This window comes from Triticum aestivum, chromosome 2A (genome assembly GCF_018294505.1).
Source record: "Triticum aestivum cultivar Chinese Spring chromosome 2A, IWGSC CS RefSeq v2.1, whole genome shotgun sequence".
NCBI classification, from domain to species: Eukaryota; Viridiplantae; Streptophyta; class Magnoliopsida; order Poales; family Poaceae; genus Triticum; species Triticum aestivum.
In genome coordinates this window covers 259,107,497-259,251,675 of record NC_057797.1, presented here as the reverse complement: position 1 = coordinate 259,251,675, position 144,179 = coordinate 259,107,497, and positions in this window count along the sequence as shown.

Here is a 144,179-nt window from a genome sequence, read left to right as displayed (position 1 = left end):
TTACCTCAACCTTCGAAAAGCATCCGTTATACGAGTTATGGCAATACTCCCGAACTCCCGCCCTAGTACTGGGTGGCGTCGAGGTTATCTCACCAACAACTGCATAAAAGAGATTTTCGATGTCGGCACAACTCAGGTATTCCAGAATTGCAACGGTAAAATTGTGACGACAAAACCTCGGAGCTCAACTCCCCGGGACACTGCCAAAACCCCTAAATGTCAGGAGGCACCAAGAACAATGTTCTCGTCACAAAACCATCGGAACGATTCCAAGATACCCGCGTGATCCTAATTTTTTTTAGTGAAATTCGAGAAGAGAAGAGTCAAAACTCTACGTCAGGATGCCTCACCAGAGCGACGAAGGGACTGAGGAGTAAAAAGAATCCTACTCTCCGATATATATAATCCTAAATTACTCAAAACTTTTTTTCTTGACTCAACAATGCTAGCGATTCGATCAACCAGGAGGCTCCTAAGTCGGGGAAGGATCTGATTACCAACTTGTAACGCCCACGATGCGGCTATATCTCCCACGTGTCGAAGCACGACTTAGAGGCATAACACTCGCCATGTCACACAATAGCATAAATATCATTACATTCATCCAGATACAATCAAGGTATGACTACGGAACCAAAATAAAGAACAACCCCAAATGCAACAAAGTCCCTGATCGCCCCAACTGGGCTCCAGTACTGGTCATCTGGAAAAGAAACATAGTTACTTCCTGAGTCCTCGTCGAACTCCCACTTGAGCTCAGTAGAATCTCCTGGAGCGGTATCATCGGTCCCTGCATTTGGTTTTGGAAGTAATCTATGAGTCACGGGGACTCAGCAATCACACACTCTCGTGATCAAGACTATTTAAGCTTATAGGTAGGGGTAAAAGTTATGATGTGGAGCTGCAGCAAGCACTAGCATATATGGTGGTTAACATACACAAAAGAAAGCGAGAAGAGAAGGCAAAGGCACAGTCGGTAAACTATGATCAAGAAGTGATCCTAGATCAACCTACGTTCAAGCATAACACGAGAACGTGTTCTCTTCCCGGACTCCGCTGAAAAGAGACCATCACGGCCACACACTCTGTTGATTCATTTTAATTAAGTTAAGTTTAAGGTTTTCTACAACCGGACATTAAAAAATTCCCATCTGCCCATAACCGCGGGCACGGCTTTCGAAAGTTCAAAACCCTGCAGGGGTGTCCCAACTTAGCCCATCATAAGCTCTCACAGTCAACGAAGGATATTCCCTCTCCCGAGACAACCCGATCAGACTCGGAATCCCGGTTACAAGACATCTCGACAAATGGTAAAACTAAACCATGAAAGCCACCCTAATGTGCCGACAAATCCCGATAGGATCTGCACATATCTCGTTGTCAGGGCACACCGGATTGTCCGAACTTCCGGTAGGCCAGCCCAGAGTTGCCCCTGGTGGCCACCGGCGGCTCACAAGTTGGACCAACACTCAAAGGAGCACTGGCCTGAGGCTTTAAAATAATGATGACCCTTCAGTCCGCGAAACCCAAGGGAAAAGAGGCTAGGTGGCAAATGGTAAAACCAATGTTGGGCATTGTTGGAGGAGTTTTATTCAAGGCGAACTGTCAAGGGGTTCCCATTATAACCCAACCGTGTAAGGAACGCAAAATCATGGAACATAACACCGGTATGACGGAAACTAGGGCGGCAAGAGTGGAACAAAACACCAGGCATAAGGCTGAGCCTTCCACCCTTTACCAAGTATATAGATTCATTAAAATAGACAATATATAAGAATTATATCCCAACAATAATCATGTTCCAACAAGGAACAAACTGCAATCTTCACCTGCAACTAGCAACACTATAAGAGGGGCTGAGCAAAGCGGTAACATAGCCAAACAACGGTTTGATAGGACAAGGTGGGTTAGAGGTTGACATGGAAATATGGGAGGCATGATAAGCAAGTGGTAGGTATCGTAGCATAGGCATTGCAAAAGTGCGAGCATCTATCAAGCAAAGATAGAAGTGATTTCGAGGGTATGGTCATCTTGCCTGCAAACTTCTCCGAGTTGATGTTAGCTTGATCCTCGTAAGCATACTCAATGGGCTCGTCGATCACGTACTCATCTCCCGGCTCTACCCAAGCAAGAACACAAGCAAAGGGAGACATAATCAACCATGTGTAATGCACAAACAACATGATGCTAAACATGGCGTGATATGCGATCCACATGCATGTTTCGGAAAGGAAAGATTGAGCCTGGCCTCAACTTGGAAAAGAAAGAGTGCTACTGGAACAAGGAGTTGATTTTGGTCGAAATTGATATAAAGATCACCGGAATCGGATGCACTGTTTGCAAATGGCAAGCAAAACAATAATGGCACCGATCTGCGATTAACAGCATGAGGCCACCTAAATGCATCAAGAACAACAAGCTACTACACTCTAACATAGCAACAAAATACATGGCAGGGATCCACTCAAGATGCTTGACAAAATGTGAACACTGAGCTACGGGTAATTCACACAATAGCAGGTTCAAACAAGCATGGCAAAAGTGCAAAAGATATTAGGTTACAGACTTTGTGAAAATAACAAGTCAGGAATTTAACATCACGAAGCAATGTTTAGAGCACGATGACAACATGCTACAGGATCATAACATGGCAAAGCAAGGCATGGCATGAAGCTACTCAAAGCATACAACAAAAATCCCTTAGTGACCATAAGCCAAAAGGGATCAGAAAATACAATGACAACCATGTGAACATAGCAACTTTTGTTAACAGATTCAGGCTTAGTAGTAAATTGGAACATGGCAAAACAGATGTTAAGTAGGTATGTTTACGAGCTCGATGCACTCACCAAAAGGAATTGCATGACAAAATAAGCATACACCCAGCAAGTAGACATGGCATAGAAGCTAAACATGGCAAGAGCAACCTCATAGAATGCTTGGATCAACTGCAACATGCTCGACAAAAATGCTTGACACGTAAACATTCTGCCAGGAACATTTTATAGCAAAAGTAGAGCTTGATTGACTCAAGCTAAGACGCTCCAAAATTCCAAACAAGGACATGGATGGATAGAGCACAACAATATCTACAAAACATCCTTAATGATCATGATCAAAAGAGGCCTGGATCACTCTGTAACAACATGAATACATGGCATAAAAATATTAATAGGGCAAAGACTTAGAAGATTTCGAAGTCCCTGAAATCAGCAACATTATGAGGGCTACTTTGCATGCTTGTGCTAGTCACCATAGAGATCACAAAAATACATGGCATACACCTCTGTAAATATGGCATGGCAAACTTCAAAACTCATGTAGGGCTCAAGTTCATAGGAGGCACACATCAATCATGGCAAAAAGGGCAAAAGTCCAATTACTGATAAGAATCTGAAACTAACATCAAATAGCACTCTTGCAACAGAATTTATGGCATCAAGATGAGCTCAAATGAACACGGTGCAATGGAATGAAATGAAGTACTCGTCGAGACCAACAATTTGATATGCTACACGTCCTAAACGGAGCCAAGGATGCAGAGTTATGATGCGATGAAATATGCATAAAAATACTGGGAGTTGGACAAAAAGTCAACGGATGATGAGGCGCTCACCGGAGTTCTGCCGGAGTCGAGGAAGAGGGGCCCGAGGTCGCCGGAGCAGGGGGGACGCCGGAGAGGAGGGTCGCGGGACGGCACCGGCGAGCTCCTGCGGCGGAGAAGAGACGAGGAGGCGCGGGGGCGGTGACGGGCTTCGGGGGGCCCGGTTCGGGCTCGCCCGGGCCTGCGGCGGAGAGGGCAGCAGCGCGCCACTTGGCAGCGCGTGATTGGCGGTGGCGGTGGCGTCCGGCGCGGACGGACGTGTCCGGCCGCGCGGAGAGGAGCGTGGCTAGGTCTAGGGTTGGAAGGGATCCGAAATTTTCGGGGGAGAGGCCTTCTATAGGTAGAGGTTGCTAGGAGGCTCCAAATTGAGCATCGTTTTCGGCCACGTGATCGTGATCGAACGACCTAGATGATGGAGGAGGTTTAGGTGGGTTTTGGGCCACTTTGGAGGGGTGTTGGGCTGCAACACACACGAGGCCTTTTCGGTTCCTCGGTTAACCGTTGGAGTATCAAATGAAGTCCAAATGGCACGAAACTTGAGAGGCGGTCTACCGGTAGTAACCCAAGGCCGCTTGGCAAGTCTCGGTCCAATCCGAGAATGTTTAATACCCGCACAGGAAAAGAGGTAGAAAGGGACACCCGAGGACATAGGAGCGCCGGAATGCAAAACGGACAACGGGGAAATGCTCGGATGCATGAGATGAACAGGTATGCAAATGCGATGCACATGATGACATGATATGAGATGCATGACAAAAACAGAAGCACACGGAGACAAAAACCCGAAAACAAGGAAAATATCATAACTTAGTGCCGGAAATGGCAAGAGTTGGAATACAAATATGGCAAGTTACATACGGGGTGTTACATCACCTCTACGTCAGCTTGTGTTGCGGCCACGACTGCGGTAAGGTTCTTTGAGTGCTCGACAAGGTGCTCCTCCTCCTCCCGCTGGAACTCAATGTAGCGCGCAAGGTCACTGATGCACGTGCGGGACTCCACCTCCGCCTCCCACCTTCGGCCGGCGCTGGTGGAGTAGGTGAGAATCCCAGCGGTCGACGGTGGTCTTGTGGCCACGGCGGCCGATGATGGAGTGGCGGCCACGACCACCACCTCCTGCATTCAGGCCGTAGTGGCGGAGCGGGTGGTGGCCACGGTGGAAAGCAATGGGGTGGCAGTCACGATGGCCACCTCCTGGCGGTGGAGTGGGCGATGGCCCTGGCTTTCAACGATGGTGTGGCGGCAACCGCTGCCGGCAACAGCTGCCGACGGGCAGCGACGACGGAGCATGTGGTGGGTGTTCTGTGCACACCCAACAGGGACACAAAACACACTACACTACGCTAGGGAATGCCCTGCCGCCGTGGTGTAGCCTCCTAGCTAGAGCTGTCTTTTGATGATGGCGGAGTGGCTGAGCGATGACGACAGACCGGCGCCATTAGCAGTTGTGAGAGAAGCAGACGAGATGAGCTACAGGGAGGGAGGGGAAAATGTGATGCATGACTCGCCAGCCCTGAGGGTTTATATTAGGCTGGTAAGCATTGGGATTTCGGGGGATTTCACCTAGTCGGACGGGAAGCTTGCACGGGAACCTGTGCGGTTGCGCGAGAACGGGCTCACCACCGTTTGGCCAAAAGAACACCCCTGCGTGCTGCTCAAGCTTACGCTCAAAGCCGTTTGTGGCAGTGGGGTGACAAGACGTGCGAGAGGAGGACGAAAGGACACGTACACATATAGTTAATAAAAAATGTTTGCGATTAAATTACCTACTATACCCCCATCCTGGTTTATAAGCAGGATTTAACTAATAAAATACGAATGCATGTTGCCAAAGATTGTATTGTTGGAATCGTATTTGAACATAGTTTCCAATTATATAATTTTTGTAACACGCATTAAAAATTTGTTGGTTAAATTTAATTTCAAAATATGGCACAAAAAATAAAGGGGACTAATAGATATAGAAGATCAGACGACATATTAGTAGCAATCGTCTGTATTATTATTGGTCTTCGCACACATTTCTGATTACGGACCTGTTTGTCGCGTATCACACACATCTTGTTCAGTTGAACCGTTTCTATTGTGTTGACCAATCACACACAGTTCATCCTAGTTAACTGTTTGCCGTATATCACACACACCCTCATCTGGCTGCCCGTTTCTGTTGTTGTGCATCATTGCAAATAGTTCTTCCGAATTAACCGTTTGCCACTCAAACAATGCAGGGGAAGTGATACGTTTCCAATGTATCTATAGTTTTTGATTGTTCAATGTTGTTATATTATCACCCTTGGATGTATTATAATCATTTTATAGTCATTACATATCATTTTTTGGGTACTAACCTATTGACATAGTGCCAAGTGCCAGTTGCTGTATTGACCAGAAGACACCCTATGGGCCAAGGCAGCGCCTGGGGGTGCTCCGAGTGGAGCACAACCCACTAGGGCGTGCCAGGAGGCCCATGCGTGACCTGTTGGGGTTTGCCCACCTCGGGTGCCCCCCGGACCGCCTCTTTGCTCTATAAATACCCCAATATTCTAGAAACCCTAGGGGAGTCGACAAAAATCAATACCAGCCGCCGCAGAGTCTAGAACCACCAGATCCAATCTAGACACCATCCTGGATGGGTTCACCACTTCCATTGGTGCCTCTCCGATGATGCGTGAGTAGTTCTTTGTAGACCTTCGGGTCCTTAGTAGTTGGTTAGCTTCCTCTCTCTCGTTTGATTCTCAATACAATGGTCTCTTGGAGACCCATTTGATGTAACCCTTTTTGCGGTGTGTTTGTTGGGATCAGATGAACTTTGAGTTTATGGTCAAATCTATCTTTTTATATCCATGAAAGTTATTTTAGTTTCTTTGATCTCTTATACGCATTATTGCTTATAGCCTCGTATTTCTTCTCCGATATTTTTGTTTTGTTTGGCCAAATTGATCTATTTATCTTGCAATGGGAAGAGTTGCATTGTAGTGGGTTCAATCTTACGGTGCTTGATCCCAGTGACAGAAGGGGAACCGAAACATATGTATTGGTGCTACTAAGGATAAAACAATGGGCTCTGTCTCTACATAGATAGATCTTGTTTACATGATGTCATCATTCTTATTGCATTACTCCGTTACTCCATGAAATTAATACACTAGATGCATGCTGGATAGCGGTCGATGTGTGGAGTAATAGTAGTAGATACAGGCAGGAGTCGGTCTACTAATCTTGGATGTGATGCCTATGTAATGATCATTACCTGGATATCGTCATGATTATTTGAAGTTCTATAAATTGCCCAACAGTAATTTTTTTACCCATCGTTTGCTATTTTTCTCGAGAGAAGCCACTAGTGAAACTTACGCCCCCTGGGTCTCTTTCTCATATTATTTGGCTTTGCGATCTACTCTTCCTTTGCTTTTATTTGGAGATCTATTAAACCAAAAATACAAAAAAATACCTTGTTGCATTTTATTCTTATTTATTTTATTTGGCGTTCGATCTATCAATCTACTACAATTTTATTAATGCCTATTTGCCAATCTTGGGGTGCCGCTACCCGAAAGGGATTAAAAACCCCTTTTATACGTCGGGTTGCGAGTATTTTTATTTGTGTGCATGTGTTGTTTACGTTGTGTTGCATGGTTCTCCTACTGGTTCGATAACTTTGGTTTCGTCACTAAGGGAAATACCTACTGCCGCTATGCTACATCATCCCTTCCTCTTTGGGGTAACACTGACGTAGCTTCAAGCCACCATCAAAAGGAATTTCTGGCGCCGTTGCCGGGGAGGATCTTCAACATATACCTGGTTCCTAATCACAAATCTCATCTCCTCACAATTTACATTATTTTCCATTTTCCACTCATTTTCCTCTCCCCCACTTCACAAAAAATTTCCGTTTTTATTCGGCCCTTTTTTGTCCGTCGTTCTCTTTGTTTGCAAGTCCTGATGGCTAGCATGTCTACTCCTCCTTTGTCACCAGACTTTCAAGTCCTATACTTCAAGCAAAGACAATGAGAAAATTTGAAAGATGCTTGGTATAGGCTTATGAAATCCTATCGTATTTGCAATTCAAAGGGGGATGCAAAGATCTTGCTCCATAATTTTTACATAGGATTGGCTTTGCATCATAGACAACTCTTAGATTTTGCCGCCAAAGGGAATTTTCTTGAGCTTGATGCTAATGCTGCCTATAAAATTTTAGAAGGAATTTTGGGGGTTGCTCCTCAAAAGAAGGGGTTTTCTTTCACCCCAGAGGGAGTTCAAATGTTATATAAACTTGGTGATTTGCATAAACATATGGTTGAATGACAATAATATAATGAACCCCTCAAACATCTGAATGGTAGTATCAATCGCATGAATACCTTGATTATTCTTTGCAACAAGCGATTGGATTTTAAGATCTAAAGATGGTTTCTTTTCCACAGAATTTATGGAAGCATAAAGAGCCTCCTGGGTTCGAGAAAACCCTAAGAAAAGTTGCCAGAACTACTTATAACCAAACTTAGATCCTTGCTTTATGCCTGGCTAAGGGCGTAAAACTATAGCGCTCGTTGGGAGGCAACCCAATGAATAAAATTTATTTTTGCTTTTTGCATTCTGTTCTTGAGTGTTTGCACAATTATGCTACTGTTATGATTTTTTTGTGTTTTAATTAGTGTTTGTGCCAAGTAAATCCTTTAGGATCTTCTTGGGTGATAGTTGTTTGATCTTGCTGAAAAAAACGTTTGCACTGACGAAAATAATTTTCATTCTTAAACAGAGAGTGGTAAAATACCAATTCCTTTTGCAGTAGATTAATATACAAATTCCCTAGGTAGTCCTAATTTTTCAGAGTTTTTGGAGTTACAGAAGTATTTGAAACATCTAGATTTCTACAGACTGTTCTATTATTGACAAATTTTGTTTTCTTTGCGTTGTGTGCTTGTTTTGATGGCACTATGGTTTTCTGTGATGAATGTTTGCCATAGAAGAGTTGTAAGATAGTAGATATAATGCAAGAAAAAAATATGAATTGGTTTACTACATCACTTATAATAGTGATTTGTTTTCTTATACTAACGGATCTCAGCCAGCTTTTGTTGAGTTTTGTGTGATTGAAATTTTCAAGTTTTGGGTTATCTTACGATGGATGAAGTAATAAGGAGTAAGAAGAGCCTAAGCTTGGGGATGCCCCAGCATCCCAAACTATTATCCAAAAGAGGGCAAGCAACTAAGGTTGGGGATGCCCCAAGTGGCATCCCCTCTTTCTTCTAACGACCATTGGTATTTTACTCGAAGCTATATTTTTATTCGTCACATACTATGTGCTTTGCTTGGAGCACCTTGTATGATATGAGTTTTTTCTTTTCTTATTTTCTGTTTTAAGTATTCATCCCTTGCTGGACAAACCTATTTGAGAGAGTGAAAATTATGTCATGACTTTTTAGAATTGCTGTCTATGCTTCACTTAATTTTTTCATGAGCTATGGACTTGCTCTAGTGTTTCACTTATATCTTTTTGAGCACGGTGTGCTTTAGTATTTTTGAAGAAAATGCTCTCTTGCTTCACTTAGATTTATTCTAGAGTTATTAAAATTTACAAGAAATTCTCTATTACTCCACTTAAATTAATTTGAGAGAAAGAAATATTATGCTAATGATGTTCACTTATATTTGTTTGAGCTTATCAAAAGCAACACATCAAAATTAGTCTCAAAGTGATAGATATCCAAGAAAGATATAATAAAAACTTTCATGAAGATCATTGGACAAAATAAACTTGATTCTTAGTAATAGTTTTGAGATATGATGATGTGATATGTGAGTCATGTTGATGAGTAATTATGCTTTAGTAAGAATATTGGTGTTAAAGTTTGTGATTCCCAATGCAAGGACGAAAGTCAATAATTATGCAATGAAATTATATCCTACTCGTGGTGCATTATTCGGTGTTAATTATGCTTAATGCTCGCTTATGAGATTATTCATTTCTTGGTTGGTCGCTTCTCAATCTTTTGCTAGCCTTCATTTTGCACTAAGTATGATCACTACTTGTGCATTCAAAAACCTTTAAACCAGTTTTGCCACATGAGTCCACTATATCTACATATATGCAGTATTATTTTACCGTTCTAAGAAAATTTGTATGTGCCATCTCTAATTTTCAAAATAAAGTTCTCTTTTGTGTGTTCGTACCGTTCATGGAGCGGTGAGGGGTGGCTAATATTTTCCATGCTAGATTTGTTATTCTCAAGATGAGTGTTTATTGACTTGTCATTGCACGAGAGTAAGGCAAAGGTATTAGGGATGCCTAGTCCCGAAATGAAAATTGAATTTACTTTATGTTATCAAATAATAAATTCCTTGGCAAGTGTTGGTATGGGAGGCACCCGTCGATACGGTTAGCCATGGAAAGTGAAGGTATGGTGGAAAAGGAAAACACTTTATTTTCTGTTTGGGAACCGCCTATGATATATCTAGCATGGTAAGTGCTGGGAACTCTAAGTCGTTTTCATTGGTGGGAAAGACACACCTCCCAAAATGTTTTATCTCTAAGTTTTTTTCTTTGAGCTCTGGCACCTCTACAAATCCCTACTTCCCTTTGTGAAGGGCCTTTCTTTTGCTTTATGCTTTTTTTACTTTGAATTTGAGTCTCCATCTTCTCTTATAAAAGCATCAACTAGGAGGCATTATGAACATACTTGAGTATTGGGTGTAGTTAATATGCGAGTGTGTTTCATGAATGGATCAATGATTGAGCATGATGGTCTAGGGATAGCTTATTTTAGCATTGATATTTTGAAAGACATGGTTGCTTGTTGATATGCTTGAGTATTTAAGTTATCATGTCAAATCTAGGCTATTGCTTTGAACAAAATAAAAGTCCAAATGTCCATGCTATAAAGAAAAGAATATCAGATGACATGTTAGGCAGCATTCCACATCAAAAATTCTGTTTTTATCACTTACCTACTCGAGCATGAGCAGGAGTTAAGCTTGGGGATGCTGATATGTCTCCAACGTATCTATAATTTTTGATTGTGCCATGTTGTTATATTATCAATCTTGGATGATTTATAATCATTTTATAGTCAATTTATTTCATTTTTTGGTACTAACCTATTGATGTAGGGCCAAGTGCCAGTTGTTGTTTTCTGCATGTTTTTTACATCGCAGGAAATCATTACCAAACGGAGTCCAAATGCAACAAAACTGTACAAATATTTTTTATGGACCAGAAGACATGCAATGGGCAAAGGCAAGGGTTGGGGTGCTCCGAGGGGAGCACAACACACTAGGGCGCGCCAGGAGGCCCAGGCGTGCCCTGGTGGTTTATGCCCACCTCGGTTACCCCCCGGACCGCCTCTTTCCTCTATAAATACCCCAATATTCCAGAAACCCTAGGGGAGTAGACAAAAATAATTCCAGCCGCCATAGAGTCCAGAACCATCAGATCCAATCTAGACACCATCAGGGAGGGGTTCACCACTTCCATTGGTGCCTATCCGATGATGCGTGAGTAGTTCTTTGTAGACCTTTGGGTCCTGTCGGTGGTTGGGTGCGACATATGCCAATGGATGGCTTATCATGGTGGGAGTGAATAGAACGTCGCCGGTGCCTTGAAGCGGGATGAGGCGTAGGCGCGTACGCTGGCGTACTTTACCCAGGTTCAGGGCTCTCCTAGGATATAACACCCCTAGTCCTGCTCTGCGGTGTCTCCGCATGATCACTAAAGCACTAGTGAGTACAATGGTGCTCCTCGAGCTATATGCTAGAGGTAGAAGAAGGCAAGGCTTGCTCTCCTCTCCCCCTAGGTGTGAGTCTAATTCTAACAGGTTCCATCCCCTAGCATGGGTGTCCTGGGGGGTTTATATAGGCCTACCCCCCAGGAGTACAACAGCAACTTGGCTGGGTGTGGGACCCGGCTATCAGTCTCTCTGGTTGCCGGCTTCTCCGCTGACTGCCTGGGCCCACCGCCTGGTGGGCCCTGCTGGCTGGTCTGGTACGGAGCCGATAGGCCGCCCCCGCCGCCCACGGGTCTTGCCGGCTACGGATTATTGTTGTCGTGATGCTAATGGCGCTTTCTTGGTCAGGGGGCCGTCTTACAGTCCCACCGCCTTGTGGGGGATCACTGTAGCCACCCCGTGTCTTATCTGGTTAATGGTGCGTGGGGCCCCAAGGAAGGAACAGGCCGACTGCTGGGAGCCGGCTTGCCTCGGTCCGACTGGTGAGGCGCCCGCCGTATCCCGGGCTCTCGCTGACCGGCAGGGCACGTCGTCCTCGGGCCGTACCAACAAGCGGTCATGGGAACTGGGCTTCGCCTGTCAGGAATGATGTCAAGGGAGGAGTGGCAATAGTGCTGCGCCGGACGGAGATCTCCGCCTGGACGGAGCATTGTATTCACGCTCGTCCTTGGATGTGGGGGATGGGCCGCACTGCGGCCACTCCGCATCCTGTCTTCTTAATGGGGGGCGTAGACTTTGAGGGCGTCATGGGCCGACTGCTAGGAGCTGGCCTCTCTGGAGGCCATCTGCTAGGAGTGAACATGTCTTGGAGCCGCCTTCTCGAACGTGACCGCCTTCCGGGAGTCGGCCGCCCGGCCAGCCGGCTACCAGGAGGCGGAGCTCTATCTCGACCTCTTGAGGGGCGCAGCCGGCCCCGATGTCTTGAAAGGTTCGGTGGCTCGGGTTAGGCTACCCGTGGCCCATTACTCCGATAGTATCCCCCGAAGCTGGTGAGGCGCCGCGGCTGATGTGCCAAGGAGCCTCAATAGTTTCCTCCTCCTGGTGCTCTGAAGGAAGCCTCGCCCGACTCCTGGGAAGATGGTTGGTAGGAGTCAGATACGTCTAGTCGGATCGTCCTGGAATTCGAATGCATCGGCGGGAACCAGGTGGCGTGCTAGCTAAGATTCTCGACTCGCCGCCTATCATGGGCACGCCACGTGGTGCCAGCCAGCTGGGCCAGTCTGCGAGCCCATGTGCGCGATGGGACGCGCCCGCAGGCTGGGCCCGCCACCATCGGGCCTCGGAGCATGAGCGAATCCGCTGCGGCCGAGGTAGGCGGTTGTGCTTCCCCGCGGAGATACTACACGCAGTAACCCGCGCGAACAAGGTGGGGGCGTGGGGTCATGGGCATAGTTAATCCCGCGATCCCACGCCTGCCCCCTCGGCTTCATATCCCGTAGGCTATAAGTAGGGGAAGGGGAGGGAGCGGTGGAGCACGCGTGCCCCTCCACCCCATCGTCGCCTCCTTCTTGTTCCTCTCACCGCAGTGCCCCCGAGCCACGCCGAAGTGCTGCCGTAGCTCGTCCTCGTCGAGCTCGTCCACCCAAGCCCTCCTTACTCGACCCATTCCCATCTCCCTCACCATGTCCCCTCTTTGTCAATCTCTCCATGGCGCGCGAGCGAGGAGGAGACTGGGATGGGTCCAAAATCAATGAGGACCACATTAATTTCCTCCGCGAGACGTGACGTCTTCCCGGAGCGGGCCTCGTGAAGGCACGCGTGACGCCAAAGGGGGTGATCTCACCGGCGCCGAAAGAAGGCAAGCGGGGCGTCTTCCGCTCACACATCATCCCCGGCTTCGGCCTGTCATCGAGGGACTTCCTCTGCTCGTTTCTTGAGTTCTACCACCTCCAACCCCATCACATCACGCCGAACACCATGATGCTCCTGGCTGCCTTCGCCACGTTGTGTGAAGGCTACCTCGGCATCCTCCCCACCATCGAGCTGTGCGGAGCTTTCTTCTACACCAAGCTGGGCACCTCTGTCCAGGAGGTGGCTGCCCAATGTGGCGCCTTCGTCGCAGTTCGCCGACCATCGCCGATGAACGCCTTCCCCACCATCAAGCTGCCACAGTCAGTCAAGATGTGGCAGCAATCCTACTTCTACGTGGAGAACGCGGACCCAGTCACCGACTTCATCAACCTGTCGAGCCCCAGGCCAGCTAGGGCTACAAGCCGAAGCCGGTATCAGCAGACGGCGCCGCCTCCATCCAACGGCTCCGGGAGCTGACCGAGACCGAAGGCCTCAAGGCGTCCGACTTGCTGGTCGCCTTCGTCGAGCGCCGAGTTCTCCCGCTCCAAGGTCGGCCGCACCTTATTAGTCGGATGAGCGGGCATCGCGACCCGTGCCGGCTAAGCACCAAGGAGATGCCGGCTGCCGAGGTTGCAAACTTGGCGAACGAGATCTCCGACCTCAAGCTGGAGGGGTCTTGGAGCTTCGGCAAGCGTCTATATTCTCGCGCCGACACGCCGCCAGCGGTAAGTTTCCCGACTCTTCTTTTTGATACTCGTCTTAGTCTTGATCTTAGTCTTGATCAGCCGTCCTTTCATCATCTGAAACAGATCGATATGTCGGATGCAACGGCCGCCCTCGTAGGGGCGGGTGGCGATTACCAACTGAACTGGGCGGTCAGCGACGTGGACAACCCTCACTTGGGGGCGGCCGCCTTGGAGGACACCGCGACAGGAGGCATCTACGAAGCCGGCGGCTCCGAAGAAGCTGGCATTGAGACCTGGCCTGATGATGAGGAGGAGGAAGAGTCGTGCCCTGCGTGGGGCACCGGCAGGGCGGATGCGGGCCCCTCCATCGAGCCAACTGCTCGAGGCGGCACGCGTAAGAGTAAGCAAGGCGCCGTCTTGTTCAGCAGCATGACAAAGAAGGCCAAGAATCCAACCGCCGCGACCAGGCGGAAAGAGGCCGCAGCAAAGGCGGCCAAGTACCAGAAGCTCCCAAAGGCGCCTCCTATGGTGTTGGCGTAAGTATCTTTCCCTTGTGTTCTTCTTTCACGTTGATTCTTTCTGAACTTGCTTTGTTTTATTTCTTGATTTTTGGGCTGCACTCTCTCTTGAGAAGTCGGCTGCCGCCTTGATCGTGGGGTCAGCGGAGACTTCCACCACCGCTTGGCGAATCGATCCGGTCGCCGACCTCCGGGCGGCGACGGAGCGAAAGCACGAGAGGCGCACGAGGAGCGGGAAGCCGCCCGCCTAGAGAAGGCAGAGGCGCACAAGGCAGAGGCCGCCCCTTTGAAGAAGCTGGCGGAGGTCGAAGCTGCCAACACGGTGAAGAAGCAGGCCGAGGAAGCCGCGCGCCGTCAGTCGGCGATATTCGTCACCCCCCTGAACTCCGAGCCGCCACCACCAGAGTTCGTGGCGCCGAGTAGGGGAGCCGGCGACGAGCACCCGGTCATGAAGAGGGACGGCGGCGACGTCGCCATGCCGGACGTAATCGTGCCCCCGCCACCACCCTCCAAGGAGGCACATGACAAACTGCCAGCTAACCCGTCGGTGCCACCAGCCGGAGCCGAGCTGGTGACGGGCCCAACTCCAGAGGTCTGCACACCCTCGTGCCGCCGATTTCCAAAAGCGGCCTCAGCGCCACACCCACTATAGGCTGGCGTCATGAGCTCTTCGATCCCGGATGCGGAGGCGACTATCACCGCGCCCATTGGGTGGGTGCAGGGAGGCGGGACAGGCCCTTTGAACACGGCAATCCGGGACATCCAGGCCAAGCTCCGCACAGAGGCAAACGCACTCAAGCACTGCAACAACGCGTTCCTGGAGTCGCAAGCAGCCATCCGGGTAAGCCTCTTGCTTTTTTGATTCTTGCACTGCTTCGTGGGGGCACACTAGTGCACCCACTTGGTGTAGTCCCCGAGTTTTGGGCCGGCTGCAGAGCAGGCGGCACGAAACATTAATTGGCAAGCTCTTAGTACTGATACTGTCCGATATCTTTGCTGTAGGATTATCACCACCTTCGCGTGGCCTGAAGGAAATATGCCCTAGAGGCAATAATAAAGTTATTATTTATTTCCTTATATCATGATAAATGTTTATTATTCATGCTAGAATTGTATTAACCGGAAACATAATACATGTGGGAATACATAGACAAACAGAGTGTCACTAGTATGCCTCTACTTGACTAGCTCGTTAATCAAATATGGTTATGTTTCCTAACCATGGACAAAGAGTTGTTATTTGATTAATGGGATCACATCATTAGGTGAATGATCTTATTGACATGACCCATTCCATTAGCTTAGCACCCGATCGTTTAGTATGTTGCTATTGCTTTCTTCATGACTTATACATGTTCCTATGACTATGAGATTATACAACTCCCGTTTGCCGGAGGAACACTTTGTGTGCTACCAAATGTCACAACGTAACTGGGTGATTATAAAGGTGCTCTACAGTTGTTTCCAAAGGTACATGTTGGGTTGGCGTATTTCGAGATTAGGATTTGTCACTCCGATTGTCGGAGAGGTATCTCTGGGCCGTCTCGGTAATGCACATCACATAAAGCCTTGCAAGCATTGCAACTAATGAGTTAGTTGTGAGATGATGTATTATGGAACGAGTAAAGAGACTTGCCGGTAACGAGATTGAACTAGGTGTTGAGATACCGACGATCGAATCTCGGGCAAGTAACATACCGATGACAAAGGGAACAACGTATGTTGTTATGCGGTCTGACCGATAAAGATCTTCGTAGAATATGTAGGAGCCAATATGAGCATCTAGGTTCCGCTATTGGTTATAGACCGGAGACATGTCTCGGTCATGTCTACATTGTTCTCGAACCGTATGGTCCGCACGCTTAAGGTTTCGATGACAGTTATATTATGAGTTTATGAGTTTTGATGTACCGAAGGAGTTCGGAGTCCCAGATGAGATCGGGGACATGACGAGGAGTCTCGAAATGGTCGAGACATAAAGATCGATATATTGGACGACTATATTCAGACATCGGAAAGGTTCCGAGTGATTCGGGTATTTTTCGGAGTACCGGAGAGTTACGGGAATTCGCCGGGGAGTATATGGGCCTTATTGGGCCATACGGGAATAGAGGAGAGAGGCCAAAAGGAAGGAGGCCTGCGCCCCCCCTCTGGTCCGAATTGGACAAGGGGCGCAGCCCCCTTTTCCTTCTTCCTCTCCCCGCTTTCCCCTTCTCGTACTCCAACAAGGAAGGAAGGAGTCCTACTCCCGATGGGAGTAGGACTCCCCCTGTCGCGCCCCCTCCTAGGCCGGCCGCCCCCTCCCCCTTGCTCCTTTATATACGGGGGCAGGGGGCACCTATAGACACACAAGTTGATCTTCATGATCATTCCTTAGCCATGTGCGGTGCCCCCCTCGACCATATTCCACCTCGGTCATATTGTAGCGATGCTTAGGCGAAGCCCTGCGACGGTAGAACATCAAGATCGTCACCACGCCGCCGTGCTGACGGAACTCCTCCCCGACGCTTTGCTGGATCGGAGCTCGGGGATCATCATCGAGCTGAACGTCTGCCAAGAACTCGGAGGTGCCGGAGTAACGGTGCTTGGATCGGTCGAACCGTGAAGACGTATGACTACATCAACCACGTTGTGCTAACGCTTCCGTTGTCGATCTACAAGGGTACGTAGATCACACTCTCCCCTCTCGTTGCTATGCATCACCATGATCTTGCGTGTGCGTAGGAAAATTTTGAAATTACTACGTTCCCTAACAGTGGCATCCGAGGCTAGGTTTTATGTGTTGATGTTATATGCACGAGTAGAACACAAGTGAGTTGTGGGCGATATAAGTCATACTGCTTACCAGCATGTCATACTTTGGTTCGGCGGTATTGTTGGACGAAGCGGCCCGGACCGACATTACGCGTACGCTTACGCGAGACCGGTTCTCCCGACGTGCTTTGCACAAAGGTGGCTAGCGGGTGACAGTTTCTCCAACTTTAGTTGAACCGAGTGTGGCTACGCCCGGTCCTTGCGAAGGTTAAAACAGCACCAACTTTACAAAGTATCGTTGTGGTTTTGATGCGTAGGTAAGATTGGTTCTTGCTTAAGCCCGTAGCAGCCACGTAAAACTTGCAACAACAAAGTAGAGGACGTCTAACTTGTTTTTGCAGGGCATGTTGTGATGTGATATGGTCAAGACATGATGCTAAATTTATTGTATGAGATGATCATGTTTTGTAACCGAGTTATCGGCAACTGGCAGGAGCCATATGGTTGTCGCTTTATTGTATGCAATGCAATCGCGCTGTAATGCTTTACTTTATCACTAAGCGGTAGCGATAGTCGTGGAAGCATAAGATTGGCGAGACGACAACGATGCTACGATGGAGATCAAGGTGTCGCACCGGTGACGATGGTGATCATGACGGTGCTTCGAAGATGGAGATCACAAGCACAAGATGATGGTGGCCATATCATATCACTTATATTGATTGCATGTGATGTTTATCTTTTATGCATCTTATCTTGCTTTGATTGACGGTAGCATTATAAGATGATCTCTCACTAATTATCAAGAAGTGTTCTCCCTGAGTATGCACCGTTGCGAAAGTTCTTCGTGCTGAGACACCACGTGATGATCGGGTGTGATAGGCTCTACGTTCAAATACAACGGGTGCAAAACAGTTGCACACGCAGAATACTCAGGTTATACTTGACGAGCCAAGCATATACAGATATGGCCTCGGAACACGGAGACCGAAAGGTCGAGCGTGAATCATATAGCAGATATGATCAACATAGCGATGTTCACCAATGAAACTACTCCATCTCACGTGATGATCGGACATGGTTTAGTTGATTTGGATCACGTAATCACTTAGAGGATTAGAGGGATGTCTATCTAAGTGGGAGTTCTTAAGTAATATGATTAATTGAACTTAAATTTATCATGAACTTAGTCCTGGTAGTATTTTGCAAATTATGTTGTAGATCAATAGCTCGCGTTGTTGCTTCCCTGTGTTTATTTTGATATGTTCCTAGAGAAAATTGTGTTGAAAGATGTTAGTAGCAATGATGCGGATTGGATCCGTGATCTGAGGTTTATCCTCATTGCTGCATAGAAGAATTATGTCCTTGATGCACCGCTAGGTGACGGACCTATTGCAGGAGCAGATGCAGACGTTATGAACGTTTGGCTAGCTCAATATGATGACTACTTGATAGTTTAGTGCACCATGCTTAATGGCTTAGAATCGGGACTTCAAAGACGTTTTGAACGTCATGGAGCATATGAGATGTTCCAGGAGTTGAAGTTAATATTTCAAGCAAATACCCGAGTTGAGAGATATGAAGTCTCCAACAAGTTCTATAGCTAAAAGATGGAGGAGAATCGCTCAACTAGTGAGCATGTGCTCAGATTGTCTGAGTACTACAATCGCTTGAATCAAGTGGGAGTTAATCTTCCAGATAAGATAGTGATTGACAGAATTCTCTAGTCACCATCACCAAGTTAGTAGAACTTCGTGATGAACTATGATATGCAAGGGATAACGGAAACGATTCCCAAGCTCTTCGTAATGCGGAAATTGACGAAGGTAGAAATCGAGAAAAACATCAAGTGTTGATGGTAGACAAGACCACTAGTTTCAAGAAAAGGGCAGAGGGAAGAAGGGGAACTTCAAGAAGAACAGCAAGCAAGTTGCTGCTCAAGTGAAGAAGCCCAAGTCTGGTCCTAAGCCTGAGACTAAGTGTTTCTACTGCAAAGGGACTGGTCACTGGAAGCGGAACTACCCCAAGTGATTGGCAGATAAGAAGGATGGCAAAGTGAACATAAGTATATTTGATATACATGTTATTGATGTGTACTTTACTAGTGTTTATAGCAACCCCTCAGTATTTGATACTAGTTCAGTTGCTAAGATTAGTAACTCGAAACGGGAGTTGCAGAATAAACAGAGACTAGTTAAGGGTGAAGTGATGATGTGTGTTGGAAGTGGTTCCAAGATTGATATGATCATCATCGCAGACTCCCTATACTTTCGAGATTAGTGTTGAACCTAAATAAGTGTTATTTGGTGTTTGCGTTGAGCATGAATATGATTTGATCATGTTTATTGCAATACGGTTATTCATTTAAGTTAGAGAACAATTGTTGTTCTGTTTACATGAATAAAACCTTCTATGGTCATACACACCAACGAAAATGGTTTGTTGGATCTCGATTGTAGTGATACACATATTCATAATATTGAAGCCAAAAGATGCAAAGTTAATAATGATAGTGCAACTTATTTGTAGCACTGCCGTTTAGGTCATATTGGTGTAAAGCGCATGAAGAAACTCCATGCTGATGGGATTTTGGAATCACTTGATTATGAATCACTTGATGCTTGCGAACCATGCCTCATGGGCAAGATGACTAAGACTCCGTTCTCCGGAGCGAGCAACTGACTTATTGGAAATAATACATACTGATGTATGCGGTCCGATGAGTGTTAAATCTCACGGCAAGTATCGTTATTTTCTGAACTTCACAGATGATTTGAGCAGATATGGGTATATCTACTTGATGAGACATAAGTCTGAAACATTTGAAAAGTTCAAAGAATTTCAGAGTGAAGTGGAAAATCATCGTGACAAGAAAATAAAGTTTCTACGATCTGATCGCGGAGACAAATATTTGAGTTACGAGTTTGGTCTTCAATTAAAACAATGTGGAATAGTTTCACAAACTCATGCCACATGGAACACCTCAGCATAATGGTGTGTTCGAACGTCATAACCATACTTTATTGGATATAGTGCAATCTATGATGTCTCTTACCGATCTACCACTATCGTTTTGGGGTTATGCATTAGAGACAGCTGCATTCACGTTAAAAGGGCACCATCTAAATCTGTTGAGACGACGCCGTATGAACTGTGGTTTGGCAAGAAACCAAAGTTGTCGTTTCTTAAAGTTTGGGGTTGCAATGCTTATGTGAAAAAGTTTCATCCTGATAAGCTCAAACCCAAATCGGAAAAGTGTGTCTTCATAGGATACCCAAAAAGTTACTGTTGGGTACACCTTCTATCACAGATCCGAAGGCAAGACATTCGTTGCTAAGAATGGATCCTTTCTAGAGAAGGAGGTTCTCTCGAAAGAAGTGAGTGGGAGGAAAGTAGAACTTGATAAGGTAATTGTACCTTCTCCCTTATTGGAAAGTAGTTCATCACAGAAATCTGTTCCTGTGACTACTACACCAATTAGTGAGGAAGCTAATGATGATGATCATGTAACTTCAGATCAAGTTACTACCGAATCTCGTAGGTAAACCAGAGTGAGATCCGCACCAGAGTGGTACGGTAATCCTGTTCTGGAGGTCATGCTACTTGACCATGACGAACCTACGAACTATGAAGAAGCGATGGTGAGCCCAGATTCCGCAAAATGGCTTGAAGCCATGAAATCTGAGATGGGATCCATGTATGAGAACAAAGTATGGACTTTGGTTGACTTGCCCACTGATCGGCAAGCAATTGAGAATAAATGGATCTTCAAGAGGAAGACGGACGCTGATAGTAGTGTTACTATCTACAAAGCTAGAATTGTCGCAAAAGGTTTTCGACAAGTTCAAGGTGTTGACTACGATGAGAGTTTCTCACTCGTATCTATGCTTAAGTCTGTCCGAATCATGTTAGCAATTGCCGCATTTTATGAAATCTGGCAAATGGATAAACAAAACTGCATTCCTTAATAGATTTATTAAAGAAGAGTTGTATATGATACAACCAGAAGGTTTTGTCAATCCTAAAGGTGCTAACAAAATATGCAAGCTCCAGCGATCCATCTATGGACTGGTGCAAGCATCTCGGAGTTGGAATATACGCTTTGATAAGTTGATCAAAGCATATAGTTTTATACAGACTTGCGATGAAGCCTGTATTTACAAGAAAGTGAGTGGGAGCACTACAGCATTTCTGATAAGTATATGTGAATGACATATTGTTGATCGGAAATAATGTAGAATTAATCTGCAAAGCATAAAGGAGTGTTCTTAAAGAAGTTTTTCAAAGAAAGACCTCGGTGAAGCTGCTTACATATTAAGCATCAAAATCTATAGAGATAGATCAAGACGCTTGATAAGTTTTTTCAATGAGTACATACCTTGACAATATTTTGAAGTAGTTCAAAAATGGAACAGTCAAAGAAAGAGTTCTTGGCTGTGTTACAAGGTATGAAATTGAGTAAGACTCAAAGCCCGACCACGGCAGAAGATAGAAAGAGAATGAAAGTCATTCCCTATGCCTCAGCCATAGGTTCTATAAAGTATGCCATGATGTGTACCAGATCTATTGTATACCCTACACTCTGTTAAGCAAGGGAGTACAATAATGATCTAAGAGTAGATCACTGGACATTGGTCAAAATTATCCTTAGTGGAATAAGGAAATATTTCTCGATTATGGAGGTGACAAAAGGTTCGTCGTAAAAAGTTACGTCGATGCAAGTTTTGACACAGATCTGGATGACTCTAAGTCTCGATCTAGATACATATTGAAAGTGGGAGCAATTAGCTAGAGTAGCTCCGTGCAGAGCATTGTAGACATAGAATTCGCAAAATACTTACGGATCTGTATGTGACAGACCCGTTGATTAAAATTATCTCACAAGCAAAACATGATCACACCTTAGTACTCTTTGGGTGTTAATCACATAAATAATGTGAACTAGATTATTGACTCTAGTAAACCCTTTGGGTATAGGTCACATGACGATGTGAACTATGGGTGTTAATCACATGGTGATGTGAACTCTTAGTGTTGAATCACATGGCGATGTGAACTAGATTATTGACTCTAGTGCAAGTGGGAGACTGAAGGAAATATGCCCTAGAGGCAATAATAAAGTTATTATTTATTTCCTTATATCATGATAAATGTTTATTATTCATGCTAGAATTGTATTAACCGGAAACATAATACATGTGTGAATACATAGACAAACAGAGTGTCACTAGTATGCCTCTACTTGACTAGCTCGTTAATCAAAGATGGTTATGTTTCCTAACCATGGACAAAGAGTTGTTATTTGATTAACGGGATCACATCATTAGGTGAATGATCTGATTGACATGACCCATTCCATTAGCTTAGCACCCGATCGTTTAGTATGTTGCTATTGCTTTCTTCATGACTTATACATGTTCCTATGACTATGAGATTATGCAACTCCCGTTTGCCGGAGGAACACTTTGTGTGCTACCAAACGTCACAACGTAACTGGGTGATTATAAAGGTGCTCTACAGGTGTCTCCAAAGGTACATGTTGGGTTGGCGTATTTCGAGATTAGGATTTGTCACTCCGATTGTCGGAGAGGTATCTCTGGGCCCTCTCGGTAATGCACATCACATAAAGCCTTGCAAGCATTGCAACTAATGAGTTAGTTGTGAGATGATGTATTACGGAACGAGTAAAGAGACTTGCCGGTAACGAGATTGAACTAGGTATTGAGATACCGACGATCGAATCTCGGGCAAGTAACATACCGATGACAAAGGGAACAACGTATGTTGTTATGCGGTCTGACCGATAAAGATCTTCGTAGAATATGTAGGAGCCAATATGAGCATCCAGGTTCCACTATTGGTTATTGACTGGAGACATGTCTCAGTCATGTCTACATTGTTCTCGAACCGTAGGGTCCGCACGCTTAAGGTTTCGATGACAGTTATATTATGAGTTTATGAGTTTTGATGTACCGAATGAGTTGGGAGTCCCAGATGAGATCGGGGACATGACGAGGAGTCTCGAAATGGCCGAGACATAAAGATCGATATATTGGATGACTATATTCGGACATCGGAAAGGTTCCGAGTGATTCGGGTATTTTTCGGAGTACCGGAGAGTTACAGGAATTCGCCGGGGAGTATATGGGCCTTATTGGGCCATACGGGAATAGAGGAGAGAGGCCAAAAGGATGGAGGCCTTCGCCCCCCCTCTGGTCCGAATTGGACAAGGGGCGCAGCCCCCTTTTCCTTCTTCCTCTCGCCTTCTTTCCCCTTCTCCTACTCCAACAAGGAAGGAAGGAGTCCTACTCCCGGTGGGAGTAGGACTCCCCTTGGCGCGCCCCCTCCTAGGCCGGCCGCCCCCTCCCCCTTGCTCCTTTATATACGGGGGCAGGGGGGCACCTCTAGACACACAAGTTGATCTTCGTGATCGTTCCTTAGCCGTGTGCGGTGCCCCCCTCCACCATATTCCACCTCGGTCATATTGTAGCGGTGCTTAGGCGAAGCCCTGCGACGGTAGAACATCAAGATCGTCACCACGCCGTCATGCTGACGGAACTCCTCCCCGACGCTTTGCTGGATCGGAGCCCGGGGATCGTCATCGAGCTGAATGTGTGCCAAGAACTCGGAGGTCCCGGAGTAACGGTGCTTGGATTGGTCGAATCGTGAAGACGTACGACTACATCAACCATGTTGTGCTAACGCTTCCATTGTCGATCTACAAGGGTACGTAGATCACACTCTCCCCTCTCGTTGCTATGCGTCACCATGATCTTGCGTGTGCGTAGGAAAATTTTGAAATTACTACGTTCCCTTACACGGCCGCCTTCAACTCCAAAGCCCAGGTGTCGGATCAATGGGCCGCCGACTTGTCGGAGAGCACCCGCGGGAAAAGAAGAGTAAGTCTTTTTCTTTCTCTACGGGGGCACGCTGGCGCACCCGCGGGCTGTAGTCCTCGAGATTCAGGCCGACTGCTGTGCAGTCAGGCCGGATCTTCCTGGCAACTTCTTTTCTCTTTGTTGATTGTTGAGATCCTTTTCTTCTTCTACTTTTGCAGAGGCCAATGCCACCTTGCAGCAGTAGCTGGGCAAAGCTAACACCATGCTACATGTCAGGGAGGCAGACTGCAACAAGATGGCCAAGGAGCATGATCGGCTGGCCACGCAACTGGCGGAGTAGGCGGAGCTTCTCAAGAAGTCCTAGAAAGAGGCGGAGGACAAGGAGGCAGGTCTCCTTGCTGACTTCGAGATCAAGCGCTCTGCCTGGACCAACAAGGAGGAAATGCTGACAGCCGGCTTTGGCGAGATTGAGGACATGGTCGATTGTAAGCTGCCTTCTTTACTCTTTCATCAAGCCGCCGGCTTCTAGACGAGCCGACTTCTTGTTTCCGATCTGACTCTATGTTTTTTCGTCCGAGCAGACTTCTTCCTAGGTCACTCTGGTGCTGCCAACTAGGCTATTGAGGCCGATCGTGAAGAACAGAGGGCTGAAGGTGATGAGATTGCCGCCAATGCCCCCCGCAATTTTCGCGAGCAGCTCCTCAGCATCCAGGCTCGTCTTCGGCCGACTCATCGGATGTTGCGCCGCCTTTAGCGTGTTGGCGCCCAGGAAGCCACCGCCCTGTGGCCCGATATGCCGGCTCCGCGCACGCCCAGCCGGACTACCGACTGGCTGGAGGTGGCGGCCAGCCACCTTGAGGCGTGGAAGGGCTCCTCGGCCCGGGCGGAGATTGTCGGGCCTCGGAGTTCATCAAGGCATGGTACCCTGGGCTAAATCTAGCCCAGTTGACCATGTTTGGATAGGAATCCCAGGAGGAGCTGGTGGCAGTGGAGGGTGAACTTGTCAAGCGGGCGGCAGCAATCACCGAGTACACCAACACCAGCATCTTCATCCCGGAGCTGGCTAAAAATGGCGCTGAGGCGCCACCAGAGTGGTTCGTGCTGAACCCGGAGGATGGCAACGACTCGGCCGAGGTGATCGACTCTAGCGACGAGGAAGAAGACCAAGAGGAGGAGAAAGGTGAACAGGAGGCGCTAGAGGTCGGAGCGAACGGCCAGCCTCACCCCGACCGTGCCTCGAGCGACGAGCCATGCCCGAGCGGACCGGCTGCTGCAGAAGGCGATCAAGCAGGAACCGACCAGCCGGCTCCTCAACCAACCGGCACCACCGACTCCACCATTCCGCCAAACCCGTCTGTTGCTTCCTAGGCTGCCATTTTACCTTCATTTTTTCCTGCTTATCAGTCTAGACAAACTTTGTTAACTTCACACAATTCCACCCGGGGGTGTATTTTAAACTCTTGTTGAATGTCGGCCAATGGCCTTTTGAAGTGTAAATATTTCTGCCGAGTACTATCTTTCCTTGCTTCTGCTCTTTGGCTCCTTTGCCGCCTTCCCTCGGTTACCGTCTTGCCAGCAGAACAGCCGTTCCATAGACTGTGGCTGGGTCAAGTAGTTAGCCACTTTCGGGAAGGCAAGTACTTAGCCGATAAGAGTTTTTTAGTAAGTTAAGTAGGAGCCAGCCGTCCGGCTGCTTGACAGCCGGTTGGTGAGGCGGGAAGCCGACTTGGACTATGTGTATGATTTGGGTCCTTAGCCATTTTTCTTGCAGACGCCCCTTCAGCCTTAACTCCTGCCGACCGAATAGTCGCTCTGCGAGCTGCGGCCTCTGGCAGGAGAAAGCTTAGGCACCAACTCATTACTTGTCCGGCTGCAGGAAGCATTTCATAGTACAAGGCGGCAAGTCCCCGGGTCGACTGGTCGAACCCGGTGCCAGACGGACTAATGAAATAACACAAATGACATGCGTGATACTTATCATATAGATAAAAGAGGGCAGCCCCCGAGCTCTTCTCGGGGGACCCGGAGTCTCCGTACATAATACAAAATTTGGTGTGGTACATACTGCGTCAACTGTAAAACCTTCGCAGGAGGTTCGCATTCCATGGTCGCTCCGTCTCCTTGCCGGAGTCATCTCTTTTGCGCGCTCGAGGCTTCTGGGTGTCAATGAGGTAGTAGGAGTCGTTGCCCAACACATTGTTGATAATGAAGGGGCCTTCCCTCGGTGCTGTGAGCTTGTGCTGGCCAGCTGTTCGCTGGATCAGCCAGAGCACAAGGTCTCCTTCTTGGAAGGATCTCGGCTTGACCTTTCGGTTGTAGTATCGGCGCAGGTTCTGCTGGTAGATGGTGGAGCGGCTAAGTGCCAACAACCGACCCTCTTCCAGCAGATCGACACCGTCTTGTCGTGCTTCTTGTGCCTCCTCTTCGGTGAGGGGAGTCGAATTCTATGTCCGTCGGGATGACGGCTTCGGCATCGTAGACGAGGAAGAAAGGCATAAAGCCAGTTGACTTGTTCGGAGTTCTGCGCAGGCTCCATAGGACGGACGGCAGCTCATCGAGCTAATAGCCGACTGACCGCTCTAGAGGCTCAACCAATCTGGGCTTGATGCCGGATAAAATGAGTCCGTTTACTCGCTCCACCCGGCCGTTTGACCGAGAGTGGGTAACGGACACTAAGTCCAGCCGGATGCCCTGCATCACGCAGAAACGAGCCAAGGCACCTTTGGCAAAGTTTGTGCCATTGTCGGTGATGATGCTGTGTGGTATGCCATACCGGATGGTGATGTCGTAGATGAAAGTCATTGCAGTCGAACCATTCAACTCCTTAATTGGCTTTACATCCACCCATTTGGTGAACTTGTCCACTAAGACAAGCAGATGAATCATGCCACCGCGTCTCGTCTTGAATGGTCCCACCATGTCCAGGCCCCAGACGGCGAAGGGCTAGGCGATGGGAATGGTCTTGAGTGCAGAAGCCGGCAGATGTGGCTTTGAACGAAACTTCTGGAACCCTTTGCATTTCTGGACCAAGTGCTTGGCGTCTTCTAGAGCAGTTGGCTAGAAAAAACCGTGGCGGAAATCTTTGGCCAAGAGTGCTCTTGAAGATGCGTGGTGACCACACTCGCCTTGATGGATATCTTTGAGAATTGCTTGACCTTGCTCCGGCTCTACGCAACGCTGAAAGACACCAGTGACGCTGTGCCTCACAAGCTCTCTGTTGACTATGGTGTACGCTGCTGCCCGGCGTCGCACTTGTCGGGCCGAGATCTCATCAGTCGGCATCTATTTGTTCACCAAGAAGTTGAGGATGGGCTGAGCCCATGAAGGTGCTGCAATTTCTTCGGCTTGTAGGACTGCTACTTTCACAAGGGAGGTTGGGCTGGGAGGTGACGGGTTGGAGTCGGCTGCCGCTTGCTGAGTTGATGAAGTCCCCAGGCCGACTGCTGCAGTCTCTGGGTCGCCTGTAGAATTCCCCATGCCGGCTACTATGGTCCTCAAGTCAGATCCTACTGCTTCAGGAGGTGCCGACACAAAGATGGAATCCGACTCTGGCGATGGTCGGACAGACGGCTTGAGGAGGCGCTGCAGGGCGACGCCGGCTAGTATTGCTTGTAGGGTGGAACCGATTCGTGCCAAGGCGTCAGCTTGCTCATTGTCATTTCTTGGCACATGGAGGACCTCACACCCTTCGAAGTATCCGCTGAGTTGCTGGACGAGGAAGCGGTAGCTTGCCATGTTTGCATCCTAGGCATCCCAGTCACCAGACGACTGCTGGACCACTAGGTCGGAATCTCCATAACACAGGATCTGGTGAATGCTGAGTTCCTTGGCAAGCCGGAGCCCGTGAATGAGTTCTTCGTATTCAGCAACGTTGTTGGAGGCGGCAAAGTGAATCTGCAACACATATCTGAGCTTGTCGCCTTTGGGAGAGGTGAGGATGATGCTAGTACCCAAACCGGTGCGCATCTTGGAACCATCAAAGTGCATTCGCCAATGAGTGGAATCTGGCGCTGGCGGCAGGTACTGGGTCTCGGCCAAGTCGAGGAGGAAGTCGGCCAGTGCTTGTGACTTGATGGCGGTGTGAGGCTGGTAATAGATGGTGTAGGGGGCCAAATCTATGGCCCATTTGGCCACTCGGCCCGAAGCGTCTCGGCTTCCAATGATCTCGGCAAGTGGAGCTGTGCAGACCACAATGATGGGGTGGTCTTGGAAGTATGGCTTTAGTTTCTTGGTAGCAAAGTACACGTTGTAGCACATCTTCTGGTAATGAGGGTAGTTCTGGTTGGAGGCTGATAGTACTTCACTTAGGTAATACACCGGCCTCTGGACTGGTAGAGCTCTTGTCACACCCTAGCTAGTTCAAGCATTAGAGTGTGCATCATGTTTAAATTCCTCTTAAATTTGAAATGGGGAAGGCAGAAACCCCCAACACCCCCCTGGAAACAACTAGGGTTTACTAAAATTATTTTCAATGAACCTGAAATCCCTTCTAAAAAGTTCACCCTCTTTCTCTTGGGTTAGAACCTCTGGCAAAATTGGTGCACAATTTTCTAGGTCAACAGAAGGTCATTGAATTAAATCATAAGTATTTGAATTTGGGCATTTAAATGCTATAAAATAATTTAAATGCTCAAATAATTCTGGAAATAAATGTTTGCTGTTGGAAATATTCTAAACAGAGCACACAAATATTTTCAGGATTTTTGGAAACGTTTTAGTATTTTTAATAAAGCCCAACAGTTGCAGTTAAACAGAAAAAGGAAACAAATCAGAAAAAGAGAGAGAGGGAGAAGCCCACCTGGGCGTTACTTGTGCTGGCCGGCCCACCTGGCCTGTGCCAGTCGTCACCCACCTCTGCCAGTAGGCAGAGGTGTGTCGCCGGCGTGTGCTCCCACGGCCACCTCCTGCTTCCACCTCCTGCTGCCTCCTCGTCCCCATCCGAGCGCCACGGAGACGCCCAGCACCTCCCTGCACTCCTCCCCTCTCTCCCCCTCGTCTCCCTCACCCTCTCCCGCGATGGCCGAGCGCGATCCTCGCCGCCGTTCGCCGTAGTTGCCACCAGAGCCACCCCCTCGCCTCCCTAACGTGCCCGTGAGCTCCGCCTCCATCGTCTACGCCTCCCCGTCGACTCACGCAACGCCGGACGCCTCCAAGCGCCTCCCCGACGCCTTCTTCTTCCTTGGTCCACCGAGATCGCCGGCAACGCCCCGACGACGTCCGACCTTCCCCGAGCCCGCTGAGATGCGTCTTGCAACCGCCGTGAGCTCCTCTACCGATCCCCCTCTTCTCTGCTTCATTTGCCCGCCATAGACGCCGCCCCCTTGCTCACCGTAGCACGCCGCCGCGCGAGCTCGACGCCGGTGTCACTCCGTTGGCCTTTTGGTCAAGCGTGGGTGCTTAAAGCACTCCCCGCACCTCGCAGCGCCTCGCTAGCACGTCCATTTTCCCCCTAGCTCGCTGCAGCAGAAAAATCACCAACGGCCGAGCTCCGGCCACCGCCACGAGCTCGACTCCGGCGAGCTCGCACCACCCCAGCTCCTCCCACTTGCCCCACTAGATGCGCGCGAGCCCCAGCTACGCGTAGGAACAAACCGCGGTCGAATTGGTCGCTTGTGGCCGATTTCCGAAGCTCTCCACCGTCTCGGCCTCGCCGGCGGCTCAACGCCGGCGGGATTAACCCCGCTGACCAGGGGTTTGACCCCAGTTTGACTCCGCCTGAGACACTGATAGGTGGGGCCGGCTCCTAACTTTTTCAGATTAGTTTAAATTAGAGCTAATCACTCTGTTAGAGGCTAATGACGTCGTTAACTAACCCTCTTTCACTGACATGTGGGCCCAAGGCCTAACTAACCCGGTTTAGTGCTAACTAACCACTAACTAACTCTGTTAGTTAGCTGAGAGACTGACAGAAGGGGCCCACCAGTCAAGTTTGACCTGGGCTGGCGCCTTTGACCCGCTGACGTCACAGTGACGTAGTGCTGACGCATTAATTCAATTACTGGATTTATTCTTTAATAGAAAATTCCAGAAAATAGTCAAAACTTCTAAAAATCATAGAAAATCAACCATAGCTCCAAATGCAAAGTTTTATATATATGAAAAATGATTAGAAAAATTCAATCTATCCATACGTAATGGTTTCATGCATGACAAAACAAGTTAACCTTGCTGTTTAAGCAGAATAAGGTAATGCACTAATAAGGCCATGTTTAATGAACTAATATTTGAATCTTTGATTCAAATGAGTTCACCCCTTTCTGTTTTAGCTTGCATTAGGCCAAGACACTTTCATCTTGCCATGTCATAGCATGCATCATATTGTTGCATATTGCCATGTGTTGATTATGTTCGGTGTGACTTTCGTGGTAGGTTCTGCCTCCGAGGATAACCCTGAGTATCCATTTGAAGGGCAGTACCCTACTACCTCTACAACAGGCAAGCAACCCATTGATCATTCTGATACAACCCATGTTCCCGCTTCTGCTCTTGTTTACTGCATTAAGATAACGCGATTCAAACTGCTGTGTGCTACGGTAGCTGAACCCTTATCCTCTGCATGACCTGTCAATTCCACAGTAACTAGATGAAACCCACTAGCATGTGTAGGAGTTGATTGAGACATGTATGTGGTTCCTACCTTGCTATGCCTGCTATGCTTAGAGTTGTGTCAGGTCTGGTTCATCTGGGTGATGGGCTAGAGTGATATGATTATGTCGGTAATATGAGGGATGTGTTGAACATGTTTTGGTAAAGGTATCGATGAGAGGCCATGTAGGAGTACATGGTGGGTTGTTTCATTGAGGCCGTCCATAAGAACTGAGATCTGTATGTGTGATTTAAGATGCAGTTACTACCTTATATTGGGCCCGAAACCAATGGACCCTCTCGGCTTCTTAATCACCCTAGTACTCTGTCCGGGAGTTGCAAATAGTTTCTTGTGTTTGTAGGTTATGTGTTGGCGGCTGTGCGTAGTGCTGACCCTAGGGGTGGGCTATGTTGCGGTAGATACATCGTGGCACGGTGTACCGAGTCACCCGTTTGGTGTCTCGGGAACCCTGTTCACATCGTTCGGGGTTGTAAGTGGAAACCTCGGTCGGACTCCCTGCGGATGGAACCTGGATAGGCGATAAACCTGGACTAGAGACTTAAGTGTTTAGGTAGGCCGTGGCCGACACCCTTGCTGGGTAGGAGCGTGTATGAAGAAGTACACCCCTGTAGGTATAAAACTATTCGAATAGCCGCGTCTGCGGTAAAGGACTACTTGGTTGCCTATACAGTTCATAGACAAGTTAATGGATACTACTAAAAGACTAAAGATAAGTGTGAGTACCGAGGAAGGCCCTCTCGTAGGATGACGAGAGAGGATCCCCGATGGAGTATTGTGTTGGTGAGTAGTGGACTCGTGTGCGAAAACTATTTTACTAGTGGAGTTCCGTAGGATAGCTTAGCCAAGAGTTAAAGCTGGCTTGCTGCAATAACCCCACCACCTTCTTGAGAATGAGCATGTATATTAGGTTCTGATGTAAGACTTGCTGAGTACCTTTTACTCATGTTTTCTTATTTATTGTTTTCAGACGACAACACCGCCCCCTCTGATGGGTTTTATGTAGACCTTGATGTCGACGAGTGACTAGCCACCCAGGTGGTGATCCTGGCCATGGAGGGCCCTATGTAGATAGACAGGCTTCGAGAAGCCTTCTTTCTTTCTAGTGTCTGTACTCAGACTAGTTGCTTCCGCATGTGCTTGTATGATTGTATGACTTGAGTGTCGGGTCATGTGACCCCTATCTGTATGAACATGTTATGTATGGCTCTCGGGAGCCTTTAATTAAAGTACTTGAATTGTAGAGTTTTGTTGTGATGCCATGTTGTATGTACTCATATTGGGCATATTGTGTGTATGATTGAAATGCTTGGTATGAGTGGGATCCGACAATCTAGTTGTTTATCCTTGGCAGTCTTTCTTATGGGGAAATGTAGTCTAGTGTTCCTCAAGCCATAGTAGTCCGCTACAGCCCGGTTCACTGGAGTCCTGGTAGCCCAGCACTACTGTTCAGGACACTTGACTGGCCGGCATGTGTTTCACTTTGTTCCTATGTCTGTCCCTTCGGGGAATGTCACGCGGTGACATCCGGAGTCCTGTTAGCCCAGTGCTACAGCTCGGAATCACTCCCTGATGACCGACATGCTCGATGTGATTCATGTATTCCTGTCTCCATAGGTCTGTGACACTTTGGGTTCACGACTAGTCATGTCGGCCCGGGTTCTCTGTCATATGGATGCTAGCGACACTATCATATACGTGAGCCAAAAGGCGCAAAAGGTCCCGGGCCATGGTAAGGCGACACACGTGGGATACCATGCGTGAGGCCGCAAAGTGATATGAGGTGTTACCGGCTAGATCGATGTGACTTGGAATCGGGGTCCTGACAGCTCTGCCTTCCTCCTTGTGTTCCACTACTATGACTGTGTTGACCACCCGGCTGGTTGCGGCGATGTAGAGGAGCAAAGGCTCCTTAGCAGTTGGGACCACCAGGACAGGCGGAGTGGTCAACATTTTCTTGAGCTGAAGGAAAGCTTCATTAGCCTTGTCGTTCCACACGAAAAAAGTGGTCTTCTGCATGAGCTGGTACAGGGGATGAGCCTTCTCGCCCAGCCGACTGATGAGACGACTGATGGATGCCAAGCAGCCAGTAAATTTTTGCACGTCCACCAGTTGGGTGGGCACCTACATCCTGTCGATGGCCTTGATCTTCACAGGGTTGCACTCTATGCCGCGCTCTGAGACCAGAAAGCCAAAGAGCTGGCCGGCTGGCACTCCAAAGACGCATTTCTCCGGGTTGAGCTTGATCTGAAATTGGCGCAAGTTCTCAAAGGTCTCCTTGAGGTCTTCTAGTAACATTCCTCGCTTTTTCGTCTTCACTAGCACATCGTCCACATAGACGTGGGCGTTTCTGCCGAGTTGCTTGAGGAGACACTTCTACATGCAACACTGAAATGTGGCGCCGGGATTTCTCAAGCCGAATGTCATGGTCAGGTAACAGAAGGCTCTGAATGGCGTGATGAAGGCGGTCTTCAGACTGTCGGCCGGTCTCAGTTTGATCTAGTGATACCCTGAGTATGCATCCAAAAATCTCAACAACTCGCATCCGGCTGTGGACTCAATCACTTGGTCAATTCTTGGCAGAGCAAATGGGTCTTTGGGGCAAGCTTTGTTGAGGCTAGTATAATCAATACACATGCGCCACTGCTTGTTCTTCTTCAGTACTAGGACTGGGTTGGATAACCACTCTGGAAAGAACAACTCTTCTCTTCTCCTCCGACAGACGGCAAGGGCTACCTGACTGGGTTGGTATCAGACTGGACGTGTAGCTTGTGCTCGGCGAATTCCGTCGGAACACCCGGCATGTCCTTGGGAGACCATGCAAAGATGTCCCGATTCTCATGGAGGAAATCGACGAGCTCACCTTCCTATTTGCTGTCAAGGTTTGCGCCTATGACAGCGTGCCTCTCCGGGTTCTCCGGGTCCAAGGGTATCTTCTTTGTTTCCTTTGCCAGCTTGAATGAGCCTTCGACTTATGACTCCCTGGGGTTGGGTGACATTTTCAGCTGCTTGCCGGTCATCCCCACAACCCGGTCAAGGAGCCGCTTCTCAGCCGCGATCACGAGGGACTCGGCTAACCGGCTGCTCTCTGCTGCGCAGGCGAACGACTTCTTGTAGTCCCCTTCTATGGTCAGGATTCCCTTGGAGCTCGGCATCTTCATCTTCAGGTAATCATAGTGGGGGACCGCCATGAACTTGGCCAGGGCAGGCCGACCAAGCAACGCATGATAAGGGCTCTCAAGGCCCACCACCTCGAACCAAACTAGCTCTCGGCAGAAATGATTTTTTTCCCCGAAGAGGACATCTATCAGAGTCTTGCCGATTGGTGAGCAGGAAAGGCCAGGAACTATGCCATGGAAAATAGTGCGGGTGGGCTAAAGATGTCTCTGCTTGATACCCAAATTCTCCATGGTATCTTTGTATAGAATGTTGATGCTGCTGCCGCCATCTATCAGAACTCGAGAGAAGTGAGCAGCTCGCCTCTCGGTGGCAAACGTGGCCTCCATCTATCAGAAGAGACGGGATTGGGCATCGCCTTCGTGTGGTCAGCTTGGCTCCAACTAATGGGCTTCTCAGACCAATGCATGAATTCCGGGGTTTCTGATGCCACCCAATTTACTTCTTGTTGATACTGCAGTCTGTTGCGCCTGTCATCGGCCATGCTAGTAAACACGACATAAGCACCATGTTCTTCAGGATAATCATCTTGTATGGCACCGACAGGCCGAGCCGTCGGCTGCTGTAGGGGAGGAGGCGGTGGGCCGGCTGGCGGAGGGGGCTGGAGTTCGTCACCCTTGGCGATCCTGGTGAGCTAGTGGCACTTCCGAGTGGTGTGATTGGACGGCTTCGCACCGCTGTGGAACTTGCAGCGTGCATCGAGAGTCTGTTCGTACGAGAAAGCGGGCAACCAGTTGGGCTTGCTGCCCTTCTGGCATTTCGGAGGAAGCTGCCCTTCTGGCTGCTGATCTTTGACTGTCGCCACCTGCCGGCTGGTGGGAGTCGGCTGCATGGCCTTGCGCTTGTTGTTGTTCTGTTATTGTCGCTCACTCGCCTCACTAGCCGGGGTCTGAGTAGACTGAGGGGCCACCTTGCCTGGCACATTGACTTGAATCTCCATCCTAGGGCGTAGTTCTTGACAGAGGCCAAATGACATGTCGAGTCAGTGGAGAAGACCATGCTGCCGAACACAAAAAAATGGCCGGGGAAAAAAACGCTCCCGAGGTGATTGGAGCAGTTGATCTACAGAACTCTCAATGAAAGTGCCAGTGTCGGTGTCAAAACGAGCAGACCTCGGGGTAGGCGGTCCCGAGCTGCGGATCTCAGATCGAGGGTAACAAGAACGAAGGAGACGATTTTACCTAGTTTTGGGCCCTCTTGATGGAGGTAAAACCCTATGTCGTGCTCATTGATGAAGGTCTATCCAGTACGGAGTTGATCTACCTCAAGATCATAATGCGTGGTCTAACTCTAGGGCTAGGTGAATGATTTTGCGTTGATGTCCCCTCTACAGGCTAAACGCTATGGATTATATACACGCCAAGAAGGGTATCTAGGGTTACAAGGTCGATAGGTACGAGCTAGGCATCAACATATATCTTGGAGTATACGTCAAGTCTTTAGGGAACGCGGTCTTGATCACATCTCCAGCATACGGCCTCCGGAGTCCATCTTGACCATGAATGAGGGCCCATAGACCCAACCCGAGGAGAATGGGCCGGCTAGGTCAAGACACCCTAATCTAGGACACTGTCATTGTCCATTCGCAGTAGCTTAGCAGCACCTCCCAAGCACTTTGTTGACAAGGTTGCACTTAATCCAGCAAAGCAGGAGTAGGGTTTAACAAATCACTATGGCTCAAACCTAGGTAAATGCTCGTGTAATGTGTGTTGCTGCTGCTTTTGGTGTGTTGCATGCCCACGCCGAACCAAAAGGGGCTTCTCGATCCCATAGATTGTTCGCGTGCAGATGTAGGATCGAGAAGAGGTGTCTAGAGGGGGGTGATTAGACCCTTAACAAAGAAAAGTAGCAGTTTTAATTTCTTTAAGTTAAGGTGGAGTTTTAGCACAAGTTTAAACATTCACAATACATTTCAAGCAAGCATGGGAAGAGTATATGAGAAGCAGCAAGTAAAGCATCTAACTTGCAAGAAAGTAAAGGGATGGGATTGGAGTGTGCAAACGCAATTGGAAACACAGAGATTTTAGGCGTGGTTCCGATAGGTGGTGCTATTGTACATCCACGTTGATGGAGACTTCAACCCACGAAGGGTAACGGTTGCACGAGTCCATGGAAGGATCCACACATGAAGGGTGCAGAAGAAGCAACCTTGTCTATCCCACCATGGCCATCCCCCATGAAGGTGTTCCCTCACTTGAGTAGATCTTCACGAAGTAGGCGATCTCCTTGCCCTTACAAACTCCTTGGTTGAACTCCACAATCTTGACGGAGGCTCCCAAGTGACACCTAACCAATCTAGGAGACACCACTCTCCAAAAGGTAATAGATGGTGTGTTGATGATGAACTCCTTGCTCTTGTGCTTCAAATAATAGTATCCCCAACATTCAACTCTCTCTCACAGATTTGGATTTGGTGGAAAGATGATTTGAGTGAAAAGCAACTTATAGAAGGCTAGAGATCAAGATTCTTGTGGTCGGAATGGAATATCTTGGTCTCAACACATGAGTAGGTGGTTCTCCCTCACAAAATGAACGGTAGAAGTGTAGGCACGTTCTGATGGCTCTCTCCATGAATGGAGGTTGCGTGGAGGGTTATATATAGCCTCCACACAAAATCTGACTATTACACACAATTTACCGAACCCGGTGGGACCGAATCGAGAAACTCGGTCAGACGGATATGGTTCAAAATGTGAACGTTATGATTTTTGGTGGGACCGATATGATCAAGACGGTGGGATCGATGTGCTAGGGTTAGGGTAATACCTCAACTCAGTTTAGTCGATTACTCAAACTCGGTGGGACCGATTTTGGTAATAAGAAAAACAAATAGTTGGTCAAGCAAACTCGGTGGGACCGATTTGCATATCTCAGTGAGACCGAAATTATTGCAATTGGTAACAGAGAGATTGCAAGCCCATCTCGGTGAGACTGAGATCCCATCGGCGAGACTGAACTGATTAGGGTTTCTGGCAATGGCTATGTCAAGTGAACTCCATGACACCGGATAGATCATATCGGTGAGGCCGAGTTTGACGTCTGGTTTGGGACATATGTGGAAATGATAAAGTGGTTGAGGGCTTTGGATCATATCACTAAGCACTTTGAGGAACCAAGCCATTAAGAAACACCTCATCCCCTTTTAATAGTATTGGCTTTTCCTATGGACTCAATGTGATCTTGGATCACTAAAATGAAAAAGAAGAGTCTTGAGCTTTTGCCAGTCCTTGTCCTTAGCATCTTGAAGGGGTTCCACATTCTCTTGTCCAAGCCAATCGACTGTTGAACTCATCTGAAATATACAAGATAGAAGTATTAGTCCAACAAGAGATATGTTGACATTAATTACCAAAATCACCCAGGGAGCACTTGTGCTTTCAGTCTCCCCCATTTTGGTAATTGATGACAACATACATCAAAGCTTTAGATAAAGATATAGAGAATATCTAGTATAGCTTTGGAAGGCCATGTAACATGCATGCAGTCATGTAAATATAGAATGTAAGATCATGTGAATGCATAACCATGACAGAGCAAGCAATGAGTGACATGTATCTTGGCTATATGCAAGAGAGAAAATGGTGTGGATTTAAGAAGTGTACCTTCATGTTCATGAGTCCTTCTTGCAAACAATATGTACATCAGCAAGAGATAATCATGGACATGAGTGTGATCCATACACCTACCTTGTGGTCTTGAGCTGGCTTTGAAAGAGATGAACCTGAGTAAACAAGGTTAGATAACACAGAAACATCTACTAAACAGAGCAAGAACAACAAACCACAAGTGTACCAAGACTGGGATGACATGTAGAGAGTGAGTACTAGGTACTTTATTGGGTATAGACATGTCCCCAAAGAGAAAAGATATGCAATGAAATCTAAGATTTCCTTCCCTTAGATGTCTTTCTCCCCCTGAATCTTATATGGGATACTAGGAGAAGGTAGGGACAAGAAAATCAGAGCAAAATGAGAAAAACAGCACAAAGCAATCATAGCACATACTAACAGGTCCTTCCCCTCTTAAAGATGTGTGACTTGTTTCCTCTTGAATACCAAGCATCTGGGGCTCTCTCTCTCTTTGATGTGATTAAGCATTCTCCCCTTTGATGTGATTAAGCTTTGATGTGATCTCTCTCTCCCCCTTTGACATCAATTTCTAAGAAGGGGTCTTCTGGAGTGTGAGTCGAATAGGTTTCGTCCTTGAGTCATTGAGTGGAGTTGGAACAAATATGCAGCATGCAAATGGAAAAGTGTCTCATCAGCATTGAAATCGGTAACACCGAGTTGTTTTTCTTTGGTGGCACCGAAGTAGTTTGGTTAGGCCGAAATAAACAATCCAGTGAGTCTGAGCTCAACACAGAGAGAAACTATTTGTCATCTCAGCTCACTTAGGAAAATAAAGTCTCACAAAGATTTGCAAGGAATTAACTGAAATATTTGCAATGAATTGGATGCAGGGAATGCATAAACCAATAGAGAAACTAAAGAAATCTAGGTGAAGTTTTTTTTATTATAGAAGGGGAACAAATATGCAAGAGACAAATGCAAGAACTCAGAGAAACACTAGAGAACTTCATCTAGAATTCGTCGGTGACAAAGTCACCTATGTTAGAGTATATTGACTGAGGAGTCAAGTGAGAACACTTGATCGTAGGTTAGACTCATCGTTTAAGCTCAAAATGGTTGTACCATTTTCCGTTTAAGCATTTTGATGTATTCACATCTTGTTGAGCTGCTTTGACCCATGACTTGGGGTAAAGCTTCTCTAAGATGGAATAGCATACCTTGGGTGGTGGTGTTGAAATTGATCATGTAGTTGAACTTGTGCGGGATGCTCAAGGTTGATGTAGCTCATCGAGAGTTGGGAGAACCACTTGTAGTTTTGAGTTCATCTACCTACATGGGTTAGTCTTGAAAGAAAGAGCACATGTGTATCCAAAATGACAATCATGAAATTTGATATCAAATGAAATTTGATATAGAGAATTTGTCAAAGGATATGTTGAATGGTTTCATGATTCCTTGTCTTCAACCACCATATTTTAGAGACTTGGTGATGTAGAGATTGCTTCAGATGTGAGTGAGTGGCAATATCATAAAATTAGATCCATCCAAGTACCTACAAAGGTTAGATAGCATGCAAGGGTGCAAATATATCCAAGACATATGATCATCATCATAGGAGAAATATCAAGGATTATTCAAAGGCTCATGCCTTGCATCTATCCAAATGGAGTTTCTACTCCAATTTTGAGGCATCGATCATGTTCAATTCACCTCTCAAACGGCAAAATACATTCTCATCAAGTGGTTTGGTGAATATATCCGCCAATTTCTTATTGGTACGAACCTTCTTAAGAACAATGTCCCCTTTTGGAACATGATCTCGAATGAAATGATGACGAACTTCAATATGCTTAGTTTGAGAATGTTACACGGGATTGTGATAAATCTTAATAGCACTTTAATTGTCACAAAGCAATGGAACATGTTTCACATAGATCCCATAATCTTTACGAATTTGGGTCATCCAAAGTAATTGAGCACAACATGAACCGGCAGCAATGTATTCCGCTTCGGTGGTAGATAAGGATACCAAGTTTTGTTTCTTGGAGGACCAAGAAAAAAGAGAGCTACCAAGAAATTGACAAGTACCCAAGGTGGACTTTCTATCAACCTTGTCTCCGGAAAAGTCCGAGTCGGAATAGCCAACAAGATCAAAAGAAGACCTCTTAGGATACCAAATGCCCAAATTTGGTGTATGAATTAAGTATCTCACTATCCTTTTCACAGCCTTAAGATGACATTCTTTGGGGGCTACTTGATATCTTGCACACATGCACACACTTAGCATAATATCGGGATGGGAGGCACATAGATATAACAATGAACCAATCATAGAGCGATAAACGTTTTGGTCAACCGGCTCACCATCCTTGCTCAAGTCAAGATGTCCACTAGAAGGCATGGGTGTATTCATACCTTTGCATTATTGCATGTTGAACTTCTTGAATAAGTCCTTCGTATACTTTGTTTGGGGAACAAAGGTACCCTCCTTAGTTTGCTTGATTTGCAAACTAAGAAAGAACTTGAGTTCACTCATCATAGACATCTCAAATTTATCCGACATTAGCTTTCCAATCTTTTCACTAAAATGAGGGTTAGTTGATCCAAATATGATATCATCAACATAAATTTGGCACACAAATAATTCACCATTAACCCCTTTAGTAAAAGAGTAGAATATATCTTTCCAATCTCAAAACCTTTTTCAATAAGGAACTTGGTCAAGCATTTATACCATGCTCTAGGAGCTTGTTTAAGAACATAAAGAGCTTTGTGAAGTTTGTAAACATGATCGGGTTTCTTAGGATTAACAAAGCCGGGAGGTTGTTTAACATAAACTTTCTCCTCAATTTCACCATTTAGAAAAGAACTTTTAATGTCCATTTGGTACAAGGTAATATCATGGTGATTTTCATAGGCTAGTAAGATGCGGATGGACTCAAGTCTAGCAATTGGGGCATATATCTCACCATTGTCCATACCTTCGACTTGAGTGTAGCCTTGGGTAACGAGACATGCTTTATTGCGAACGACTTGTCCATCTTTGTCTTGCTTGTTGCAAAACACCCATTTCGTAACGATGATGTTGTGGTTATTGTCTGGCTTCTCGACCAATGTCCACACTTGGTTCCTCTCAAAGTTGTGTAGCTCTTCATGCATGGCATGTATCCAATCCGGATCTTAAAATGCTTCTTCAACCTTGATAGGTTCAATGCTAGAGATGACTTAATAATCTTCACAAAAATTTGCCAAACGAGTTTTAGAGCATGTGATTCTCCCGGTTTTGATATCATTGAAGATTTTCTCGACGGGATGGTCTCTTGTGACTCTTGTTCTATCTCATGAGAGCTTTTGTTTGGGTTGGGGTGGAATATCTTCTTCATCATCTTGTTCTTCCTCTTGGCCTTCTTCGTTGTTGATGTTGTCGTTCTCTTATCGAGGTGGAGAAGGAGGTTGATGAGGTTCATCTTGGTGTACTTCCTCGTTTTCTTCATCTTGGTGTGTCCCACTTGTGGATGCCTCCGTGTCAACTCTTGGTTCAACTTGTCGTGAGGTAGAAGCTTCCACTTGGACGGATGAAGTACTCTCCTTCACCTCCGTTTGACGAATCTTTCCAATAGACAAGTCTTGAATTGCTTCCTAAGGGTCTTTGTCTCCTACATCAATTGGCAATTGCTCTACTTGCGGGCCGTTAGATTCATCAAACTTCACATCTACCATATCTTCAACCTTTCGGGTGAAATTGTTGTAGACACGGTAAGTGTGAGTGTTTGAGCCATTACCAAGTAGGAAACCCTCATGAGATTTAGGAGAAAATTTAGAATGACGATGCTTATCAATAATATAGCACTTTGAGCCGAATACTCAAAAGTATCCAACTTGGGGTTTGTTACCGGTGAGAAGCTCGTATGCCGCCTTGCTGAGTAGCTTGTGAAGATACAAGCGATTTGTTGCATGACAAGTTGTCTCAGTCGCTTCCTCCCAAAAGTGTTTTGTCGTCTTGTACTCATCAAGCATCGTTCTCGCCATCTCAATGAGAGTTCGGTTCTTCCGCACAACAACTCCATTTTGTTGAGGCATGTACGTAGCCGAGAACTCGTGTGAAATCCCTTCTTCGTTAAGAAAGGTACCCACATTTGCATTCTTGAACTCCTTTCCATTATTGTTGTGAACCTTCTTGATCTTCACTTCAAATTAATTTTGGTCCTTCCTAGCGAAGCTCTTGAAGATATTTTGGACCTGCGATTTATCATCAAGAAAGAGCACCCACGTAAATCTTGAAAAATCATCGACTATGACTACACCATATGAGTTTCCACTGAGACTTTCATAGGCATTAGGACCAAAGATATCCATATGAAGTAGCTCAAGCAGTCTTCTCGTGGTCATGATGTTCTTCACGGGGTGGCTTCCTCCAACTTGTTTTCCTGCTTGACAAGTACTGCACAATCTATCCTTGTCAAATATAACATCTTTCACTCCAAGGATATGCTCACCTTTAATAAGCTTATCAGGATTTCGCATGCCCACATGACATAACCTTCTATTTCCCAACCAACGTTTTGAATACTTAGCAATTAAGCAAGTTCTAGGTTGATCCTTTTTAGTGAAATCAACAATGTATAGATCACCTATACATATACCGATAAATACCATATTACGATTATCTCTATGAAACACTTGGCAATCTACTTCAGTAAATAGGACATTGAAGCCAAAGTCAACAAGTCTAGATACGGAAAGTAAATTATAGCCAAGAGATTCAATGAGCATGATATTTTGTATGCAGCTATCATCTGAGATGGTAACCTTACCAAGAACAACCACCTTACCCTTTGAGTTGTCACCAAGAGTGACATACTTTCGAGGGGCCGTTGTTTTCAGCAAGCTCACGAAACATGTCCTTGTCTCCGGTCATGTGATCGGTACATGTAATTTACCCAATTTGTACTCCAATTATGTTCGGGTTCACGAAACTTGTAACACCCTCGATGCGACTATAGCTCCCACGTGTCGAGGCACGACTTAGAGGCATAATCGCACTGAAGGCAATGTCGCAAGTCAGGCAATCTTCACAATATCCCATGTAGTATAATTAATAAAAGGGGAGATAATATAGTTGGCTTACACTCGCCACGTCAATCAAGATACATAAATAACAATACATCATCCAAACACTCATGGCCCGACTACGGCGCCAAAATAAAAGACAACCCAACATGCGACACGGTCCCGATCACCCCAACTAGGCACCACTACTGATCATCAGGAAAAGAAACATAGTATCGCTGAGAGTCCTCGTCGAACTCCCACTTGAGCTCGAGCGCGTCACCTGGAGCGGAATCATCAGGCCCTGCATCTAGTGTAATACTAATCTGTGAGCCACAGGGACTCAGCAATCTTGCACCCTCGCAATCAAGACTATTTAAGCTTAATAGGTAAGGCAAGGTAAATATAAGTGGAGCTGCAGCAAGCGACTAGCATATATGGTGGCTAACCTATTCGCAAAAGAGGGCGAGAAGAGGAGGCAAAGCGTGAGCGAGAAGCTAGAGAACAACCTGCGCAAGCATAACTCCAACACCGTGTCCACTTCCCCGACTCTGCCGAGAAGAGGCCATCACGGTAACTCACACGGTTGATTCATTTTAATTAAATTAAGGTTCAAGTTATCTACAACCGGACATTAACAATATCCCATCTGCCCATAACCGTGGGCACGGCTTTCAAAAGTTCAAATCCCTGCAGGGGAGTCCCAACTTAGCCCATGACAAGCTCTCATGGTCAACGAAGGAATAGACCTCCTCCCGAGACGTTCCGATCAGACTCGGTATCTCGGTTCTTCAAGACACTTCGACAGGTTAAAACAAGACCAGCAACACCGCCCGAATGTGCCGACAAATCCCGATAGGAGCTGCACATATCTCGTTCTCAGGGAACACTAAGATGAGACTAGCTACGAGTAAAACCAACCCTCAAGTTTCCCCGAGGTGGCCCCGCAGGCAGCTCAGTCGGACCAACACTCAGAGGAGCACTGGCCCGGGGGGGGGGGGTTTAAATAAGATGACCCTCGGGCTCCGGAAACCCAAGGGAAAAAGAGGCTAGGTGGAAAATGGTAAAACCAAGGTTGGGCATTGCTGGAAAAGCTTTAATCAAGGCGAACTATCAAGGGGTTCCCATTATAACCCAACCGCGTAAGGAACGCAAAATCCGGGAACATAACACCGATATGACGGAAACTAGGGCGGCAAGAGTGGAACAAAACACTAGGCGAGAGGCTGATCCTTCCACCCTTTACCAAGTATATAGATGCATTAAGGTATCATGGCAAAATAATGATATCCCAACAAGTAAATAATGTTCCAACAAGGAATGGTCTCCAATCTTCACCTGCAACTAGCAACGCTATAAGAGGGGCTGAGCAAAGCAGTAACATAGCCAATCAACGGTTTGCTAGGACATGGTGGGTTAGAGGTTTGACATGGAAGTTGAGAGGCTTGAAAGCAAGTGGTAGGCATCGTAGCATTGGCATAGCAAAAGAGCGAGCATCTAGCATAGCAAAGATAGTAGTGATTTTGAGGGTATGATCATCTTGCCTGCAAAGTTGTCAGGGTTGACTGGATCCTTGAAAGCAAACTTAACGGGCTCCTCGTTAGCGAACTCGTCTCCCGGCTCTACCCAAACAAGACAAACAAGCAACAAGGACACAATCAACCACGTGCAAGGATCAAACAATAAGTTGCAAACATGGTATGCCATGCGGAATGCAATGCGGGATGCCTATGCAACATTTGACAAGGGATGCATGAACCTGGCCTTAACATGGAAATCAAAGTGTGCCACTGGAAAGATGAGATGAAATCGCTTGAAAACGATATAAAGAACGCCGGAATCGGAGTTACGGTTTGGAAATGGCAAGCGATTCAAATATGACACCGGTCTGCGATTTACAACATGTAGCCATCTAAAAGCAATGAGATGAACATGCTACAGCACTCAAACATGACAACAAAATACATGGTAGGGATTTATTCAGGATGCTTGAAAAACATCTAGCACTGAGCTACGGCCAATTCATCATTAACAGGTTCAAACAAGCATGGCAAAAATGCATATGGTAAACAGATCTCAGACTTAGTGAAATTAACACTTGTCTGGATTTCCAGATCAGGAAGCACTCTTTGGAGCAACAAAACTACATGCTACAGGACCTGAACATGGCAAAGTAAAACATGACATGGAGCTACTCAAAAAGTTTAACAAAAGTCCCTTAGTGACCTTAAGTCAAAAGGGATCAGAAAACATATTAGCAAGCATGTGAACATAGCAAAAGCATAATCAGTTTTCAGACTTAGTTAAAACTGGCACATGCTGAAACATATCTCAAGTAGGCATGTTTACGAGCTCGATGCACTCACTAAGGAGCAAGTCATGAAAAGCTAAGAATACACCCATCAAGAATACACAAAATGCAAGCTAGGCATGGCAAGAACAATAGCATAGCATGCACGGATCAACTACAACATCCTCGGCAAAATTGCTAACAAGTAGACAATCTGCCCAGATTCACGAAGTAGCAAAAGTAGAGCTCGATTGACTCAAGCTAGGGTGCTCCATAATTGCAAACAAAGACATGGATGGTTAGAGCACTACAAGATTAATAAAACATCCTTACTGATCAACCTCAAAAGAGGCACGTATCACTAGGAAACAACATGAACATATGGCCATATGAGATAAACAGGTCAAGGACTTAGTGGAAATGCTAAGTCCCTGAAAACAGAAAAACTAAGTGCCTCAATTTGCAAGCTTGTGCTAGTCACCACACAAATCACAAAAATACATGGGTTGCACCTCTGGAAAGATGGCAAAACCCCTAACAAAACATATGTAGAGCTCATGGGCATATCATGCACACAATAATCATGGCAAAAATGACAAAAAGCTAAATGGAGCAGCAAATCTGACAATTATCTCAAGTAGCACTCTTCTAACAGCATTTCGGGCATCAAGATTAACTCAAATGAAAATTATGCAATGGAACGAAATGATGTACCCTCTAAGGCGAACATTTTGATATGCTATATGTTAAAAACGGAGCTACGGATGCAGAGATATAGCATGATGAACAGGAGCACATGAACTAGGGTTTCGGGCAAAAAGTCAACCGTCTCCAACTCAGATCTAGATCCGGCCGGGATCACTGTTCATGCGCGGAAGTCTAGGTCGCCGGAATCGGAGGTGGGCCGCCAGAGTAGAAACCGTCCGGTCGGGGCGGCCTTGCCGGCGATGAGGGGCTGCGAGGAGGCGGCGCCGGCGGGCACGGATGCCGAGGTGGCCGCGGGCGGCGTGGGCGGCGTCTGCCGGTGCGAGGAGGCGGCGAGGTGGCATCCTCACCAGAGATGGCACGTGGCGGCGGGGTGGCCGGCGATGGGGAAGACGCGGGCGGTGCGCTGGGGCGGCTCGGCCCGGGCGGCGGCGGCGGAGGGCCCGCCTTGGGCCTCGCGGGCCGGCGGCGGAGGAGGCCCCGCGCGGGACAGGTGGCGGCCTCTCACTGGCTGGGCGCGGCGGCGCGGTGTGTCCGGCCCGGGGCGGACATTGTCCGTCGGCGGCGGGCAATTTTAGGGTTTCGGGGGAGAAGGAGATCCGGATTTTGGAGGGGGGGTCTATTTATAGGCATAGAGGGAGCTACGAGTCCAAATGAGGTGCGGTTTTCGGCCACGCGATCGTGATCGAACACTCTAGATGATGGAGAGGGTTTTGGTGGGTTTTGGGCCAAATTGGAGAGGTGTTGGGCTGCAACACACATGAGGCATTTTCGGTCCCTCGGTTAACCGTTGGAGCATCAAACAAAATCCAAATGGTACGAAACTTGACAGGCGGTCTACTGGTAGTAAACCAAGGCCGCTTGACAAGTCTCGGTCCAATCTGGAAATGTTTAATCCCCACACACACGAAAGAAAGGTAGAAATGACCACCGGAGGAGAACGAAGCGCCGGAATGCAAAACGGACAATGGGGAAAATGCTCGAATGCATGAGATGAACACGTATGCAAATGCAATGCGCATGATGACATGATATGAGATGCATGACAATGATAACACACACGGAGAGGAAGAAGACGACCGGGGGGCAGCCGGATCCGGGCGGGGAGGCGAGGCTGGAGGTCAGAGGAGGGGCTGGCCGGCCGCGGTAGAGCTCGGCTCCGGCCGGCGAGGAGCGAGGTGGCGAGGAGGTCCGCCGGCGGAGTTCGGGCGGCAACCTGCGCGCGGTGGCGGGGTGCGCCGGCGTTGAGAGAGGCGTCGGCGGGGCGAAGGCGCGGGGCGGCGCGCCTCTTCGGGCCGCGGGGGCCGGCCTCGGGCCGAGCGGGCAGCGGTGGTGGAGGCGGTGGCGGCACCATGTGGCGTGACGAGAGTGGGCGGCGGCGATGTCCGGCGCGCAGATGAGGAGCTGGGCTAGGTTTAGGGTGGTTTGGATCCGGAATTTCGGGGAGGGGATATTTATAGAGGTAGGAGGATCTAGGAAGCTCCAAATGAGGTGCGGTTTTCGGCCACGCGATCGTGAACGAACGCTCTAGATGATGGAGAGGGTTTTGGTGGATTTTGGGCCAAATTGGAGGGGTGTTGGGCTGCAACACACATGAGGCCTTTTCGGTCCCTCGGTTAATCGTTGGAGTATCAAACGAAGTCCAAATGATACGAAACTTGACAGGCGGTCTACCGGTAGTAAACCAAGGCTGCTTGCAAGTCTCGGTCCAATCCGGAAATGTTTAATCCCCACACACGAAAGAAAGGTAGAAATGACCACCGGAGGAGAACGAAGCACCGGAATGCAAAACGGACAATGGGGAAAATGCTCGAATGCATGAGATGAACACGTATGCAAATGCAATGCACATGATGACATGATATGAGATGCATGACAACGACAACAACACACAGAGACAAAAACCCGAACCCGAGAAAATAAAATAACTTTAACGCCGGAAACGGCAAGAGTTGGAGTACATATTGGGAAAGTCATATCCGGGGTGTTACAACACTCCACCACTACGAAAGGATCTCGTCCCGAGATCTAGGACTGAAAGAACGCCGAGTACTCATAACGGAGGTGATCCTCGCGCTCCTAGGTAGCTTCACGGTCGGAATGGTGTGACCACTTGACTTTGAGGAATTTGATTGACTTGTTGCGAGTCTTGCATTTAGTCTCTTCAAGAATAGCCACTGGGTGCTCACGATAAGAGAGATCTTCTTGGAGCTCAATGTCCTCGAAGTTGACGGTGCGGTCAGGAGTATTGAAGCACTTTCAGAGCTGAGAGACATGGAACATGTCCTGAACATTTGCAAAGTTTGAAGTAAGCTCGAGTTGATAGGCGAGGTCGCCTCTCTTGCTTACGATCTTGAAAGGTCCCACGTATCTGGGGGCAAGCTTCCCTTTGATACCGAAGCGATGAGTACCTTTCATAGGAGAGACGCGGAGGTAAACATGATCTCCGATCTCGAAATCCAAATCACGGTGGTTACTATCATAGTAGCTCTTCTGGCGGGATTGGGCTGCTTTGAGGTTATCTCGAATGACTTTGCACATTTCCTCTACCTCTGTGATTAAGTCATTACCCAAAAGCTGACGTTCACCGGTTTCAGAGCAGTTGAGAGGGGTACGGCACTTCCTGCCATACAGAATTTCAAATGGGGCCTTGGCCGAACTTGCTTGAAAACTGTTGTTGTAGGATAATTCAACATATGGAAGACAATCCTCCCACTTCATGCCGAAGGAGTTCACACAAGCCCTGAGCATATCTTCAAGAATCTGGTTGACACGCTCGACTTGACCGCTAGTTTGAGGATGGAAAGCTGTGCTGAAGCGGATGTTGGAGCCCATGGCCTTCTGAAAAGAATCCCAAAACTTGGAGGTAAAGATGTTGCCACGGTCTGAAGAGATCACTTGTGGAATACCGTGCGGATAGACAATTCGAGAGGTATAGAGTTCCGCCAATTGAGCTGCAGTGATTGACTCTTTGATAGGCAGAAAGTGAGCCACATTAGTGAGTTTGTCGATGACAACGAATACAGCATCATTGCCACGCTTGGACTTTGGAAACCCAGTCACGAAGTCCATCTCAATGTGGTCAAACTTCCATTCTGGAATGGCAAGAGGTTGGAGGAGACCAGCTGGCCTTTGGTGTTTTGCCTTCACTCTTCTGCAGACATCACACTCATTCACGAATTGAGCAATCTCGCACTTCATTCGAGTCCACCAATAAGCCTGCTTGAGCTCCTGATACATCTTCGTGCTCCCAGGGTGGATGGAGAGGAGAGAATTGTGAGCCTCGTTCATGATCACTTTACGAAGTTCACCTTTGGGTACAACAATACGATCCTCGAAGAAAAGAGTATCCTTGTCATCAAGGCGGTAGCATTTGTACTTGGGTTGACTCTTGGCAATCCCAATCTTCACCTTTTTCACCATAGCATCAAGAAGTTGGGCTTGGCGAATCTGGTCTTCCAAGGTAGGAGAGACTTGAAGGTTGGCGAGGAAACCTTGAGGAACAACTTGCAGAATTAGTTTGCGGAAAGCTTCACAAAGCTCGGGTTGATAAGGTTTGAGAATCAGACTGTTGCAATAAGCCTTCCTGCTCAATGCGCCAGCAATCACATTGGCCTTGCCTGGAGTATACTCGATGCTCGGATTATACTCTTGAATCATTTCAACCCATAGAGTTTGCCTGAGGTTGAGATTAGGCTGAATGAAGATGTACTTGAGACTCTTGTGATCAGTGAAAATGTCCACTTTTCTTCCCAATAAGAGATGTCTCCAAGTCAAAAGAGCATGCACAACTGCCGCCAACTCGAGATCATGAGTGGGTTAATTCTTCTCATTGGGCTTCAATTGGCGAGAGGTATAAGCAACAACTTTCTTCTCTTGCATCAATACTGTGCCAAGACCTTGGAGAGAGGCACCACAAAAGACCTCGTACGGCTTGGATTCATCAGGCGGAGTCAGAACTGGAGCATTGATCAATTTCTCTTTCAAACTGTTGAAAGCAATGTCACACTCCGGAGACCAAACGTACTTGACGTGCTTCTGGAGAAGATTTGAGAGTGGCTTCGCGATCTTGGAAAAGTTTTCAACGAATCTTCGGCAGTAGCTTGCGAGACCGAGGAAGCTATGGAGTTGCTTCACATTATGAGGAGGTTCCCAATTCACAATTGCAGACACCTTCTCAGGATTCACGGCAATGCCCTTGGCAGAGATGATATGACCAAGATAAAGAACCTCATCGAGCCAAAATTCGCACTTGGAGAACTTGGCGTAGAACTGGTGTTCCCTCAGCTTATCGAGTACCAAACGCAAGTGCTTGGCATGATCTTCCTTGTTCTTCAAGAAAACCAGAATGTCATCGAGATAGACCAAAACGAGGTCATTGGTGTAGGCATTGAAGATGAAGTTCATCATGCGAGAGAAAGTCGGAGGAGCATTGACGAGGCCAAAAGACATGACAGTGTATTCATATGAACCATGGCTTGTCCTGAAAGCCGTCTTGGGAATATCTTGCTCGCGGATTTGAATCTGATGATAACCCATACGGAGATAAAGCTTGGAGAATACTTGGTCACCTTTGAGTTGTTCGAATAGCTCATTGATGTTGGGAAGTGGGTATTTGTTCTTGATGGTCTTCTTGTTCAATGGACGGTAATCAATACACAGCCGGTCCGTTCCATCCTTCTTTTTCACAAAAAGAACACCACAACCCCACGGAGAAGAAGTAGGCCAGATGAGACCCATTCTCTCTTGCATATCGAGTTGCTTCTTCAGCTCCTTCAACTCTTCAGGTTCGAGCTTGTAAGGGCTCTTGCACACAGGTTCCGTGCCGGGCTCAAGATCAATAACGAATTCAACTGGCCGGTGCGGAGGCATTCCTAGAAGCTCTTCTGGAAAGACGTCTTGATATTCGCAAACGACTGGAATTTGCGAGATAGCATCCAGTTCACCCTTCTCATTGAGAGAAAACAAACAGATGGTATCATCACGAGCGGCAAAGACAATTACATCCTCAGACGAATGAGTCAATTGAATCTGCCTGGCAGCCCAATCAAGATGCACCTTGTGCTTAGAAAGCCAATCCATTCCAAGAATAAGATCAATATTCGAGTTACCAAGAACCATTGGAGAAGCGAGAAACTTGAAATCACCCAACGTGATAGTAATATCCGGGACGCAAAAATTAGCTGTCATTTGCTTGCCCGGGGACACGATTTCCAAGGAACTTTGCAGATACTGATAATCGCACTCATACTTTGATGCAAAAGGTTTGGAAATGAAACAATGCGATGCACCAGTGTCAAAAAGAACTTTTGCAGGAATATCATTAACAGGAAGTTTACCCATGATGACATTTGATGAATCCTCTGCCTGAGCTGCATTCATCAAGTTGACCTTGGCGTGCTTGGGGTTATGCTTGACCACAGCTGTACTTGCCGATCTTACAGGAGGAGGAGGAGGAAGACGCCTCTGATTGAGACACTTGTTGGCATAGTGACCCTTCCGTTGGCACTTGTTGCACGTGACCTCTGAAAGCAGACGGTGGTATGGAGCACTCGATCTTGGAGCTTGAGACGAAGTCTTGTTCTGAAAGCCAGGGTTGGGTGGGTGGGAAGATCCACTGCCACCTTTGCTCTTCTGCTGATACGGCTGATGGAATGGAGGAGGAGGAGGAAGCCAATACTTCTGCTGCTTGGCCACTTGAGTAGAGGAAGAAGGAGTAGCATCTTTGACTCGCTTCTTGGAAGCATCACACCTCAGTTGAGCGGCCTCTTGCTTCAATGCCATGTTGTAGAACTCATCGTACCTCAAGGGCTCAAAGAGAACAAGAGCTAGCTGAATTTCTTCTCTGAGACCACCCCTGAACTGGTATATCATGCTATTCTCGTTAGGGACATCCTACTTGGCAAAGGGGGCGAGCTTCTGAAACAAATTGTTGTAGTCATAGACAGACAAAGAGCCTTGCTTCAGGTTGCGGAATTCCTCACGCTTGCTTTCAACCACGCTCTGAGGGATATGGTGAGCTCGGAAATCTTGACGGAATTCATCCCAAGTGATCGCACGTCCACCTCTGGAATCCTTGTACTGCTGGAACCATTTTGCAGCTTGATCTTTGAGTTGGAAAGAAGCGAACTTGACAAAGTCCTCAAACCTGACGTTACTGCACTCGAAATGCTTGCACAGATCCACGAGCCAATCGTCAGCATCGGTTGCCTCAACACAATTGCTGAAAGTATTTGGCCCATTAGCAAGGAACTGGTTGAGTGTAGCGAAGTGATTCTGATTGTGGCCTTGGTTCCCTTGGTTGCCTTGATTGCGCTCTTGAAGAATTTGCATGATCAACTGTGTGTTTGCATTGGTTGCGGCCATCATAGCTTGCCATGCCTCCGAAGGAGGTGGAGGTGGTGGCGGATCTTGATAATGATTCTGATTGGTGCTCTTAGCGGGAGCCATCCTGAAGAGGTTGACCACCGTTAGCACATAGACAGATAAAATGGAGCTGAATCCAACAGAATGAAAATTGCAACATAAAGTCTTCACATCCGAACAAAATGAACGAATGCATTCCTCTTGAAATGGTCACATATCCATAAATTGAGGAGCCACTTAGAATTTAGGTAGAGAAATAAATCAACAAGGTACGGATCAAGAACGAATACTCGGTAAGAAATCCCAATCTCAAACCAATTATCCATGGAAGAAGACTAGAGCTACAAGAATTCCCACCTATGAAACTCCCGAACCTTTCCGGTTATGCAATCAGGTGTTGGGGATACAGGGGAAGCATAATATCTCACCCAAATATAGCAAATCCTACATCTAGCTGTATCCATCCTTCAACACATAACCGAGAAAAACTTCGGAAACCATCTACCTCAACCTTCGAAAAGCATCCGTTATACAAGTTATGGCGATACTCCCGAACTCCCGCCCCAGTACTGGGTGGCGTCGAGGTTATCTCACCAACGAACTGCATAAAAGAGATTTTCGATGTCGGCGTACTAAACTCAGGTATTCCAGAACTACAACGATAAAATTATGACGACAACACCTCAGAGCTCAACTCCCCGGGACACTTCCACAAAACCCCTGACAGGAGGTGTTCTCGTCATAAAACCATCGGAACGATTCCATGATACCCGCGTGATCCTAAAAAAAGTTTAGTGAAATTTGAGAAGAGAAGAGTCAAAACTCTACGTCAGGATGCCTTACCAGAGCGATGAGGAGACTGGGAAGTAAAAAGAATTCCTAAACTCTCCGATATATAATTCCTAAATGACTCAAAACATTTTTGTAGACACAACTCGGCTGCTAAAAACGATTAATCAGTGGGGGCTCCTAAGGCCGGGGAAGGCTCTGATTACCAACTTATAACACCCTCGATGCGACTATAGCTCCCACGTGTCGAGGCACGACTTAGAGGCATAATCGCATTTAAGGCATATGTCGCAAGTCAGGCAATCTTCACAATATCCCATGTAGTATAATTAATAAAAGGGGAGATAATATAGTTGGCTTACACTTGCCACGTCAATCAAGATACATAAATAACAATACATCATCCAAACACTCATGGCCCGACTACGGCGCCAAAATAAAAGACAACCCAACATGCGACACGGTCCCGATCACCCCAACTGGGAACCACTACTGATCATCAGGAAAAGAAACATAGTATCGTTGAGAGTCCTCGTCGAACTCCCAATTGAGCTCGAGCGCGTCACCTGGAGCGGAATCATCAGGCCCTGCATCTGGTGTAATAGTAATCTGTGAGCCACAGGGACTCAGCAACCTCGCACCCTCGCGATCAAGACTATTTATGCTTAATAGGTAAGGCAAGGTAAATATGTGGAGCTGCAGCAAGCGACTAGCATATATGGTGGCTATCCTGTTCGCAAAAGAGAGTGAGAAGAGGAGGCAAAGCGCGAACGCATAACTAAAGAGGGCAAACATGCGGCAAGCATTACTCCAACAACGTGTCCACTTCCTGGACTCCGCCGAAAAGAGGCCATCACGGTAACTCACACTGTTGATTCATTTTAATTAAGTTAATGTTCAAGTTATCTACAACCATACATTAACAAATTCCCATCTGCCCATAACCGCGGGCACGGCTTTCGAAAGTTCAAATCCCTGCAAGGGAGTCCCAACTTAGCCCATGACAAGACCTCACGGTCAACGAAGGAATAGACCTCCTCTCGAGACGTTCCGATCAGACTCGGTATCTCGGTTCTTCAAGACACTTCGATAGGTTAAAACAAATCCAGCAACACCACCTAATGTGCCGACAAATCCCGATAGGAGCTGGACACATCTCATTCTTAGGGCACACTCAGATGAGCTCTCCATACAACTAAAACCAAACCTCGAGTTTCTCCGAGGGGGCGCTGCACAGGACTCTAGTTCGGACCAACACTTAGAGGAGCACTGGCCCGGGGGGGGGGCTAAAATAAGATGACCCTCAGGCTCCGGAAACCCAAGGGAAAATAGGCTAGGTGGAAAATGGTAAAACCAAGGTTGGGCATTGCTGGAGGAGTTTATTCAAGGCGAACTGTTCAAGGGGTTCCCATTATTACCCAACCGCGTAAGGAACGCAAAATCCGGGAACATAACACCGATATGACGGAAACTAGGGCGGCAAGAGTGGAACAAAACACTAGGCGAGAGGATGAGCCTTCCACTCTTTACCAAGTGTATAGATGCATTAAAATAACAAGATAATATAATGATATCCCAACAAGTAAATAAATGTTCCAACAAGGAACGGTCTCTAATCTTCACCTGCAACTAGCAACGCTATAAGAGGGGCTGAGCAAAGCGGTAACATAGCCAATCAACGGTTTGCTAGTACATGGTGGGTTAGAGGTTTGACATGGAAATTTGGGAGGCTTGAAAGCAAAGGGTAGGCATCGTAGCATTGTCATATCCAAAGAGCGAGCATCTAGCAAAGCAAAGATAGTAGTGATTTCGAGGGTATGATCATCTTGCCTGCAAAGTTCTCAGAGTTGACTGGATCCTCGAAAGCAAACTCAACGGGCTCCTCGTTAGCGAACTCGTCTCCCGGCTCTACCCAAACAAGACAAACAAGCAACAAGGACACAATCAACCATGTGCAAGGATCAAACAATAAGTTGCAAACATGGTATGTTATGCGGAATGCAATGCGGGATGCATATGCAAGATTTGACAAGGGATGCATGAACCTGGCCTTAACTTGGAAAACCAAGTATGCCACTGGAAATATGAGATGAAATCGCTTGAAAACGATATAAAGAACGCCGGAATCGGAGTTACGGTTTGGAAATGGAAAGCGATTCAAATATGACACCGGTCTGCGATTTACAGCAAGTATCCATCTAAAAGCAATGAGATGAACATGCTACAGCACTCAAACTTGACAACAAAATACATGGCAGGGATTTATTCAAGATGCTTAACAAAAGTCTAGCACTGACCTATGGCCAATTCATCATTAACAGGTTCAAACAAGCATGGCAAAAATGCATATGGTAAACAAATCTCAGACTTAGTGAAATTAACACTTGTCTGGATTTCCAGATCAGGAAGCACTCTTTGGAGCAACAAAACTACATGCTACAGGACCTGAACATGACAAAGTAAAACATGACATGGAGCTACTCAAAATTCTTAACAAAAGTTCCTTAGTGACCTTAAGTCAAAAGGGATCAGAAAACATATTAGCAAGCATGTGAACATAGCAAAAGCATACTCAGTTTTCAGACTTAGTGAAAACTGGCACATGCTGAAACATATCTCAAGTAGGCATGTTTACGAACTCGATGCACTCACTACGGAGCAAGTCATGAAAATCTAAGCATACACCCATCAATAATACACAAAATTCAAGCTAGACATGGCAAGAACAATAAAATAGCATGCACGGATCAACCACAACATCATCGGCAAAATCCCTAACAAGTAGACAATCTGCCCAAATTCACGAAGTAGGAAAAGTAGAGCTCGATTGACTCAAGCTAGGGTGCTCCATAATTGCAACCAAAGACATGGATGGATAGAGCACTACAAGATTAACAAAACATCCTTACTGATCATCCTCAAACGAGGCACATATCACTAGGAAACAACATGAACATATGACCATATGAGATAAACAGGTCAAGGACTTGGTGGAAATGCTGTCTCTGAAATCAGCATTACCAAGTGCCTCACTTTGCAAACTTGTGCTACTCACCACACACATCACAAAAATACATGGGTTGCATGTAACACCCCGGATGTAACTTTCCCAATTTATACTCCAACTCTTGCCGTTTCCGGCGTTAAGTTATATTTATTTCTCGGGTTCGGGTCTTTGTCTCCTTGTGTTGTTTTCATTTTCATGCATCTCATATCATGTCATCGTGTGCATTGCATTTGCATACGTGTTCATCTCATGCATTCGAGCATTTTCCCCGTTGTCCGTTTTGCATTCCGGCGCTTCATTCTCCTCCGGTGGCCATTTCTAGCTTTCTTTCATGTGTGGGGATTAAACATTTCCGGATTGGACCGATACTTGCCAAGCGGCCTTGGTTTACTGTCGGTAGACCGCCTGTCAAGTTTCATATCATTTGGACTTCGTTTGATACTCCAACGGTTAACTGAGGGACCGAAAAGGCCTCGTGTGTGTTGCAGCCCAACATCCCTCCAATTTGGCCCAAAACCCACCAAACTCTGCTCCACGTCCTAGAGCGTTCGATCACGATCGCGTGGCCGAAAACCGCACCTCATTTCGACTCTCCTAGCTCCACTTATGCCTATAAATAGCACCCCTCCAAATTCGGATCTTCTTCCCCGTCCAAACCCTAGTCTAAAAAAACAGATCCGCGCCGACGGACATGTCCGGGGCCTAGCCGGACACGTCCGCCGCCGCCTCTCGTCCACTCCGCGCCCGCCACGTGGTGCCGCCGACCGCCGCCGCCGCCGGCCCGCGGAGGCCCGCGCCCGGCCCCCGACGCCGCGCTCCCGGGCCAGAGGAGCGCCGCCGCCGCCTCCCTTCTTCCCCGACTCCGGAGCACCGCGCCGCCGCCCGCCCGAGCTCCTTCGCCGGCCGCCGCCGCCCGCCGCGGCCTCGCCCCGCCGCCCGGACTTGCCACCGCCGCCCGGCCTCACCGCGCCTCGGATCCGGCAGGGCCCCGCCGTCCTCTTCCTCCTCCTCCCACGCCGGCCTTCTTCCCCGTCAAGTCTGGCGAGCTGCTACAGTAACTCTGGCGTGCATCGGGAAGCGTGCGGATCTGGTTCCAGATCTTAGAAATTCATCTCGGTTGACTTTTCGTCCGTAACCCTAAAAATTTTGTGCATACTTTGACCGCCCGTAACTTTTCGTCCCTAACCCTAAAAATTTTGTGCATACTTTGATCGCCCGATTTGGGCATATTATATATCAAAATGTTCATCTCGACGAGTATATCATTTCATTCCATTGCATCATTTTCATTTGAGTTCATCTTGATGCCCAAAATGCTGCTAGAAGGAGGCTTCGTGAGTTAATTGTCACATCTGCTAGTTCATCTTAGACTTTTGTCATTTTTGCCATGATTATTGTGTGCATGATATGCCTGTAAGTCCTTCATATGTTTTGTTAAGGATTTTGTCTTCTTTCCAGAGGTGCAACCCATGCATTTTTAGGATGTGTGTGGTGACTTGTGCAAGCTTGCAAAGTGAGGCACCCGGTAAATATTCCCAAGTCTGGGATTATTTAGTTCATGATGCCATATGTTCAGCTTGTTTCCTAGTGATCCGTGCCTCTTTTGAGGATGATCAGTAAAGGAGTTTTGTTAATCATGTTATGATCTATCCATCCATGTCTTTGTTTGCAATTATGAAGCACCCTAGCTTGAGTCAATCGAGCTCTGCTTTTGCTTCATGATGAATCTGGGCAGATCGTCAACTCGTTTGCGATTTTGCCGATGTTATTGTAGTTGATCCATGCATGCTATGCCCTTGTTCTTGACATTCCTAGCTTGTATTTTGTGCCTTCTTAATGTATGTATGCTTGCCTTGCCATGACTTGCACCGTAGTGAGTGGATCGAGCTTGTTTACATGCCTTCGTGAGTTATATTTCAGCATGTCTCATGACTTTCTGAAAACTGATTGTGTTTTAGCTATGTTCGTGTGCCCGTTAGTATATTTTGTGAACCCTTTTTGCCCCAGGTCACTTTGGGTCTTTTGTTAAGCTTGTTGAGTAGCTCCATGCCATGTTCTTACTTGTCATGTTCAGGTCATGTATCATGTTGTTTTGCTGCTCCGAAGAGGGCTTCGTGATCTGAAATTTCAGACAGGTGTTAATTTCAGCCTCATAATGGATGGATTGGCCGTCGCTCAGTGCTAGTCTTTTGTTAAGCATCTTGTGTGCATCCCTTCCATGTATTTCGTTGTCATGTTTGGTGGCTGTAGCATGTTCATTTCGTTGCAACTAGATGCCTACTTGCTGTAAATCGCAGACCGGTGTCATATCTTAAAACGCTTGCCATTTCCAAACCGTAACTCCGATTCTGATGATCTTTATATCGTTTTCAAGCGATTTCATCCCCTCTTTCCAGTGGCACCCTTGGAATTCCAAGCTGAGGCCAGGTTCATGTATTTCCTTTCATATCTTGCATTTTGCATCCCGCATCGCATCCCGCATAGCATACCATCTTTGCATCTTATTGTTTGAGCTTGCACGTGGTTGATTGTATCCTTGTTGCTTGTTTGTCTTGGTTGGGTAGAGCCGGGAGACGAGTTCGCTACCGAGGAGCCCATTGAGTTTGCTTCTGAGGATCCAGCCAACTCTGACAACTGTGCAGGCAAGATGATCATACCCTCGAAATCACTACTATCTTTGCTATGCTAGTTTGCTCGCTCTTGCTATGCCATTGCTACGATGCCTACCTTTTGCTTGTCAGCCTCCCAATTGCCATGTCAAACCTCTAACCAACCATGTCCTAGCAAATCGTTGATTGGCTATGTTACCACTTTGCTCAGCCCCTCTTATAGCGTTGCTAGTTGCAGGTAAAGTTTGCAGGTCGTTCCTTGTTGGGACATCTTTTATTTGCTTGTTGGGATATCATTATATTGCTATGTTATCTTAATGCATCTATATACTTGGTAAAGGGTGGAAGGCTCGGCCTCTCGCCTAGTGTTTTGTTCCACTCTTGCCGCCCTAGTTTCCGTCATATCGGTCTTATGTTCCCGGATTTTGCGTTCCTTACGCGGTTGGGTTATAATGGGAACCCCTTGATAGTTCGCCTTGATTAAAGCTTTTCCAGCAATGCCCAACATTGGTCTTACCATTTGCCACCTAGCCTTTTCTTTCCCTTGGGTTCTGCAGACTCAAGGGTCATCTTATTTTAACCCCCCCCCCCCGGGCCAGTGCTCCTCTGAGTGTTGGTCCAAACTAGAGTCCTGTGCAGCGCCCCCTCGGGGAAACTCGAGGTTTGGTTTTAGTTGTATGGAGCGCTCATCTAAGTTTGCCCTGAGAAAGAGATATGTGCAGCTCCTATCGGGATTTGTCGGCACATTCAGGCGGTGTTGCTGGTCTTGTTTTAACCTGTCGAATTGTCTTGTTGTACCGGGTTACCGAGTCTGATCGGTGTGTCTCGGGTGGAGGTCTATTCCTTCGTTGACCGTGAGAGCTTGTCATGGGCTAAGTTGGGACTCCCCTGCAGGGATTGAACTTTCGAAAGTCGTGCCCGCGGTTATGGGCAGATGGGAATTTGTTAATGTCCGGTTGTAGAGAACTTGAACCTTAATTAATTAAAATGAATCAACTGAGTGTGTTACCGTGATGGCCTCTTCTCGGCGGAGCCCGGGAAGTGGACACGGTGTTGGAGTTATGCTTGCGCAGGTTGTTCTTCTAGATTCTCGCTCGCGCTTTGCCTCCTCTTCTCGCTCTCTTTTGCGTATAAGTTAGCCACCACATATGCTAGACGCTTGCTGCAGCTTCACATATACTTGCCTCATCCTTCCTATAAGCTTAAATAGTTTTGATCGCGAGGGTGCGAGATTGTTGAGTCCCTGTGGCTCACAGATACTATAACTCCAGATGCAGGTCCAGGTGATTCCGCTCCAGGTGACGAGTACGAGCTCAAGTGGGAGTTCGACGAGGACTCTCAGCGTTACTACGTGTCTTTTCCTGATGATCAGTAGTGGTGCCTAGTTGGGGTTCGATTCAGGGCCTTGTCGCATGTTGGGTTTTCTTCTATTTTGGCGCCGTAGTCGGGCCATGAGTGTTTGTATGATGGATGTTATTCATGTTCTCTGATGTGATGTGGCGAGTGTAAGCCAACTATGTATCTCCCCCTTTTATCATATATTACATGGGATGTTGTAATGATTAGCTAACTTGCGACATTGCTTTCAATGCGGTTATGTCTCTAAGTCGTGCCTCGACACGTGGGAGCTATAGCCGCATCGAGGGCATTACAAGTTGGTATCAGAGCCTTCCCCGACCTTAGGAGCCCCATTGCTTGATCGTTTTTAGAGGCCGTGTTGTGTCTAGAAAAATGTTTTGAGTCTTTAGGAATTATATATCGGAGAGCTTAGAAATTCTTTTTACTTCCCAGTCTCCTCATCGCTCTGGTAAGGCATCCTGACGTAGAGTTTTGACTCTTCTCTTCTCAAATTTCACTAAAAAAAAATTTTAGGATCACGCGAGTATCTTGGAATCGTTCCGATGGCTTATGATGAGAACATTGACTTGGTGCCTCCTGTCAGGGGTTTAGTGGAAGTGTCCCGGGGAGTTGAGCTCTGAGGTGTTGTCATCATAATTTTATCGTTGCAATTCTGGAATACTTGAGATATGTTCGCCGACATTGAAAATCTCTTTTATGCAGTTCGTTGGTGAGATAACCTCGACGCCACCCAGTACTGGGGCGGGAGTTCGGGAGTATCGCCATAACTTGTATAACGGATGCTTTTCGAAGGTTGAGGTAGATGGTTTCCGAAGTTTTTCTCGGTTATGTGTTGAAGGATGGATACAGCTGGATGTAGGATTTGCTAGTTTGGGTGAGATATTATGCTTCCCCTCTATCCCCAACACCTGATTGCATAACCGGAAAGGTTCGGGAGTTTCATAGGTGGGAATTCTAGTAGCTCTAGTTCTTCTTCCACGAATATTGGTTTGAGATTGGGATTTCTTACCGATTATTCGTTCTTGATCTGTACCTTGTGGATTTGTTTCTCTACCTTAATTCTACGTGGCTTCTCAATTTATGGATATGTGACCATTTGAAGAGGAGTGCATTCGTTCATTTTGTTCGGATGTGAAGACTATATGTTGCAATTTTCATTCCGTTGGATTTAGCTTCAATATTTTCTGTCAATGTGCTAATGGTGGTCAACCTCTTCAGGATGGCTCCTCCAACGCGCACGACTCCGAATCCTGATCCGCCACCGCCTCCACCTCCTCCAGAGGCATGGCAAGCTGTGATGGCCGCAACCAATGCAAACACACAGCTGATCATGCAAATTCTCCAAGAGCACAATCAAGGCAGTCAAGGGAATCAAGGCAGCAATCAGAGTCACTTTGCCACACTCAACCAGTTCCTTGCTAACGGGCCAAAGACTTTCAGCAATTGTGTTGAGGCAACCGATGCTGACGATTGGCTTGTGGATCTGTGTAAGCATTTCGAGTGCAGCAACGTCAGGCCTGAGGACTTTGTCAAGTTCGCTTCCTTCCAACTCAAAGATCAAGCTGCAGAATGGTTCCAGCAGTACAGGGATTCCAGAGGTGGACGTGTTATCACTTGGGATGATTTCTGTCGAGATTTCCGAGCTCATCATATTCCGCAGAGCGTGGTTGAAAGCAAGCGTGAGGAATTCCGCAATCTGAAGCAAGGCTCTTTGTCTGTCTATGACTACAACAAGTTGTTCCAGAAGCTTGCCCGCTTTGCCAAGCAGGATGTTCCTGATGAGAAGAGCATGATATATCAGTTCAGGGGTGGTCTCAGAGAAGATATTCAGCTCGCTCTTGTTCTCTTTGAGCCCTTGAGATACGATGAGTTCTACAACATGGCACTGAAGCAAGAGGCTGCTCAGTTGAGGTGTGATGCTTCCAGGAAGCGAGTCAGAGATGTTACTCCTTCTTCCTCTACTCAAGTGGCCAAGCAGCAGAAGTTTTGGCTTCCTCCTCCTCCGTTCCGTCAGCCATATCAGCAGAAGAATAAAGGTGGCAGTGGTTCTTCCCACCCACCCAACCCAGGCTTTCAGAACAAGACTTCGTCTCTAGCTCCAAGATCGAGTGCTCCGTATCACCGTCCGCTTTCAGAGGTCACGTGCAACAAGTGCCAACAGAAGGGTCACTATGCCAACAAGTGTCTCAACCAGAGGCGTCTTCCTCCTCCTCCTCCTGTCAGATCGGCAAGTACAGCTGTGGTCAAGCATAACCCCAAGTACGCCAAGGTCAATATGGTGAATGCAGCCCAAGCAGAGGACTCGTCAGATGTGATTATGGGTAACCTTCCTATTAACGATGTTCCTGCAAAAGTTCTTTTTGACACGGGTGCATCACATTGCTTCATTTCCAAACCGTTTGCATCAAAGTATGAGTGTGATTATCAGTATCTGCAAAGTTCCTTGCAAATTGTGTCACCGGGCAAGCAGATGACAGCTAACACCTGCGTCCCTGAGGTTACTATCACATTGGGTGACTACAAGTTCCTTTCTTCCCCAATTGTTCTTGGTAACTCGGATATCGATCTTATTCTCGGTACGGATTGGCTTTCTAAGCACAAGGCTCAGCTTGATTGTGCTGCCAGGCAGATTCAATTGACTCATTTGTCTGAGGATGTAATTGTCTTTGCCGCTCGGGATAATACTATCCGTCTGTTTTCTCTCAATGAGAAGGGTGAATTGGATGCCATCTCTCAAATTCCTGTCATTTTGCGAATATCAAGACGTCTTTCCAGAAGAGCTCCCAGGAATGCCTCCGCACCGGCCGGTGGAATTTGTTATTGAACTTGAGCCTGGCACGGAACCTGTGTGCAAACGTCCTTACAAGCTCGGACCTGAAGAGTTGAAGGAGCTGAAGAAGCAACTCGATGGGTCGAAATGATTCAAGAGTATAATCCGAGTATCGAGTATACTCCAGGCAAGGCCAATGTGATTGCTGATGCTTTGAGTAGAAAGGCCTACTGCAACAGTCTGATTCTCAAGCCTTATCAACCCGAGCTTTGTGAAGCTTTCCGTAAACTTAATCTGCAAGTTGTTCCTCAAGGTTTCCTCGCCAACCTTCAATTCTCTCCTACCTTAGAAGACCGGATTCGCCAAGCCCAGCTTCTTGATGCTATGGTGAAAAAGGTCAAGACTGGGATTGCCAAGAGTCAGTCCAAGTAGAAGTGCTACCACCTTGATGACAAGGACACTCTCTTCTTCGAGGATCGTATTGTTGTGCCCAAAGGTGAACTTCGTAAAGTGATCATGAATGAGGCTCACAATTCTCTCCTCTCCATCCACCCTGGGAGCACGAAGATGTATCAGGACCTCAAGCAAGCATATTGGTGGACTCGAATGAAGCGCGAGATCGCTCAATTCGTGAATGAATGTGATGTCTGCAGGAGAGTGAAGGCAGAACACCAAAAGCCAGTTGGTCTCCTCCAACCTCTTGCCATTCCAGAATGGAAGTTCTACCACATTGAAATGGACTTCATGACTGGGTTTCCAAAGTCCAAGCGTGGCAATGATGCTATATTTGTTGTCATCGATAAACTCACCAAAGTGGCTCACTTTCTGCCTATCAAAGAGTCGATCACGGCAGCTCAATTGGCGGAACTCTATACCTCTCGCATTGTCTCTCTGCACGGTATTCCTCAAGTGATATCTTCAGACCGTGGCAGCATCTTTACCTCAAAGTTTTGGGATTCTTTTCCGAAGGCCATGGGCACCAACATCCGCTTTAGCACAACTTTCCATCCTCAAACAAGCGGTCAAGTCGAGCGTGTCAACCAGATTCTTGAAGATGTGCTCAGGGCTTGTGTGATCTCCTTTGGCATGAAGTGGGAGGATTGTCTTCCTTATGCTGAATTCTCCTACAACAATAGTTTTCAAGCAAGTTTGGGAAAGGCCCCATTTGAAATTCTGTATGGCAGGATGTGCCGTACCCCTCTTAACTGGTCTGAAACTGGTGAACGTCAGCTGCTGGGTAATGACTTAATCACAGAGGCAGAAGAAATGTGCAAAGTCATTCGTGATAACCTCAAAGCAGCCCAATCCTGCCAGAAGAGCTACTATGATAGTAAGCACTGTGATTTGGCTTTCGAGATCGGAGATCATGTTTACCTCCGTGTCCCTCCTATGAAAGGTACTCGTCGCTTCGGTATCAAAGGGAAGCTTGCCCCTAGATACGTGGGACCTTTCAAGATTGTCAGCAAGAGAGGCGACCTCGCCTATCAACTCGAGCTTAGTTCAAACTTTGCAAATGTTCATGACGTGTTCCATGTCTCTCAGCTTCGAAGGTGCTTCAAGACTCCTGTCCGCACCATCAACTTTGAGAACATTGAGCTCCAAGAAGATCTCTCCTATCGTGAGCACCCAGTTGCTATTCTTGAAGAGACTGAACGCAAGACTCGCAACAAGTCAATCAAATTTCTCAAAGTAAAGTGGTCACACCATTCCGACCGTGAAGCTACCTGGGAACGCGAGGATCACCTCCGTTCTGAGTACCCGGAGTTCTTTCAGTCCTAGATCTCGGGACGAGATCTTTTCGTAGTGGTGGAGTGTTGTAACACCCCGGATGTAACTTTCCCAATTTGTACTCCAACTCTTGCCGTTTCCGGCGTTAAGTTATATTTATTTCTTGGGTTCGGGTCTTTGTCTCCGTGTGTTGTTTTCTTTTTCATGCATCTCATATCATGTCATCATGTGCAATGCATTTGCATACGTGTTCATCTCATGCATTCGAGCATTTTCCCCGTTGTCCGTTTTGCATTCCGGCGCTTCATTCTCCTCCGGTGGCCATTTCTAGCTTTCTTTCGTGTGTGGGGATTAAACATTTCCGGATTGGACCGAGATTTGCCAAGAGGCCTTGGTTTACTACCGGTAGACCGCCTGTCAAGTTTCGTATCATTTGGACTTCGTTTGATACTCCAACGGTTAACCGAGGGACCGAAAAGGCCTCGTGTGTGTTGCAGCCCAACACCCCTCCAATTTGGCCCAAAACCCACCAAACTCTGCTCCATGTCCTAGAGCGTTCGATCACGATCGCGTGGCCGAAAACCGCACCTCATTTGGACTCTCCTAGCTCCACTTATGCCCATAAATAGCACCCCTCCAAATTCGGATCTTCTTCCCCGTCCAAACCCTAGTCTAAAAAAAAGCAGATCCGCGCCGACGGACATGTCCGGGGCCTAGCCGGACACGTCCACCGCCGCCTCTCGTCCACTCCGCGCCCGCCACATGGCGCAGTCGACCGCCGCCGCCGCCGGCCCGCGGAGGCCCGCGCCCGGCCCCCGACGCCGCGCTCCCGGGCCAGAGGAGCGCCGCCGCCGCCTCCCTTCTTCCCCGACTCCGGAGTACCGCGCCGCCGCCCGCCCGAGCTCCTTCGCCGGCCGCCGCCGCCCGCCGCGGCCTCGCCCCGCCGCCCGGCCTCGCCACCGCTGCTCGGCCTCACCGCGCCTCGGATCCAGCCAGGCCCCGCCGTCCTCTGGCTCCTCCTCCCACGCCGGCCTTCTTCCCCGTCAAGTCCGGCGAGCTGCTACAGTAACTCCGGCGTGCATCGGAAGCATGCGGATCTGGATCCAGATCTGAGAAATTCATCTCGGTTGACTTTTCGTCCCTAACCCTAAAATTTTTGTGCATACTTTGACCGCCCGGAACTTTGCATCCGTAGCTCCGATTTGGGCATATTATATATCAAAGTGTTCATCTGGACGAGTACATCATTTCATTACATTGCATCATTTTCATTTGAGTTCATCTTGATGCCCAAAATGCTGCTAGAAGGAGGCTTCGTGAGTTAATTGTCAGATCTGCTACTTCATCTTAGACTTTTGTCATTTTTGCCATGATTATTGTGTGCCTGATATGCCTGTGAGTCCTTCATATGTTTTGTTAAGGATTTTGTCTCTTTCCAGAGGTGCAACCCATGCATTTTTAGGATGTGTGTGGTGACTTGTGCAAGCTTGCAAAGTGAGGCACCAGGTAAATCTGTTTTCAGGGACTTAGTTGTTTTCACTAAGTCTGGGATCATTTAGTTCATGATGCCATATGTTCAGCTTGTTTCCTAGTGATCCGTGGCTCGTTTGAGGATGATCAGTAAAGGAGTTTTGTTAATCATGTTATGCTCTATCCATCCATGTTTTTGTCTGCAATTATGAAGCACCCTAGATTGTGTCAATCGAGCTCTGCTTTTGCTTTGTGGTGAATCTGGGCAGATCGTCAACTCGTTTGCGATTTTGCCGATGTTATTGTAGTTGATCCGTGCATGCTATGCCCTTGTTCTTGCCATGCCTAGCTTGTATTTTGTGCCTTCTTAATGGATGTATGCTTGCCTTGCCATGACTTGCACTGTAGTGAGTGCATCGAGCTCGTTTACATGCCTTCGTGACTTATATTTTAGCATGTCTCAGTTTTCACTAAGTCTGAAAACTGATTGTGTTTTAGCTATGTTCGTGTGCCCGTTAGTATATTTTGTGAACCCTTTTGGCCCCAGGTCACTTTGGGTCTTTTGTTAAGCTTGTTGAGTAGCTCCATGCCATGTTCTTACTTGTCATGTTCAGGTGATGTATCATGTTGTTTTGCTGCTCCAAAGAGAGCTTCGTGATCTGAAATTTCAGACAAGTGTTAATTTCACTAAGTCTGGAATCTTTGGAGGTAAAGTTTGGAGGCCGTTCCTTGTTGGGACATCTTTTATTGTCTTGTTGGGATATCATTATATTGCTATGTTATCTTAATGCATCTATATACTTGGTAAAGGGTGGAAGGCTCGGCCTCTCGCCTAGTGTTTTGTTCCACTCTTGCCGCCCTAGTTTCCATCATATCGCTGTTATGTTCCCGGATTTTGTGTTCCTTACGCGGTTGGGTTATAATGGGAACCCCTTGATAGTTCTCCTTGATTAAAGCTTTTCCAGCAATGCCCAACATTGGTCTTACCATTTGCCACCTAGCCTTTTCTTTCCCTTGGGTTCTGCAGACTCAAGGGTCATCTTATTTTAACCCCCCCCCCCCCCCCCGGGCCAGTGCTCCTCATAGTGTTGGTCCAAACTAGAGTCCTATGCAGCGCCCCCTCGGGGAAACTCGAGGTTTGGTTTTAGTTGTATGGAGCTCTCATCTGAGTGTGCCCTGAGAAAGAGATATGTGCAGCTCCTATCGGGATTTGTCGGCACATTCAGACGGTGTTGCTGGTCTTGTTTTAACCTGTCGAATTGTCTTGTTGTACCGGGTTACCGAGTCTGATCGGTGTGTCTCGGGTGGAGGTCTATTCCTTCGTTGACTGTGAGAGCTTGTCATGGGCTAAGTTGGGACTCTCCTGCAGGGATTGATCTTTCGAAAGCCGTGCCCGCGGTTATGGGCAGATGGGAATTTGTTAATGTCTGGTTGTAGAGAAGTTGAACCTTAATTAATTAAAATGAATCAACTGAGTGTGTTACCGTGATGGCCTCTTCTCGGCGGAGCCCGGGAAGTGGACACGGTGTTGGAGTTATGCTTGCGCAGGTTGTTCTTCTAGATTCTCGCTCACGCTTTGCCTCCTCTTCTCGCTCTCTTTTGCGTATAAGTTACCCACCACATATGCTAGGCGCTTGCTGCAGCTCCACATATACTTGCCTCATCCTTCCTATAAGCTTAAATAGTTTTGATCGCGAGGGTGCAAGATTGCTGAGTCCCTGTGGCTCACAGATACTATAACTCCAGATGCAGGTCCAGGTGATTCCGCTCCAGGTGATGAGTATGAGCTCAAGTGGGAGTTCGACGAGGACTCTCAGCGTTACTACGTGTCTTTTCCTCATGATCAGTAGTGGTGCCTAGTTGGGGTTCGATTCAGGGCCTTGTCGCATGTTGGGTTTTCTTCTATTTTGGCGCCGTAGTCGGGCCATGAGTGTTTGTATGATGGATGTTATTCATGTTCTCTGATGTGACATGGCGAGTGTAAGCCAACTATGTATCTCCCCCTTTTATCATATATTACATGGGATGTTGTAATGATTACTTAACTTGCGACATTGCTTTCAATGCGGTTATGTCTCTAAGTCGTGCCTCGACACGTGGGAGCTATAGCCGCATCGAGGGCATTACATTGCACCTCTAGAAATATGGCAAAACCCTTAACAAAACATATGTAGAACTCATGGGCATATCATGCACTCAATAATCATGGCAAAAATGACAAAAAGCTAAGTGGAGCAGCAGATCTGACAATTATCTCAAGTAGCCCTCTTCTAACAGCATTTCGGGCATTAAGATGAACTCAAATGAAAATAATGCAATGGAACAAAATGATGTACTCTCTGAGACGAACATTTTGATGTGCTATATGTGAAAACAGAGCTACGGATGCAGAGATATAGCACGATGAACTGGAGCATATGGATCTGAGATCTTGAGGACTTAGAAGAAAATTCCACCTCGCGGTTAGGGTTTACTGTAGCTGCCAGATCTGGATCGCGGCGCGCTTCTCGAGGTTGGCCGGAGTTCGCGCCGGAGCTCGACGGAGAGGAAGAAGACGACCGGGGGGCGGCTGGATCCGGGCGGGGAGGCGAGGCCGGAGGTCGGAGGAGGCGCTGGCAGGCTGCGTCGGAGCTCGGCTCCGGCCGGCGAGGAGCGAGGCGGCGAGGAGGTCCGCCGGCGGAGTTCAGGCGGCGACCTGCGCGCAGCGGCGGGGTGCGCCGGCGTTGAGAGAGGCGGCGGCGGGGCGAAGGCGCGGGGCGGCGCGCCTGTTCGGGCCGCGGGGGCAGGCCTCCGGCCGGGTGGGCCGCGGTGGTGGAGGCGGTGGCGGCGCCACGGGAGTGGGCGGCAGCGATGTCCGGCGCGCGGACGGACGTGTCCGGCGCGCAGATGAGGAGCGGGGCTAGGTTTAGGGTGGTTTGGATCCGGAATTTCGGGGAGGGGATATTTATAGAGGTAGGAGGAGCTAGGAAGCTCCAAATGAGGTGCGGTTTTCGGCCACGCGATCGTGATCGAACGCTCTTGATGATGGAGAGGGTTTTGGTGGGTTTTGGGCCAAATTGGAGGGGTGTTGGGCTGCAACACACACGAGGACTTTTCGGTCCCTCGGTTAACCGTTGGAGTATCAAACGAAGTCCAAATGATACGAAATTTGACAGGCGGTCTACCGGTAGTAAACCAAGGCCGCTTGGCAATTCTCGGTCCAATCCGGAAATGTTTAATTCCCACACACGAAAGAATGGTAGAAATGACCACCGGAGGAGAACGAAGCGCCGGAATGCAAAATGGACAACGGGGAAAATGCTTGAATGCATGAGATGAACACGTATGCAAATGCAATGCACATGATGACATGATATGAGATGGATGACAACGACAACAACACACGGAGACAAAAACTCGAACCCGAGAAAATAAAATAACTTAACGCCGGAAACGGCAAGAGTTGGAGTACATATTGGGAAAGTCATATCCGGGGTGTTATAATCCACTATCAAGAACCATTCCTTTCCTCCAGCCATGTAGCCATGAAGATTTTCCATAAGAGCAAAGTGTCTCATAGCCTCATCAAGATCGAAGTCACTGTCATCATCCTCATCATAGTATCCATGTTCAACATTGTCTTGTGATTGATCAATTCCTAGAGGGAGTGATTCATTAGATAAGTGATCATCACAATGTTCATCTTTATCAATTCTAATGGCTTCGGAGATGATATTGCTAATGATTCCAACATCTCCTTTTGGCACACATGAGGTTGGTAAGCTCAAATAAACAATCACCAAACATAGGATCATTGTAATTCATCTTACTCAAAGCAATAGACTTGTGAAGAATCTCATCTAAATTTTGCAAGGAATAATTTGGAAATCGTTCCTCGAGAAATCTCCATATGGTGTAAGCACAATCAAGAGCAAGCAAGCTAGCAATCAAGTTTCTAGGTAATTCTCTAGTGATTAAATTGACAGTTCTAAGATTATGGATCATGTCAATAGAGTCATCAAGGGTTGGATACAAGGGGTCAAGAAGGGGTGCACAAGGGCTAGTAATGTACTTGTTCAAGTGATATTCATTGAAAATCTCAAGTATCTCAATTTTCCACTCATGAAAGGACTCTCCATCAAGTATATGTACTCTACGTCTAAGAGTCCCCAACGCAGACTCATCCATCTTCTTCCAATGGTGTTTAAACCAGAGCAATGGAGACCAACGATTTGATACCAATTGTAGGATCGAGAAGAGGAGTCTACCAGCAATGGTGTTTCACAAGGAAAAGTAGAAGTTTTTAATTTCTTTAAGTTAAGGTGGAGTTTTAGCACAAGTTTAAACATTCACAATACATTTCAAGCAAGCATGTCGAGAGTATATGAGCAGCGGAAAGTAAAGCATGTAACTTGCAAGAAAGTAAAGGGATGGGATTGGAGTGTGCTAATGCAAGTGGAGACATGGAGATTTTTTGGCATGGTTCCGATAGGTGGTGCTATCGTACATCCATGTTGATGGAGACTTCAACCCATGAAGGGTAATCGCCGCATGAGTCCACAGAGGGCTCCACCCACGAAGGGTTCACGAAAAAGCAACCTTGTCTATCCCACCATGGCCATTGCCCACAAAGGACTTGCCTCACTTGGGTAGATCTTCATGAAGTAGGCGATCCCCTGTCCCTTACAAACTCCTTGGTTAAACTCCCCAATCTTTACGGAGGCTCCCAAGTGACACCTAACCAATCTAGGAGACATCACTCTCCAAAAGGTAATAGATGGTGTGTTGATGATGAAATCCTTGCTCTTGTGCTTCAAATGATAGTCTCCAAAACAATCAACTCTCTCTCATAGATTTGGATTTTGTGGAAAGATGATTTGAGTGGGAAACAACTTGTAAAAGGCTAGAGATTAAGATTCTTGTGGTTGGACTGGAATATCTTGGTCTCAGCACATGAGTAGGTGATTCTCTCTCAAAAATGAATGGTAGAAGTGTAGGCACGTTATGATGGCTCTCTCCACGAATGGAGGTTGGGTGGAGGGGTATATATAGCTTCCATACAAAACCTAACCGTTACACACAATTTACCAAACTCGGCGGGACCAAATCGAGAAACTCGGTCAGACCAATATGGTTCAAAATGTGAATGTTAGGATTTTCGGTGGGACCGATGTGCTAGGGTTAAGGTAAAACCTCAACTCGGTTTGGACAATTACACAAACTCCGTGGGACCGATTTTGGTAGTAAGCAAAACAGAGAGTTGGTCAAGCAAACTCAATGGGATCGATTGCATATCTCGATGATAGCGAAATTATTGCAATAGGTAACAGAGAGTTTGCAAGCCCATGTCTGTGAGACCAAGTTCCCATCGGTGAGACCGAACTGATTATGGTTTCTGGCAGTGGCTATGTCAAGTGAACTCGGTGGCGCTGGATAGATCAAATCGGTGGGGCCGAGTTTGACTTTTGGTTTGGGACATATGTGGAAATGAGAAAGTGGTTGAGGGCTTTGGATCATATCACTAAGCACTTTGATCAAGCAAGCCATTAAGCAACACCCCATCCCCTTTTAATAGTATTGGCTTTTCCTATAGAATCAATGTAATCTTGGATCAATAAAGTGAAAAAGAAGAGTCTTGAGCTTTTGCCAATCCTTGTCCATAGCATCCTGAAGGGGTTCCACATTCTCTTGTCCAAGCCACTCCACTGTTGAACTCATTTGAAATATACTAGATAGAAGTATTAGTCCAACAAGAGATATGTTGACATTAATTACAAAATAACCTAGGGAGCACTTGTGCTTTCAGCAGATAGCAACCTAGAGGATGGCTCGCTGTAAACCCTCGAATCAGTAGTTTTCAGAGAGCCTGGTTGAGTCTGGCGCAAAAGTGAGGCAGCGCGCGTGTGACGGTTTAAGGGGAAATCGAGTGGAAATCGTAGGATATGGAAATCAATCGAGGTAGGATGGCGCGAAATCTGGCCTCACCTCCCCATTTACTTGGTCACCAATTGGTCCAAGCACTTTCTCTGTTCTTAGCACCAGCGGCGACGTGACTCCGATCTGCACCTGGAATGATGACATACGCGGCAGCAGCACTCTCCATCAACAGGAGTTGCCGCTCCCCTTCCTCTTGGCCACCATATGGTCCTCCTCCACTCAGCCATGCCCCCCTTCCTTGTCATCATCTCTGAAGCTGGTAAGAAACATGGAACGCCCCCACCCCCATGCTAGGTCATTTGTTAGGCTATTAGGCAAGGAGTGGGACCGATTTCCCCATTGCTCACCTCACCATCGATCTCACCTAAGTTATGGATGAACGAACTAAGCTCGTAGTTTAGGCAACAACATTGATAGCTATTATTCGGGCATGGCTCATGTTGATTAGAGATTGTTCTTTGTGGTGCCATGCCATCCGTTATGCTCCAAAGTTAACCCGTAATCATGAGAGGATAGCGAATTTGAACTACATCTAGAACTGCGGCGACACATAGGATCTATGGATTCTAACAATGCAAAGAGCACGTTTCACCAGACTTGTGCAAACCTAAATAGCATCCATGCCAGTGTGGAAGAGCAAGTTGCCATGTTCCTCCATGTTGTTGGTCATAACTAGAGGTTCAGGGTTATTCACAACACATCCAGGAGATCAATGGAGACCATCTCTAGGTAATTCATGCAAGTGGTGTACGATGTTGGGGAACTCAAAGGAGACATGATCAGGTCACCAACCGGCCGGACTCCTAGCAAGATTCACACTAGCCCAAGATGGTATCCATATTTCAAGGTGAGCATTGACAGTATGTAGTTCATGCCTTGACATGCTTGTATTATTTTGCTATAGCCATAACACCATCTTTTCATGCCATTTCATGATTGCACTAGGGCAATAGATGGTACTCGTGTCACTACTAGAGTGCCGAGGTCACCATAAGAAGCATACATGGGAGAAAGCATTACATAATCCAGCATGTTCTTGCTGTTGTTGACTTCAATCTAAAGTTCACATGTGTGCCTCCTGGCTGGGAAGGATCAACACATGATGCTAACATTCTAAGTGACAGCATGAGTAGGCCTAATGGCATCAATATCCCCAATGACAAGTTCTACCTAGGAGACGCGGGCTATGCATGTCAGCCAGGTGTTCTTCCACCCTTAAGGAAAAGCAAGTACCATCTAAATAAGTTCCCTGGTAGGAACTATCTTAGGGTCCCATAAGAACTATTTAATCTTAGACAATCCAGCCATAGAGTTACAATTGAGACGGCATTTGGAGATCCGGAGAATTGGTTTAAGATGCTAGATCAAAAGCCATTTCGCACTTTCCCCACCCGGGTTAAGCTTTTTCTTGCTTGTTGCATTCTACATAAATGGATCCTGCAATGGGGTTATGTAAACTGGTGCTGGAGGAGGAAGAGGTGACACTTGATGATGTTGTCAACTCCGGACATGGTGTGGAGGCATTGAACAATGATGCATGTAAGAACAAAAGGATGGAGTGGGCACAAGCAATGTGGGATAACATAGGTCAGACAAGAAGAAGAGGACAAGGATGGACTTCTAACTAATTCTACATCGATGAACTTTCCCCTATTTGAGCCATTTGACTGTTATATTTGTACTAATATTTTTTAGTAGATAGGATGAACAGCGATTTGTTTCCTAGCTAGAACAGAAGCTATGTTTGAATTATGTGTGGTAACGTCAGCACTAGTGGGAAATGGTGATAGTGCCTTATGCAGGTTGCAACCAAACACAATGTAATTTATGCGGCAAGTGCAACGCACCTATTTTACCTCAGCCACGCCGACCTAAGACACATGTAAAGAGGCAAAGAGGGCAAATATGGAGTAGGTGTAGGATCGAAAGTATGTCTAGAGGGGGTGATTAAACTATTTGACCAAATAAAACCTAACATTTTCCCAATTTTAGTTGTAGGCATATTTTAGCAATTATGAAAAGTCAAGGAACACCCTACACATGCAGTTCTAAGAGTATAGAAGTGGAAAGTAATACATTGCATATGTAAGTAAAGGGAAGGGTTTGGATAAGGCACAAGCAATGGGGACATGGTGATTTTTGGCGTGGTTCTGATAGGTGGTGCTATCGTACGTCCACGTTGATGTAGACATCAATGCACGAAGGGTCAACAAAGAAGCAACCTTGCCTATCCCACCATGGCCATCGTCCATGAAGGACTTTCCTCACTCGGGTAGATCTTCACGAAGTAGGCGATCTCCTTGCCCTTACAATCTTCTTGGTTCAACTCCACATCACGTCGGAGGCTCCCAAGTGACACCTAACCAATCTAGGAGACACCATTCTCCAAAATATAATAGATGGTGTGTTGATGATGAACTCCTTGATCTTGTGCTTCAAATGATAGTCTCCCCAACACTCAACTCTCTCTCACACATATTTGGCCATGGTGGAAGAAGCATTTGAGTGGAAAGCAACTTGGGGAAGGCTAGAAATCAAGGTTCAACTGGTAGAAATGGAATCTCTTGATATCAACACATGAGTAGGTTGTTCTCTCTCGGAAAATGAGTAGTGTAAGTGTAGGCATGTTCTGATGGTTCTCTTACTGAGTAATAGGGGGTGGAGTGGTATAAATAGCCTCCACACGAAATCCAACCGTTACACACTTTGGACCCACTTGGTGGCACCGATCAGAAATCTTGTCAGCACCGACATGTGTAAAAGATATGAACTTTTGAGGTCTCGGTGGGACCGGCAGGGAACAACTCAGATGAACCGATGTGCAATGGTTAGGGCAAACCTCGTTTTGGTGGCACCGATCGCATCAACACGGTAGGACCGAATTGAAGTAATAAGGCAATAGAAAGGTTGGTACGTTGTCTCGATGGGACCGATTGCAAAACACGGTGGGACCGAAATAATTGCATAAAGTTAAAAAAAGGTTTGATAAGCCATATCGGTGGGGCCGATTGCAAAACTTGGTGAGATCGAAATAATTGTGACTTGTCACAGAAGGTTGGGCAGGCCGAACCGGTGGGACCGATGACCATATAGGTGACTCTGATTTGTTAGGGTTTGGCAGAGGCCGTGTTAGATGAACTCGGTGGGTCCGGATAGAAAAATTTCGGTGAGGCCGAGTTGGAATGTAGAGTTTTGTACATACATGGATAGATAAAGTGGTTGAGGGTTTTGGAGCAATATCACTAAGCACTTGAGCAAAAAGATCATAATGAAAAACTCATCTCGTTTTAATAGTATTGGTTGTCCTATGGATTCAATGTGATCTTGGATCACTTAACCAAAAATGTAGTGTCTTGAGCTTTTGCCAATCCACGTCCTTAACATTTTGAGGAGTCCACAATCACTAGTGCTTACCATGCCAATCATTGAACATCTGAAATCTTTCACTTGAATGGATATTAGTTCAACGAGATATTTGTTGTTATGAATTACCAAAACCACCCGAGGATTAGTTGGACTTTCGTTCTTCCCATTTTTCGTAATTGATGACAACATATAGATCGAAGCTTCAACAAATGATTAAATGAATGAAATACATCATCGCTTTGAGAAGTATGTGATAAGCAAGAGTTCCCCCTAAATTTGTGCATTATTAAAAATTTCCGTTTGAATCCAAGTGCACAATCGATTAGGATCATGAATCAATCTTCCATGTCATATACAACTTGGTGGTGTGCTCAAAATGATACAAATAGAATAGTAAGCACACATCACCAAAAACACACGTGGGTCATCATACAAGGACAATGATAATGATAAGCATCACGCATAACATGAAGCATAGCATGATCAAACACAACCATAGTATCTCACAAGCATAATGAATGAAAGTAGCACGAATCAAATAGTAGCAAAAACTAGAGAAAACCAACGAGCAAAAGCAAGACACTCTTTCTTTCTCTCGAAGCCTAATGATCTATACATATTCTCCCCCTTTGGTAACAAGTACCAAAAAGATCAAATAGGTATAGAGCTATGCATCTCTCTAGAAATGATCCTCGATAGCTCCTAATGGTGATCTTTGGCTGGTAGCTCCAGCGTGCGTCAATGGCGTTGAGAGAAGTGCATCTACGAAAGCTTCGACAGAAGTTTGCTGGGCTGGTAGACTAGAGACTGGTGGTGGCACTGATGAAGGAGCAGCATGTGACGCCCTCGATGCGGCTATATCTCCCATGTGTCGAAGCACGACTTAGAGGCATAACCGCATTGAAAGCAATGTCGCAAGTGAGGTAATCTTCACACAACTCATGTAATACATAATGGAAAGAGATACATAGTTGGCTTACAATCGCCACTTCACACAATTCCATGAATAAAGCATTACATCATCCAAATACAATCAAGGTCCGACTACGGAACCAAAATAAAAGAAGAACCCCAAATGCGACAAAGGTCCCCGATCGACCCCAACTGGGCTCCACTACTGATCAACTAGAACGAAAACAACACAAAGGACAAGATCTTCATCAAGCTCCTCCTGAGCTTGGTTGCGTCATCTGCACGGTCTCATCGGCACCTGCAAACTGGTTTTGGAAGTATATGTGAGTCACGGGGACTCAGCAATCTCGCACCCTCGTGATCAAGACTATTTATGCTTATAGGTAGGGTAAAAGGTATGAGGTGGAGCTGGAGCAAGCGACTAGCATATATGGTGGCTAACATACGCAAATGAGAGCGAGAAGAGAAGGAAAAGCACGGTCGATAAAATATGATCAAGAAGTGATCCTAAAACAACCTACGCCAAGCATAACTCCAACACCGTTTTCACTTCCCGGACTCCGCCGGAAAGAGACCATCACTGTTACACACGCGTTTGATGTATTTTAATTAAGGTCAACTTCAGGTTTTCTACAACCGGACATTAACCAATTCCCATCTACCCATAACCGCGGGCATGGCTTTCAAAAGTTCAAATCCCTGCAGTGGTGTCCAAACTTAGCCCATCACAAGCTCTCACGGTCAACGAAGGATATTCCTTCTAGCGGGAAGACCCGATTAGACTCAGAATCCCGGTTACAAGACATTTCGACAATGGTAAAACAAAGCCAACAACACCGCCCGAATGTGCCGAGAAATCCCGATAGGAGCTGCACATATCTCTTTCTCAGGGCACACTCAGATGAGACTAGCTACGAGTAAAACCAACCCTCAAGTTTCCCCAAGGTGGCCCCGCAGGCAGCTTAGTTCGGACCAACACTCGAAGGAGCACTGGCCTGGGGGGGGGGGTTAGAATAAAGATGACCCTTGAGTCCGCAGAACCCAAGGGAAGGTGGTAGGTTGTTAGTGCAAATGGTAAAACCAAGGTTGGGCATTGCTGGAGGAGTTTTATTCAAGGCGAGCAGTCAAGGGGTTCCCATTATTACCCAACCTCGTAAGGAATGCAAAATCTGGGAACATAACACCGATATGACGGAAAACTAGGGCGGCAAGAGTGGAACAAAACACTAGGCATAAGGCCGAGCCTTCCACCCTTTACCAAGTATATAGATGCATTAATTAAATAAGAGATATTTTGATATCCCAACAAGTAAACATGTTCCAACAAGGAACGATCTCCATGTTCCAATAAGGAACAAACTTCAATCTTCACCTGCAACTAACAACGCTATAAGAGGGGTTGAGCAAAGCGGTAACATAGCCAATCAACAGTTTGCTAGGACATGGTGGGTTAGAGGTTTGACATGGCAATTTGGGAGGCATGATAAGCAAGTGGTAGGCATCATAGCGTAGGCATAGCAAAAGAGCGAGCATCTAGAAAAGCAAAGATAGTAGTGATTTCGAGGGTATGATCATCTTACCTGAAATCCCGCAAGGAAGAAGAACGAGTCCATGAAGAAGACAAACGGACGTAGACAAACGGTTCCTCACAAACGCGACGTTATCGGAACCAACCCGAAGAAGCAACACCAGAAAGGAGCACACAACATAGTAACCAACCAACACCTAATCATGGCATGATGCACAATCAAGTATGATGCATGTCCGGTTTAAAGAGGCATGGCATGGCAAAATGCACAAGCAACCCTACAAATTAAGTGGAGCTCAATATGCAACGAGTTGCATATTGACGAAACACCACGACAAGTTATTTAGTTCGTTCTCATTTATGTACCCAACAATATTAAATGTTGTTAAACATGGCAAGAGGGTGAAGCAAAAGAAAACTACCTATCTAGGCAAGTTTAAATGAGGTCGGAAACAACGAACAACAATTCCGTTAAATCCCCATGTGCATATATTAGGTTTGTTCCTGTCCTGCCCTAAACCATATTTCATAGTTATTAAACATGCAAGATGATGCCACCATGTTAAACTAGGCAAAATTCTACCCCATTTACATATAAAGTTTGTTAGATTTGGAGCTACGATTGAATAGTTATGAATTAAATCATTTTAACATGGCATTGCAGTAAATTTAACCAAACATCATTTTAAATATTTTAAACATGGATGAAAATGACATATTATGAAACTAGACACAATTTTAAGCATTTTTCATATAAAAGTTATTTACATGTGACGCATAGTTTGAGAGTTACAATATGCATGATCATGAAGGGGTTTTCCGCAAAACTTTGTTCACTGGAAATTAGACAAATTCACAGCGGGGAAAAAACACTACATGGGCCGAAACTGAGAAGAGGTCCAATAGAACAGAAAAAGGAGGCACTGGTGGTGGCCGCACCATGGGCCTTGGCCCGGAACTAAAGAGAGGCCAAGCGACACTGGGCCTTGCGCTGCACAGGGGAGCGGCTGGGGCGGCTGGACCACGCGCGGTGTAGATCTAGCGATTAACTGGACCGGGTCAACAAAGACGATTAGGAGCAGGGTCAATCGAGCTCCTCTACTTGATGCGTGCAGAGCAAAAAGAGGTCGCCGGCGGCTTCTTGAACTTGGCGAAGGACGACGCGATGGGCAGTGGCGGCGGACCAAGGCGAAGTAGGGGAGGTCCGGCAGAGGATGCAGAACCCGGGCGGCGTGAGGCGCTCGTCTCACGTGAGCGAGCAGGAACAGGGAAGACGGGCGCCTGACGAACGTGCCTCTGCTCGTTGTAGAGGAAGTGGAGGCGGGAGACCGGGACACGGGCAGGCGACGACGGAGCTTGGTGCGACGGCAGCTACCGGATCAAGGTGGAAGGAGTCAGTCCCGAAGCGAAGTAGGCGACGCAAGGTGCTGGAGAGACGCTGTCCATGGCGGAGGAGTTCCATGGGCGGCGGCGATGTTCAGTTCCTGCAGGGAGGCGAGGACGATGCCGATGTGCTCGATGGCCATGATGGACGCGGGGTTTGAGGAGCTCAGCACGGGAGGCAAAACAAGGGACGGATCCGAGGTGCGGTCGAGGTTGCATGACCCGGGCGTGGGACAGCAGCGTCTTGGAGCTTCGTGGCAGCCATGGCGTCCTGCGAGGCACAGAGAGAGAGAGTTGAGAGTGCAGGAGAAACAAAGAAGAGAAGGAGGGACCGAGGGAGAGGGCTTGGGGTCGGCCTGGAACTTGGCGAAGACAGTGTGGAGCCTTCGAGCAGGAGGGCCTATGGGCGCGAAGGAGCGCCACTCCTCTGGATCGAGCAGGGAGGAGGTTGTTTGCGGATTTGGAGGGGATCGAGGGATACTCGAAGGAGCTAGCTGGTTGGTTGAGAAGGGGATCTGGGAGGATCCCGATGAGAGAGTGGCGGCGGGTGAGGAAAAAGAGGGAGTTGGTCTAGGGTTAGGATAATATATATATATAGTGAGTAGGATAGGTTAGGGGCTATCTCGTCCCTCCGATCGTAATCGGACGGATGGAAAAAAATATGTTAGGAAGTCCAATTAACAAAACGGAGATGTTTTGTAGATGTTTGGGGATGATCCGGACAGAACGGTAGCGACAGCCCGGGTCGGGTCCAGGACAATTTGGGACGCGCACGTGAGGGGTTCGATGCACTGTGCAGAGAGGGTTTAGGACCGTGCGGTCGCATCGGACAACTCCGGAAGCGAAGAGGGGAAGGAGGATGGACTAGGTGGGCTGTGGCGAGACTGCGAGGGGGAGAAGAGAGAGAGAGGGCCCGACATCTGTTTCCGGAGACCGAAAACGTCCGACGTTAGACCGGCTATACTACCGCTATAGTTTAACGGTTGGGCTATCAAACGAACTCCGAATGCGATGAAACTTGACAGGCGGTCTATCTACACTATAATAAGACCACACGTCAACTCTCATCCCATTCCGAGAACATTTCCCGGCCACTTATAAAATACTATTTCGGACATGCCGCGGGCGCGTGCAAGTGCGGTTGGGCTCAGAACGGACAACGGAGAGAACTCGGTGAAGCCGGACGAATGCAAGTTTTGAAAAAGATGATGATGCTATGCACATGATGACATGATGAAATGCAACACGCAAGCAAATGAGATGGCAACGCTGACGAATAACTAGAAGACACCTGGCGTAACGGTCTCGGGGCGTTACAACACTCCACCACTACGAGAGGATCTCGTCCCGAGATCTAGAATGGCACCAGAGGGAAAAACGGAAGAGAAAGAGAAGAGGTAAAACTAAGTTGCTTCTTTGACCAAGGAGTGAAACCAAAGAACCTTGAAAATGTTAAGCCACTTCGAGAGAATAATGCAACGGAGATGAATGAAGTTGAAAGCACTCCGTTAAGAAAGAGGAACATGTAAGAACAAATTCGGGCAGCACTCCGGTTGAAAAGAACAAGAATTGAATAAGAACTTGATAGGATGAAAAGAACTTGAGCAGAGTACACCACACTCCGGTTAAAAGGATAAGCATGACAAGGACAAGAAGAAGGTTTGAAGAGAGCAGCAACACAATGCCTCCGGGAGAAAGAAATAGAAGATAGATGATTAAAATAAAATAATGGAGAAGAAAATGCCAACTTCTGCCGCATAAGAGTTTGAAAAGGCATCTTTAGGGGAAGGTTCGAACAGAGTTGTTGGAAAAGCCAACAACGAAAAGGATAAGCTTGATATGGTCTTATGGAATACATCTCAAATTATGATGTGACAACCTGCCACTCACGGGAAAAAGAATTGGATTGGTAAGAACAAGGAGACGAGAAAGTTATTTACATGTGATGCATGGTTTGAGAGTTACAGTATGCATGATCATGAAGGGTTTTTTTGCAAAACTGTGTTCTCTGGAAATTAGACAAATTCGCAGTGGGGAAAAAACACTAGATGGGCCGAAACTGAGCAGAGGTCCAACAAAACAGAAAAAAAGGAGGCGCTGGTGGTGGCCTCACAATGGGCCTTGGCCCGGAACTGAAGAGAGGCCAAGCGACCCTGGGCCATGCGCTGCACAGGGGAGCGGCTGGACCACGTGCGGTGTAGATCTGGCGATTAACTGGACCAGGTCAACGAAGACGATTAGGAGCAGGGTCAATCGAGCTCCTCTGCTTGATGCGTGCAGAGCGAACAGAGGTCGCCGGTGCCTGCTTGAACTTGGCGAAGGACGACGCGATGGGCAGTGGCGGCGGACCAAGGCGAAGTAGGGGAGGTCCGGCAGAGGATGCAGAACCCGGGCGGTGCGAGGCGCTCATCTCACGTGAGCGAGCAGGAATAGGGGAGACGGGCTCCTGACGTACGTGCCTCTACTCGTTGAAGAGGAAGCGGAGGCGGGCGACCGGTACGCGGGCAGGCGACGACGGAGCTTGGCGCGACGGCAGCAACCGGATCAAGGTGGAAGGAGTCAGTCCCGGAGCGAAGTAGGCGATGCAAGGCTCTAGAGAGATGCTGTCCATGGCGGAGGAGTTCCATGGGCGGCGGCGATGTTCAGTTCCTGCAGGGAGGCGAGGACGATGCCGATGTGCTCGATGGCCACGACGGACGCGGGATTTGAGGTGCTCAACTCGGGAGGCGAAACAAGGGACGGATCCGAGGTGCGGGCGAGGTTGCATGACCCGGGCGCGGGACAACAGCGTCTTGGAGCTTCGGGGCAGCCATGGCGTCCTGCGAGGCACACAGAGAGAGAGTTGAGAGTGCAGGAGAAAGAAAGAAGAGAAGGAGGGACCGAGGGAGAGGGCTTGGGGTCAGCCTGGAACTTGGCGAATACAGCGTGGAGCCTTCGAGCGGGAGGGCCTATGGGCGCGGAGGAGCTCCACTCCTCTGGATCGAGCAGGGAGGAGGTTGGGGATCGAGGGATACTCGAAGGAGCTAGCTGGTTGGGTGAGAAGGGGATCTGGGAGGATCCCGATGAGAGAGTGGCGGCGGGTGAGGAAAAAGAGGGAGTTGGTCTAGGGTTAGGCTAATTTATATATGGTGTGTATGATAGCTTAGGGGCTATCTCGTCCCTCCAATCGTAATTGGACGGACGGAAAAAAATATGTTAGGAAGTCCAATTAACAAAACGGAGACGTTTTGTAGATACTTGGGGATGATCCAGACACAACGGTAGCGACAGCCCGGGTCGGGTCCGGGACAATTTCGGATGCGCACGTGAGGGGTTCGATGCACTGTGCAGAGAGGGTTTAGGACCGTGCGGTCGCATCGGACAACTCCGGAAGCGAAGAGGGGAATGAGGATGGACTAGGTGGGCTGTGGCGAGACTGCGAGGGGGAGAAGAGAGAGAGAGGGCCCGGCATCTGTTTCCTGAGACCGAAAATGTCCGACGTTAGACCGGCTATACTGCCGCTATAGTTTAACGGTTGGGCTATCAAACGAACTCCGAATGCGATGAAACTTGACAGGCGGTCTATCTACACTATAATAAGACCACACGTCAACTCTCATCCCATTCCGAGAACATTTCCCGGCCACTTATAAAATACTATTTCGGACATGCCCGGGCGCGTGCAAGTGTGGTTGGGCTCAGAACGGACAACGGAGAGAACTCGGAGAACCCAGGCGAATGCATGTTTTGAAAAAGATGATGATGCTATGCACATGATGACATGATGAAATGCAACACGCAAGCAAATGACATGGCAACACCGACGAATAACTGGAAGACACCTGGCGTAACGGTCTCGGGGCGTTACACAACAGGAGCACAAACTATAGTTCTCGTGTCTGCATCAGGCACTATAGCAGACATGGCTGCCCTAGGCACTGTCTGGAATCTCTTAGTCATTGGTCTGTCATCTCCACTATGCTGTACAACGGCTCTAGATGTATCAACATCATCCCTCAGCTTCGTCACTATTGTCTGAACCTCTGTGATCTTTACATCAAGATCATATATCTTTGCCTCGACTACACGCTATAAGCTCTACTGGTTCTTGGTGAGGTTGGTCAGACTTCGCTCAACCCTCAGGGTTGCTTCTAGAAGATATGTCATTTGGTCATTCTTCATCTTCAGGTGGGCAATGGGAGCATTGGGAGCAGATGCCTCCTTTGTTGCTTTAGCTGCAGCAGCTGCTGGAATCTTCTCATGTGCCTTAGCGGAAGTAGAGTGTCAAGGATCCATAACCACTACATTGAACTCGAACTCTGGAAACAAGGGGAGAAGCTTGCGATCAAGAAGATATGTGCTTGTTCCAACCTTGGAGTTGATGAGCAACTGTATTTGCAGAGTAGAACCACATGATCTCTTTTGGTCGGTTGTGGTTCTCTTGATAGTTTCAACTATTAGGCTCATCCCCTTGAACTTCTTAGGTGTATCAAAGAGATGCAGAAGGTTGATGGAGTGGCCACAAATCATCTCGTCATCTGCAAATTTGGGCAATAGTGTGTGCCTCAAAATAGTATTGATGCTGGCCAAACCAGCCAACAAGTGCTTCACAAATCAAACCTTGTGTGTCTCAAGGTCTTTCTCAGGAATAGACTTGTAGATGTTCTACATGGAATTGTGGTCCATCTTTGGCTTTCCATATACATCAATGTCATTTGCTTCTTCTTCAGAAGCAGCAAGAAGAGTAGCCCACTCGGAGATGGTTAACTGATACCTATCTCCCTTAGTCATCCACACTATCCTCGCATCTAGAGAGAAATGATCAGTAGAGTAGAATTGCATGACCATCTCATCACTCCCAACAAAAGGATCAACACCAACAAGCTTGAAGCTCTCATGAACATGGGGGGAAGTTGTCCTCACTTTCATCAATGAACTCCCAATCCGCCCTTTTCATATCACTGAAAATCGGCTTCTTATCTAGCAACATTATTTCATAGAAGTCTTGTTGCTCTCTGGTGTGGAAATGATAGTCACAAGCAGTCCTCCTTCTCACAACATAGGGATCAGACAATCTCCATTGACGCAGATCTTTACCTTTCTTCAGCATCATGTTCTCAGCAACAAGATGGGTGTTTTCATGATCAGTAATCTTAGGCCTCAACCTCCTAAGCACTAGTGGCTCATCATCAGCATCAACTTCAGGCACTGGGGCCTTGTTCTCACTAGCAAAAACATTCCTTGTTGTCTTCTTAGGTGCTGGAGCTTTGGGTTTGGACTTTGAGGTGGCAGCAGTCTTCATTGCATCTGCCAGAAGTTTTTGATACTTGGCAGGGGTGGATTAGCAGTTGTTCACTTTCAGGCATATCATCTCTCCTCATTGAAGTGGGTTTGAATACCACTTTCACAGTCTGTTTTCTCACTCACCTTTTCTTTGTGGGATCCTCCTCAGAAATCTTGTTGATGGGGACCTTGGCCTCGCTAATTGATGTAATATCGAACTATGTTTCCACTAGCATCAATAAAGCGGTTGTTTTCTGTACCAAGTTGTTGTGTGGTGCCCAAAGACTAGATCTCTGGGCTGGCAATGCAAAGTAAACCGGTTGCTCTGAGCCGGGGTGCCATAAAGATGGCGAGAGAAAGAAGAAGAAGGAAGAGCAGGTAGTGAGAAGATGGAGATGTGCAGGGGGCTTTGCCCCTCCCCTCATATATAGCCGAAGGGAGGCCAACCACTGGCAACGTCAAACGGTTGCCAAGGCTGCGTGGGGAAGCGGAGACGCCCATGTCCCATCAAGCGTCGCGCGTCGATTGATACGTCTCCAATGTATCTATATTTTTTTATTGTTCCATGCTATTATATTATCTGCTTTGGATGTTTTATATGCATGGTTATGCTATTTTATATTATTTTTGGGACTAACCTATTAACCTAGAGCCCATTGCCAGTTCTTGTTTTTTCCTTGTTTTAGAGTTTCGCAGAAAAGGAATATCCAGCAGAATCCAAATGGAATCACTACAAAAAAAGACACATCCGTGACATTTTGGGCCGAACTAATTTTTTTCTGTCATGCTTATGACACTTCTATGATGATAATTGTGACAAAACCCGGTATCATCATAGATGTGGTGGGCACCTACTTCTATGACAAAAAATGATGATAGATAATGGGCTTTTCGTCTAGGGCGGGCTGGATACCCAGGTACATGACATTCTTTGGGCCGTCCATGACGGAAAAAACCGTGGTAGAGGCGAGGACCAGGAAAATATCGAGGGAGTTCCCTGTTACAGTGGGTGGTCGTGGGCCGAGCGATGCGCATTTCTCTCGTACGTATGCGTGTGTGCAGAAGGAGTTGCGCTCTAACTGTACCCAAGCGAGGCATTGGGCTCTAAGTAAACCCGAGCAATTGCACTAGCTACATTACTAAACCCGAGCAAACGATCCCTTGCTGTTCACTAAACACGAGTGATTCCTTCGCTACTGCTGCTAACTGAAGCCGATCGATACTGCCTCTGGATAAATAGTGAGTGTTGTTGGGGGTTTGTATGAATAGTTCCCGATGGGGGTTTGGATGAACAGGATCCCGTGGTAGTAGAGGCCATTGCCGCTGGATGAATAGGACCCCAAGCGAGCCGGTTGGGGTGGATGAACAGGACCCCGTGGAGGGCTGGATGAACAGGACCCCATGGAGGGCTAGTTGAATAGTAGCCGGTGGAGGGCTGGATTAGCAGTAGACCGTGGAGGGGTGGTTGAACAGGACCCCATGGAGAGGGCTGGTTGAACAGTAGCAGGCGGAGGAGCGGTGGAGGCAGGATGAACAGGTGCCCATGGATGAACTATCGCAGGTGGAGGCTGGAGGAGGTCGACGGTGGATGAACTGTAGCCCATGGAGGCTGGACGAGGTCGATGGTGGAGATGAATAGTATCCCATGGAGTTCCGTATTGCGGTACGCCAGACCCCTCCCGATGAGCAGGATCCCCGTAGCGCTCCAACACAAGTCCGTTTCCTGCGTTTTGCGGTATGCCACACCCCTCTCGATCAACAGGACCCCGTGTCGACCGTAGGAGGTCCAAGAGAAGACTATTTCCTCCATTTTGTGGTATGCCAGACCCCTCCCGATGAACAAGATCCTGTTTCGACCATGCCGATCGAACACAAGGTTGTTTGCTCCGTTATGCGGTACATGTCTGTGTCAAAACTGGTGGATCTCAGGTAGGGGGTCCCGAACTGTGTGTCTAAGGTCGATGGTAACAGGAGACAGGGGACACGATGTTTACCCAGGTTCGAGCCCTCTTGATGGAGGTAATAGCCTACTTACTACTTGATTGATCTTGATGAATATGAGGATTACAAGAGTTGATCTACCACGAGATCGTAATGGCTAAACCCCTAGATGTCTAGCCTGTATGATTGTGATTGCCTCTACGGACTAGACCCTCCGGTTTATATAGACACCGGGGGGATCTAGGGTTGCACAAAGTCAGTTTACAAAGGAAGGAATCTTCATATCCGAATGCCAAGCTTGCCTTCCATGCAAAGGGGAGTCCCATTCGGACACGGGAGGAAGTCTGCTATCTCGAATCTTCACGACCCATCAGTCCGGCCCACGTCACATAGCCCGGACGCCCAAGTACCCCTTAATCCAGGACTCCCTTAGTAGCCCCCGAACCAGGCTTCAATGACAATATGTTCGGCGCACATATTGTCTTCGGCATTGCAAGGCGGGTCCGTCCTCCGAATACACCAAAGTAGTCCTCGAACACAGGAAACGTGTCTGACTCTGCAAAACAAGTACCACACGCAACCATATAGAGTATAATATTTTAGGTGTCCCATCGACTGAGAACTTTTGTAGAGAGACTCCACGTCTTCGCCCAGTCATTATTTCGAACCATTTTTAGCCTCCGGCTCCACGTTTCGAGATGCGGTTTTCATTGGCACGTCTTGTCGAAGCAAAGATCAAGTCCCCTTATTGCGGGATTCTCATCAATACGGATGTGAGTATCCAACCGCGCCGTCTGCATGGCCCTTGGGGATTAGGCGAGTTTTAAGGCGAGTGGGGAGGCGCTTGGCATTCACGGCCTTTATAAGAGGATAAAGATCCATTCTTTCACCCACGCCTTCTTCCTCTCTGCCCATCCGTTCTCGAGCTCCAGCACCCAAGCTTCCATCCTTTCCGCCTCCAAAAAGAACTCTGACCATGTACGGATCCGGAACACAAGGCAAGTGGATGGCATCCTCTGTCACAGAGGGGAACATCACAGAGCTCCGGAAGTGGGGTACTTGGCCCAAGGAATCACCCACCGGCTTTCGGCCAAGGGGCAGATTGTCCCCACCTCGGAGCCCAACGAGAGGGTGGTATTTATCCCCACTTCATCTGCGGGTTAGGATTTCCCCTCCACCCCTTCGTCCGTGGACTCATGTTCTACTAAGGGATAGATTTCCATGATCTAGCCCCGAATTCTTTCCTCAACATCTCGGCATTCATTGTCGTGTGTGAGGCCTTCCTCCGCACCCCACCCCACTTCAAATTATGGCAAAAGAACCTGAATGTGAAGGAGAAAGTGGTGGATGGTCAACACGCGGAGTGCAGAGGTGTAATGGTGAGCAAACTATACAATGTCACGTGGCCCACTGACACCTTTGTGGAAACCGTCAAGGGGTGGCAGAAGTAGTGGTTCTATGTCACTAAGCCCCGCGACACCACCTGGGCCGCGGCTCCTGAATTCATGTCCGGACCCCCAATGCGGCTTACCTCCTAGCTTAAAAAGGGCCTAGACTGGTCGTCGTCAGACGAAATATCAGTGCTGCAGGCGTGCATCAAGAGCATGGTGGACAAGAACATCAAGCTCGTCAATGTGATCCAGGTGATGCTTTTCCACCGAATCCTTCCCTGCCAAAGCCGGACTTCCCACCTGTGGGAGTTCGATCTGGCCAAGCACGAGACCTTGTGACAGTTCTTCGGCTCCACGCATGAAGATATCTGGAAGGTGCTTTTCAAGGCTAATCAGACATGGCCGCAGACGTCCGAGGACCACGTGTATGAACTGACCCATCTAGCCAGTCTGGTATGTTCTCCATACTTCAAGGTATATCTCTTCTTGTGCATTCAAGGAAGATGTCTAAGTTTCTCCAGTTGTGTTTTCATAGCTGGATAAAGAGGGCGGAGCGGATCCAGTGTCCGGCTCCGTTGCCCGAAAACCCAGCTATCCCACTTTTGACGAGATGCTGGTCCCGGCACCCTACCAAGTGCCGGAGAAGAAGGCCACGAAGAGGGGCCAGGCGGAAAGAGGCGGCCTTCGCCATAAAGGCACTTCAGACGTGACATCCGAAGATGCCAAAACCCACTCCTCCGTCGCCACCGGGGACGACGAGGAGGAGGAAGAAAGCAACTCTCCCCCTGAGTGGAGGAATAGGGGTCCAAGAAGGGGAGGGTCTCCCTTGTGGATCACTCCATGTTGGACACTTATAGCAGGTCCGACTAGAGCCCCAGGGAGAAGCCCCTGGCCGAACTGTAAGTACTCAAAGGCACTTATATACACATATATCCAACTTCTTTACTTTGTTGTTCTAATATGTCAAATCATGTGCTGCAGTCTGGCCCACACCCACCCCCAACAATCCTTATCTTCGAGGAATTCCCTGGATCCAAAGGTGATGGACAGCGGGTCGCTTCTGGCGGCCTCCACTCCCAAGGCCGCAGACGACGCCGAGGTGTTTTCCCGAAGGACCTTCCCAGGCCAGGGAGAGGTATAGGAGGCCGTCAGGGCGGCGCTATAGGGTGATACCTCGGCCGCCTGACATATGGGGGAGCAAATCCCCCTGGAGACTGGCGATGGGGGCCATGTCCAATTCGCCCCCAGCCGAATATTATTCCAGAGGCCCATATGGCTCCAGAATCAGGCAAGCAGCCTCCTTTGAAAGAAGGAGGTGCACCTATTCCGCCGGTGACCTCTGTCCAGCCAGAGGCACCGGATACTCTACTAGAAGCATTGCAAAGTGCTTCCATTTTCGAGGAACACCGTATCCTTATGGGTACGGTGGTTGAGAGCATTCAGTCCGCTACGTGCGGACTGACCAAAGCCTGCACCAGCCCTTTAACAGGCTTTGAGGTATGTGACTTAATTATGCAAAAAGGATGTCATAGTACAGAGGGTAGCCCCTAAGACTCCGTCCGATATTTGAAAAGAAAATCCGGACAGAGGATCAAATAATTTTCGCAGGAGACCAACCATATGTGTCTATCTGGATAAGCAAGCGTCAGTGCTAGCTCCGACCTCCAATCCCGCCGAAGTCTCCAAACTGAAGTTGGGTCTGGAGCGGGCCGAGGAAGAGCTCGGCCATGTGAAAAAACAACTAGAGGATGAGAAAGGTATGCAATGGCCTATTCAAATGTAGAAAGATATGAATTGTTTGTGTTGATCATGTTATCATGATATTTCGCAGGAGCTACGACCAAGGTGGAGACCCTCCAGAGCGTGTTGGCCGAGGACCAGAAGAGAGCGGCAAAGGAACAAGACGCCCGCGAAAAACATGAGGCAAGGGTCGGGGACGTCCAGTAGGAGCTCCAGGACGCCGTAAAGAAATGCAAGTCCTTGGAGTGTAAGATTGCGAACCAATATTCCGAACTTGCTAAGGCCTACCAAAGCGCACGAGAGGCCTGGGTTGAAGCCCAAGGCGCCTTACAGGAAATCCAGCAGGGCAGGAAAATCGCGGCGGGTAAGGCCCTTATTATGCAAAGCAAGTATTTGAAGAAGAAGTACCTCTTACTGACCCGGATTTGGAGTTCTCCAGGGGCGTTTGCGGATCTGCTGCGCAGTGTTACTGATGCCGCAGAGTTCTTCCGAGCCAAAGAGGTGAGCTCAACGGAGAAGCTATTCTAGTCGCAATACCTTGCACAGAGCATCCAGTGCCCTTTAGTGATCAGCTAAAATAGCTGACCGCACTACATACTAAATCGGTCATGAATGATTTGATAATCCATCTCCAGCTACTTCGGGCTCGTGAAGCGGCTGGTCGATACCTGCCCTCGGCTTGATGCATTCAAGCGGTCGGTCTGCATTGAAGGTGCGCGGATGACCTTCGCCCGTGTCAAGGTGCAATGGGCGAAGATGGACGCTGTCAAGCTCGCAACCGAGGGACCGCCCACGGGCAAGGAGCACCGCATGCCTGAGCGGTATTTTGATGATGTCCTAAAGGGATCCCGCATTATAGAGGGCCAGTATGCAACAGACATTATCTTTGAATGAGGACATTCATGTTATCCCGTCCTGTATTATCAAACAAAGCTTATTGTTTGTTGAAAATTTTGCCTCCTATGCAGCCATTTTATTAAATCTGAGAGGTGGCCAGTCGTCGGCTTTAGCCCCCACGTAGGTAGTACGGGGGTGTTCGGGTTGGAACCTAAACAATCTTGATCCAAGAGTTTGATCCTTAAAGGAGGTGTTTAGCACAACGAACCAGGCAATCGGACAATGTGGCTTTAGCACTCTCACTTAGCCATAGGAGTTTGACAATAGAAATGTAGGCGCAACCCCTAGTTAGAATTTGTTAATCTGGACTAGGGTGTTGTAGACACCTGATCGGGTGGAGGCCGGTCTGTCGCATAATGCGGAACAAATCGCACGAGATTTGAACCTCCGAATAGCTGACCAGCTCTCGCCGCATCATGACAGTCAGTTTTCGGCTTTCTCTACTGAGGTGTTTATCCGGATAAACTAGAAACACAATCACAGTAGTTCTCCCTTTACTACCCTAGCCGATAGGACGGAACATAACGTAGCAAGCACAGGAAAAGGGCAACCCAACTATTGTCCAAAGACAGGATTCAGAGCTGATGCATATAATACTAAAATTCAGGGTGCCAAACTATTACTGTAAAAAGTGTTCAGACTTTGTTGCCGTAGTATGGGCCGCAATGAAGCCCCTGCCGAATAAAAGCGTACCAAAGTGTACCGGTGCAATCGATAAGAAAATCGAAATAAAACAAAATAGTAAGCCAATGCCACATAAGTTGGGCCACAAACTGTTTCATTATAATTTGATTAATACATCAAAGCGTATTTGTAAAAATAGTGTGATAAGCAAAAGGGCTATTTAACATGCTGAGACCAAGGGGGGGCTACGTGCAGGTCCTGAAAACAAGCAGAGTGATCATCAAGGGGACCACCTAGAGATTCTGCCACACGTCTATGCTGCTTGCCACCTTGGTATATCCATCCTTCGAAAGGGTCGGTGATCAAGCCCTCGTGAGGGGCCTGTGGAAAAGAAAAGAAAAAAAATGAAAGGAAAAGTATGTGGGTCCGGGGAAGGTCGTGTCTTATTATGGACTATAATCGAGTTATGTCTCCGTCTATGCCCATAGTATTTTGGGTGCATAGTTATGTACGCGCGATACGTATGTCGCCATTTTGTCAGGACTGGGACGGAGCCCGAATTGCTAGTCGAACTCCTAACGAGATGGACTGTAAAGCTGCGGAGTAGTCCGGAATCGTTTGACAGTGTCCGGGAGCTTGGCCGCTGAATAAAAGTTCTTCTTAATAAGGTCGCTCTGTACTTTCGCTACCAGGGTGCGGTGTGCTCCTCGGTAAAGAGGGAGCGTTCAGTGTTTCCATTGGCTATTATGACACCATGTGGTCCGGGCATCTTGAGCTTGAGATAAGCATAGTGTGGCAGCACATTGAATCAGGCAAATGCGGTTCGTTCGAGCAGTGCGTGATAGCCACTGCGGAAGGAGACGATATCGAAGATCAAGTCTTCGCTTCGGAAGTTGTCTGGGGATCCGAAGACGACTTCCAATGTGATTGAGCCTGTGCAGCGGGCCTCTACACCTGGTATTACTCCTTTAAAGGTAGTTTTTGTGGGCTTGATCCTTGATGGATCGATGCCCATCTTGCGGACTGTATTCTGATAGAGCAGGTTGAGGCTGCTGCCACCGTCCATGAGGACTCGCATGAGTTGGAATCCATCAATGATTGGGTCGAGGACCAGTGTGGCTGAGCCGCCATGACATATACTGGTCGTATGGTCCCTGCGATCGAAGGTGATCAGGCAAGACGACTATGGGTTGAATTTTGGGGCGACTGGCTCTATCACTTAGACGTCCCTGAGTGTGCGTTTGCGCTCCCTCTTGGGGATATGGGTAACATATATCATGCTAACCGTTTAACCTCGGGGGGAACTTCTTCTGTCCCCCTGTGTTCGCCAGACGGGGCTCCTCATCATCGTCCTCACTTTGAGACCCCTTCTCCTTGTTCTCGGCATTTAACTTACCGGCCTATTTAAAGACCCAATAGCTTCTATTGGTATGGTTGGTTGGTTTATCGGGGTGCCATAGATCTGACATGGGCGATCGAGTATGCGGTCCAAGCTGGATGAGCCCAGATTGTTTCTTTTAAATGGCTTCTTTTGCTGGCCGTACTTGGAGCCACTGAATCCGGCGTTGACCGTCGTGTCATCTGTATTGTCACCGTTGCTTCGACGCTTGTGTATGTTGTGTCGGGGCTTGCCGTTGCTATTTCTGGCATCAGAGGTGCCAGGTTCGCTTACGTTATTGTTGCTACGGGCTAGCCATCTATCTACGCCCGTGCAAAAGTGGGTCATAAGTCCTGTGAGGGCTGCCATGGACTTTGGTTTTTGTTGACCGAGGTGTCAGGCGAGCCATTCGTCTCTGATGCCATGCTTAAAGGCTGCTAGGGATTCTGCATCCGGACAATCGATAATCTATTTCTTTTTAGTTAGGAACCTAGTCCAGAATTTCTTGGCTGACTCTTCGGGCTGTTGAACTATGTGACTTAAGTCATCGGCATTCGGAGGTCGGACGTATGTATCTTGTAAGTTGTCACGGAAGGCGTCTTCCAAGTCCTCCCAGCTGCCAATGGAGTTTTCTGGCATGCTGTTTAACCAGTGCCGAGCTGGTCCCATGAGTTTTAGCGGTAGGTATTTGATGGCATGAAGATCATCACCGCGGGCCATATGAATATGGAGAAGAAATTCCTCAATCCATACCGCGGGATCTGTTGTTCCATCGTATGATTCCATATTCACGGGTTTAAACCCTTCTGGGAATTCGTGCTCCATTACTTCATTAGTGAAGCAGAGGGGATGTGTGGCGCCTCTAAATCAGGACAAGTAGCGACGTAGCTCGGATGGAGTCCGTCTGCGGTTTTTGGCCCAGATGTGGTTATGCTTGTAATGCCCGGGTCTGACCTGCTCTATTTTGCAGGTCCTGCCGTAGTTCATATGTATATCCCCGAGCTATTGTGTCCCTACCTTTACAGCGAGGTAGAATGGGTGTTTAGTTGCCGTGCCACGTGGTGGCCGGTCAGCCGCGTTACGAGCTGATGGTACGGACTCAAGTGCCTCATCGTTGAATTGAGGTAGCAGTTTGCGCTTCGAGTAACTTTTGGTTGGGCGCTCGAGGCCGTACTCCTCGGCTGCCAGGACATTAGTCCACCTGTCATTGAGTAGGTCTTGATCAGCTTGAAGTTGATGCTGCTTCTCTTTCAGGCTCCTTGCAGTGGCAATTAGCTGGTGCTTTAAAGCGCTCCTGCTTGAGGGGTTCCTGACGCATGATAAAGTCTTCGTCGCCGAGGCTCACCTCATCCTCTGAGAGTGGAAGATAATTACTGTCCTCCAAGTCTTCGTTTATGGCCTGTTCATCAGGGCTAACTTCCCCATCTTCCCGATCGTCCTATTCGGGGATTGGCTTGACGGGGTCTTCTTGGTCTTCAGCGTCTTCTGGAGTATTGTTGTCTCTCATGCCGGTATCACTGTCTTTTCCATGGCGTGATTTAGAGCGGCGCCGCAGACGTCGGCGATTTGGTTGTATCTCCGGAGGTTTATCTTCGACTCGATCTTTATCGTTATCGCTGTTACCCTCTTTGGGTGTATCTACCATGTACATGTCATACGAAGAGGTGGCCGTCCAACGTCCCGTAAACGTACGGTTTTGGGCCTACTGTTCTCCGGCATCGTCGTCCATACCATCGATGTCTTTGGAGCCGTAATTGAGCATGTCAGTTAAGTCTTCGACAGTGGCTATGAAGTGGGTGATGGGTGGGAAGTAAAATTCCCCATTCTCAGCCCCTAGTCTGGGCTGGGTGTAATTCGGACGTTGCTCCTCTGTAATGATGAGGGATCACATCAAGTCCAGAGCCTCGCTTAAAGGTGAGGTTTAGCCAAGAAGAAGAGAGTCCGTGGAGTACGGCGGGAAGGAGACACCTTGGCCGAGATCACACGATGCTGACTCCGAAGGTTCGAAGCCAGTGTCCGGAGAAGAGTCTGGCTTCATGATGGTTGCTAGCGAAACTAATTCCTCCAGACTTGCCCGCTGTGATAAGCAGCTCGTCGAGGGTTTCTGGCTCGTCACAGAGGAGCTTGTGCTTCAGGAGGGTGCCTTCTCGGCATCCGGCTGTGAAGTACTCGATGGCCTGCACCTCGTGCACGCCCTCGCAGGAGTTCCGGAGCTCAGCCCAACGCGTGAGGTAGTCGCGAGTCGACTCGTCAGGACCTTGCAGGCACAAGGAGAGCTGACGAGGCTTGGGAGGACGCTTGTACGTGCTGGTGAAGTTGTGGATGAACGCTTCGGTGAAGTCGACCAAGGTGTTGATGTTGCGGGGCTTCAGGCTGTTCAGCCATGTCTGGGCTGTGCCCTGGAGCATGAGCGGAACGTACTTTACGGCGACACGTTGTTGCTGTTTGCTATGCTGACAGCCGTGGAGTACTCAACTAGCCAGTCTTCCGTCTTCACGGAGCCGGTATACTTGGGCGTGTCTCTTGGGAGCGTGAACCCTCTGGGAAAGGGCTCGTCCTGAATGCGGGGCCCGAAACAAGGCGGACCCAGCTCATCTTCTTCTTCCAGCGCTAGGGACCGGTGAAGTCGGTCGATCAGGTGGCGGGCGTCATTCTCTCCAACTCCCTCTCGGCGGCCAAGGCGGTCATCGAGGGTCGGATGGTCAACAGGCAGCGGGGAAACTCGCCTCTCCTTACGGGGAGGGGGAGGCGGCCAGTTGTCCTGTCGTTCCACTGCTCTCGGGCGGCCATCTCGGTCGAGCTCTATGGTAATGCGAGTCCGACTGTGGCTGACAGCCGGCTCCTTGTCCTTTCTTCCTCGGGCGCCGCCAGTCGGCGTCCGAGACATCGCGCCTTGATCTCGGTGCGGGTCATCGTTGGGCCGCTGCGGCGCCTCCGTGCGGTAGCCGGCCTCGTTCGAGCGGCGGCCGCATCGAGGAGCTGATGGACTCGCTCCATCATGAGGCGGCGTTCTTCGCCCTCGAAATTGTCCAGCTCATTCGCCGCTACCTGGGCGACTCGGATGTTCTCCACTGGTGTAGCGTACACGGGACGGCTAGCCCCAAACAGGTTGGCGATGGCTACACCGCATTGCTGGACCGCGCCAAGGCGGCTAGGCCCTGCCGGGGCCGGCGAGCCACCAACGGCGCGATCCATCTCCCGCTGGTAAGCTTTTGACAAGCGTCTCATGCTGGCCAGCTTCTTTGCGCCTTCAACGAGCTGAAGGCGGCGCGCTTCAAACGTCTCTATGTCAGCGTCTTCCGGAATGGGCGCAGTTAGGTCTTGCAGCGCCACGCCGAGTGAGTCGGGCGCTCCTCCGTCGGGGAACTCGTCATGACTGATGACTAGCACCTCAGGGACGGTGCTTCCGTCGCTCTCTGTGTGGGGGAGAGGTTCGTCGTAGACCACCACGTTGGTGGGGAACGCGTCGAGCGACGTAGTGTCGGAGTCGACCAACATCGGGTCGGTGGAGCCTACGGACTCCAAGTCTACGGCAGGCCCGCCGGAAACATGGAGTTGATCGAGGAGGCCCGCGAGGAGGTTCTCGGGGCCGCCCGTGCCTGCGTCAGACGCAGGTTCGTCGGAGAGGCGGACCTCGCCGACAAGCTCGGCCAAGGAGCTGGCTGCGCAGGCGATCTCAACGCCGCGCAGCGCGTCGATGCAAACTTCGTCTGGCGTGCCTGGCTGGCTGCGCTCACCAGGGAGGAAAAGGGTTCCCGTCCAGAAAAGATCTCCGGATGGCGGTGCACCAGGCCCCATGATGGGCGCCAAATGTCGCGGGTTTGGTGCGACATATGCCAACGGATGGCTTATCATGGTGGGGGCGAGTAGGACGTCGCCGGTGCCTGGAAACGGGATGAGGCAAAGACATGCACGCCGGTGAATCTTCCCAGCTTCAGGGCTCTCCGGGGAGATAATACCCCTACTGCTGCTCTACGGGGTCTCCGCATGATCACTATGGCCAAGTGTTTACACGGTCGCTCCTTGAGCTGTTTCTTAGAGGTAGGAGAGGGCAAGGCTAGCTCTCTCCTTCTATCTGGTATGGTCTAGAGCTACTTGGTTCCAACCCTTTGCATGGGTGCCCTAGGAGGTTTATATAGGCCTACCCCCAGGGGTACAATGGTAATTCGTTTGGGCATGGGCCCAACCGTCAGTGCCTCTAGCCTCCGACTTCTTCGCCGACTGGTGGGCCCCTTGACTCATGGGCCCCGCCGACTGGTCTAGTATGGAGCCGATAGGCCGCGTCCGCCGCAGGCTGGTCTTGCCGGCTGCTGATTACTGGTGGTCCTCTCGCCGACTCCCCTGGCATCACTAACTGGTGGGACCTGCTGCCCCCGGGCCGTACAGACAAGCTGTCGTGGGCACAGGACTCGGTACTGTGGTGCTGATGTCAGGGCCGGCTGGGCAACAGTGCCACGCCGCATGGAGATCTTCCTGGGTACGGCGTGCTGTGGCCATGCCTGCCCTTGGTAAGGGGCAGGAGTGGGCTTCACTGTAGCCACGCCCCTACCCCGTCCCCTTCGATGAGTTCATGGGTTTGTTGGAGTCGCCGGCTGACTCCCCAAAGCCGGCTTCTCTGGAAGTCGTCCCTGGGAATCGGCCGTGAGCGGGTAGTCGGCCGCCCTGCCGTCGACTCCTCAGGAGGCGGCTCTTCGTCCTGGGGTCTTGAGGGACTCGGGTTGGCCTACCAGTGGCCCATTACTCCGACAACAAACACAAATCAAGTACCGAATAATAGTACTTACTACAGACAAGCAAAGTTGCACTAATTAAACTCTATAGACTATTTCTTGCCACAGACCAATGGGATGAACCCCGCATAACTGACTAGGTCGTGGACTTTGTGAGAGATGTCTACCGACACCATCACCATCTCGTCAACCTTGGACAACCTAACAGAGTGGTCTTTCCCCTCATAAACATGACGATGAAGATAGGTCACATCAGATTTGTCAGGAAGTTATACAAGAACCACACTGAAAGTGCAACTATCCCTAGGTGGTTTTGGTAATTCCTAATAACATATAGCTCATTGAGCTAATGCTATTTTAAGATAAATATTTCAGGAAAGCTTAATGATTGGCATGGCATGGATTAGAAAGTGGACCCCTCAAAATGCTAAGGACAAAAGATTGGCTCAAGCTCAAAGCACAAGACTCTACATTTTACTTTTAGTGATCCAAGATCACATGGAGAACATAGGAAAAGCCAATACTATTAAAAGGGGGTGAGGTGTTGCTTAATGAGTTACTTGCTCAAAATGCTTAGTGATATGCTCCAAAAACCCTCAACTACTTTCTCATATCCACATATGTCCCAAACCAAAATTCAAACTCAGCCCCACCGAAATCTTCTATCCGGCGCCATCGAGTTCACTTAACATAGCCACTGCCACAAACCCTAGTCACTTCGGTCTCACCGACAGGGATCTCGGTCTCACCGAGATGGGATTGCATCCTCTCTGTTTCCCATCGTAACGTTTCGGTCCAACCGAGATGAGTGATCGGTCACACCGAGATTGCAACGCAAACTCTCTATTTCCCCTTCGTAACGTTTTGGTCTAACCGAGATGAGCGAATCAGTCCCACCGAGTTTGCCTGGCCAACTCTTTGTTTGTCCATTACCAAAATCAGTCCCACCGAGTTGACATGTCGGTCCCACCGAAAACCCTAACGTTCACATTTTGAACAAAATAGGTCTGACCGAGTTCTATAATTCGGTCCCACCGAGTTTGGTGATTTGTGTGTAACGGTTAGATTTTCTGTGGAGGCTATATATAGCCCTCCACCCGCTCTTCGTTCGTGGAGAGAGCCATCAGAACATGCCTACACTTCCAACATCCATTTTCTGAGAGAGAACCACCTACAATTGTGTTGAGGTCAAGATATGCCATTCCAACCACATAAATCTTGATCTCTAGCCTTCCCCAAGTGGCTTTCCACTCAAATCATCTTTCTACCAAACCCAATCCTATGAGAGAGAGTTGAGTATTGGGGAGACTATCATTTGAAGCACAAGAGCAAGGAGTTCATCATCATCACACCATATATTACCTTTTGGAGAGTGGTGTCTCCTAGATTGGTTATGTGTCACTTGGGAGCCTTCGTCAAGATTATGGATTTGAACCAAGGAGTATGTACGGGCAAGGAGATCGCCTCCTTCGTGAAGATCTACCCTAGTGAGGCAAGTCCTTCATGGGCGATGGCCATGGTGGGATAGACAAGGTTGCATCTTTGTGGACCCTTCATGGGTGGAGCCCTGCATGGACTCGCGTAACCGTTACCCTTTGTGGGTTGAAGTCTCCATCAACGTGGATGTACGATAGCACCACCTATCATAACCACGCCAAAAATCTCCGTGTCTACATTGCGTTTGCTCCCTCCAAACTCCTCCCTTTACCTTCATTTGCAATTGTTTACATTACGCTGCTATACTCTTAGAATTTCATGTGTAGGTTGATTACTTGATTTGTGCTAAGTTGCTAAAATCAGCCAAGACTTAAAATTGGGAAAAGGCTAGATTTTTATTTGGTCAAGTAGTCTAATCACCCCCCCTCTAGACATACTTTCGATCCTACAAGTGATATCAAAGCTTTGGTTTCCATTTTCTTTGATTTCCATAGCTTTTGGTGATCATAGCCTTGGTTTCACAACCTAGGAGAGTATGGCGTCAAGTGAGGGAAATTACCACCGTAGAGGTCCTTACTTTGATGGTACTAATTTTGCTAGTTGGAAGCATAAGATGAAAATGCATATTCTTGGACATAACCCCGCCGTTTGAGCTATTGTGTGTATTGGCTTGCAAGGTGAATTCTTTGATGGGAGAGAACCGAACCGTGAAGCTACTGCGGAAGAGTTGAAGATGCTGCAATACAATGCTCAAGCTTGTGATATTCTATTCAATGGATTGTGCCCAGAAGAATTCAACAAAATCAGCTATCTTGAGAATGTAAAGGATATTTGGGATACTTTGATTGATATGCACGAAGGTACTGACTCCGTCAAGGAATCCAAATTGGATATGCTTCAAAGTCAACTTGACAAGTTCAAAATGAAGGATGGCGAAGGTGTCGCTGAAATGTACTCTAGGCTTTCTCTCATCACAAAAGAGATTGCCGGCTTAGGGAGTGAAGAGATGACCAATAAATTCATCATCAAGAAGATCCTAAGAGCCTTGGATGGAAAATATGGTACCATGTGCACACTAATCCAAATGATGCCCAATTACAAAGATCTCAAGCCTACGGAAGTCATTGGAAGAATTGTTGCTCATGAGATGTCACTCAAGGATAAGGAAGAGATTCACAACTAGTCAAGTGGTGCTTACAAAGCCTCATGTGATGCTCCCACATCATCAAGTGAGAAACATGCCTTCAATGAAGAATTGAGCCTAATGGGGAAGAATTTCAACGAGTTATACAAGAGTAGAAGCAAGGAAAGAAGTTCCAAGTGAAGGTCCTACAATGACAAAAGATCTTCAAGTCATGAACGTAATTGCTACAATTGTGGAAGACCCGGACACTACTCCAATGAGTGTACGGCTCCCTACAAAAGAAGAGAAGATTCTCCCAAAAGAAAGAGTAGGAGAGAAGAATCACCACCAAGAGAAAGAAGGAGTAGAAGTGACCGTTATGAATGAAGAACATCACACAGAAGCAAGGATTCGGAGAGGAAGGACAAATCATCAAAGAGCCACACTAAAGCAAGACATCAAGCTCATGTTGGTGAATGGGTATCCGGCTCCGACTCCGACGATCACTCCGAGAGAAGTTATCACTCCGACTCCGAATATACTCAAGATGAAGGTGTTGCCGGTCTAGCACTTTTGTCAACCAACTCCTACGACATATTCGAGTCACCAAATGAAGGAATTTTAAGATGATTCATGGCTAAAGGCCCAAAGCTATCACACCCCGAGTATGTTGATTTCAATAGTGATGAAGATGATTTGCTAGGTGATGATCATTTACTTGTTGACAACTCTAGTTATGAAAACTATGATGAACTTGCCATTAATCATGCTAATCAAGATAAAACGAATGATAATGATGGGAAGGAGATTGAGCGTCTAACTAAAGAACTAAATACTCTGAAGTTAGCTCATGAAACTACCTTGGAAGATCATCGAGAACTTTTAAAGACTCATGAGAAGCTATGCTTTGAAAAGCTCAACCTTCAGCAAGAGCATGAGTTCTTAAAAGCAATCAATGATGATCTTCGCAAGAAAAGTTCTTCTTACATTGCCAAGCATTTACTCTTTTCTACTTACATGCCACAAGTTAAATCTAGCAACAAGAGTAAGAAAGATTCTTCTTCTAGTAGTAACAATAATCATGCTAAACCCAATGATGTTGCTTCTAGTAGTTCTCGTGATTACACTAATGATTCTCTTAGCCAAGTTACACTTGAGCAAGAAAATAGCTTATCGAAGGGAATTATAGAGAAAGGTGTTTACAAGAGCCTTGCCGGAAGTAAGCAATTTGTGGAAATTGTACGCAAGCAAGGAAGACACCGGAAGAATCAAGGTGTTGGTTTTGAACGAAAGTTCAGTGCCAATGGAGTCGAGTGGGAAGAAGATAAATACCCCAAGACAAAATTTGTTCATCAACAAGAGAAGTATGATCCTACTTCTTTCCAAGGAACACAAGCTCAAGATGATCTTCCACCACAAGACCACAAGCAAAAAGGCAAGGACAAGCTTCAAGAGGAGATTGACCCTTTTTTGGAAGCTCCCAAAGCCTTGGTCAAGTGGGTTCCCAAGACTTCATCAAGTTCTACTTCCTCAAGTACGACTACAACTCCAAGGATTCCCATCAAGATGGTGTGGATCCCGAAGAAGAACTAGAGTGTTCTTGAGGGTGACTCCACCAACATACTTCACTCTTAACATCTTGGCAAGGACAAGTGCAAACAACTTCCATATCTTGCACTAGTTCAAGGAGTCACAAACCCTCTTGTTGGTAAGACAAGGGACAAGGTACCCTAATGCATTCATGGACATTATCTCATGTGAATATCACTCTATGTCTATGGATATCCTTGGTTGTTCCTTGTGGGACTAACCCGTGTAGGTATTGAAAGTGCAACTCACTCCAAAAGATTGCTCCGAATGATGTACATCTACATTGAGCATCTACATCTTCAACACCTACATGAAGTCATCATCAATTAACACCAAGGTTAGTTCATCCCTCTTAGGGGGGGTATCACATCTAGGGGGAGCTTTACTCTAATCAATTGAGCTAAAGCAACTCTAATGTGTGAGCACAACAATGCTTTATGTAAAAGTGGCAACCCCACTTGTGCTTAAACGATGAGTATGACCTATGATCAAATGTTCTCATTTAACTCCTAAGTCAATATACTCATACATAGATGACCTCGTCATCGCCAAATTGCTTGATAGATGCTAGAGTGATTGTGCATGCTTTGTCACATATTTCATTTGTCATTTTATTGTGTGATCATGTTGGATGCATATTTTACTCATTCGAGGACATCCATTTGTTGCTTTGATTGTTTGGCTTTTTCTCTTTTGCCAAATGGATGACAAGAATGCCTAAGAACTCCCTCTAGCTATATATGCTTTTCTTGTCTCAAACTCTATTCATGCTACATCACAAAGTTTGATCAATTCAGATTGGAACCACTTCTGTGCGAGGAGCACTTGGAGTCCCCGATTCGTCATAGACTTAAACTTTCAAAACCTCTGTGTATTTCGGTATGACCGAGTCATCCATTTCGGTCACACCAAGATCACTAAGTTGATCTAGGTTTTCAATCTCAGTGCAACCGATTTGAACTTTTCGATCACACCGAGTTCCAGTAACCGCTTGCGATTCTGCATCTCAGTGCCACCAAGTTGTTCCACTCAGTCACACCGACAGGGTCGTGATATATAAACCCACGGGTGAGATTTTGGAAATTTCTTCGAAAGCTCTTAGCCCGTGCGTATCCTGCTCTGCCGCCCCGGGTCTTCGGATCGTCTTCTCGCCGCCATGACCTTCTCGTCTCCGTTGGCAGCTTCGATGCCCAGCTCGTATAGCTGGAGGAACTCCATAGGGTCAGCCGTGCCGTCGTAGCAAGGAGGCAAGTCTGGCTTGAACTTGCCGAGCCACGCGATGCTGCGTAGCTCGGCGGTGAAGGCGCGGCAGCCTGCTGTGGCCACGGGAGGCCTTGGATGACGGGGAGCTTGGTCTTGCTTGTCCCCATGCGCTGCAGCTGGGTGCAGCGCGGGGTCTTGACACGCGGGAGTAGGAGCATGGTCGCGACGTGCTGGAGCAGGGAGCGCCCAGGCAGCTTCTTGCGGGCGAGGGACTTCTTGACAGCTCTTCTCTTGCTGCGATGGCGCCTGCCGGAGCGGGTTTCGCCCAGGGGCCACGCGCCTTGGATCCATGGCACCTTCCTGAGGAGGAGGCGGTTGGGGCGCCGCCGGAGCTTCATTGTCCATGCGGGGCGGGGTGCGGTGCAGTGGAACGGACGGCGCATGAGAGCCCCCTGCGGCGCGGACGAGCTCGGCGACGCGGTCGATCCATTCTTCATAGACGTCGTCGATGGGGTGGTAGCGCAGGAGCTCGTTCGCCCCGATGAGTGCAGCTCGAGCCTCCATGGGAGCGCGGAGCGCGCGAGATGAAGAACCAGCTGGGGGAGCGAGGGAGTTGCGGTGCAGCCGTCTTGCCGCACGGACGGATGCTGGGACGATGCTTGCCGCTCGTCCCCCGCCGGGCCGATGGCGGCGTTGACGGCAGGTGACGGGGAACGGCGAGGGCGCCCGCCGACAGGGGCCGTCTGGGCGATGCGGGAAGCGTGCGCGGCCTGGCGCTCGGCGCGGGCCCGACGAGCATCAGACATGGGCGTGATGGTCGGAGGAGAACGGGGTGGTGGAAGACGAATCCCGGCGCACCCCTACCTGGCACGCCAAATGTCAGATTTCGGGTTCCGGCAGACCCTTGAGGTTCGAACACTGGGGTGCGCATGGAGCTTTCGTCTCCTACCTACTTGCACCCCTCCGCCTTGCTAGGATCTAAACTAAGGAAAGAACAACAGAAGAGACACAGGGTTTATACTGGTTCGGGCCACCATTGTGGTGTAATACCCTACTCCAGTGTGTGGTGTGGTGGATTGCCTCTTTGGCTGATGATGATGAACAATACAAAGAAGAACAGCCTCGCGAGGGTCTGTTCTTGGCTGGGGCGATGAACTTCTGGGAGGAGCTCAGTCACCCTTCTCTCTCTCTCTCTCTCTCTCTCTCTCTCTCTTTCTTTCTTTTTACCCTCGGTCCTCTCTCCCTGTCTAGCGGGTGGCCGGTCCTATTTATAGGGGCCCTGGTGCTCTTCCCAAATATCGAGCGGGAAGTGAGCCAACAATGGTGGGCTAATTTGAAGGGGGACAGCTAGTACTAGCTATCCTGACAAAAGTAGTCTTCGCCTGCGCAAAGCTCTGGTGATGACGCCGTCTTGGGCTCCACGGTGACCTCCGTCTCGTAGTCCTCCTGGTCTTGGTCTCGTTGCACCGAAATGGCAATCTTTGCCTGATGCCTCGGTACTCCATGGCTGCGCTTGCCCCTTTTGCACCAAAGAGGAAAGGAGGACACTGCGCGGGCTGGCACCCGCTTGGCGCCCTTGGTCGTCATGGCTTGCGTCACGGGCACCTCGTGAGGTACCCCGCCATGATCTCTCTGCCTCCTCGTGAGCCAGCCTGACGAGGCCATGCCTGAGGAAGCTTCGCGTCGTCCGCCCCGCGAGGCTTGGCCCCTTGCGAGGGTTTTGGCTTTGTGTTGGTGAAGATGGGCCGCGCTGGGCCCCCTTTTGAGCCACGCCGCAGGCCGCAGGCAGGCAAGTCTGGGGACCCCCGTTCCCAGAACACTGACAACTTCCTTGGAGCTGTTCAACTTGGTGACCAAGTGCGCCAGGGCTGAGGAAGGGCGTCTCTCCGTCCTCGAGCTGCCTGCCGCAGACCCAGAAGAGAAGAAGCCCAAGGCCAAAGATGTGAAGCGCAAGGGGGTTGCCATGCTCGCGGCAAAACCCGACACAAAGCGGGGTAGAGATCAGCCCGAATCTTCCAAGGGCAGTCGGTACTGTGTGTACCACGACCTCCACACCCACAACACCAACGAATGTCAAGAGCTTCGAGCCGTGCGTGAAGGAAGGATCGGCCATCGTCCCGACCGCGGTGACCGGGGCTACGGTTGAGGAGGAGGAAGGAGCGCAGGACGCTGGGAAGACCGTTGCCCGCGCCAAGGGTGGCGCGATCGACCTCGCGAGGATCGCTCGCAAGACCTGCCTCACGAGCGAGACTGGAGGGATCAGCCTCGCAAGGATCGCCTGCAAGGCAACGCAGGCCTCCCTCCGCTGCCGCCGCAGCCAAGGAGAAACGAGGACCGCCATCAGGACGAGGGGGCTGGGGGCTTCCAGGAGCCGTGCATGATCGCCTGTATCCTGGGCGGGGCTCAAGCCCCAGCCTCTCAACGCATCTTCAAGCTCGAAGCCACGCGTGAAGTGAATGCAGTCCTCCCCAAGCTCGAAGCCACGCGCGCTCTCAGGTGGTCGGCGTGCGCCATCACGTTCAGCTCAGCGGATCAGCTCAAGTGTGCGGCCACGGTCGAAGTCCTCCCGATGCTTTGTTCCCCAATCATGAGCAACGTGCTGGTCACCAGGACCCTCATCGATGGCGGGGCAGGGCTCAACATCCTGTCCATGGAAACATTCAACAATCTCCAAGTGCCCTACAACCAGCTTCAGCCAACCAAGCCTTTCTCCGGAGTCACCAACGGCTCCACGGTCCCGATTGGGCAGGTCCGCCTCCCTGTCACCTTCGGGGAACGCAACAACTACCGCACCGAGCTCATCGACTTCGACGTCGCTCACATTCGCCTGTCGTACAACGCTATCCTTGGGTACCCAGCGCTGGCCAAGTTCATGGCCGTAACTCACCACGGCTAGAACGTCCTCAAGATGCCAGGAAGTGGGGGAGTCATCACGGTGCCCTGTGAAGAGAAGGACGCGGTGTGTTCCCTGGAACGAGCCTTTCAGGCCGCATCACTGGAAGACCCGGATCGCGGAAGCAGGAGGCTTCCCAAGGCCACCCCCAAGAAGAAGAAGACATCGTCCGGCCCAGCACCTCAGGAGGCAGGCCCCTCAGGGCCCGCGCCTGCCCAGGGGGAACCTCCTTCCATCGCATAGGAAAGCACGCCCGGCGCCCTCCTCAGGCAGGGCTCGGGGGCTCTCCCCTGGAGGGCCACCAACCTGGCTAGGGTAACGAGGGAGGCGCTTGGGCACCACATGGAGGCGTGTTTCGAAGCATGTTTCCCTTAAGAAGGAGTAAGGCAAGGAGGGCCAGACCCTCAGGAGTTCGTTAGCAAGGCCATTCAGGAGCTACAAGAGTCAAGAGTCATGAGAGGCGGCCACCACCTACCAGCTGTGGCTCCCCATCCAGGCGAGGATGGTGGGCTGCGCGTCTGCATCGACATACCAGGGCTCAATCGAGTCGCCTCTCTGGAGCGCCTCTGGCCCTCGCGAGTGGGGCGCCTCTGGTCCACCCCACAGCTACATTCGCATGCCTTACGGCTTGCCGAGCGCGGCTGCCACGTACTAGCGCCTCATGAGGGGCATCATGGAGGCTCAAGAGGCCAGGCGTTCCGCAGCCCTGGCGGAGATGGAGATGGTCCGCGAGGAGCTACCAACGCCTCCGGTGCCTCCTGAGGCCCCTGGGCCTGGGAGCTCGTGAGGATCGGCTTCCGCAGTCCACTGAGTCTGCTACACCAACGCTGCTTCGTCCTCAACATCATCAGGTGACATCTTTCAAGTTTCCGCGTGGGTCCGTCCCTGCGGCATGTATCCCTTTTATTTCATGTTGTTAGCTTACTTTGTTGGGGGCGCCCCTCGAGATACATCATCCCCAAGTCACTCGGGCCTGACCCAGTGATGTCCGCCTTCCTAGCATCTATTTGAATGAATCCACTCCTTCGCGGCTAATGTGTTTGACCTAGTTGCCCGCTCAACTGACGCCAACTGACGGAGCTGCTCCCAAAACGGCACGGCGCTTGCGCATGGGTCCGTCCCTTCAACACCGACAAACCTGAATGGTTGAGCTCTGGCCGCGGCAGCCCCGCATGGCGCCACCTCGTCAAGCCTTCAGTGCCTCATCGCTCCTAGGAAGCAACCAACGACCGACTGTCAATTGTCATGGCAACCCCTTGTTCTTTCTATGATGGGTCTACAGGATGTCCTAAAGGAGCTGCGTCAAGCGAGGCCCTTGCGGTGTCTCCTTCACTCTCATCCGCGCGAACCGCTTGCACGTTAAAGGGGGGGTGCCTGAGCATCGCGACTCAGGGCTCCTACTGGCTCTCCAGCCCTCACCCTCTGGCCTTGTCCACGGCATCGCGACCTGGCATACTAGCGATGGCTGAGATTCGCCCGAGGGCCGGGACCTGAGGACGTAGAGAAGAAAGGGGAGCAAGGGCGAGAGGGGAGGGACACGCATGGACCTCATCGAGCAACCTCATGCCTGCCGATGCACGGACCCGGCGACACACCAGGGAGCGGTCCCTGATCCTCGAGATAAGTCACCACCCGGAAGCACCAGCTACGATGGCACCATCCCCGCACATAACGCAATCCCGTGTTAGCGATGCTGCTCTCCTTTCTCACCGAACGACGGCTGCTTGAGCGCCAAAGGGGACCTCCTGAGCATCGCGACTCAGGGGCTCTTACCGGACCCCGGGTCGCTCACCTCCTGGCCTTGACCACGGCATCGCGACCTCGCATACCAGCGACGGCTGAAGCCGCCTTGGGACTGGGACCTATCAGCGCAGAGCACCAAGCCCTCGTGAGGTTCGAAAGGGAGAACTGAGCTAAGACGGAATGAGCAACTTGCACAATTCTACAACAAGGGTTATATTAACAAATAGGATCACAAGCACCTTACAAGCCCCCACGGGACGCGTCTTTGATTCCTCGCAGGGAACAGATCCTAAAAGGACGCTAACTACACGAGCCCCTGCAAAAGACGCCATCATCAATAGTGGCCGTCAAGCACCGGCGGCAACCCCATCCAGATCAGAGTTGGCGACGGCCTGACAAGCCCGCCCTGCTCCAAGAGCGGCGCCGGCTCGGGGGCTCGTAGCTGTCGTCGCTCGTCTCCGGGGTCGCGAAGAGCTCGCTGGAGTCGCTGGATCCTCCATCGCCTCCGCCGCCTGAGGAGCCGCCAAGGGAGCGGTCGGCGGGCCTAGTCCTCGCTGTAGCAGGGTCCCGACCACCTCTCCCGGGGCAGCACTCCAGCCGGCGCCCGTTTGCATCGAAGACCTTGAAGAACATCACCGAAGCACCGTCGTACTCCAAGTGGATCATGAAGGCGCCTCTTGTCCTGCAAACCCAGGCTATTTTGCCCCAGCCTCGAGTCATGAAGACCTCGCACGGGTCGAGTCATAACGACCTCTGCCTCGGTCGCGAGGGTGCTGCAGCTGGCATGCTGCAGCCAAAGCTCCAGGAGTTCTCCCTGCGGGATGATGGAGGCGAAGAAGGGAGGAAAGAGAATCCAAGACTGAGGAGGCATGGCGGCGTGGAGCACGAACTCTCGGGAGGAGCCCTTGGTGTGGACCCTAGGAGGGATGACCCACACCTTCGTGACCCGTCGGCGCCGACGCCGCCGCCGCCCGTGGCGATCAGCATCGACTCCTTCAGAGCCCTCGATGTGGGTGTACAAGGGAAGCGGTAACCCCGGCGGTGGTCGCTCGCACCAGGGCCTCGACACCACCTGATGGGCCCCCTCGTCCCGGCGGCAGAGGGAGAGCCATTTCTTCGGCGGGAGCGGGTCTGGTTCCTCCCGGGGAGCCTTTCCCTTCTCTGCCACCGAGAACCGGCGGATCGGAGCCATCGCAGCAAGACAGAGGAAGGAACGGGAAGAAGGAGAAGCAAGAAGAGATGGACTGGAAGGGCGCGTGCCGTTCCGTACTTATGGCCGGCGAAGGCCAACCGTCGACCCCCACGATCGCAGGTAATCATGACCCGCTTTGCATGCAGGGACTTGTCCGATCCGTGTAGTTGCCAAGGCGCCATGGGGAAGTGGAGATGCCCACGTCCAATCAACCGCCACGCGGCGCCCAAGGCCGCATGCTGTTAGGGCCCGCGGCGCTTCGCTCTTGCCCTTTCGCCTCCCTGCACGGCCAGGTCCAGGCGCACCTTGGGCCCGGGGGCTACTGTCGGCGTTCTGGGAACGGGGGTCCCCAGACTTGCCTGCCTGCGGCCTGCGGCGTGGCTCAAAGCGGGGCCCAGCATGGCCCATCTTCATGAACACAAACCCAAGACCCTCGCGAGGGGCCAAGCCTCGCGGTGCGGACGACACAGAGCTTCCTCAGGCGCGGCCTCATCAGGCTGGCCCGCGAGGAGGCGGAGAGATCAAGGCGGGGTACCTCACAAGGTGCCCATGATGCAAGCCATGACGACCAAGGGCGCCAGGCGGGCGCCAGCTCGCGTAGTGTCCTCCTTTCCTCTTTGGTGCAAAGGGAGCAAGCGCAGGCGAGAGCATCAAGCAAAGGCACCTGTTTCAGTGCAACGAGACCAAGACCAGCCCAACGGCAGGGAGGAAGTCATTGTGGATCCCAACCAGCGTCACCACCCGAGCCTTTGGCAGGCGAGGACCAACTTTAGTCAGGATAAGTGTACCAGATGTTCCCCTTCAAAATGGCCAATTGTTGGCGCCCTTCCCGCTCAATATTTGGGAAGAGGCCCAGGGCCTTTGCCTATAAATAGGACTAGCCACCCCCAGGGTAGAGAGGATCGGCCAATCCAGAAACAAGCTAGGATCGGATCGAGTAGCATCACGCAGAGAGAGAGAGAGAAGGGTGACTGAACTCCTCCTAGAGTTTATCCCCCAGCCAAGAACGGACCCTCGCGAGGCTGTTCTTCCTTGTATTGCTCATCATCATCAGCCCAAGAGGCAATCCACCACACCACAAACTAGAGTAGGGTATTACACCACAATGGTGGCCCGAACTAGTATAAACCCTGTGTCTCTTGTGATGTTCTTTCCATAGCTTAGATCTTAGCATGGTGGTGGGGTGCAGGTAGGTAGAAGGCGAAATCTCCACGCGCACCCCAGTGTTCAAACCTCAAGGGTCTGCCGGAACCCGAAATCCGACAGTCATGCTCTTGATGAACTTGATGTTCTTGGAGAGCTTGTGGAGGAGCTTCTCGAGATCGAGGAGGAACTTGAGGAACTTGACGATGCACGCGAGCTTGAAATCTTCGTTCTTGAACTTCTTCGTGAAGTGCTTCTTCATGTTCATGAGCTTGTCGGCCTCGGTTGGCTATGGCTCGACTTGAATCTTGGAGGGCTTGTTGCTCCTCAAGTGCTTGAGCTTCACGGAGTTGTTGTTCTTGGCGTTGTGCCTCGGCATCTTGTGCATCTTGGTGTAGACACGCGCGCTCTTCCGCTTCATGTTGGCGTTGTCGTTGCCGTTCTCGTGCTAGCGCAAAAGCCTATTGGGTTTGACGTTGCCGGCACTCTTGAGAGTTGGTATCGCATAAAGGATTGAGGCTTTCTTGACGATCGTTGTGCGCAGCACGACGTAGAGTGTTCGATGTCGGTGTACTTGAGCCGAAGAAGTGAAGTCGGAATGTCATCCTTGAGTGCCATGGGGAACCAATTCGCCATGACCTTCTCGTCTCCGTTGGCAGCTTCGATGCCCAGCTCGTATAGCTGGAGGAACTCCGCCGGGTCAGCCGTGCCGTCGTAGCGAGGAGGCAAGTCTGGCTTGAACTTGGCGGGCCACGCGACGCTGCGTAGCTCAGCGGTGAAGGCGCGACAGCCTGCTGTGGCCACTTGGGAGCCTCCGTTAAGATTGTGGAGTTGAACCAATGAGTTTGTACGGGTAATGAGATCACCTACTTCATGAAGATCTACCCTAGTGAGGCAAGTCCTTCATGGGCAATGGCCATGGTGGGATAGACAAGTTTGCTTCTTCGTGGACCCTTCGTGGGTGGAGCCCTTCGTGGACTCGCGCAACCATTACCCTTCGTGGGTTGAAGTCTCTATCAACGTGGATGTACGATAGCACCACCTATCAGAACCACGCCTAAAATCTCCCTGTCTACATTGCATTTGCTCCCTCCAAACTCCTCCCTTTTCCTTCATATGCAATTGTTTTACATTCCGCTGCTATACTCTTAGAATTGCATGTGTAGGTTGATTACTTGAGTTGTGCTAAGTTGCTAAAATTTGCCAAGACTTAAAATTTGGAAAAGGCTAGATTTTTATTTGGTCAAGTAGTCTAATCACCCCCCCTCTAGACATACTTTCGATCCTACACACACCCTTCGTAATCAAAGGGACGACCAGTAAATTGTTATGGTCAAGTACAGTCTCGAGAACACACTTGACAACAATGCTACAGGAAAACACTAGTTCAGGACACATGGCGACAAGGACATAGAAGTTGGATAGTTTAGCAGTAGAACTCATCCTCAGGTCTTCTAGTTCACAAGGCGTGACTTTGAGAACTTCATCTCCACCGCGGACCTAGTTCTAATTCTAACAGAAACCAAAAAAATTATTACTACCTCTGTTCAAAAATATAAGATGATTTTCGATATTTTACTCCATATATGACTACATATATGCACAGAAATGAGTGAACAAAGACACTAGAACATGTCTTCAAAGGCATGAGAGCACAGGGATTACTTGCAATATCCATAACACAAGTTACTGAGGCAAATATACCCTCTTCAAAGGTAGCATTTATGTTCATAAAGTAGTTGAAAGTAATCTATAAGAAATCAGTGTCAACCTCTCGCATGTTTTGGTCAAAAGAGCAATTTAGAACTGTCATTTGGCACACAAAAATCACATGCAAGATCACCTAGAAAGTTGTACTACCAGTACTAGTACTGTTAGATGAAAAAACACGATCAAAATCGAGAAAAAGATCGTCAAGAAGAGATATTACCTGGACTTGCTTAATGGGGGATCCCGGAGAGGGGGGCTTGGACAGGGCGACGACTTTGAGCTTGTCTGCGGTAGTCTCGGCGGGGTGCTTGCGCTTCTTCGTACCATGAGCCTCGACGGTTTTGGCCAGAGCCATAGACATCACTTCGGATGGTGGTCTAGCGTCCATCAAGAAACTGTGAAATATAAATAAAAGAAAAGAAACCATAATCACAAACCCAAAATAAGAAGAGAGAGGGAGTTATAGGATCAGTCTCGGGGTTGCAAGACCGGGCCTTGGCCAGAATCAACACAATTGATGCGCTCACCTTTCCTTCATTGGGAGAGAAGAACAATGGCAGAAGCAGGTCCAGGGTTTTCTTGAAGAAATGAGAAACAAGATGAGGGAGAAGCGAGTGGGGGTTTTCTTCAAGAGAGGAAGTTGAGAGAGAAGAGTGAGATGATGGTTGCTTCATCCGTCGAACATACTACTGGGAAGGAGGGGGTTTTGTGATTTGACGGCTCATTGGGCAATATTGCGGCGCTTTGATCGGGGTAGTCTACCATGCAATTGGGCACTCTACTATGGAGTAATTTAGTGTATGGCTGGTGGACACCGATGCTGGTTGTCCCACACGTTGGCGAAAGTGAGTAGCAAGCTTCCCGACGACCAACGATGAGGATCCCCATGGTAGAGTGTGTCCATTGTTTTTCTAAAGAAAAAAATGATTACAACAAGCATTTCCACTCTTACGACGGAGGAGTGTGAAACACGGCAGCCACTTGAACATACACAATGCTCCTACTACTAGGCATGTGTAGTGGTTCATACATCTGTAATACATAATCTTGTTGCTAGTGTAGTAAGATATGACTATAACAAATGATGTTGTGCGCATGTCAACTCTATGAACAATAATGTAACATAGTAGTACCGCTTTTTCGATTGTCCGATCGAGAATGAATGGTGAGATCAATGTTAATAGAACTAGGTCCATAGTGCATGGAGAGTACGGTGCCATAGTACTCCACGAAACATGAACCATATGAAGCACGAATTAGTGTTAGGCAGGGTGTATGAAGGGTGCATGGGATGGGAGCAAAATTTCCCTTCCCGACCCACTTTTGGGTGTTTGGCAGAGTGCATGAAGGGTGCATGAGTCCACACTAGTAGGTTAATACAAATACACGAAGAGGGAACAACTCTATTGAGATGAGAATGCAACCAAACACACCCACACGCTTTGTGCTACAATGACTGATCTGCACTTGATGAGTTTGATACAACGATCATTTTGCACCGAGACATGCACATGCCCATGCAAAGGATGCCTAAACACTACCAAAGTCCCTCTGCTTCTTGAGGTGCATGACGTTGGTGATGCAGGGTGCAACCGCCCGCAAAGCCCGCTCCCGGTCGATGGGAGCCAGCTCGTCAAAGACGGCGTCCAATGGCACGAATGGATTCCAGTGACGGATCCCTGAGAGGATTCACCCGGCAACAGGCGACGGCAGCCCGCAAACCCTCCTTGTCCAGCTCCTCCCCCACCATCGCGTGGATATGGCTCAGCTCCTTGGAGATATAGGTGAAGAAGGAGACCAGGTCAGGAAGCCGCAACTCATTGAAGTCGATGGGGTGGTCGAACGGGTTTAGCTCAACCGCCGACATGGTCGCGCCGGCATGAAGGTAGGCATCACGCAGCCGAAACACGTGCACGACAACTTGGTCCACCAAGTGGCTGAGGCAATCCTGGACCACGTCACGATCGGCCCGCTCGCGCTCTAGCCGGCTCCCTTGACTGCCTATCGTATCTCCCGCTTTCTACAGCAATGCCACCGATGCCTCGAGCATCTTCGTGGTGGACGCCTGCTGCTTTTGAAGCTTTGTGAACTCCCGCACATAATGGAGGAGCATGGCACTCCTCTCCTCCTTGAGCTCACGGAGTTCCACGTCCTTGGCCCTGAGCTCCGCATCCTTGGCCTGGAGCTCCTATATCAGGCACCTCACCTCAGACTCTGTGATCTGCTGCGCCGCCATGGCACCAGGTAGAAGCAATGGGGTGAGTAAGCAAAGGGGGCAAAATGGTTGGAAGGCAATGCAATCTACGGGGAGGCGGAGGGAGTCAGCCAATGAGTAGGGAATCTTTTTGTTTTCACCATGGGAAAACACCAGTCGACGACTTCTCACATGAGGGAGCAGTAGGTTTTACAGGCAGAGTCATCGTGACTAATTGCTATTGCGCCTGCTCCCGTCAATCAAAAAATTAAAAATCCTGTCACGCCTGCTCCCGTCAATCAAAAAATTAAAAATCCTACCGCACCCAAACACCAGAGCAATGCCGCAGTGGGTATTAAAATTTACCTGCCGGCAAGGAGATAAAAAATGGGTGACAAAAAAATGTGGCGGCGACGTAGCTAACCGGACGCACTAGCCCAACCAGCTAGCCACCGTGCTTCAGTGATCTACTCGGCGGGAAAGGTGGTCTTTCATGATTTGACGACTCATTTACTTCCTTCGGCGCTACGACCGAGGAGGACCCAGAAAACACGCGATAGGGCATCCCACGTCTCGGCAAGGAAGAATATTTTCGTGCACCACCCGGGAGGACCACGAAACCGCGCGGTAGGGTGTGCCACATCTCGGAACGGAGGTAAAATGTGCGTGTAAAAATATACTGTATCAAACGTAGTACCTATGGTTCTACCTCGGGACCCAGCCAGTCGGTCAAAAACACCCCACTCGCCACACAACTTCATCATGCTAATGTGGCACAGAGGATAGGTGTGGTTAGCTCTGTCTCAACTAGCCCCAACTTCTCTTGTTCTAGGCGATTCTTCTATTTTCCAAGCCTTTTTAAGTTATAATAACACCACGGTAAGCTAGCGCCGCTCTTCGTGGGTGCCCGTGCGTCTAAAGGTTAGACGATGGAGAGGAGAGAGAGATTGCAGACCTGGGACCCACCAGCAAGTGAGTCAACGGTCATGCATGTGTTGACGAGGCACTCCCTCTACACTACTGAACGTAATACTATATAAAATCAAGTTATGGGACAAAGCCAACAACCGTTGTTGTTTCAGGCTATCGACTTATGCTTTGTAGTCCAGGTTGCCAGTTCGAATCTCGTCTTTCATATTTGTTAGTTTTAGGTCCAAATTTGATCAATGAAAAGTGGGACCCCCGTGTGTTGTTTTGATATTTCAGTGTGGGATGGTTTGTTTGAACAAACACTTTGCACGGTTAGACAAGTAACGGAACGAGTTACACATATTTTGCATGTTTACAAAACAATGGTAGCGGCATAGAATATCCACATCCACCCCGCAACTTAGATGCTATGGTGATACGAGTTTTTACATCGTTGGAACTGAGATCCAATGGCTTGGGAGTAGTCTTTGTAATTAAGCGCTGTTTCCAAACTCTCCAAGGGTTTTTTTGCAAATAAAACATTCAGGTCTCGTGTGTGCCGTTGCTCATATTAGGTGCTCCCCATAGCTTAATTAGATGCTACGGTGATACGAGTATCTAGGTCGTATGATCTGTGATCAGATGCCACATGCGTAGTACTTGTACTTTCTACGCAATTCCCAAACTCTCTCAGGCGTATATTGCAAAAACACTCAAACCTCCTACTATGAGCTGTTCGGTCTCCTTGAACTCGTATGACCATAGAATCTGCGGTGCAGTAGGACCTCATATTCTCCCATGCAAGACAACATCAGGTGCTCTCGCATCTTAGATGCTACGGTGTTACGAGCTTCGAGGTTGTTTGATCTGAGATCCAATGGCCATGAGCAGTCTTTGTGCTTGTAAAAGGACTTTGGGGGCTTTTCTGCAAAAAAACATTTGAACCACCAAGGAGTTGTTGGGTCACCAATCCAACGGCTCCAAAGAGCTTGTATCACCAAAGCATCTAAGGTGTGGTACCACATGATATTCTTACATACAGGAAAATATGATATCCTCCTTCATCTTAGATGCTACGGTGATATGAGCTTCGAGGTTGTTGGATATGGCATCCAAGGGCATCTGAGTAGTTTTCGTACAAATTGTACGCAATTCTCAAACTCTTTAAGGTTTCATATAAAAATATTAAGACATCATGTGAGCTGCTATATCTCCGATCTACAAGCTCCAAGCAAGTTGTATCGGCATATAGCATCTAAGGTGTGGTGGCACATGATATTCTCCCGGGGAGGAGGGGGTGCGCAATCAATCGGTGTTTGGGAGGGTGGGGACAAATATAATCTAAACAATCCTAAACAGAGCTTCACAATTTTATCTAAGGTCGAAGGGTTAACCCCCAACAAGCTACATAGCTCCGCCTAAACACTACATTTGCATGTACTATAGTACTAGACTTAATATTCAAGTTTGAGTTTCCTATTCATTTTAAATATTGAATTGAGGACCATGCATGTCTTACATTTTACTCCCTTCATTTCTAAATATTAGTCTTATTAGAGATTTCAAATGGAATGCCACATACGGATGTATATAGACATATTTTAGGGCGTAGATTCACTAATTTTGCTCCATATGTAGTCACTTGTTGAAATATATAAAAGACTAATATTTAGGAATAGAAGGAGTATTTTTGAATTCGTGTCATACATGCATGGTTTGGAAAAATAGATGCACTATACTTATTGGGTTGTTGTGTTCGTGTGTGTGTGTGTGCGTCGTCATATGCTTGATACATACAAAGTTTTCTCACCACCATACGTCCATCTTTTAAATTTGAATTTGCAATGAAAAACTTTCTAGGGATACCATTAAATGTCAAGTACATGTAGAGATCACTATATCACAAACTCACTCTAATTCAAGAACTCATCATAAATCAATTACCACATTGAAATTAATATTTGCAAGGAAATTCGGGCATTGTAATACACGTAGATTCATTTGGCAATTTAAAAGATTCCTTTCATATTCTAGAATGGTAAGACCCAACGACGTACCAGCCGGACCTTGGCTCATGTTGATCCTTAAAAAACCAGGCTCGTGTCCTTCTGGTGGCGTGCGTGGTACGCGCATTAGCCAACCCCAACCATTCGAGCCTCCGCGTTTCAAGTCGAAATATCTGGTGGCCAGAATTCCCGCCCTAGCAAATTCCCCTCATGTCCCCCATCCATAATGACTAGCGATGAACAATGGAGGGATGCTTTAGTAACTAGAAAACATTACATACCATCGCGACTCCCCAAGGTCACCCGCCAACTGCATGCCTAGTACTACTACTACACCAGGATGAGCACAAAATTGAGCCCGTTTGTTCGTACTTAGTACTTGAGTTAATATATCAGGCAATGCACTGGTATAGAGGGATTATCCTTTTACTCTGCATATATAACTTGTCAGAAGTCTAACTAAGCAAAATGTTTGACCAAATCCTTTCTTAAGAAATACGACGTGAAAGATGTATCGCTTGAAAATTCATTGCATGATGCAGGTTATGATATTGTTTCGAATCCTGGATTTAAAATTTCAGAAAATCCAAAAGTGACCAGAAATTCATGAAACTGAGCATGGTCATGCGATATGGCACAAATATTCCTACGTAATTTTTTCTTCAATTTGAGACAAGCTGCATACGAGAAGTTGCACAAATGAAGAGCCAAGGTAGTTTGCAACAAAGACATGTCATGTTAAGGCAAATGCTTTCACTATTGAAACCGTGGGCGTTTACGTGCCGCCACGAGTCCTGCTTCTCATCGGCAAGTGACGTCCGACCAAGCGTGTTAGTCAATAGGAGGCGTGCGAGCAGACCGCTGTGCTGTCTGACAGGGAGGCGTGCGAGCACACCGCTGCACAGGCTCACCGGGAGGCGAGCCCTTTGACCAGGCTCCGCCGCCCACCTTCGTCCCAACTGCACCCAGTTTAATGTCGTCGGCACCGCAGTTTAAAATGAACCCCGCACTACATGGTATCGCTACAATCTTCTCTATTCCTCTCTGATTCTCTTGTCGTCTACCTCCAACCAGCCTGACCTAACCATACGCCAAGCCACATCACGATGGTCTTCCCTTAGTTTTCCAGTTTCCCGAGGAAGACACCCAGCCCGAGTCTCAAGAACACAAGGTGCTTTGGGGAGAGCTTGAACCGGCCTTGCGTGAAGATGCCTCACCTTTCCCTGCTCCCGTTCTAGCTCCCATCGCCCCGACTGCGCGAGCGCCCATCCCCATGGCATTGATGCGCTAGGAGCCACACATTGTCGCCGAGCTTCATGCCACGCCATTCCACGAGGTCCCCGCCGACTTTCACACGCCCGTGCACCTGCCAGTGCATGCGCCTACGTGTGCACTGACGCGCACGCCTGTGCTGGTGCCCGTGCACCTGCCAGCACATGCGCCTGCGCATGCACTGATGTGCACGCCCGTACCGGTGCCCATACACATGAATGTCTCCCCCGCGCCGTTGCTAGCGCCTATCCCCACGCGGGTGCCAGTGCCCCCCTGAGCGGCATGGATGGACGCCATTGACCACTTCCTTGCCCCAATGCCAGTCGCCTCCTCCTGCCAGTTGACTCGCTCCTGAAGACCGAAGTCCAAAACATTGTGGCCTTCCTTGAAGCTAAGGCCACTGTCTAGGAGCACGCGAACAATGGCGCAAGACGTTGCCGTCGCCATCGGTGTGTGGCCCGACAACACACAGAGCACGGCAGAGGAGCCGCTACCCACCACAAGACGCACCTGCCGCCGTCGCGTAATCTAAATTTGCCATCAAAAAAGTTTGGATTGCCATGCTTAAAATCCGAACATTTATCATTTCTGTTTATTTTAGATCTCTTATCGTATGAATGTAAAGTCGGAGTCACATTGAATGAAATCTATGGTTTGATCCATTGAATGTTCTGCTAGAGGTGTATCAAATTAAATATAAAACGTCATCAAGCCACATGTTTTCCTTCTCATCCAACGACCTAGACTACTTCAATGGCGAGCGCTCAACACGTTTAGCGTGCAGTTAATTTCATGCCAAAAATAGTGCCAATCACATAATAACACGCCAATACTATTCTACTTAATATCTGCATGCACTTAATATACTTCCAAATTAATGTGCATTGCACATACACATTGACTAGTACTACTAGTATGTGAAACTAGTGCCGTAAATTGCGAACGCATCCAGATATGGTCAACGGCAACATCGCCCGCGAGTTCTTCCTGTTTGCCCGTGCGTCTAAACACAGAAGGGGAGGAGAGAGAGAGCACACACGGAACCCACCATTAAGTGAAGGTAAATAGTACGTGCTAACGAGCCGATCCCACTAATGTATTAACAATAATATTACATGTTATCCATTAAATAGGCTCTGGTAATATAAAAAACATTGTATGGACAAAGGGGGGTACACCAAACATTGTTGTTCTACATATGTTGCCTATTGACGTGTGGCTTGAAGGCCCTGGTCGCATGTTCGATCCTCGTCCTGTATTTTTTTATTTGTGTATGGGTCCAAATTTGTTTCATGACAGGTGGGCCCCTCGGTGTGTAGTTTGTAGCACTTTAATTTGTGGGTCGAAATTTGTTCCATTCCAGGTGGACTATCGGTGTGTAGTTTTGTAGCTTATTTGTAATAATTAAAGAGAACAACAGAGTTTTTTGCATTAATACCATGGTGCGATGTTGAAGGCGAGAAAGGACGTGCGAGAGAGCGATGAACGAGCCATTGGGAAATCAATTGGGGGAGGTGCGGGGGTTGCAACGGTGTTTGGAGTAGTTGCGGGCTGAATGCTACGAAAATATAATCTAAACCCACCGGATAAATGTTAGAATAAATCCGAGGCATATCGTCGATCATCAGAGGACCAAGCAATCACATGTGCACGACACCGAGATTTTTTAACGAGGTTCACCAATATGGCTACATCCCCAAGGCCTAATTACGGGCGCTCCTCCCCATGACACCGTCACAATACAGGACACCAGCCACCCGGGCACCGACACACGCCGCCGGCTCCCCCTTGCGCGCCTGTGCTATTATGTTGGCATAGGTCACATTGTGTGTCTACCCCCGCTATATACGAGAGGCCTAGGATACAAGTGTCCCACTTGGACACGACTCCATATCCTATCTAAACACAATACAACTCAGAGTCCAACTGTAACCTACCTTGTACACTATATTCGACACAAGTCTAACAAACTCCACCTTGGCGAATATTCTCTACCACCTTGAATTCGTCCATGTGTGAAACTTCCATGTACATTGGACTTGAGTTTATCCCCTGAGCACCACTGCTACTCCAAAAGCTCCATATGACTCCTCCTGCAACTTGTAGTCCCTTCTTTTCTTGACCACAGTCAACGCTCGAGCAAAATTAAGTTCCTCTTTACTCTAGTCTGTGCTCCCAACTTCCAGAGTATCCATCCAACGCCATCACACAGTGATCACTGACCTGCATGAAAGTGAACAACTCACATATTGGGTGTCACACATGAGAGTTACCTGAACTCAGCATCACCGCTCCTTTCTTGACCGCTTGTCTAAAACTTGAAGGAATTTCACCATTGCTTGTAGTCATCCTGAGTCAAATTCACAGTTGTCTCACCAAATGAATGACCACCAGAGCCTTGGCTCATCTCCATGTCTTGTGCCTACCGCATGACTCACTGCTATTGCCGCGTCGAGCCTCCGCTATCCCCGTCGAGTCTCAAGGGTTGCGAACCCACACCACTCAACCCCCACTACAGAGTACCACCGATCATCACTGACCGATGACGAGCTTCACACTTCCATCAGACAAATGGGCTCGAGTCTGAACTACATGTCACTCGCTTTTCCCCCTTGCTGAATAGGCTTCGATTCCCTACATCCTTACATCGTAGCCCCTCAATCCAGCTCCACCTTCAACATGACTCCATGGTAGATGACCAGTTCACCCTTGCGCCCCGTTAACTTCAAGCTCCCAAGTGTGCACCGTCTTGAATCAACCCCGCGCCATAGTATTGTCGAAGCCACACAAGCCCTGAAGCCTGCACCATGTGTTTCCATGCCGAGAAGTCGGTCTCCATCAGCATCACGCTCCTATGTCACCGTTGTCGATCCCGCACCGTCTTCTGTACCAACCGACTTGCGTCGATCCCGTCAGACTATTTAGTCCTACCCAGCCGAACTTGTCGGGCTGCATGACATGCTTCAGACTCCATGAGCCTTGTGCGCACATCATTTATCCTCATTTCTGTTGGGCCATCGTGCCAAACAATGCCGTCGCTGCATCCGTGCCATACATGATCCACGTACAAAGCAAAGAACTCCAAAGAAATAGCACTGCTACGTCTTGAGCTTGCGTTGGTTTTCCCAGAAGAGGAAGGGATGATGCAGCAGAGTAGCGTAAGTATTTCCCTCAATTTTTGAGAACCAAGGTATCAATCCAGTAGGAGGCCACGCTCAAGTCCCTCGTACCTACACAAAACGATAGCTACTCGCAACCAACGCGATTAGGGGTAGTCAATCCCTTCACGGTCACTTACGAGAGTGAGATCTGATAGATATAATATTTTTGGTATTTTATTATAAAGATGCAAAGTAAAAAGTAAAGGCAAAGTAAAAAAGCAAAGCAAGATTAAAGTGATGGAGATTGATATGATGAGAATAGACCCGGGGGCCATAGGTTTCACTAGTGGCTTCTCTCAAGAGCATAAGTATTCTACGATGGGTGAACAAATTACTGTTGAGCAATTGATAGAATTGAGCATAGTTATGAGAATATCTAGGCATGATCATGTATATAGGCATCACGTTCGTGACAAGTAGATTGAAACGATTCTTTATCTACTACTATTACTCCACTCATCGACCGCTATCCAGCATGCATCTAGAGTATTAAGTTAAAAACAGAGTAACACCTTAAGCAAGATGACATGCTGTAGAGAGATAAATTCGTGCAATATGGAATAAACCCCATCTTGTTATCCTCGATGGCAATGATACAATACATGCCTTGCTGCCCCTTCTGTCACTTGGTAAGGACACCGCAAGATTGAACCCAAAGCTAAGCACTTCTCCCATGGCAAGAACTACCAATCTATTTGGCCAAACCAAACGGATAATTCAGAGAGACTTGCAAAGATAACCAATCATACATAAAAGAATTCAGAGAAGATTCAAATATTATTCATAGATAGACTTGATCATAAACCCACAATTCATTGATCTCAACAAACACACCACAAAAAGAAGATTACATCGAATAGATCTCCACAAGAGAGGGGGAGAACTTTGTATTCAGATTCAAAGAGAGAGAAGAAGCCATCTAGCTACTAACTATGGACCCAAAGGTCTGAGGTAAACTACTCACACTTCATCGAAGAGGCTATGATGATGTAGAAGCCCTCCGTGATGACGGCCCTCTTTCGGCGGAGCTCCGGAACAAGCCCCAAGTTGGGATCTCGTGGATACAGAAAGTTGCGGCGGTGCAATTAGGTTTTTGGCTCCTGTTCTGATGGTTTGGGGGTACGTGTGTATATATAGGAGGAAGAAGTACGCCGGAGGAGCTACAAGGGGCCCACGAGGCAGGGGGCGCGCCCTAGGGGGGGCACCCCCACCCTCGTGACCGTCTCTTTTGTTCCTTGGAGGAGGGTCCAAGTCTCCTGGATCACGTTCGGTGAGAAAATCACGTTCCCGAAGATTTTATTCTGTTTGGACTCCATTTGATATTCCGTTTGTTCGAAACACTGAAATAGGCAAAAAAACAGCAATTCTGGGCTGGGCCTCCGGTTAATAGGTTAGTCCCAAAAATAATATAGAAGTGGAAAATAAAGCCCAATATAGTCCAAAACAGTAGATAATATAGCATGGAGCAATCAAAAATTATAGAGACGTTGGAGACGTATCAGGCATCCCCAAGCTTAATTCCTGCTCGTCCTCAAGTAGGTAACTAATAAAATGAGAATTTTTGATGCAGAGTGCTACTTGGCATAATTTCAATGCAAATCTTCTTAATTGTGGTATGAATATTCAGATTCGATATATTCAAGACAAAAGTTTATATTGACATAAAAATAATAATACTTCAAGCATAGTAACAAAGCAATTATGTCTTCTCAAAATAACATGGCCAAAGAAAGTTATCCCTACAAAATCATATAGTCTGGCGATGCTCTATCTTCACCACACAAAGTATTTAAATCATGCACAACCCCGATGACAAGCCAAGAAATTGTTTCATACTCTAACTTTTTCAATACTTTTTCAATCTTCACGCAATGGATATAGCACTATAGGTGCAATAGAATGGTGGTTGTGGAGAAGACAAAAAGGAGAAGATAGTCTCACATCAACTAGGCATATCAACAGGCTATGTAGATGCCATCAATAGATATCAATGTGAGTGAGTAGGGATTGCCATGCAACGGATGCACTAGAGCTATAAGTATATGAAAGCTCAAAAAGAAAACTAAGTGGGTGTGCATCCAACTTTCTTGCTCATGAATACCTAGGGCAATTTGATGAAGCCCATCATTGGAATATACAAGCCAAGTTCTATAATGTAAAATTCCCACTAGTATATGAAAGTGATAACATGAAAGACTCTCTACTATGAAGATCATGGTGCTACTTTGAAGCACACGTGTGGTTAAAGGATAGTAACATTGTCGCTTCTCTCTTTTTCTCTCATTTTTTATTTGGGTCTTTTCTATTTTTTATGTCCTCTTTTATTTGGGCTTCTTTGGCCTCTTTTATGTATTTTTCGTCCGGAGTCTCATCCCGACTTATGGGGGAATCATAGTCTCCATCATTCTTTCCTCACTTGGACAATGCTCTAATAATGATGATCATCACACTTTTATTTTTCTTACAACTCAACAATTACAACTCAATACTTAGAACAAAATATGACGCTATGTGAATGCATCCGGCGGTGTACCGGTATATGCAATATGACAATGATGAAGTGTGTCATGATGAACTAGATGGTGGAAAGTTGCATGGCAATATATCTCAGAATGGCTATGGAAATGCCATAATAGGTAGGTATGGTGGCTGTTTTGAGGAAGGTATATGGTAGGTGTATGATACTGGCGAAAGGTGCGCGGTATTAGAGAGGCTAGCAAAGGTGGAAGGGTGAGAGTGTGTATGATCCATGGACTCAACATTAGTCATAAAGAACTCATATATTTATTGCAAAAATCTAGAAGTTATCAAAGCAAAGTATTATGTGCATGCTCCTAGGGGGATAGATTGGTAGGAAAATACCATCGCCCGTCCCCGACCGCCACTCATAAGGAAGACAATCAATAAATAAATCATGCTCCGACTTCATCACATAACGGTTCACCATACATGCATGCTACGGGAATCACAAACTTTAACACAAGTATTCTTTAAATTCACAACTAATCAACTAGCATGACTTTAATATTATCACCTCCATATCTCAAAACAATTGTCATGCTTCAATCTTTTCTTAGTATTCAACACACTAAAAAGAAAGTTTCACAAATCTTCAATACCAAGCATATTATTATTAAGCAAATTACCATGTTATTAAGAGACTCTCAAAATAATTTAAGTGAAGCATGAGAGATCAATAGTTTCTTTAAAAAATCCAACACCATGCTCTAAAAGATTTAAGTGAAGCACATAGAGCAAAATTATAATGCTCAAAAGATATAAATGAAGCACATAGAACAAAACTACATAGCTCAAAAGATATAAGTGAAGCACATAGAGTATTCTATCAAATTTTAATTCATGTATGGCTCTCTCAAAAGGTGTGTACAGCAAGGATGATTGTGGCATACTAATACACAAAGAAACAAATAATACAAGACGCTCCAAGCAAAACACATATCATGTTGGTGAATAAAAATATAGCTCCAAGTAAATTACCGATGGAAGTGGACGAAAGAGGGGATGCCTTCTGGGGCATCCCCAAGCTTTGACTTTTTGGTGTGCTTGGCTTATCTTGGGGGTGCCATGGGCATCCCCAATATTAGGCTCTTGCCACTCCTTGTTCCATGATCCATCAAAAGAATTCACCCAAAACTTGAAAACTTCACAACCCAAAACTCAAAATAGAAAACTCGTGAGCTCCGTTAGCGAAAGAAATCAAAAGACCACTTCAAGGTACTGTACTGAACTCATTCTTTATTTATATTTGTGTTAAACCTACTGTATTACAACTTCCCTATGGATTATAAACTATTTTACTAGACATAGATTCATCAAAATGAGCAAACAACACACCAAAAATAGAATCTGTGAAAAACATAACAGTCTGTAGTAATCTGTAGCTAGCGCAAGATCTGGAAACCCAAAAATTCTAAAATAAATTGCTGGACGTGAGGAATTTCTCTATTATTCATCTTCAAAAAAATTAACTAAATATCACTCCCCAAATAAAAATGACAGCAGTTCTCGTGAGCGCTAAAGTTTATATTTTTTTACAGCAAGTTCAACAAGACTTTCCCCAAGTCTTCCCAACGGTTCCACTTGGCACAAACACTAATTAAACACAAAAAACACAACCAAAACAGAGGCTAAATAATTTATTTATTACTAAGCAGGAGCAAAAAGCAAGGAATAACAATAAAATTGGGTTGCCTCCCAACAAGCACTATCGTTTAACGCCCCTAGCTAGGCATAAAAGCGAGGATAGATCTAGGTATTGCCATCTTTGGTAGGCAATCCATAAGTGGCTCTCATGATAGTTTCATATGGTAATTTTATTTTCTTTCTTGGAAAGTGTTCCATGCCCTTTTTTAATGGAAATTGAAATCTAATATTCCCTTCCTTCCTATCAATAATCGCACCAACCGTTCTAAGGAAAGGTCTACCTAGAATAATAGGGCAAGAAGCATTGCAATCTATATCAAGAACAATGAAATCTATGGGCACATAATTCCTATTTGCAACAATAAAAACATCATTAATCCTTCCCATAGGTTTATTAATAGTGGAATCCACAAGATGCAAGTTTAGAGAGCAATCATCAAAATTACGGAAATCGAGTAAATCACACAAAGTCTTGGGAATAGTAGAGACACTAGCACCCAAATAACACAAAGCATAAAACTCATGATCTTTAATTTTAATTTTAATAGTTGGTTCCCATTCATCATAGAGTTTTCTAGGGATATAAACTTTCAACTAAAGTTTTTCTTCATAAGATTGCATCAAGGCATCAACAATATGTTTGGTGAAGGCTTTATTTGGACTATAAGCATGTGGAGAATTTAGCACGGATTGCAAAAAGGAAATACAATCAATTAAAGAGCAACTTTCACAATTAAATTCCTTGAAGTCCAATATAGTGGGTTTAGCAACATCTAGATTTTTATTTCTTTCAATCCCACTTTCATCAATTTCATCATTAAGATCTAAATACTCCAAATTTTTAGAACGCCTTCTAGGTAAAGGAAGATCATATTCAGTTTCATCAAGATTCATATTGCAAAACAAAGATTTAATAGGGGAGACATTAATAACTTTTATATCTTCATCTTGATTTTCATAGGAATTGGGGGAACACGCTTTAATAAAGGCATCTTTGGAAGCACGCATCCTAGTGGGTCTTTCCTTGCACTCATCAATGGAAATTCTCATGGCTTTGAGAGACTCATTGATATCATGTTTAGGAGGAATAGATCTAAGCTTTAAAGAATCAACCTCAAGAGAAATTATATCAACATTTCTAGCCAAATCATCAACTTTAAGCAATTTCTCCTCAAGCAAAGCATTAAAATTCTTTTGTGAATTCATAAAATCTTTAACACTATTCTCAAATTCAGAGGGCATCTTATTATAATTTCCATAAGAGTTGTTGTAGGAATTCCCATAATTATTAGAAGGATTACTAGGATATGGCCTAGGATTAAAATTCCCTCTATAAGCGTTGTTACCAAAATTATTCCTACCAACAAAATTCACATCCATAGATTCATTGTTATTCTCAATGAAAGTAGACAAAGGCATATCATTAGGATCAGAAGAAATACTCTTAGTAGCAAATAATTTCATAAGCTCATCCATCTTTCCACTCAACACATTAATTTCTTCTATCACATGCACCTTTTTATTAGAAGATCTTTCAGTATGCCATTGAGAATAATTAACCATAATATTATCTAGGAGTTTAGTAGCATCTCCTAGAGTGATTTCCATAAAAGTGCCTCCCGCGGGCAAATCTAAAAGATTTCTAGAAGCAAAATTCAATCCTGCATAAAAATTTTGTATGATCATCCACAAATTCAAACCATGAGTAGGGCAATTACGTATCATTAATTTCATTCTCTCCCAAGCTTGTGCAACATGTTCATGATCAAGTTGTTTAAAGGTCATAATATCGTTTCTAAGAGAGATGATCTTAGCGGGAGCAAAATACTTAGAGATAAAAGCATCTTTGCACTTGTTCCATGAATCAATACTATTTTTAGGCAAAGACGAAAACCAAGCTTTAGCACGATCTCTAAGCGAAAAAGGCAATAGCTTCAATTTAACAACATCATTATCAACATCTTTTTTCTTTTGCATATCACATAAATCACTGAAGCTATTCAGATGAGTAGCGGCACCTTCACTAGGAAGGCCGGCGAATTGATCTTTCATAGCAAGATTCAACAAAGCAGTATTAATTTCACAAGATTCAGAGTCGGTAAGAGGAGCAATTGGAGTGCTAAGGAAATCATTATTATTGGTATTAGTGAAGTCACACAATTTAGTATTATCTTGAGCTATCGCGACAAACAAGCAATCTAACACAAGAGCAAACAAAAAAGGCAAGCGGGCAAAAAGAGGGAGGATAGAGAGAGAGAGGGCGAATAAAACGGAAAGGGTGAATTGGGGGGAGAGGAAAACGAGAGGCAAATGGCAAATAATTTAATGTGAGAGATAGGGATTGTGATGGGTATTTGGTATGTTGACTTTTTGCGTAGACTCCCCGGCAACGGCGCCAGAAATCCTTCTTGCTACGTCTTGAGCTTGCGTTGGTTTTCCCCGAAGAGGAAGGGATGATGCAGCAGAGTAGCGTAAGTATTTCCCTCAGTTTTTGAGAACCAAGGTATCAATCCAGTAGGAGGCCACGCTCAAGTCCCTCGTACCTATAAAAAACGATAGCTACTCGCAACCAACATGATTAGGGGTTGTCAATCCCTTCACGGTCACTTACAAGAGTGAGATCTGATAGATATAATATTTTTGGTATTTTTGGTATAAAGATGCAAAGTGAAAAGTAAAGGCAAAGTAAAAAAGCAAAGCAAGATTAAAGTGATGGAGATTGATATGATGAGAATAGACCCGGGAGCCATAGGTTTCACTAGTGGCTTCTCTCAAGAGCATAAGTATTCTACGGTAGGTGAACAAATTACTGTTGAGAAATTGACAGAATTGAGCATAGTTATGAGAATATCTAGGCATGATCATGTATATAGGCATCTCGTCCGTGACAAGTAGATTGAAACGATTCTGGATCTACTATTATTACTCCACTCATCGACCGCTATCCAGCATGCATCTAGAGTATTAAGTTAAAAACAGAGTAACGCCTTAAGAAAGATGACATGATGTAGAGAGATAAATTCATGCAATATGAAATAAAGCCCATCTTGTTATCTTCGATGGCAACGATACAATACGTGCCTTGCTGCCCCTTCTGTCACTGGGTAAGGACACCGCAAGATCGAACCCAAAGCTAAGCACTTCTCCCATGGCAAGAACTACCAATCTAGTTGGCCAAACCGAACGGATAATTAGAAGAGACTTGCAGAGATAACCAATCATACATGAAAGAATTCAGAGAAGATTCAAATATTATTCATAGATAGACTTGACCATAAACCCACAATTCATCGGTCTCAACAGACACACCACAAAAAGAAGATTACATCGAATAGATCTCCACAAGAGAGGGGGAGAACTTTGTATTGAGATTCAAAAAGAGAGAAGAAGCCATCTAGCTACTAACTATGGACCAGAAGGTCTGAGGTAAACTACTCACACTTCATCGGATAGGCTATGATGATGTAGAAGCCCTCCGTGATGACGGCCCTTTCCAGCGGAGCTCCGGAACAGGCCCCAAGATGGTATCTCGTGGATACAGAAAGTTGCGGCGGTGGAATCAGGTTTTTGGTTCTTGTTCTGATCGTTCGGGGGTATGTGTGTATATATAGGAGGAAGAAGTATGCCGGAGGAGCAACGAGGGGCTCACGAGGCAGGTGGGGCCCACCCGTGTAACCGCCTCTTTTGTTCCTTGGAGCAGGGTCCAAGTCTCCTGGATCACGTTCGGTGATAAAATCACATTCCCGAAGATTTTATTCCGTTTGGACTCCATTTGATATTCTGTTTCTTCGAAACACTGAAATAGGCAAAAAAACAGCAATTCTAGGCTGGGCCTCCGGTTAATAGTTTAGTCCCAAAAATAATATAAAAGTGGAAAATAAAGCCCAATATAGTCCAAAACAGTAGATAATATAGCATGGAGCAATCAAAAATTATAGATACGTTGGAGACGTATCAAGCACCCGGAGACTTCCCGAACTATTCTCTTCTTCCTTTGCACACGTACTTAATGAATCAAATTTGGTAGCCATAAAGTAAATGCTCTGGTGACAAGACAAACACCAAAGCAACACCCTTGACTGCGGTGGAATGACGTCCTTTTTTTCACCAAAACAAATCTCTGTCACATATATAACAACAGGACGTCTCCACGAGTAGACCGCCACTAGGACTTCCTTGTATGCACCTTGGGGAGCATCACGTCTCCACCTCTTGGCTACACAAGGGCCTAGCCGATCAAGAATGCCCACAACTAGTCACATGGCCGGCCTGCCACGTCCTAAGCATGCCAACGAGCCACCTTGTCTTTGGCTCGCTAAAAATCTGCAACCCACCAGCGCTCAAGTTGATCCGCGCCGCTTCTATGCATCCACTGATACACGCACATCTCACGCGAAACCAGTTCGGTCTGTTACCACTCCGATCAGTGAAACCTCCAGCGCAGTCGTCTTTTTCTGATTGCTCTCCTGGATATGACGATGTCTCCCGATCTCTTCCGTCGGCTACCTATCTTCGACGCCTTCACGCTGATGATGATCACAACATCGAATCTTCCTTCTCTAGATCAACAAACTTGCTACCTCTTGATCTTGCAACCTTGCTCATGATACCACTTGTTAGAATAAATCCGAGGCATATCATCATCAAAGGACCAAGCAATCACAAGAGCACGACACCGAGATTTGTTAACGAGGTTCACCGATATGGCTACATCCCCGGGGCCTGACTATGGGCTCTCCTCCCCGTGATACTGTCACAATACCGCACATCGGCTCCCCCTTGCGTTCCTATGCTATTATGTTGGCATAGGTTACATCGTGTGTATACCCCCGCTACATATGAGAGGCCTAGGATACAAGTGTCCCACTTGTACACGGCTCCATATCCTATCTAAACACAATAAAACTCAGAGTCCAACTGTAACCTACCTTGTACACTATATTCGACACAACTATAACAATAAATGCCTACACAAATTAATCCAAGGTTGTAATCCCCCTCGCAATGTAAACAGATCCGTCTTTGCGAGGGATGGAGAGGTAGCTTCAATGTGTGGAAGATACAGCGTGAGAAAGCGAGGTCAATCGAGAGACATATAGATAGAGAGACAAAGTGAGTTTGGTCCGACATTCATTGATAAGATATATATGCTATTGAGAGATATTGTTTGATTGAGCTTTTGGGAAGGGTGAGGGTTGTAAGATATAGCTTCAGAGATGATTCAGTCATGGACATGTAGATATATTTTGTGCGTGGGAGTAAGCAAGGTCAATCTATTACTTATACAAAGGGAGAGAGATTGAGCGAGTGTGGATGGTCGTGCGATCGAAAGAGTGAGATGGGTTGGAGAGAGTGACCTAGATAGACAATGTGCATGAGAGAGTATACAATATGAATATGTCGAATTGGGCTCAAACATGGAGATATATTGCTTGTTTCCGAGAAAGAGCGAGGTCAATTGATACATACACAGAGAGAGAGAGGGAGAGAGAGAGAGATTGAGCGAGCGTGGCCCGCCATGAGGTCAAAAGAGTGGGGGCGGCTTGGATGGACTGACCTAGATAGACAATCTGCGTGAGAGAGTATAGAGTGTGTCGATCGAGGCCAGGAGCTATATCATTTGTGTGAAAGAAAACGAGGCTAATCAAGGCTCAGATAACGAGAGCGAGATTGAGCGAGTGTGGCCTGCCATGCAAAACAAAGAGTGATACAGTCTTGAGGGAGTGACCTAGATAGACAACATGTGTGCGTGCACACCAGACGTTGGGGGGCTAGATAGGCAATGCATGTATCTAGCGAGAGCGGGTGGGAGGGATAGAGAAAGAGCTCGTCATGGGGTGCAATGCCGGGTGTGTCAGGTAAATACATTTGGTAACAGAGTGGAAAAAGGGGTTGTGTAGTTGAGAGAGTTAGAGATCGAAACAAGGAGAGAAAGAATGAACGTTTCTGAAAAACCGATGGCTTCCTAAGGTGGTTAGGAGAGGAAGATTGACTGATACAGGAAGTATGTACCGTCTGTGCCGAGGGGGGGGGGTGGGGGCTAAAAACAACATTTGAATGTAGATAGTATGAGACTTATTATCGTTGTTTCAATTCAGTGTACATTGTAAGATTTCAACTGAGGACCATGCATATGGGTAATTATTTCAAATTCGTGCCATACTAGGTTTGGAGAAGTTAACATTGACTGGATTGTTGTGTTATTTTGTAGGTCATATGTTTGAATCCACCCAAAAGTTTTCTCACTACCATGGTGTTCATCATATATATATATATATATATATATGATTTTTTATTAAAAAGTAGCGTGGATACTGTGAAATGCGAAATCCATGTTAGAATTGGAGATCGCTATGTGACAGACACTCTAATCCACGTTCGCGTGGATACCATTTTCGATATATTTTTTAAATAACTCCTCAATAATTAATTTATAGTAACTTGTTTCAAATGACTAATTATTTGCAAGGAAAACACGGCCATGGTAATACATACAGATTCGTTTGCAAATGAAAAAAGATTTGTTTGCATTCTCAAATGTAGGCGCACCAGGCAGACCAGTGTCGTGTCGTGGTGGTCGCGTGTGTCGTATGGACGCTTAGCACCCAACCACCCACCCCCTTCCTCCCCTCCCCCCAAAAAAAAGAACGACGGCAAAATAAGTTCCCGCTTCCAAGTTTCGGATTGAAATATTTGGCGGCCCCAATTCCAGCCCTGCAAAATCTCCCTTCTCCACCATCCCCTTCCGCGCCTAGATTGCTCAAATCCCTAATTCTCCGCCAACCGAAGCAAAGTTCGAATCGCCCCTCATCTCGTCTCTTTCCCCACCTCTGTACCGGACAACGACGATAAAGACAACGGTCACGCTTCACCGCATCACCGAGGCTACCTCATCTACGCCCGCGTCCACCGCACTGGGTGGTCCCCTGACAACATCGGCCGCCGCAACCAACGTGCCTCACAGACACCGACTTCCACCGCATCAGGTGCGCTTCACCGACGCCATCTTCCACCTCACCGGGGCTACTTCACCGAGAACATCGTCGCACCTCCGCCCCCGAGGCCGTTGGGGCTTCACCAACTTTCTCGTCCACAGCATCATAGCGATCCGCTGCCACTCAAGATATGCATCCATGCACGGCTAGCCAATGCCAACACATCACCCCCAACGGCTCTGAAGTGACCCGCACTCTAGCTAGGCGAGCATGCCCAAACGCCTGCCCGAACTAGGTATCCACACATCACTCCCATGTGCCCTGTTCCGATGATGTTTGGACATCCCTCCACTGCACTCTTAGCTTACACGCCTGTGCAACTCTGACTTTAACTCTTATTTCTTCTAGACATATCATCTGAAACAAGCAAAACCATTTTTAGGAAAGCATGATGGTGCTATCGGATTTGTTACACATCCTGCACACCCGTATAACCTTGTAAGTATCTATCGTCCGGTACAACAGCAAGGTCGATTCCTCTTATTTGATCAACCATTCGCCGTGTCAAAAATGCAGAGGGGATGCAAGGAGCACAAGGCCTGCACATCCAAGCAAGTGGTAACATGGACTTGTACATGGAACATCCCAAGCGCAAGCAGAGCTATAGGGAGCCTGTACAGCGAGCTAGCGTAAGTCCCTGCATTTTATTTAATTTGTACTGGCCTACATGTATGATTTTTGTGCAGTGGCGGATCCACGAATTCAAGTTACCAAGGGCGAACAATTAACTTAAAAAATACAATGGTACTTGCACTCTAGAAATCAACATAACTTGAGAAATGTGAAGCTACATGCACTTTGAAAACTAGCTAATGATCCAAAGTAGTTCTGATTACAAAACTCTAAATGATGCAAGCACCAAAAAACACAAAATGCAACATGGTGTACAAGGACTACTAACATGGTCTGTACCTTCTTGAATTATTCATTCTCTGGCTGAAAATATCGAAGTGTAATTGCACCTATAACCAGCGTGCAAACTACATATCAATATATATATCCTACACAAGTATGCTAATAGTTTTAAACAACAGATTCGAAAATTATTTATGCTACGTTGTCATGATATGGGGACTTTTTGGTAGATGGCCTCGATGTTTCCTCAAGCCATGAAAATTATTTATGCTATGTTGTCCATTTGAGCAAGCTCGATGCCATGCCCGTGGTGCCCCTATTGCCTGCCACACAGGCTACACCCAGGGTTGGATCTTCATCTTCTTGTCCTTCCATTCGCTTGAAGCCCGGTGAACGCCCTCCAACGAGGGCGCAAGGAAGTGCTGTGTCGGTCTGTCCAGTGGCGGCTAGGTTAGAGGCGAACCAGACTGGAGGCTGGAGCGAACGAATTGGGATTTTTCCTGTTGACGATCGATATGGGAGGCGCTCGTTTGGGACGTGAGCCTGCTATAGGGCCTCCCTTGCACTTGCGTTATTGGGCAATCCAAATTGAAACGTTTTTCTACATTTTTTACATTGCCTGCTCGTGTGTTGGGACAAAAAAAACTAGGCTGGGTCAACCTAGACGACTCAAACTAGGTGCACACTTTCCAGCCACTCGTGGCGGTCGCCCATACCATGCCCTATTGTGGTGTTGCCCCTTTTTGCGTGTATGATTGGGGTAGTGAAAAATATTCCAGTGGCGCTTTCGATTTACCCATAGAATGGTTGAATTGCTTGTTTCTATAAACTTAGTTCGCTAGTAATGTGAAGGATGTCAGTCTTTTCATCCTATTGTAGATTGCTTAGATCTCGATATGCCAAATTTAATCACATGAAATATACATTAAAAGCCAGTGTGATGTGTGTGGCTACAACTAGTCTGACTACATGTCCTCATATAACATATCAAGGACGCACCATCTTACTAGATTAACCATTCGACTTAACAATGATGTGTGGGAAGAAAGAAGTATCGGGACTACGTATCCAAGCAATTGATACCATGGACTCCTTCATAGAACCTTGTAAGCGAAAAACAAGTTGCAGTGTACCTATACAAAGAGCTAGCATAAGTTCAGTTACCTGCTTCTCGGAATTTTAGTTAGCGACTTATTGCAAAATTGCTCAATTATGTTGCTTGGCTTAATTTATTTGCTACTGTTTACATAATGCCATAGCCTTTTAATCCTATTATAGACTACGCCTATCTATGTGCTTGATACTTACTATAGAATTACTTCTTTGCCTGAACTTAAATACCTACTTAAGCACGTAGATAGCTGGTCATATGTACTTCTAGGGTGCAGCAGAATTTAAGTATAATTTATGTTATGAAACCCTGTTTGTTTAAATGGTTTGTTGTTATCACTTGTAGCACTAGTAATGTTTGCATGTTCATAGATAGACAACTATCAGGTTTATATGAGGGACACCGTCTTCTTAACTTATATATGTGTTAGAATTATTTTGCTTACATCAAAGAAATTTACAGATGTCTGTGTTGCTGGTAAACAGTACCGACTTGTTACTTTAATACGTCGCCAAGAACTTGTTAGCTTTACTAGGTCATGTGTAATTAAATACGTTGCCAAAACTGGTTTGTTTTACTAGTTTGATGTTAGGTTCTTATGGCTCTTGCCAAACTTTATTTATTGATTGCTAACATTCATGTTTGCAGGATCGAACTGAAACTCCGTTGGCACAATAGGTATGTTTTCAAAAACTTTCTTGTTTACCTGGTTTGCTACTATAACTTGTTGCTGTAATCATCTAACCAACTCAAGTTTTCAGGATCCAATTGGAAGTCCAATTGCACAGCAGGTACATTTTCAAAAATATATTTGTGTAACAGTTTTTCTGTTGTAACTTGTTGCTCTAATCAAGTTACTGACTACTCAACTTTTCAGGATCCAAGAGAAACTCCAATGCCACAACATCTTCCTTTTGCAAAACTTGTTTGTTTAACTGCTTTGCTGCTGCAACCGGTTGCTCTAATCACGTTACTGGTTACTCAACTTTCTAGGATCCAGGAGAAATTCCAATGCCACAATAGGTACCTTTTGCAAAACTTGTTTGTTTAACTGCTTTCCTGCTGGAACAACTGGTTACAATGATGTTAATAACTACTTTTCAGCATCCAATTGAAACTCTTTGATTGCTTGTTTGTTTAACTGGTTTGCTGTCATAACTCCCAGTTGAGATGTTTTGCTAACTTAAACTTTTCGGAATCCAATTGGAACTTTAATGGCAAACCAGGTTAGCCCAAGATCAAAGAGCGAAGTCCCCATGAACGTTGTATCATCCTATAGTAGTGGCACCGGTCTAATCGTGCATCATGAATTGCCGACTGCTGATGCTCTAGAGGCTAAACTAGTGGTAGAAAGAGATTCTGCTTCTACACTTAGAGATGAATTAGTGGACATGTTGAGGAAGCAAACAGCACAATCACAAGCAGTACTCAAGACAACCATTAAATATTTGGTGGATTTCAAAACAAAGCAACCTGAGACTGACGACATTGTTCAGCTCCCGAAGGAGAAAGGAAATTAAATTCCCACTTGGTAAATCATAGGCGAAATTTTCTTTCCATCATTGAATAACCTTCGTGTTGTTTGTTCATGTAATCGATCAAACCATTTTTTTAGAGAGCATGTAATAATTGTTTTTTGTTTTTTGGTTTGTAATTTTATTTGAGCACAAGTCTGTATTAATTGATAAGACTCGGAGACATTTCATTTTGATTGTTGTGCCAGACCTACAAATATGCCAATCGGGCTGAATGTGCATTTAGCAATAATAGTAGCAAAGATGGACCATAAGTGGCACGCATCGGAAAGGGCCAAGATGTTGTACTAGCTTCGCTAAAAAAGGATGCTCTTCTAGCAAAAAAAGTACAACAACCTGGCTTATGTATATTAGTTGATATTATTGACCCATATACTCTATAAGTGTTTATATGTCTGTTAGTTATTCACATTCTCGGTTGATGGACTCGGTATTTGAATCTTGATAAATCGCTTGTGTACATATCTAAATGGGAGTACACATTATGCTGCGTGTGACATTTGGGTTGGACATAAAGTGTTCCAAACATTCGAATTCACATTAAACTGGATTCTAGCTTCTAAATTCGAGTATCAACATTCATAAATCATACTCATATATGACAATGGAATACATGTTTTTCATGATTTTGAATATATATAATAACACATAGAATATTTATAAAGATTCGTATAGGAATACAAAATGGATTCAAATTTAGTTGCCAGGGTAAACATGGATGCTTATTGTCCCAAAATCCGAAAGAAGCGGCAAAATGTCCCCTCCCACGTCGGTTGCCCGAAGCCAAGTGTTTGTGAGATGGATATTACTGTCTACCCCTTACATGGAAAATCCATCGGTCGGATTTCTAGTGCTTTCCATAGGGGTAGGTTAGTAACTTCAATTAGACGTGACACGACCGCCTCTGAGCCCATTCTGACATGGTGGGCGCCAAACATGGGCGGCAAAACACATTTGATTCAAGCTCATTCGAAAGACCTCTGTTTCTCCCTCCATTTCCCAATGAATACATGGTGGGCGCCAAAACAAACTCGACTCGGCCAAATTGTAGGCAAATATTTTAAATAGCGGCAGGTTTGTAACTTCACTCAGACGTGACACAACCGCCCTACCTATTTGCCCCATTCATACACCGTGGGCACCAACCATGGGTGCCAAAACACCCTCGCTCGCTCTGGGCAAATATAGGTGAGATGCGAGATTACTGTCCTATCCCCAACCGATGAGACGCCCAAATTTTAAACGGGGGCTAAGTTCATAACTTTCCCATATTTCAGACAGGCGCATCCCAAAAACATGGTTCACCGTAACTCTCCCTCCATTTTCCCATTCATACACCGTCCGCACTAGAACACCATCCCCACACCAGCCTCCTCCGTCTGCCACCCCATCCATCGCCGGCGTCCTCCACCGCATCCATCGCCACCGTCCTCTGCCATGATGGAGCACCTACCAAGACGGCGTCGTCCACTGCTAGAGATGGACATTTCTCATCCACGATGATGGACCAAGAGCCTTGCATTGCGTCCTCTCGCTTCATCAGCGCCGTCATCCTCTTTGCCGGGGCTGCTCACACGACCTTCTATTCCACCGCAACGGGACTTATCCCTCGATGCACCCGTCTACCGTCAAAGATCTGCTTCAACGCCACCGATAACCATCACACCCCTGATGCCTACACGACACCGCAAGAGAGGTCGTACTTCATATCTCCTCAACTTTTTGATCTCAACCAGAAAATAGATCGTAACTTGGTTACTATACTTTCTTTTCAGCTCTTACAATTTAGTTCTTATAGTTCGAAGCAAACAATGGATGCCAAATAGCATTTCTCCGGTTTGCAGTTTGAATCTGCCATGGCACAGTCACAATAGGGTTTAATTGATCATGCTTAGGGTTTAATTGATCATGTTGGTTCCGTGGTGGTTTCTTTAATAGAAATCGGAAGGGAAACCCTATTTTGCTCAAAAAATGCTTAGGGTTTCCCCCTTCTATGATCACTATACAATCAGCATATGTGCTTCGTGTCATAATAGCACTTCTCCATCCATCAAGCTAAACAAGCTTAGTTGTTCAAATACTAATATGATATTATTAAAACAGAGTCGTTTAATTGGTCAGCTAAATGTTCCTAATTTAGTTTCGAAAATGCATGTTCGCCACTCGGGTGTGTATCCCTATAGGGTGCCCATGGTAGGCCCCGGCCCACTGCTACCTCTTGAGCACTTGCGTTGGCTTTCCCTTGAAGAGGAAAGGGTGGTGCAGCAAAGTAGCGTAAGTATTTCCCTAAGTTTTTGAGAACCAAGGTATCAATCCAGTAGGTGGCTATGCGTGAGTCGCTCGCACCTACACAAAACAAATAAATCCTCGCAACCAACGCGATAAGGGGTTGTCAATCCCTACACGGTCACTTACGAGAGTGAGATCTGATAGATATGATAAGTTAATATTTTTGGTATTTTTATGATAAAGATGCAAAGTAAAATAAAAGCAATGAAAATAACTAAGTATTGAAAGATTAATATTATGAAGATAGACCCAGGGGCCATAGGTCTCACTAGTGGCTTCTCTCAAGAGTATAAGTATTTTACGGTGGGTGAACAAATTACTGTTGAGCAATTGACAGAATTGAGCATAGTTATGAGAATATCTAGGTATGATCATGTATATAGGAATCACGTCCAAGACAATTAGACCGACTCCTGCCTGCATCTACTACTATTACTCCACACATCGACCGCTATCCAGCATGCATCTAGAGTATTAAGTTCATAAGAACAGAGTAACGCCTTAAGCAAGATGACATGATGTAGAGGGATATATTCATGCAATATGACAAAAAAACCATCTTGTTATCCTAGATGGAAACAATACAATACGTGCCTTGCTGCCCCTACTTTCACTGGGAAAGGACACCTCAAGATTGAACCAAAAGCTAAGCACTTCTCCCATTGCAAGAAAGATCAATCTAGTAGGCCAAATCAAACTGATAATTCTAAGAGACTTGCAAAGATAACCAATCATACATAACAGAATTTAGGGAAGATTCAAATTTTCTTCATAGATAAACTTGATCATAAACCCACAATTCATCGGTCTCAACAAACACACTGCAAAAGAAGATTACATCGAATAGATCTCCACAAGAGAGGGGGGAACTTTGTATTGAGATCCAAAAAGAGAGAAGAAGCCATCTAGCTAATAACTATGGAACCATAGGTCTGAGGTAAACTACTCACACTTCATCGGAGAGGCCATGGTGTTGATGTAGAAGCCCTCCGTGATCGATGCCCCCTCCTGCGGAGCTCCGGAACAGGCCCCAAGATGGGATCTCATGGATATAGAAAGTTATGGCGGTGGAATTAGGGTTTTGGCTCCGTATCTGATTGTCTGGGGGTACGTAGGTATATATAGGAGGAAGAAGTACGTCAGTGGAGAAATAGGGGGCCCACGAGGGTGTAGGGTGCGCCTGGGGGGGGGGGGGTTGGTGCGCCCCCCTACCTCGTGGCCTCCGTGATGGTTGCTTGACGTAGGGTCCAAGTCTCCTGGGTCTTGTTTGTTCCAAAAATCACGTTCCCGAAGGTTTTATTCCGTTTGGACTTCGTTTGATATTCCTTTTCTTCGAAACTTTAAAATAGGCAAAAAACAACAATTCTGGGCTGGGCTTCCAATTAGTAGGTTAGTCCCAAAAATAATATAAAAGTGTATATTAAAGCCCAATAATGTCCGAAACAGTAGATAATATAGCATGGATCAATCAAAAATTATAGATATGTTGGAGACGTATCACACATCCCCAAGCTTAATTCCTTCTTGTCCTCGAGTAGGTAAATGATAAAAACAGAATTTTTTATGTGGAATGCTACTTGGCATATTTTCAATGTAATTCTTCTTAATTGTGGTATGAATATTTAGTTCCGAAAGATTCAAGACAAAAGTTCAATATTGACATACAAATAATAATACTTCAAGCATACTAACTAAGTAATTATGTCTTCTCAAAATAACATGGCCAAAGAAAGTTATCCCTGCCTGCAAAAAAAAAGTTATCCCTACAAAATCATATAGTCTGGCTATGCTCTATCTTCACCACACAATGTATTTATATCATGCACAACCCCGATGACAAGCCAAGCAATTGTTTCATACTTTAGACATTCTCAAAACTTTTTCAATTCACGCAATACATGAGCGTGAGCCATGGACATAGCACTTTAGGTGGAATAGAATGGTGGTTGTGGAGAAGAAAAAAGGGAGAAGATAGTCTCACATCAACTAGGCGTATCAACAGCTATGGAGATGCCCATCAATAGATATCAATGTGAGTGAGTAGGGATTGCCATGCAACGGATGCACTAGAGCTATAAGTGTATGAAAGCTCAAAAAGAAACTAAGTGGGTGTGCTTCCAACTTGCTTCCTCACGAAGACCTAGGGCATTTTGAGGAAGCCCATCATTGGAATATACAAGTCAAGTTCTTAATGAAAAATTCCCACTGGTATATGAAGGTAATAACAAAGGAGACTCTCTACTATGAAGATCATGGTGCTACTTTGAAGCAAAAGTGTGGTAAGGGGATAGTAGCATTGTCCCTTCTCTCTTTTTCTCTCATATTTTTTTATTTGGGCCTTTTCTCTCTTTTTTATGGCCTCTTTTTTTCGTCCGGAGTCTCATCCCGACTTGTGGGAGAATCATAGTATCCATCATTCTTTCCTCACTTGGGACAATGCTTTAATAATGATGATCATCACACTTTTATTTTCATACAACTCAATAATTGCAACTCGATACTTAGAACAAGATATGACTCTATATGAATGCCTCTGGTGGTGTATCGGGATATGCAATGACTCATGAGTAACATGTATGAAAGAATTATGAACGGTGGCTTTGCCACAAATACAATGTCAACTACATGATCATGCAAAGAAATATGACAATGATGGAGCGTGTCATAATAAACAGAATGGTGGAAAGTTGCATGGCAATATATCTCGTTGTGGCTATGGGAATGCCATGATAGGTAGGTATGGTGGCTGTTTTGAGGAAGGTATATGGTGGGTGCATGATACCGGCAAAAAGTGCGCGGTATTAGAGCGTCTAACAATGGTGGAAGGGTGAGAGTGCGTATGATCCATGGACTCAACATTAGTCATAAAGAACTCATATACTTATTACCAAAATCTACAAGTTATCAAAGCAAAGTATTACGCGCATGCTCCTAGGGGATAGATTGGTAGGAAAAGACCATCGCTCGTCCCCGACCGCCACTCATATGGAAGATAATCAATAAATAACTCATGCTCCGACTTCATCACATAACGGTTCACCATACGTGCATGCTACGGGAATCACAAACTTTAACACAAGTAATTCTCAAATTCACAACTACTCAACTATCATGACTTTAATATCACCATCTCCATATCTCAAAACAATTATCAAGCATCAAACTTCTCATAGTATTCAACACACTCATAAGAGAATTTTATTATTAATCTTGTATACCTAGCATATTAGGATTATTTAAGAAAATTACCATGATAGTTAAGACTCTGAAAATAATCTAAGTGAAGCATGAGAGATCAATAGTTTCTATAAAACAAATCCACCACCGTGCTCTAAAATATATAAGTGAAGTACTAGAGCAAAACTATATAACTCAAAAGATATAAGTGAAGCACATAGAGTATTCTAATAATTTCCGAATCATGTGTGTCAATCTCAAAAGGTGTGTACACCAAAGATGATTGTGGTAAACTAAAAAATAAAGACTCAAATCATACAAGACACTCCAAGCAAAACACATATCATGTGGTGAATAAAAATATAGCTCCAAGTAAAGTTACCGATAGAAGTAGATGAAAGAGGGGATGCCTTTCGGGGCATCCCCAAGATTTGGCTTTTAGGTGTCCTTAGATTATCTTGGGGCTTTACATGAAGTGGGGGAATGCCGGCAGCTGGAAATCTGGGCTGGAAAAGGAGCAAATATTAGAGAGCTATTCTGCAGATCTCCAAAAGTCCTGAATCTTCACGGGAGCACGTTTCAGAAAATATAAAAAATATTGGGCAAAAGAAGTACCAGAGGGGGGCCACCCACCGTCCACGAGGGTGGGGGGTGCGCCCTACCCCCTGGGCGTGCCCCCTGCCTGGTGGGTAACCCTGGCAGCCCTCTGATGCCCATCTTTGGCTATATGGAGTCTTTCATGGAGGAAAAAAATCATAAGCTAGCCCACGGGACAAAACTCCGCCGCCACGAGGCGGAACCTTGGCAGAACCAATCTAGGGCTCCGGTGGAGCTGTTCTGCCGGAGAAACTTCCCTCCGGGAGGGGGAAATCATCACCATCGTCATCACCATTGATCCTCCCATCGGGAGGGGATCAATCTCCATCAACTTCTTCACCAGCAGCATCTCATCTCAAACCCTAGTTCATCTCTTGTATCCAATCTTTGTCCCAAACCTCAGATTGGTACCTGTTGGTTGATAGTAGTGTTGATTACTCCTTGTAGTTGATACTAGTTGGGTTACTTGGCGGAAGATCATATGTTCGGATCCATTATGCATATTAATACCCCTCTGATTATGAACATGAATATGCTTTCTGAGTAGTTATGTTTTTCCCTGAGGACATGGGATAAGTCTTGCTATAAGTAGTCATGTGAATTTGGTATTCGTTCGGTATTTTGATGAGATGTATGTTGTCTTTCCTCTAGTGGTGTCATGTGAACGTCTACTATATGACACTTCACCATTGTTTGGGCCTAGAGGAAGGCATTGGGAAGTAATAAGTAGATGATGGGTTGCTAGAGTAACAGAAGCTTAAACCCTAGTTTTTGCGTTGCTTCGTAAGGGGCTGATTTGGATCCATATGTTTCATGCTATGGTTAGGTTTACCTTAATACTTCTGTTGTAGTTGCGGATGCTTGCAATAGGGGTTAATCATAAGTGGGATGCCTATCCAAGGAAGGACAGTACCCAGGCACCAATCCACCCACATATCAAATTACCAAAGTACCGAACGCGAATAGTACGAACGTGATGAAAACTAGCTTGACGATAATTCCCATGTGACCTTGGGAGCGCTTTCCTTTGCTACAAAAAGGATTGGGCCGTCTTGCTGCACCTTATTTACTTTTATTACTTGTTGCCTGTTACCAATTACCTTATCACAAAACTATCTATTATCGATAATTTCAGTGTTTGCAGAGAATACATTGCTAAAAACCACTTATCATTTCCTTCTGCTCCTTGCTGGGTTCGACACTCTTACTTATCGAAAAGGCTACAATATATCTATTGGGTTCTATGTGACACCCAAAAAAAAAATTTGGCCTTGTTTTTAATGGAATAAAATTTTGCCAGGATTTAAAACTTTGAATTTTTGAGCTCCATTTTGATTTTTGATTAAATCATTTCCTTCCCTGTTATGATGAGTTTTTCCCATAGAGAAAAACAATTCAAAAATGTTGTTGGACTTGTTTTAACCTCTCAAGAAAAACTTTCCTTTTATCAGTGTAACTAATTAAATAATTATGTTGCTTGATCTTTATTTTCTTGAAAAGGGTTTTTCTAGGTTAAATGGCCTTAATTGAACTACAACCATTTGATAAATTCACTTAAAACTTCCACAAAAATTTGGAGATGTCATGTGATGTTTTTAAATCACTTTTATGCAAAAATATATTTCATTCACGAAATATTTTGAGCCCTACTCTCAATTTTTCTTCTCTGGTCCAGAGTGCATTTTGCACTACAACCTATTTAAATATTCATTTAAAACTTCTACCAAAATTAAGGGAGGTCAGTAGGAGCCTATTATTCCTCTTTGTGCAAAAACCTAATTATGTTCTCTGAAAAATTTGAGTGAATCAACTTCATCTTCATTCTGGACCAACTTGTTGGTTTGTGCAGCAACCATGTTTTTGCTTGCTCTTTAGCCCTTGATTATTTCTCCTACTTGTAGTCCCCCATGTTAAACCCTTAAGTCCAGGAGCATGCACCTTTTGGATCATTTTTGGTTCATGAAATAATGTCATTTATTTCCTGTCCAGAATTGAAGTTTTGTAAAACTTGCACTAACAAGTTTCTTCTTTTGTCCAACTAACATCACCACTCACTCTTTCATCCACAGAGACACTGATCTGGAGATTTTGGCCACTCCAAGAAATGCCTAAGTGCCCTTGGCATTTTGTCAAACACCTGGTGTGCATGGCCGGTTTTGACATGTTTTTGTCTTTGCATTGTGACCTTGCACCTCGGATCATACTAGCATGTCCACTAGGATTCCAGTTGCTCCTAACCTGGGTCTGTTATTTGCCAGCCTCAACCCCGACATCTAGCATGCTCTGGCATTTCGTCGAGCACACTCAGTGCGTGCACTAGACGCGCCCAGAGCGCGTGTATTGCAGCCGCGCGCCCGAGCCGACACGCTGGCCACCACGACTTTGGCCCGCTCTGCAGAACCTCGCCACGCACTCCCCTTCTCTCAGCTACGCGCCAAGCAGCCCCGCCGCGCCCGACAGGCCAAGCGCTAGCCGCTGCCGCCGCCCGACAGCCCTGCGCCATGCAGCGCCGCCCAAGCCACCCCGGCTCGCCACCTGGCCCCTGGAGCAGTGCCCTCTCGTCCACTAGCTCTTGCCGTCATCCACAGCCACGCCACGTTGCCCTACAAGCTACAGAGAGGAGGTTCGCTGGAGACCTTATCCGACCGCCGCGGAACCGACCTCGACGAGCTATAAAAGGAGGCCCCCGAGCCTCCCCGTGCACACAGGAAGCCTTAGAATGCTCCCCTAGTCCTCCCATGGCAGCAAATCGACCCGGGGAAGGGCTCCTTCCTCATCTTCGGCAACTGCAGCCGCTGCCACTGCCCCGGCCAATTCGGCACCACCAGGGTCTCCCACTCTCCGTTCTCTCCACCAAGAGCTTTCTCACCTTCCCGTGAGCCACCCCCACTACTCAATTTTGATCGGGGCACACCGCGGGAGAAAAATCACTTTGCTCCCGAGGCCACCTCCGCCGAGGAGCTCGCCGCCGGTAGCTCCCTCCGTCCCCACCTACCTGGCGACCACCGGGAGGATCGCCCTGGAGTGGCGGATCCATCCCCGCCCTCTGAGCCCCGCGGGGAGCCGCCGTTCGCCGGCGACGATCGTCGTTGCCTCGCCTCCGCCCGGGACAGCGAAAGAAGAGGGAGAAGACTGGTCAAACCTGACTAGTGGGCCCCCTGGACCCACTGTCGGCGACCTCGTGTCTGTCCACGTGGTTAAGTGGAGGCGTAAAGCCTCAAGTACGCCTCCTCTATACCGAAAGCGTATTTCTATCTGAACTGTTTTCTTTTCTGTTTTATTTTAAATAACAGATTTGACCAAATCTTTGACTGGCTATAACTTTTTAAATATAAGTCCAAATGAAATGATTCTTTTTCCTACCTTCCTCATATTTGATCTAGTTTATTTTAAGATTTATTTGA